Source organism: Salvelinus sp. IW2-2015, linkage group LG27 (genome assembly GCF_002910315.2).
Source record: "Salvelinus sp. IW2-2015 linkage group LG27, ASM291031v2, whole genome shotgun sequence".
Lineage (NCBI taxonomy): Eukaryota > Metazoa > Chordata > Actinopteri > Salmoniformes > Salmonidae > Salvelinus > Salvelinus sp. IW2-2015.
In genome coordinates, this window is record NC_036867.1 from 17,908,148 (window position 1) to 18,052,326 (window position 144,179).

The 144,179-nt window shown below is 41.8% G+C and overlaps 3 protein-coding genes, 1 long non-coding RNA gene and 1 other non-coding gene across 9 annotated transcripts; 3 read left to right on the forward strand and 2 right to left on the reverse strand.

The window, feature by feature from the left end:
- Positions 1–11,411: 11,411 nt before the first annotated feature.
- On the forward strand, positions 11,412–14,486 carry LOC111953945 (homeobox protein engrailed-2a). The gene is made up of 2 exons (XM_023973432.2): positions 11,412–12,256; positions 14,068–14,486. The coding sequence occupies exons 1-2, from the start codon at positions 11,773–11,775 to the stop codon at positions 14,382–14,384; spliced, it is 801 nt and encodes a 266-aa protein (XP_023829200.1). The 5' UTR covers positions 11,412–11,772; the 3' UTR covers positions 14,385–14,486.
- A 2,476-nt stretch (positions 14,487–16,962) lies between these two features.
- On the reverse strand, positions 16,963–39,777 carry LOC111953224 (uncharacterized). Its single transcript, XR_002875838.2, has 5 exons — positions 39,555–39,777; positions 38,721–38,807; positions 36,113–36,186; positions 22,317–22,504; positions 16,963–17,913 (listed from the first exon to the last, which is right to left on the reverse strand). It is a non-coding gene; the product is annotated as an uncharacterized lncRNA (long non-coding RNA).
- Positions 26,782–26,941, forward strand: LOC111953982 (U1 spliceosomal RNA). The gene has a single exon (XR_002875940.1). It is a non-coding gene; the product is annotated as a U1 spliceosomal RNA (small nuclear RNA).
- Positions 39,778–48,805: 9,028 nt separating the features above from the next.
- On the forward strand, positions 48,806–105,092 carry LOC111953193 (RNA-binding protein 33). 5 transcript variants are annotated; one of them, XM_023972302.2, is made up of 19 exons: positions 48,806–48,990; positions 49,578–49,653; positions 54,474–54,522; positions 55,088–55,158; positions 55,288–55,537; positions 57,193–57,300; positions 67,163–67,343; positions 67,566–67,786; positions 82,736–83,030; positions 86,351–86,412; positions 89,734–89,860; positions 90,454–90,833; positions 91,548–91,853; positions 92,059–92,370; positions 93,956–94,633; positions 96,754–96,921; positions 98,909–99,109; positions 99,489–99,577; positions 99,755–105,092. In XM_023972302.2, exons 1-19 carry the CDS (start codon positions 48,972–48,974, stop codon positions 99,801–99,803), a joined length of 3,642 nt encoding a protein of 1,213 aa, XP_023828070.1. In that variant the 5' UTR covers positions 48,806–48,971; the 3' UTR covers positions 99,804–105,092. The 5 variants fall into 5 exon arrangements, with proteins under 5 accessions (XP_023828070.1, XP_023828074.1, XP_023828072.1 ...); XM_023972306.2 differs by having other exon boundaries at positions 91,614–91,853; XM_023972304.2 differs by having other exon boundaries at positions 90,454–90,821.
- Positions 105,093–112,820: 7,728 nt separating this feature from the next.
- Positions 112,821–120,012, reverse strand: LOC111953755 (sonic hedgehog protein). The gene is made up of 3 exons (XM_023973226.2): positions 119,619–120,012; positions 115,574–115,835; positions 112,821–113,607 (listed from the first exon to the last, which is right to left on the reverse strand). Exons 1-3 carry the CDS (start codon positions 119,925–119,927, stop codon positions 112,913–112,915), a joined length of 1,266 nt encoding a protein of 421 aa, XP_023828994.1. The 5' UTR covers positions 119,928–120,012; the 3' UTR covers positions 112,821–112,912.
- Positions 120,013–144,179: the final 24,167 nt, after the last annotated feature.

The window sequence follows — 144,179 nt, forward strand, 5'->3', positions numbered from 1 at the left end:
TTTTTTGTCACTAACAAAAGGATTCTGAGGTAAATTGATCTAATATTTCAAAATTTAGAAAAAGTTATATAAATAATCTAATTAAGTTAGATCTATAAAAGTTGTATATATATACAGTACCAGTCAAAAGTTTGGACACACCTACTCAATACAAGGTTTATCTTTATTTTTACTATTTTCTATATTGTAGAATAATAGTGAAGACATCAAAACTATGATATAACACATTTGGAATCATGTAGTAACCAAAGAAGTGTATATTTTATATTTGAGATTCTTCAAAGTAGGTACACTTCGCCTTGATGACAGCTTTGCACACTCTTGGCATTCTCTCAACCAGCTTCATGAGGTAGTCACCTGGAATGCATTTCAATTAGTTACCTCTGCTGCAGAGGATAAGTTCATTAGAGTTAACTGCACCTCAGATTGCAGTCCAAATAAATGCTTCACAGAGTTCAAGTAACAGACACATCTCAACATCAACTGTTCAGAGACTGCGTTAATCAGGCCTTCATGGTTGAATTGCTGCAAAGAAACTTTTAAAGGACACCAATAAGAAGAAAAGACTTGCTTGGGCCAAGAAACAAGCAATGGACATTAGACTGGTGGAAATTTGTCCTTTCATCTGATGAGTCAAAATTTGAGATTTTTGGTTCCAACCGCCGTGTCTTTGTGAGACGCAGAGTAGGTGAACGGCTGATCTCTGCATTTGTGGTTCCCACCGTGAAGCATGGAGGAGGAGGTGTGATTGTGTGGGGTGCTTTGCTGGTGACACTGTCAGTGATTTATTTAGAATTCAAGGCACACTTAACCAGCATGGCTACCACAGCATTCTGCAGCGATACGCCATCTCATCTGGTTTGCACTTAGTCAGACTATTATTTGTTTTTCAACAGGAAAATGACCCAACACACCTCCAGACTGTGTAAGGGCTATTTGACCAAGAAGGAGAGTGATGGAGTGCTGCATCAGATGACCTGGCCTCCACACTCACCCAACCTCAACCCAATTGAGATGGTTTGGGATGAGTTGGACCGCAGAGTGAAGGAAAAGCAGCCAACAAGTGCTCAGCATATGTGGGAACTCGGAAAATAATTCCAGATGGAGCTGGTTTGGAGAATGCCAAGAGTGTGCAAAGCTGTCATCAAGGCAAAGGGTGGCAACTTTGAAAAATATAAAATATAAATCATTAGGGGAGCCTAAAGATAAATAATCCACTTGTTTAGAGATTTTTTTTAAATGTCATCTGTTTTTAATAAATCAGTAACATTTAAGGTGAGTGTATAGGGGACAACTGCCCCCCCCCCCTCCTCCCCCCCTCTCCAGGCAATCCAATGCAAGTCAATGATACCTAAATGAACATTTTCCAAATCATGTCCAGTTAGGCCGGTACTTGGGAAAAACACCCCTTTTGTAAAAACAACATTTCATTAAATAAGTAAAAAGGTGTAAACTGTAGCCACTTACATCCCATCATAGTTTATTTGGCTAAGCATGACCATCATTCACATACCTCATTTTTACCAAACTGCTTTTTTGTGTAACCAATTGCAAATATTTCTCAGGTAACCCTTGTTACCCCACTTTACCCTAAATATAATCCCCAAATGTAACTATCATACACAAAAACACAGTTATCATGTGATTGGGCTTCCACAATCGAAAGAAGAAATAAAGAGTAGAAATTTACCACAAGAAAATCTGTCTAAATGCATAATGCAGTGAAACGTTATTGGTCATCAATATAACGAACAAACGCCCGGCAAGCATGCACTAGTGCAGAAAGTTAGCAAAATATGCAATAAACCACAATTCATCCTATACCTTATATTAGAATTATTACATCTCCATTCGTTCAATACTAATTACATATTGACATATTCGAGGTACAGGATGCAAGAATAGAGCGCCAGACGAAAAAAGTGCAGGTGCATTGCCCCGAACAACTTGAGAAACACCTGTTGAGACAGAGATATGTGTCACGGATGTGAAGGTGGGTGTTCGGTGGCTCATATGACCACGATATAGATTAAATGAATGCATATATACATTCAATTATCAGACGAATTTGACCTAATACGAACACTTTTCTACTTTATTTTGCCGTGTGTGTAATGGATGAGAAATCTTACTCACTTGAGACCTCACCCCATAAGTAAAAATAAAATAAAAATGTATAAACAAGTTCAGAATCACTTCAGCATCGATTGTGTTAGTAACAAAACCTTTATTCAAATGGTTTATTTTTGGACCCCAAAGGCACCATATAGGGTAACGTTCAATAATGTCTCTGCCTTTTCTTGCATATCTTATAAACAATTAAGGTCAACGTGTATGATTTGTAAAACATTTATGTTATGCTCTTAAGGACGTTATGCCCTGTAAAGCCTTCTTGAGTTATAGTTCATTTAAAGCGTGACCGGCTTTAAAGAAAATTAGGCTACCATATATGTACAAAATGTAAAAATGTAAGAATTAAAGTGTAGGCTACTCAGTGTAAAATCTAACGGATTTAACGGAGGCCTATATTATTATCACGAAAAACATATTTAAAGTTACTCAAGAGTTATAGGCCCTACATCAGACAATAATGCTCCACTTCTGACACCCGTGTATAGCCTAATGAAACATTGTTGAATTGAGGTCATTTACTAATGCCGCCTGTCGATTTAAAAGTCACCATCACCATATTTCACCGTTGGGGGGAACTATTCGGGTGGAGAGGGGTGAAAGGTGCCTCATCGACACATGCATGCTTTCATGAGATCCTGCAGCACTATTTTTGCAAGTTAAAACTGGGGACAGTGCAGGGGCATGATGCCACACAAGAAGAGGGGTCGAATAAACTCTCATAACGATTGACCTCTCCCCTAAGTTAAAAGTTAAAAGTAAGCTGGACCTAAAAGCATATTGCAACTGGCCACTCACATTTGTAACTGAACGAAACATTCGATTTACAGAGTCCTTGGCCAAAACAGATGTAAGTTAAGGGTAAAATTGTCAATTTATGCGATTTTTACTTTATGATTCCACAGTGCTGTAACATTTAACCTTTACACATAATTTAGGCTAATTCATGATTTTGAGTTTAGGCCTAAAAAAAGTGTATAGGCCCATAGCCTATCTGAGATTAAAGCAAAAAATATAGGGCTATATCTAGTGGAAATATCAAAAAACATTCGAATTGATTGTCCAATGGCCAGGTGAGGTGCAAAACATATTCGATAGATAGGCTACTCGCTAATAACTTTTATGAATAAACATTTTGATAACCTTCGACACCCTTAACGCATGATAATTTCACAAAGTTGATTTTACAACCGTTTACACCATTTTAGAAACTTGAAAAGTTGTAGTTAACAATAGGCTACATTGAGTTTACAGTCTTGTTGAAGTGGTTGGGTTTTGAGTAACAAGTGCTTCACACCTGTCGAGGTCCCTGGTAATTGATTGCAGACCTCCTCAGACAGGTGCAGGGGGCATTTCGATCATCTAAAACGCGCGAGGCATCGGGGATACTGCAGTAAAACAGGCAAATATTCAAGGCCCATATACGCTTGGGTGGGGGCCTGCCATATACGTTACAGAAGTTGGATCAGGTACCATACCTCTACTTTATTGTTACTGGGCTTTTGTGCGGTTGACCTTTCAGCATGTTTTTATTAAATGGGCATATTGTTTGGCCTGACGAGGTTTTATTAATGAGCAGATTTTCAGTGTCAATTGCCTGAAAGTGCCCCCTCCCCCTGCAGGGTATTTGTTCTGTATGACTGAGAATCTAAACCCATTAACCTTACGGAAATAGCCTACACGTGGTGTTCATTCTTTACTGTCACAAGTAAGACGTCGTGACACGTGAAACGTCTGGCTGACCGGCTGTATAAACGTACATGTGCATGCGCGCTTTGGTGTTCATCAACAGGATAAGGTTGCCGATGTATAGCCTATATGTTACCATTGGTGAATAAAAACGTCAACACGGCAAGGCTCCAACATTAGACTGGTGGTGAAATGGGCCTACAATATTAAGTCCAATATTAAGTCATTTATTTTTTAAGTGAAAAAAGTATAGCTATTTTGACACATTTTGCCAGTAAACAGTAACCTAACTAACTCGAGCGAATCCTAGAACTTTCGTTGAGTTTTGGCCTCTACAAGGGAAATTTGTAACGAACATTAAAAAATATATATTCTCTTCTGGACAAAACCAGTCTTTTACCCAGTCTTTTTTTTGTAAGGTCTTTGACATGCAAATAGGCTACACTGTAGACTTCTAGGACACTTTTTTTCGACATAACTTTTATAGCCCATACAAGGTTTTTCCTTAAAGACTATGCCTTATATGTGGAATTCAAACTATTAACTGAGAAGTTTTACATAGACTGGATTACCAAACTGCACTTCAATAAAAAAAGAACTATATTCTGAATCAGGAAAAAAAAGCACAATATGCTAATTGCATGTAAAGTGTCAAAATTGATGTTACCTGCATTTGACACTGACATTGTGTCAGCATTTGACACTGACATTGTGTCAACATTAAAACTTTGATTAGTAAACGTTATCCTATATTTGTACATTATAGGCATATTTGTGTTATGTTACATTGATTGAATACAACATTGTTTATACTGAAATAAGCTCCGTTTATTTTAGAAATAGACTATCTATCAAAAGTTCTTGGTTCAGTTGACATATATAGAAATCCGGATGACAAAGACAGCTCAGCCTTCTAAACTTCTGGAACACATTTTTTATTATATATTTTCAAAAATCTTCACAAGACATCTGACCACATTAGAAGAGCATCAAATTAGACCAGAAATCATACCCGGATGCTTTTGCAAACAATCAGAAATTTAAGCATGTGGTATTTTCGTTCACTAGGCCTAATGATTGACAGCAGAAAACATTCATCATCAATTAAAGAAAAATGCGTTTGATCTCCGTTTTATCAATCGTAATTAGGTCGTAGCCCATAGAACAGAATTTGATGGTCAGAAATGTTGGGAATTGGTTTTAGGCCTACCTATACACTATAGGCCAAATCCCCACCATGCTCTTTGTTTTTCTTGTGATTAGATAAGAGTTTAATAGTGTGTCTAAACTTCTAGAAATGTAGCTGCATACAAACATTTAAATGGACGACACTGACTTAACCAAAGTTATAAATAGTTTTTCTCCCAATTCTTCTGCATCTTAAACTCAAGCAACACAAATAAAATATGTAGATAGTTGCAATAAACAACGGACTGGCGTTCAATTAGCTTAATCTGATCAAGACCTTGATTGCGTTCGGGGGATGCAGCAGTGGTTCGTCAGGGCTGCGGTAAACTCGATTAGGACCTCTATGGCGAAATCCGAAGGGATCCCTAAAGAGCAATCCCAATTCAAAGGAGACTTATCTACGCCAGGGCGATCAAGTGGATTAAGAGTTATTAAACCTATAAATTATCTCCACCCAAAATTTCAAGTGGCCATTCGCTAGGCAAGACCTCGACGGTGACGCGGTCAGATTAGCTTGAAGAAACATTTATCCTAAAACAAAGGATGGGGATTGGACACCCTTAAATCGTAATTATATAGGGTGGAGAATCGAAACTAACATTAATGACGAAACACTCAAACTTTGATGAATTTTAAGTTAAAGGTCCAATGCATACGTTTTTATCTCAATATCAAATAATTTAAAATATATCAAATCATTTTATCTCAATAAAGTACCTGTGATTGTTTTCAATTAAAATAGTTTTTTTTTTAAATAGCTTCTTATAGCAAAGAGCAATTTCTCAAGCAAGAATGTTGCTAGGACTGTCTGTGAGGGGTCTGAGTGGGGAGAGGAAAACTGAAAACTAGCTGTTATTGGTAGAGAGGCAGGCCAAAACTCCATCCAACCAAAACAGGCTGACTGAAATGTCAGTCTTTTCAAACAGCTCTAACACTAACAGCTCTCACACTATTAACATAATTTTCACAATTTCACAGTATTTTTCCAACCTCATAGTGTGGAAATATAAAACACAGGAAAATCACGTTTTTGACTCCACTGGGCCTTTAGGAATAGGGAACAATAAAGACAGGGAAGGTTTTGGGCTAGGTTTGATGTGTGGATTTGAGCTGTACATTGACTGTGATATGACTGTTCTCTTCTTGAGTGACCCAGGATGACAAAAAGCAGCTCTCACCGAGACAAAACCACAGAAATTATACAGAATCGTCAAATGGGGGAGATGTGCTTTCACGTTTTGAAAGGGCACATGCAGGAAGCTGGCGGATTTGGGCCGACCCCTGGAGACAGAGCTGATATCTTAGCGACCCCATTCGACGGGAGGGGCGGTGGCCGGGGTGGGAGAGGGAGGGATGCGAATAAGGCACATCTGCAACGGTCTCAGAGCCCTATGATCTGTGAGCTGGCACAGACTGTGCACGGTGTCCATTCACAAATCCTTCCCTGCGCGTCACCTTTTGTAGTGGGGGTTCTCAATCCATGGCAGTGAGTTCTTATAACGTCTCAGAAAAGCCCAAAGAAAAACACAGGAAAAATAGGGTTAGGGACTCGAGGACGGTTTGCAGTAGGCCTATACGCATACGCACACGTAGGCCTAGGCTAACCAATGTCTATTTCAAAGGTACCAGTGGGGAAAACGCTTGTACGCGTGTATGCACAATTGGTAGGCATATAGCTCATATGAAATGTATCAACATTGAATTTTGATCAAATCAAAGATATTGATCATTTGGATCATTTGGAATCATTGATCATTTGGAATCAAAAAGGCTTACGAAAAATCTATCGAACGAACAAAGGGGGCTTATGGTGCAGAGATGAGTACCCTGCCCTGAATTTAGTCACTGTCACTAGCCGGCTACCACCCGGTCACTCATCCCTGCACCTTAGAGGCTGCTGCCCTATGTACATAGACATGGAACACTGGTCTCTTTAATAATGGAACACTAGTCACTTTAGTAATGGAACACTGGTCACTTTACATATGTATATGGGATGCATAAACATTATGGACAGTGTGTGGATAGAATATAGAATATATAGTATGTGTATAGTATGTTAACATTATTAAAGTGACTAGTGTTCCATTAGTAAACTCCGAACTCCGACATTGCTCGTCCAAATATGTCTATATTCTTTAATTCCATTACTTTACTTTTAGATGTGTGTGTATTGTTAGGTATTACTGCACTGTTGGAGCTAGGAACACAAGCATTTCGCTACACCCGCAATAACATTTGCTAAACACGTGTATGCGACCAATACAATTTGATTTATATAGCGGGGTGTGCCATAATTGTATGTGACATAATTGTATGTCACAGCATCTTTCAAAGTGGACAGTCTTGAACAGTCTTGGACTGAAATAAACTAACTGTTACTTCTCGGTTCATGTATAGGCTAGTCTACATTAAACATTTGCATAACATTTATTAGTCATTTAGCAGGCACACTGCAGGTTTGTATATCGACTGGTTTCGAAGAACATTTGACAGGTTTGGGTTGTATGCATGCATGGCCTTAAGGATGATCAATATTTCCACCTCCCCTGAAGGTGCACATAATTTATTGGTTAAAACATTTATATAAGCAGAATTTCTGTCCAATTTTAACTGAATTGGTTAGGATACTAAATGCGAACGTTCATAATAACCTACGGATTGCATTTTATTTATCGTGTTAATAACCTTTTTAATCAGACTCAATTGATTTTTAACGTGGCTATACTTACAATCATAGGGAAAAAAGTGGCGTAGAATTATCAGGTTACCATACGCATGAAGGCCTATACCCATAAACTACTTAACTGACATTACCATCGTTCTTTGCGGTTTGAAGAGTAAATCCCTAGGAATTCGTTGAAAATGTAGGCCTACTGCTTTGGGTAAATATCTGATTTCCTTCGTCGCGCCAGTGTCCAGGGAAAAGTAGACCTATAGGGTTGCTGTCAGGGCGCGATTGTTTTTTCGGGGGGATTAGACTGGTGCAGAAGTGCGAATACCCAATACATGTTAAGTAAATCATATAAGGGGTATAACGACCGTTGAGGCATTGACCACCAGCTGAATGATACACAATGTGCACAACAACAACAACACATGATAAACAGAATGATGTCACATTCAGGCAGAATAAAAATGTCAATGTAGCACAGCCCTTTACGCATCTCACTACGTTTTAAAGGGGGCGTTATTGCCAAACTGACGCAATGGTAGAGCATACATCTCATGTAGGTCTACCATAGGCTACGAGAGATGAGTTACCATATCCCTCGTAAAACTAAATGATATGCACAATGCATAAATGCATAATGAGGGCATATTGCAGTCAGAGATATCGGTAAAGACTGTCCTACGAAGGTTGTGAATAAATGTAAGTTTATTATCTTGTATTAATAGGCCTATAATGTATCTAAATGTATAATTTATTCACGCATTTAACACAGCAATAAGAGAATATAGGCTATGGATCCACACCGAATTAGTCAAATTCGTTACAAGAATAAACTATAGGCTACAATTGCAAGAAATACAGACCTACAGCGAAAAACAGATTATGGGTCACGAAAAACTGTTGGAAATTATACAACATTAAGGCATAAAATGTAACATGTATTTGTTCCTTTTAAATTAATCCAAATTCGAGTTCGTTTAACCTAACCTTTGGTAACATAAACCAAATAACAGGATATCGAGACAACACAGTCTTCTTAAAACATGAAAGTGTGCAGCATAGCCTACAAGGTGCACCGTGGAAGAAAACGTAAGGTAGGCTGGCCTCTATGTCAATATTTCAAGAAAATTCTCTTAACCGGGTGCGTGTGACACCACAATAGAAGACGCCTACCAATTAAGGGATATACTATGCCATATTGTCCAATATAATCAATAAAAACCAACGTAGCCCTTCAATAGCATATTGACACGTATATGCCGTTGCGGTCTATAGGAGCCTGCAAAACAAAACGCATAAAACTCGATTAACTCAATATTCTGCAACAAGAATACGAACATAGAGGCCCATTGAAGCATCCTGTTTATTATTGGCTGTGGTTTGATCTGTATGACTCTTGACTCGAAATCGTGTGATTTCCTCCACGCCAGCCCTGTTTCAGCCCTGTTTTGCTGTGGCTGGCAGCGAGAGACGCGAGAAGCGGAGGGGGGTTAGAGGCCAAGCCTCGGTGGTAGCGGGTCTGTCAGTCTGGCCGCCATTGTTTCCTGCTCATTTATTTGTGCTCTGGATAATCTGGACATCCCTCACAAGTGAGAAACAATCACAGCTTGAGAGTGGCCTATCTAATTACATCCTTTACTCAGAACTTTCACTATCAGCAGAGACGGTCACTGCATGGTGCATGATGGTTGTGCATAGTGCAGGGAGCGCCGCCGCTTTCAACCATGTGGCACTGCTAGAACATTAATGACGTATGGAGATCGCTCTATGGTGGAAATGTAGGAATTTATTAACCGCTTTCAAAACCTTCAGAGTTAGGCTATTGGTGAAAATGACATAAAAGTAATGTAGCCTATCATTAATATAGCGGGCTCGCGTGATTTGGCCGTTTTGCACGAGCCAATAGGCCTACACAATGTGGAAGAAAACATTTGTATGCCTGTTCGAAGTTTATTCTCTGTTGAGCTGACAAACGTTCATTTTAAACGTACACAAAGTGAAAACAAATAGTAATGCAATAGGTCACACACGAAATAGGGCATAGTCCGCCATATGACTTGGAAAAGCTATTTACCGCAGGACAATACCTAAAAATATGCAGCCTAATTTTAGGGTCTTAGTACACCACAGAGGAACAGTCATTCTAAAAACGCACTCTTGCAGAGTTATTCCACCGGTCCCCAACACTCTTTTGGGGAATGAATAAACCATGAATGTTCGGGACGCACCAATAATAATGACCTACACAAAGTTGATATAGGTAATGCACCCTTTACGTTTTGGGGAGACTGAGTTGAAATTATAGACCAACTTTGTCCTCTTAATTTTGTAATGCCAAACTTTTAAAATTTCTATGGCACCTATAGGCCTACAAAGAATTCGAAATTAGACACTTCACGATTACCTTGATAACAATTTACATCGGATATTGCCCACTGGCCCAGGAGAGGTTGAAAAAACAATTCCATAATTCACGGGGGGGGGGTTTTAACCTAAATTTGACAAATGCTATGTCCTCCTTCACTCACGCGCTCCTTCAGTCCTTCAGTGATGCCCTTTTACGCAGTGCGTAGCCTACATTACATTTCAGATCAAATAGCAACTTAACTTTGGCGACTATTGCAAGGCACGCCCTGAATCCTGATTTATGAGAAAACAGTAAAGGAGTTGGTCAGTAAAGTTACTCCCAAGTTTTGTCTTTGGCGCGACTCTATGTCATGTGCACCGTGAATACAACAGTTTGTTTGCGTCACTGATTTATTTTAAAGGGCTACGGACCCATTTTTGCTTCGAACCTCTCGTTTCTAGACCTCAGACTATCGAGCGCAACTAACCAAGGACTCAACACTACCTGCACTTTAAATAATTATGGAGGGAACATGAGGAGATGAGAAGGAATTGGAGATTGCATGACTAGCTATGAGATTGCATGAATTGGCCATTTGCTATGGCGCTTTAGAAACTGGGACGGTCAATGCCCTGTCAATGACATGATGCATGCAAGACGAGTCAGCTATAGCCCCATTAAATATCACTCCTCAAAATGAAGAGCTCAATAAAGTAAAAAAGGTACACAACGTCCCAAATAGAAAACGCGCGAGTTAAAAATAACTTAGAAACCCCAAACCCAGTAGCCCACTAGTTCGAATCTGCTTCGATGCGACCTATAAACTACAGACTCCAGTATCCCCACCCAATTCTGGTTGCAGAGACTATCCTTAGTAGCCTAGTTGGTTAGGACACAGCTTTGACAACTACTAGGCTATTCATCTGTCTGAAACAAAATAGTTGTATAATGAAAACTTCACACAGCAGGCTATTAACCGACTCTCCAAATTTTACCCAATCTTACAATAACATTTTTAGAATGAGTCTATTTCAATATTCTTCTTCTTATGAAATGGCGTTTGACCGTTTCCAGATTATGCATGCATTACGCATGCAATACGCGTGAATTGAAGACATTAACCTTCAACTACAACACAAAGTCACCAATATAATAGTCAAATCAAACATAAGAGATATTTAGGGTAGGTATTTCGTTTTATTTCAGAACGCTTTTCCTTTAAAAAGGCGAGGCTGAACATTTGTCGATTCGCTCACTAGTCACTGTCATGTGGTAAAATATCTCCCAGTCTATTGGTCCAAGGCACGTGTCTAGGATAACTGCTGCAACGTCACTTGGGGGCTCGTATTGAAAATAAGAACAAAACTCAAGAGTGAATGTGTTTCAGGATCAGTTGGAAGCCTCTTTATTTACCCTTAGTTTAGTCATTGAAGTACTTTTATTGGATAGACTGAAAACGGATAGTATCAAGTTGGATGGCCAAATGACAAATGGTGTCTATCCAGTGCAACAATATAGGATAGGCAAGTTTGGGAATATATGACCAAAACGATGTTTTTGTCTGTGGGCACTATCGCAAAGGGTTGCAGGGTGTCCTGCACACTCAACGAGATTTGAGTTTATTTTTTAAACCTTTATTCAAACATTTAAAAAGCTGCGCGTGACGTAGAAGTGGATTGCGCTCATTTCGGTGCGGGAGAGCAATAAAGGGGTTAAAGAAAGAACATTGGAAAGTGTATCAAGTATGGAAGAAAATGATCATAGCAACAGAGATGAGGAACGTCAAGTGTCGGCGGATGAGTCAAACAGAGCGATACTTCCCCTATTACAAGCGCCGGGAAACATTCAGCAGATCCCGCATCGAGTCACCAATTTCTTCATCGATAATATCTTACGGCCGGACTTTGGGCGGAAAAAAGAAGGCAACACAGAGCAGGAAGAAAATAGTCACGTTACCAGAGAGAACCATAGCCCGGCTGTTCCAAGAACGGAGCAAGTGGGGAGTACTGTGCCAACGGAAGGAACTTCCACTCCTCATCCAGGCGGCGTGGCCAATAAGGCTGAAATAGTTACCGAAGAGCCCCTGAAACCCCGCGGAGAGAATGGAGATCAGTGCCTAAGCTCGGACTCGGATAGTTCTCAAGCCAGCTCAAATGTACCATCCAAACAGCCTATGCTCTGGCCAGCTTGGGTGTACTGCACCAGATACTCAGACAGGCCCTCATCAGGTAGGCTACGATTCTTTCCCCTCGTCTTTGTATCCTGAAATGCCCCAACCCGTTGTAACACTGACCTCAAACGCCTCGACCGAGTTCTATAAGGAAAGGAGGGCAAACAGTGTTTCTCCTGTTTTACGACGTGAAAATGGAAAATAGAAGATTTTACTGTGCAAAATATTCTAAATGTGTCCGTGCAAACATAAAAATAACAATAAAAACATTACATACGATATCATTATCCACGAAAGCTATATAGGGAACAATTTCAAGACTAATTAAGGCGCTCAAAATAGCATCTTGCGCTGGTTTAAAGCTGAAATGTTTAAACGCAGGGGTATTGGAAGTCTACACATTAATGTAGCATAAGTGTGCGGGATAAATAGCATACTAACATGAATAGATGAATGAATTGAATTGTAAATAAATATATATTTCAAATTAGGCTATAAGCCAACAACATTGTTGAAGTCATTTTGGAAAAACCTCAAACGAATTGTATTTTATTTGAGTGTTTAGATTATAACCCCATAATAAGAATATGCTAGCTTTGGGTTAGATCATAGCCAATTAACTACTAGGTTACTACTACTAGTTTATAGGTTACTATAAACATCTGCGCGCATATAACCAAAGCAATAATCGTCTTCCAGGGAATTCTTGAATCTCCCCAAAATTTGTTTAACGACTTAATAGCATACTTTCCCGCGATAATTCTGTCGTGCAAATCCACTGTTTTTGTTTATGCATGAGTTTTCGCAATGGAGCTGCCTTGGTCTCTAAATATTTAGCCTATAAAACATGAACGTTTCCATCACTATTCTGTTATACTACTTATTCCAAAAATCGTATTGTACAAAATGTTCTCATGCATTACATAACGTTCGTTGCATGGAGTGCACTATTATTCGATGGTATCCCCATTGGCTGCCTATCTTAAAACGTTGTACGTCGTTTTATCATCTCCAGCAAACTCCAAATGTATTAAATAATATTTATTTGATTGTCGACCAGGCCTATTTACCCAAACAGATGTCACCACTTTTTCATCAAATCGTTTGGGCTGACGATCTTATAGGCCTAATAGTCAAAACAATTAAGCCTAAATAAAACCATCAATGCTGAGGTCAATGTTTATTTTCATTAAACAAATATTCAAATAAACCAATATTCAAAACCAACCATGCTTACCCACCAAAAGTGTAAACTTGGAATAGTATTTTGCAACAGCCAAAAACCGAATTCAGAAACCTGCTACGATGTATTCCACTAGACAACATCAACAAGCCTATAGGCTATTACCTCTACTGTATATGAAAGTAGAAAGGCGGTCTTAGAAATCAATTATTTACGAAAAATATTTTTTTATATTATTCAGTATTTCAATTTCAGACGGGCATTCCAGTTGTGTTGATATATTTCAGGCCTTCTCAGCAATACCTCCAATGACCATAACAAACTCCGACATACTCCATCAGTAGCATATTAGCCTACCTACCATCTATATCTCTTCCAATGCATGGTAGCCTATAGAAGTGCGGAATTACGGTTTAATTTCGAACTATTTTGACAATTCTTGTGTAATATGGATTAGTGTTCTTTGAAATTACCAAATGACACTCAAATTCGTATTTTGCATTACGTAGCAAATGGGTTATTTATTGGCCTACCTACAGTGCAACAATAAATAAGTAGGGCCTAAATGAACGAATTCATTACTACAGTCGTAGTAACTGGGACACTTACAGCCTAGGCTACACTAAGCTTTCACATTTCATATTATGATTGGTTTTGGTTAATAATATATATATTTTTAAACACAGGACCGAGATCTCGAAAACCAAAGAAGAAAACCGCCAGCAAAGAGGACAAGCGACCAAGGACGGCCTTCACAGCTGAACAGCTTCAAAGACTAAAAACCGAGTTTCAAACGAACCGGTATTTGACCGAACAGAGGCGACAGGCCTTGGCCCAAGAACTCGGTCTTAACGAATCTCAAATCAAAATCTGGTTCCAGAACAAAAGGGCAAAAATCAAGAAGGCCACGGGCGCCAAAAACAGCCTAGCCCTGCACCTGATGGCACAGGGACTGTACAATCATGCTACGACGTCAAAAGATGACAAATCAGACAGCGATTGATTTCGAGAGACAGATAACAATGCAATACTTTCACCGAATAAAAGGGCCAGTGTATAGAATATACCAGCATAAATTGATCAATATATAGAGATATTTCTGCAATATCATGTCTATGAAAAGATGTTGTAAAAATGTATGTTTTCAATCTCTTGTAACGTGTGTCGTTTTTCTTCCAGGAAAAGTACAAATGCTTATTATACGCTTCATTTTATATTGCTATTCATTTTCGATTTTTACATTATAGCGCTTTAAACTGGCACTTGACGTTGAGATCTGTCAGTGAAGTGAAAAACAACCTGCTTAAGTCCAAAGAATATTTTCTGCTGCATCCAGGCAACTGTGAATCTTAATAAATTTGCTGACAAGATATTTTATTTCCATGGTTGTTATGGTTTTATTGGGGTTGAGTTTAGTGTAAAAAGGACATAGCAAGGGTTTTTGAGTGTCAGTGCTGTGCAGACTTAATTGAAAAGTAGATGGATTTTGATACTATTTTTTCGAAAATTCGTATTATCACAGAAGTGATTGGTTAGCAATGTTTTGGTTAGCAGACAGAACACCTAAATTGCTAATACGTAGCATAGCCTAAAGCAAGTTCATTTCCATAAACAATTTGCGTGTTCTGTGTAATATCAATGCACCGAGGTCTCTATACATAGTTTTTGAAGAGCAATATAAATCATCTTTTGTAGCAAAATGTTTTGAATTATTATAATGCTGCCTGCCTATAACGCGAGAGACAACTCTGTAGCATAATGACAATGATGACAAAACGTTTAATGCACTCTTGGCTGAAAGTATTATAGGTCTATTTTATCAAAAGTAGACCGACACAAGGTATCGGAACATATGGTCTATATACATCCCATGGAACTCTTTCTCTATATAAATTTTATTTCATATACATATCCATATATATCATTAAACAGGCGAAATCGTTAGTGACTGTATAACAATTGTTGAAAATCTCTTTTATTGTTGTTGAAAGGACTTCATATGTGTATTTATATAGATTATATTAAGAGAAAAAAAAATCTATCCAATGACCGGTGTTGCTTTAGAGTAGACTTCTGAGGTTTTTACACTGCTTCTTTATCTTGCAATAACTTCTTTTCGTGAATGAAATTGGTTTATGGGGCCTTTGCATGAAAGCTGCAATTTGTTATACTTGGGCAAATAACTGTGTTTATAAACTTTGTTTTTTGTCGACGAGAGTATGATCGAGCTAAGTTTTTAGACTGTATCCATACCAAATTGTGGACTTTTGCCTTTTAATTGTTTTGTTGTGTATCTGGGAAAAGTGTGTGTGAATTAAAATCCACCAAACTGAACACACTTTGCCTTAAATTTCAAGTGAGAACTTTTTATGAAACAGAACTGCCGATTCAGAGAAGCAGTAGCCTATCACTTCAAAATGCAGATTATTGATTCAAGATTATTGCCTTTATGAAAACTGCTGGTATGACATAAAGAATATATTCATCAGCGAATATCTATCTATAGGCCTAGGCTAATATGTTTAAATGAAATTACAACACGGAGTTGTAGTATTATACAATGTTATTTTTCATTATTTTATGTTCAAAGTATTCTTTGGTATAATGTACATCGTTTGTATCATGTATGTATTCATTGTGTAATTAACTTCCTCCTGAAAAACTGGAAAAGAAAAGTAAATAAACCTCGAAGATAATACACTTAAAACTTCTCTGGCATCATCATTTTTCTATAATTCAGAGTCCAGGATAACTTAACCATGGAAATAGAATGAATTCATTCCATTTATATGAACGCCTGTGAGACATGGCCATCTCTATGCAAACACAGAAAAATCGGAAAGAAAACGTTGACCCTCCACTGACAAATGGTTAGTGCTATCCGGGATCCTTGTGATGGCCCTACCCTAACCCTAGCCACTATCCTTACATCAAACATTGCCCATAACCTGAACCTAATCCTAACCCGAACCTTAACCCTTAACCTAACTGTTTTACATTTCAACTTCAATGGGGGTGACGTCAGAGTTGTTCCAAGGAGTCCATTTGGATGGCGTCATTGTTTTGGCAACACCACTGGGAAAATCACCAATGTTATTTGTAGTAACCTTTCGACCAAAAAGGTCAATGATAAAATGAACCGAAAAGCAAAAATCTAGAATATTTACATGATTTGGATTTTGCCACCATTTGTTGCAACTATTACTACCCCAGAGAGGTTAGGTCCAGCCCAGAAGGGTGCATTAGTTTAAGTGGTGAGCTGTTATTAGGCCTAGTACTCCCCCAAACTGACACTCCCTTCTCAAGACCATTGGCATTACAGTTACCTTATCAATAAGACTACTAGATAAATAAAAAGGAATAATGACACCCAACATTTTTTCATTTACAATGGCCTACAATAAAATAGCACTATCACAACAAAGCTGGTATAAGGTTGGGATATGTTCCAAGTAGGTCTTATAACCGTGATGTTTGCTCATGAAAAATCGTAAAGTGAATTTCATCCAATAGCTTTACATTCCCAGGTTTGTGTTGTCATCACACAGGTCAGGTTAGTTCATAAAAAGGTGACACAAACATACAACTTTAAAACAAAGACATCACATTTGAGTACGTCTTCATTTTTATTATGAGAAGGACAAATCACAACATTACACAAAATGGTGAATAATATTTTTCTCATCACTTTGACAAAAACATTTTTACAAAATAAAGATGGATCAAATGTATTGGATATCATTTGAGATAAATGTTGCTATGTTTCCAGATTCTTCCTCATACTAGTCAGGTGGGCCTTATATCCCAGCCTACGACTGCTTCAACTTGTTCAATCATCACAATATAACCAAAACTGCCATTGGACTCCTCCTCCATTCGGACTGTTGGGGGATACTTGATTAAGACAATACATATACTGTGGATATTTTTTTTTAAATATAAAAAACAAAACATGTTTTACATACTTACAGAGCTTCTATGAATTACCCAAATAACATATAGCCTGCAAAACGTAATACTAAACAGACTTGCTTTATACAGTTTTGATTGTTTTCTCGTAAACGTCACATGACAGTTGTATGTTTCCATATCTAACAAACTATGTAGAATGTTTATCTGAAAGAGTACATTCGGGCATATCATCAGCAAACTGTGATAGGTCATTGTTAATGACATCTTAAATTCAAAGAAACAAAAATATGTTATTTACATTGAGGGCTCTCATAATCTGCGTGTGTAGAAAGATACCTCCGCTCTACAGATCCGTCAACAACTGAAAATGTTGGCAAAACTTTCAAAACAAAATGCACCAGGTAGTGGTACAAGTGGTGGACGGTGACCATTTCCAGGCATTTAACCCTTTTTTTCCCTCTTTCATTTGTTACAATGATTTATCTGCATTTCCATACTTGTGGCACTAGTCTTTGAACAAAACGCCTAGAACAGTCAGTGACTGGCATGATGGGAGAAAGGCCAGTGTCTCGCTTGCAGACTGGTCAGTCCTCACTGCTTCTGAAAAGGAGTCTGTGGTTCTGTGGCCAGGCGGGAAAGGAAAGGAGAAAGAAGAAGAGAGTAAGACAGAAAGAGGAGGGAGAAGGAAAGAGAGAGAGACCAATGAAGGTCAAATCCTCCTGTCATGGCTGCAGGTGGCTCATTTCCCCCCCCCCTCCCCCACCCCACCCCACAGTAACCCATTCTCAATAGACAGTACTTTCTCACCCACAAACGCAACCAAACTCACTCCCCCATTTCTTCTCCCCCTCTCTGTTCTTCCCTCCCTCCCTCCCTCCCTCCCTCCCTCCCTCCCTCCCTCCCTCCCTCCCTCCCTCCCTCCCTCCCTCTGTTCTTTCCCCCCTCCCTCCGTTCTTCCCCCCCCCTCCCTCCCTCCCTCTCGTCCACACACACACCCACACACTTCTGCAGCTTTTCGATGGGAACCTCCGTCAATTTCCAAAGTTTCAAACCCAACATCAAAACCCCATCACACTTCAAAAAACAAAAATACTGCTAAGCCCGAACCCATTGCTTGTCGTGTGAAGGTTAAATGTAAGCATAGAAAATGTTTTAGAAACCATCATAACTTTACTGTGTTTGAGAGCTACCTATCCAAATAAAACATTATTGGTTCCCATTTAGAGGAATGTTTAGTTAAATAACTGAGGGAGCACATTGCCTTAAGAAACAACTGTATGAACATGCAGGCCTGCATTAAAATGCGGACTTCAAAAAACAACCATTTTAAAAGGAGAGTAAAAGTAATTGCTTTGAAAGTTCACAGAACTTTTCAAAAGTTCTCCACCAACAGGTAGTTAGGTGGCAGAGAGAGAGAGAGACCAAGAAGAGGAAGCGGGAGATAACAAGAAAATAACAGAAAAGTATTAATGTCCCTTGCCTACCTAGGATCCCATCCTGCTTTGCCCTCACCCTCCCCTACTGTGTCCTTTCACCATAGTTTCTAAATGCTTCCTATAGCTCGAGTGGAATCTGCTTCGAGGTGCCCAGGCTTTGTAGCGGAAACATAATTAAAGTGGTGAAAGATGTAAAAGGTGGAGAATGGGGATGACATCAGGCCAATTTCACACTTGGCACTCGAATGGCCAGGCCCAAGCCAGGACCCTTGCCACGCAACACAGATCAAAGCCCAGTGTCACCGCACCACCGCAAAAAAAAAAAGAAGGCAAAAGGGCACCTAACTATGCTAATCCCCAGGACAAATATATTTTAATCTTGTTAGAATACAAGTTAATGCCAGGGCTCAGTGACTGGACATTGTGGAGAGAACCCGAGTGGACAGATGCACCTTTTACCTTTCTAAATGAGGTACTTCTGTCTGGCACTGCTTGACCATAGTCAGGTCCAACTTTCCTTGGGTAACCACCTCAATGCATTATCAAGCTACCACACACACACACACACACACACACACACACACACACACACACACACACACCACACACACACACCACACACACACACACACAACACACACACACACCCACACACACACACACACACACACACACACACACACATGCACAGAGCTGGGGACCGTTTACAAACAGCAACTCCAGCAGTTGTGTCAGTGACCCTGTCTGAATCCCCACCAGGGCACCTAACATGCAAAGGAAATTAGTATTTTGTGGTCCAGTTTGTCCCCTTTCACATTGAGCCCTTCTCTCTCAATAGCACCTTGGTAACCCTTGATCTCTTATGTATGGGACTCAGGGCACTGGGGCCTGTAGAAGTTGACTGGGCAGACAATGAGACGCGGACGCCTTCTAAGAAGTCGCACAGAAGGCAACTCTCATTTCACACACTGTGTTTGAGTGACCCCTTGGCAAAAGAGACACGGGATAGTTTTCATCGGAATGCTAGAAGTTTTTAGGGAACTTTCCATTTGGCTGTTTTTCTCATGTAGGATATCGAATGACCCTTCCTGGTGTAGGCCACCCTACCCATTCTCCCACTTAGGAAGCATTTTCACTAACAAAGTTTTTTTTTTAAAGAAAAAAAAGAGAAGATATCCCAAGGAATTTAATTATCTAGAAACTTGTTAAAACCACTTCCTGGACTAAACTAACCAATGAAATAAGGTTGCTGATTGATTGATGGATGCATACCAGACATAATTAATTTCAATTGCTGGACGATTCGATTCACTTGCAAAAGTAAAAACATGCTACGATATTGTTGAGGGACTGGCAGTAGGGCTCAGAGAAAATAGTCAAAAATGAATGTCAATAAAGCATTAGCTCCAATTCCCCACAATTTCCATGCCCAAACAGCTTTTTCCTCCAATGCTGAGAGTACATTCTGAGTCCACATATGACATAACCCACATAAAAACTTTCTGATCAATGTTTATAAATGCTGCAGTGAAATACAATAGCATTGCAGGTGGTTTTTCATTTATTTCATGTTATGGTTTCTATTCACATTTCACTTACATAACAGATTATGAAAGGAGGAGTATGGACAGACTACTTTGAAAGCATGTTCATTGCACTGTATGATTTTTCATTACACCTCAGTCATTTCTACACCTAGTCTATAATTTGGAGTTGACTAATAAACCTTTTTAGCACAGACTCTGACACCCTGCGTGTCATGGGCTTCGTTTGGACAGGCAGTCCAATTCAGATCTTTTTTTTTTACTACTAATTGGTCTTTTGACGAATAAGATCAGCTCTGAAAAAGATCTGATGTGATTGGCCAAAAGACCAAATCGTGGAAAAAAGATCAGAATTGGGCTGCCTGTGTAAACGCAGCCATGATGCAGTTATCACAGAAGCAATCTGAGACCCCCTGATGAACTAAGTGCTGAACTCGGCAATACTAGAACAGTGGTTCCCAAACTTTGTTGCTGTGATTTTTAGACATTCAATATATTTTTTAAACCCCACAAACAACGTTCCCGAGTAGAAATTGGCCACAGTATGCGGTTGGGTTTGACCCACCATTTTGGGAGCACTGACAAACATGCCGCAGATCATGAACATAGGAAATGGAGTCGGCACATAATTTGTTCCATACTGAACTGTCATGATCAATCTCTCATGGTGCCAAACCGTGGGATACACAGCGAGAGAAGGTAGGTTTCTCATAGTCAATATTCCGTACCATATTCAAATCCTTCATTTTAACACCGAACATTGTCATTTTTCTTCTTTCTTTATATCCCCAAAACAGATGTATTCTCTTTTGCATCCCTCAGTGTGTGCGATGTTTAGTGTGGAGTTCTTTTTAAATGCCACTTTAAACGTGTACATGATACTGCAACAAAACAATAAAGTCATTAAGTAAGTAAGTAGATCTCCGAGATAGAATTGTGATGATCTGGGGAAGGGTATACAACAATTTCTAGAGTCTTGAAAGTTTCCAAGAGCACAGTCGCCTCCGTCATTGGGAAATGGAAAAAAATATAGAACTATCCAGACGAGCTGTCCGTCCGACTAAACTGAGGAAGTAGGACCTTGGTCAGAGAGGTGACCAAGAACCCAATGAAATCTCTGACAGAACTACAGAGTTCCTTGGCTGAGATGGGAGAACCTGCCAGAAGGACAACAATCTCTACAATACTTCACCAATCTGGGTTTTATGGGAGAGTGGCCAGACGGAAGCCACTCCTGAGAAAAAGGCACATGACAGCACACCTGGAGTTTGCAAAAATGCACGTGAGACTCTGAATGCATAAGGCAAAAATATTTTGTGTTCTCATGAGACAAAAATGTATGCAAAAAGCGCTATGTCTGGAGAAAAACAAAAACACAGCTCATCACCCGTCTAACACCATCCCTACCTTGAAGCATGGTGGTGGCGGTATCATGCTATTGGGATGCTTTTCAGTGTCAGGGACTGGGAGACTGGTAACGACAGAGGGAACAATGAATGGAGCCAAATACAGGCAAATCCTTGATGAGAACCTGCTTCAGAGTGGAAACGACCTTAGAACAGGACAATGACCCCAAGCATACAGCCAAAGCAATGTTGGAATGGCTTCAGAACAAGAATGTGAAAGTCCTTGAGTGGCCCATCCAAAGCTTAGACTTGAATCTCATTGAAATTTTGTGGAAAGACTTGAAGATTGCTGTTCACCGCCGCTCCCCATCTAACTTAACAGAGCTTGAGAAAATCTGCATGGAAGAATGGGAGAAAATCCCCAAACCCAGTTGTGCATACCCAAGACGACTCAAAGCTGTAAATCGCTGCCAAAGGTCCTTCTACAAAGTATTGACTCAGAGAAATGAGATATTTCTGTATTTCAATGTCAATAAATTTGCAAACAATTGGCATTATGGGGGTATTGTGTGTAGATGGGTGAGAATGTTTTATTTATTGAAGCCATTTTGAATTTCTGAAGGCTCTGTATGTGTCTGTGTTGCTGAGAGAAACAAAGGTAGCCAGACAGGCAGGGCCAAGGGCACATCCTACTCACCTCAGGCCCCCTATGCTGTGTGGGGACCAGGCTGTCACTCACTCTCTATGGTTACGCATCATGGCCAACAGAGACACACGTGAGAGAGCCACCGCTACAGTACATCACACCAACAACATCAGTGCAGAAACCCATCCTCAGCATGACATCTTCTTCGTGGTGCAGAGCACAGCCATCCTCCTCACACGCTGTGAAAAAAAAACAAAGAAACAAATATACATTGTGAACCAATGAGAATGTCATATTTACCAGGGGTGCCTAAAAATAGAACTTTGATTTATATGATCCAACCTAATTTTAACACTATTGCATGATCCAACCTATTTTTTCCTATGTATTGTGTGTAGATTGGATGACAATGCGCTGTATACTCCATCACACAATTAATTTCAGGCAAAATTCAGGTTCGTCAATATATTGTAAAGAACAATCCCAGAATTAGGCTACATCTAAAGTTGCTGGTGCACATGAGCAACAAAATAGCATGCATGTAATACGTATAGTGACTTAGAAGCAAACAGATAAGAGTATCGCAAATGGGGTTTGTTATCGTATTCCGTAAAACAGTCATTTGGCATCAATGGTGTATAATCACCACAATGAACCGAAGGTCAAATATATTCACCCATTTGAAGGGTTACCATGTTTCAGACCACTTCCTGCCCTCCCTACACTGCAAAAACACATTCTACTTCTGCGATACAGTACAGTTCTGGAATTCAAATGACACAGTGTTCTATGGTGACGCGAAGGATTATCGGAGACATGATACCGCAGAAAAATGGCGCAGCCGTGTTATGTAAGCGGAAAAAGATATGATCATATAACCAAATCTCTGTTTGCCCACATTGATTTGGTAGATAACACATAAATCATCAGGAAGACATTTCAATGCTAAACAGAGGAGCTGGTGAAATTGTGCATAAAACATCCTCGCCTCCATCTCTAGTGCTGATAACAAAAACATATCCAATGCAATAAGATAAGCCTCACCGCATGATGTACCGGTTACTGTATCCCAGTGAGCAAAACTGGCTAAAAAGGACATCCTTTTAACTACACAACTGGTTAAAAAGACGTCATTTTGACTGTAAAACTGGTTAAAAAGACATAATTTCAACCAGTGTCGTCACTGGGATGGTTATCCCTGGTTGCTTCCTAGACAAACGCAAAAACAGCCACCTTAGTCATTTTTCGCAAATAAAACTACTCGCTAATCCAGATCAATATACTTCTGTGCGGTCTGCCACACATTACCATGGCGACATCAATTCTATCATTGAGCCTCTGAACAGCCTGCACTGTCAACCATTTCTTGTGGTTACAGTCATTGAGAAAATGGTGGCGGGCTAGGCTACCCATCATCTGTATCAGTAGTATCTTCTACCTGTGCTGTCCTATGCAAACGATTCATTCCCTAAGCACTCACTCACACAATAACTCTCTCCTTCGTACACTACCGTGCTTTAACACCGTTTAAAAGCACCTTAAGACGTATAGAGCGCCCCTAAGCTCGGGTATGGTGAACGGGAAGGGTTATGGTTCAGTGGAGTGTGCCACAGCAGCCACATAGCAGTGGTGGGCGCATCGCTCTCTAGTCTCGCTCACTCCATTTTACTGCTAGTCCTGAGTGGCAGGCGAGAGGGCGGGGTGGCAATGGCGGCCATGATGGAAGAATTACTACACCCACCATTCCACAGGAACAACCACTGCTTCCTGCAGCTGGCTGTGTGCCGGTGAATAGGCGCCAGTCATCACAGACTATGAGAAAATAGTGGTACTATGTGGTAATAACGCTACATGAATGGGGTTTTCCTTAAAAAATGTGCATTGTAAATATGCATGTGTTGCAGAAGATTTTATTTTACACAAGGCGCAGCAAAAGTCGGCAAACTACGTAGACACGTTTTGTGACCAATTATATATTAAATCGAGAAACCATAGTGTAATAACTGAATTATTTGACAATATTTGATCAATTCTGTTCTCATATAGTCAAGTGGGTGGCTAAGCTGAGTCAAAACTGGCAACAGACCAAATGGATATCAATTCGTGTCCCTCAAAACAAAAACAGTGATACTGTTTTTTAGTCAACTTGTAAGAAAACAATGCAATGCCTTTGAGTCTATTAAGATTTGTTAAAAAAAAAAAACATTTTTAAAAACCATTTACCTTCTTATTACACTGTATTTGTACATAAAGTTAAGGGGGGGGGGGGAAATCACAAATTACTGAAATATTATAATAACAGAATACAAGTACGTTGGGTTACTTTACACATAACCAAAGTAATACATTTATTTATGTATACACACACACACACACACATACATACATACATATACATATATATATTCAAAAAAGATAACTTACTGAAAACTTTATGAAATTAGATGTCAGAGGAAGTCCAACTGTAAAATACTGAACATCCTGTAAAAAAGCTCCCATGTAGATCATCTGCATGTCTTGGTCCCCAAGTGAGCAGGTATAATCTGCTAACAAACCTATTAAATCTAAATGTTTGTTTGCTTCTCAGAACAGTTAGCGCCACATATGTTCACAGAAAACGAAATAAATACAAATAAAATGAAACTTCAGAAAAACTTTTGCATTCATGCATTCATGCTAGTGATCCTTTCCAGAAGATTGTATATTATGTGGGTCACATCCACACCCCCGCCCTTTTTCCCCACCCCCCAACCCCTCCAAATAAAAAACATCCTTTTGGATGACCAGAGTGACTCTTAACCAACTGCATTTAAGGTCAGAGTTCATCATTTCCCCTTGGCAACACCACAGCAACCTGCGACACTGTCTAGACAGGTCATGGTGGCCACCACCCCAGGCCAACCCCCCCTGGCTCTTTCCGGAAGGAGGTGTCAGCAGCAGCCAAGTACAGGGTAAAGAAGGCAGGTCGGATCGTCGCCCTCCTCCCTCCACTGATCAAAGCTGACGCTACTCCGTGCCAGGGCCCTGGTCAAAGGGGGCAGGGCCGGGAGATGAACTCTGTGTTTCTCTAATCTGGACGTGTCCAGACCAAATTGTCTCCTTTCACAGCCCAGAATGGACCCTTCCGGTGCCACTGATTACATTAGGGAGGAGAGGCTCTTTTCACAGGGGCTGTCTGCACAAAAGGGGAGCTTCTGTGCCCCTCCGCCATCTGGTCTCCAAAATAAGAGAAAGGGTCCCAGGAAGAGAATAAGCCCAGCGAGCCACGCCTCCCTTTAATTAAAGGGATGCTATTTGAATAGATGGGATGGCTGGACAGATAAGCAAACATACAGTAAAGCCTCACACATTCAGCCCAGAGATTGGGACCCAATCTGCATTTGCAAATAAAGCCAGTGTGTACAGCTCTGTCAGATGGGCTCTAACCATTTTGGAGGATTTATGTAAATATGGATTTTGCTGCAGAACAACAGAAAACAACAAAAATCTAAATTCGGCTGTTGAGCACTACTCTCAAGCCATCTGTTAATAACCACACATTTGAATTCCTAATTAATCAAACATTTGAGAATGTCGTTGAATTGACAAATACATTGCTGTAGTGTAGAAAGGAATGGGTTAATTATTTTGATGCCAAAATTATACCTGGTTGATCTGAAGGTGATAATTACCAAAGCTTGTCCTTTCTCAACAATGACAGGCCGATGTCTCTTCTTGGCCAATATAAGGGATTTGAATGGTGTCTCTCTGGACATGTACAGTGTAGGATCCAACCGGCCAGCCATCCTCAAAGAGAGGAGGCCCCTTAACACTTTATCCATTGTATCCCCATTGGAGGAATGGATGGCCATCTTTGAAAAGACACTGGACAGAAACTGGTCTCTATGTATCGTTTCAGAAGCTGAAAATCCTTGCAGATTGCAATGATCTCCAGAGAACTCATCAAATGTTGTCTACGACTAGACATGAAACAAAATCAAGCCTTTGTGGAACATTGTAGAGAACATTGCAATTACATAACTATCATTATCAGGCATCATGATATGATTAGGGGAGACCAGGGTTGGAGGTCTCACGGGTTGATTGACATAGTGCTATTTACTACAGTGCTATTTACTCTCAATCTAAATGCCACTGTGTAAGAACTCATCCACCTGGTCAATTCATGTCAGCATGACAAAACATTGAGGTGAGGGGAATTTATATTTTTCATAGGTGAAAGTTTAAAAAATGAATTATTGGTATTTTCTTTGTACATCTTTGAATTATGAGAGTATCCATGAACAATTATCTTGTTGAAAGGAGAAAATGGAGAGCTATATTTCAAACCTATTTCGGAGTTCGGATCGTCACCCTCATTAAGATGCTAGTTACCATGTGGTAACTAGCATCTTAATGAGCACATGGAATGTAGGGTTGATTGTCACTATCAACATTGCCCCTGCCAGTACACAATACACCCTAAGCTCTTTTGCGCTTGTGCCATTTAGTATTCATTAGGATCCCCATTAAATACTTACTGTACCTGGCAGACACCTTGATCACGAATGAGGTTCACCTAGGGCGAGTCTCAGCCATTGTACTCCGGCCATGCTGACCCCTGCGAATTCCCCAAATGTGGGAATCTCGACTGCATAATTTGTGGTAGTGGGGGACTGCGTCCACGCTCTCCCATGACTGTATTGCTAGGTATTACTTCAAGTATTTCTAGGTATTACTGCACTGTTGGAGCTAGACACACAATCATTTCACGGCACCTGCGACAACATCTGCAAATCTGTGTCCTCGAACAATACACTTTGATTTGATTTTGATTTGAGCTGCTGCCAAGCTACTCTTCCTGGGGTCCAAACAGAAATAAAACAATTACATCACAACAACAGCCTACATCATAAATAAAACAATTATACAATATATTATTACAAATTTACAATTTAAAATGTACACTATTACAATAATACAATTGTACAACGTGTGTATGTAGAGTGCGTGTGTTAGATTGTGTTTGCGTATGTCTCTCTTCACAGTCCGTGTTGTGCCGTGAGGTGCTGTTTTATCCGTTTCTTTAATCTGATTTCACTGCTCGCTTGAGTTATTTGATGTGGAAGAGAGTTCCATGTAGTCACGGCTCTATAGTACTGTGTGTTTCTTAGCCTCTGTTCTGAACTTGGGGTGCTGTGAAGAGACCCCTGGTGGCTTGTCTTCTGGGGTACGTATGGGTGTTGGAGCTGTGTGTTCGCTGTTTGAACAGACAGATCGGTGCTTTCAACACGTCAATACCTCTCACGAAGACAAGTAGTGGTGCAGTCAATCTCTCCTCTACTTTGAGCCAGGAGAGATTGACATGCATGTTAATGATATCAGCCCTTCATGTACAGTTAAGAGCCAGCCGTGCTGGTCTCTTCTGGGCCAACTGTAATTGCCTATCGGTGTGTCCTTCTTTGTGGCACTTGACCATATAACTGGGTAGTAGTCCAGGTGGGATAAAACTGGGGCCTGTAGAACTTGTTTGGTTGATTGGAATGTAAAGAGATCCCTTCGTTGCCTTTCTCTCTCTCAAAAACATGTATTTTGTCACACACATACACACAAAACGTTTCTCAAAATGTCAGATGTTATTCTAATTCTTGATCGAACGATATTAGGAATATCGTTCGATCAAAGAGAGTTGGCTATTTCTAAGACTTTGTTTGCTATATCGCTTCACTTCCTCTTACAAAAGAAATAAGCTACTAGCAATCATAGCGACAACCAACTCCATACTGTGTGACAACCGACCCCATACTGTGTGACAACCAAACCCGCGATGGGGCAGGTGTGTTTGATGGCTTATAACTACATGTTGGAATAGGATACGTGGATAAAACGGGTCCCCATTTCAACCCAAGACATTGGCCTTTCTCCTAATATTGAAAATGGTGATATACTGGTGCTGTCAATAAAAAGCACAGACGCGAGCAGAAAGTGTGACGACCAACCGTTCTCCCCTATTCTCTGGATAAGAGTGTCTGCTAAATGACCAAAATGTAAATGTCATACCGTAGCAATATTCCGAAGATTTCTTTACGTGGTTCAATAATCCTCCAGGTACCAGTGAAACATTCTTAAGGGTGAAACGTGTGCTGAACGATAAGACTTTGAATCCATGATCGTCAGTTCATCCTGGACTGTAATCACTTTGAATGACATGTTCCTCCTCAAATGACACTTTAAGGCTAAAGGGCATTGTGATAGCGCTGTTGTGATTTCATCTCGATTGTGTGTGTGTGTGTGTCTGTCTGTCTGGGGGTTAAGGGTGAGGTCTACAGATGGATGTCTGAGACTGACTCAGTTCACTTCGACCGTTTTGGGATGACATGGGTGTGCGTGGCATGAAGAGGGTAGGTGTCTGCAGTCAAGTGGAGTATATGAGCACAGTCCCAGTTGTAATTAGCGTTTGTTCCATATGAGTATTTTCCGTGCAACAAATGACGTTATCGGGTCTTATGGTTGCCCATTACTTCTGGTAACAAACGAATTGAAAACAACTTCCATCCTACGGAGACCAGCGAATGGCGTTCCAGGGAGGGACTCGAGTCACTGTGTGAAATGAACAAGAACAGACACGACACCTGGCATTTCCCAGCCAAAGTGTGTTGTTGTACACTGCAGGAACAGCCTGCTTAATTGTGCTAGTTGAAGAGACTGGTGGAAATGGCAGTCTAACCTACTCCACTTTTGTTTACTCCAACAACATTCTAAAAAAACCTATTGACGAAACCCTTCTGGAAACTGTTTTTCTTCTCGCTATGCACAATCTCTGCTAAAAGTAACGAATAAAAACAGAGATAAAAGCTTTCCAGTCGAAATAAAACGCTTAACTCCATTGCAGCCTGGTGTGATGCGAGCTGCCGATGCATAACGGCTATCCAAAAGACATAGCGTGTGGTTTCCTTGGCACCACTATTTGCCCACAGTCCTGAAGTTAATGAAAGTAAGCAAAGTCTTTAACAATGAGCGCCACGGAAAAACATGCAAAACGCTTAAAAAGGGGGAGAGTGAAGCTACCAGATGGCAAACCAGAGGATCAAATGTGATGTTTTATGAAAAATGGGTAAAATAGAGGAAAAAAAGACAAACGCCACATTTGACTCATAAACTTGAGTATTCTACTGATATGCGGTTCCTTATTAATAAACTGGACTTCACCAGACTTTTTTGTAATATGCACAAGACTTGACATGATCATAAACCCATCTTTAATTATGCCCTAGTCACCCAAACATAGTGCTCGGTCAAAAATGCCATGTAACACTGCATTTGCACCGCTAGACATTTGCATACAGCAACTGAGAGTTGACACAAAATATAATTCTGCCGGAAGATCCCTTTAATATTGATCAAACTTCAATTTTTCATGAAAATGATGTTCAATTGGTGCTCATATTTGAGCTTCTGATTGCTTGATAAATATAGGGCTTATGTAACGGCCCCACAGGTGACCAATAGTACAGAGAATGGAATAATATGTTACTCCTGCTTCCTCCATTTTCAAGTGATTCCTCCAAGTCCAACCAACTCATTAAAACTTTGTTGAAGTGAGTAATTAGCCAACAGTTTACAGCTGTGCAACCATCCATAAGATGGTGTTGAAGATGAAAGAGGTCAAGTCAAAACAAACTTTACCATTGAGATCAATGAGGGATCCTAGAGGTCATGGCAGTAAGCCCTGCTAAGAGCCTCAGATGACACAAACTGAACACTGAGCACTTTGTAAGTGTCTATAAAAATAAAAGCCACACAAACATGAAAAATATCAATTTCACATTTGGTTTAGCGCTTTACCACCTTGTGTCACCGACACTCTGAGAGTTGGGCTGTGGAAGACAAAACACAGCTCCTGGATAAGGATTGTGTTATTGCCTATCAATTAGCATCAAAAGGGGATTAACCCACATGGCTGATGGGGTGAGGTGGTGCGGGGGCCCGCGCACAGTCACTGAATACCAGGGGTTAAACCTCTGACTTCATTAGGCCTGACCTTTCCACACCATTGTGTGACAGGAGAAAGGACATGGTGCAGTCTGCATTTCCCTTGCTCATTTTGACTTCTGTGGAGTTAAATGTTTAAAACAATCCAAAGGCATGCTAGCTCGCGCTCAGTGAGATATGAAATCCACCCTAAAGGTCTCCTGACTGATGTGGGTTTCCACGGGTTTGCAGCAGGTGGGCATTTACCCTCCCTGTACAATAAAGAATTTCCTCCACCTTTGAGCGAGGTGAGATTTACTAATTAGTCATGGTGCATCGTACTCTAGTTATGAGGAACCGGCGGGGGAGACTGGTTCTAACTCTGCTCTGCCTGGCCGTCAATTCACGAAAGGTCACAGTGCTTTAGGAGAGAGAGCAGGTATTCCAGCTGAAGCTAATGAGAGACCCTAATTAAGAAAATATACGAACACACATGCAGGACGAAAAGTGCCAAGCATACGAGGAAGCGCGTAGGAAGGAATACTCCAGGATGGTCGCTAACTTAACTATGCAGGTGATAGGCCATGTACTGTATTTTATTTCCTTTGAGATATTTTTATGTAATCTCAACAACAACAAAAACTCAGCTGACTAATGGTCAGTCAAAAAGTACAAGTAGTTCAACCAAATTTGTATAGAGAGAGAGAGAGAAACAGTCCATTTCATTAATCTGCAAAACCGACACCTCCAGATTTTCCTATAAACAAAACAATAACAACGGAATAGCATGAAAGCAACCCATGCCCATCTGTGCCATTGGCCAATTTATCCCAAGAACACTAAAGTGTGAGAAAAAAAAGTTACCATGGCAGCGACATGGCATGAATGCGTCGTACTGTATCTTACGACGAAAGTGATGCACTTCGTAGTAAGAAAACAAAACGTGTTTAACATAAGACGCCACCCGAGGACAAAAGTTTCCAGCCAAAAAGTTCTCTCTATTCAATCTGGACAGTCTTCAAGGCTAGGGGTCGCAGTCAGACGTTGCTCACCCACCCCATACCGCTTTTTCTTTACTCTTATGGAGAGTTTTATAGATGAGTACACCCCATTTAAAAGGCAGTGGCTGAAGGATTTGCAGTCAAATGAAAACAGGGGGAATTGCTGGAGCTGTCAGTGTTACGCAGCTGGGTGGGAAGGACATGCTGTGTGTGCACATCCTAAAACCAGCAGCTGCATCTAGAACAGTGGAACATGGGAAAGCACTTAGCATTCACACGGAGCAGCGCAGTCAACATCTGAAACAAACCATTCACTTATTTACCATTCAAACTAAATAGCACGGTCGCAACCGTACTTTAAAGCTGATGTTTACTCCATGTTTCCATTGGCATATATTATTTGTCCCGCTCATCTTTTTCCGTCTAAAGGGCCCCTCCCACCCGAATAAAAGGCCGACACTTCAAATAGAGACTAGTCAAAAGAGGACCTTCAATGACTTCAAGACATTCTTGCTATTTCGGATAAACGCATGGCATCATCATTGTCTTAACCTTGTCCTTTGACTTTTGAGCGACATGTCCATCCTATTGCAGATGACCTCCCAGTAATCAAAGATCTGCCTGTCCCAGACATACAGAGGGGTCATGCAGACAACTTTCAAGACGGCTTGATCAATTCTCTCATTTATTAGTGAGGTCGAAAGCGGATCCTCATCAGGTAGGCTTTAATGTCTGAGAAGTTCGCCCAGGATCCTGGTACACGCGTACCAGACTTGAACGCATGAGTAACGTGAAATGTGTACTGTACAAACATGACACAGTATTATTTGTTATTATTACAATGTCTCCTTAAATGATTTTACATTTCGTGAAGGTTCCGGCCTTGTAATATCAGAAGAAACATTGTGTGAGAAAGTGTCCTAAATATCAAGACCTTAAAAGTGGGATAGTTCACTCAAATTACAAAAATACATACATTGGTTTCCTTACCATGTAAGCAGTCTATGGACAAGACCACAATACTTGCTTTGGTTTTGTTTACATGACCAATGCTTACTCTTTAGCAATTTTGACAATATCCCTGATGTGAGTATTTTTGGCATTTGATGTCATCTTAAAGCTAGAATCTTTATTTGAAATAATAACAAAGCGGACACCCTACCTCTGTTTTGGTAAAAAGCTGGGGGTTGGGCCAGGAGAAATGTAACCACTCAAATTCATAGACAGAGCTATGGATGCACGGCCTGACCATCCATGATAGCGCCATTATAGTTTTAACCATGCTTTGAGGCTATACACCGTTTGTTTACATTTACTTTGTTTACAAACATTGGAGTATATTTGGGGTACTGATGGCGTACGACATCTGAACTAAGCTCATGAGGCATTTACAAATTATATTATTTTAAGAATCAAAAGTCCAAAAATGGATGTAGCAACTAAGGATTCTAGCTTTAAAGTAACTGTATTAATTAAGCTATGCAGTACATTTTAGTGACTTTGTGATGATTTGGACATAAAACACAGAAAATACTAATATAAGGTCAGGGGACATGTGTCTTTTCTAAATTCATACCCATAGCCCTATATATGGATAGCCCTTTAGACAACGGTAAAAACAAAGTTAGTTTACTTATATATAGTGGATTACATTTTACATGTATAGTCATTTAGCGGATGCTCTTATCCAGTGCGTACATTTTCATACCGGTCCCCCGTGGGAATTGAACCCACAACCCGGGCGTTGTGAGCGCCATGCTCTACCAAGTGAGCTCCAAGGGAGCAGAGCAGAGGCTAAATGGTAGATTGTTACATTATGTTTCGAAATACATTTCCTTATATCGAAACACACACTTCCAACTATCGCAGCTGCCTAGAAATGAATACACATGTATTTTGTAACACAGCCAACCCTGTCGTAACTTACTTCAAACCTCTGAGTATTCATAATAATAACACAGTTTAACACCAAATAAAGTTATATTATTCTTCAGCAGAATTTGCGTTATTGTTGTACTGTTTGTACAGTACAACATTTTACTAATGCTCAGTCATTAGTTGTTTCAAACTTTAGGACATCTTTACATTTTTGGTTGTTGAGGAAATACTTCAGCCACAACCCCCAATGTCAAATTATCTCTAATGCCTGTTATATCAGCCCTTGTTTTCCAAACCCAAATGTGCCCCAGAAATCTGACTGCACAAAACTCAGTGCACAAAACACAACTGTATTGGGCATTGCCTTGTCTCACCCCAAAGGTCAAGAAGTTTGAGCGAACAGTGAAAAATCAAGGACTATAGTGCAGACAACCTGACATTAAGCCGAAGCTTGATTCTCCTACCCCACCACCAACCCNCCGCCCTCCACATCCTGACACGCACACAAACCAACAGTCCTCTTTCTACTGTTGTGGCGTGGGAGTAGCATGCCAGCTTAACGTGTCACTGGCAGCCATTCTTGTGTTAGGTGGTATAGAAACACAGGTTGACCTCCATAAAACTTTTTTTTTAACAGTAAAACCAAGGCCACCATTCAGAGCGTGAAAGTCAGAGGTACCAGAAACCTACACCCCACAATTAGAAAATAGTTTGTAGCTACAGTTTTTACTATATGAGAACATGTTAAGTTTACACTATGAAATACTTTCAACCAGACTATTCAAAGAACAGAGAGAGAAATGTAAGGAGATGTACCGTTTATGGATTCTCTTTGGTATACCATTTTTTTTCTCACTTTTAGTTTTTTACTTTTTAAAGGCCTGATCATGATTTGCTTGTTCAAAAGCATGTTGGCAAATAATATATAGAAAGGTAATTACAAGTAATTCAAAGATAATGCGGGCAACTATAAAACTGCAAACTCAAAGTTTTATAGCTTTAAAGGTTTAGTTGCAAATGTCCACTTCAGGGATCGAGTTGATTTGTTAATTCATTCCTCATGCAACCTCCAGTCAGTTAAAGTGCAATAATTGATTGAAACATTAAAAGTTACCTTTACTGCAAAAAGTACACTCATCATATCCCCATATATACCGTTTGAGTTTTGCAGTAATGATGAGTCGCAGTAAATATTGCACTGTGTTACAACAAATGACTGCTAAAAGATACAATATTAAAGTACAAAAATTGTTGGGTAACCTTTGTTTGAAAAGCAGTCAAATAACGATGGGAAATTGCAACAACAAAAAAAAAGATATTAAATTATATGCCAAGTAACGTATTTTACAATAATCTAATCAGTTAATATTATATATTGTGGTCTGTATATGTGTACATCTAATTCGATTGCAATTTTTCAACTTAACAATAAATAATAATTTGGTTTGAAAATCTACCAAACACATTTTTTCTTAATATGTATTATAGAAGCAGCATCTGATAATATTTGATACTAAAGATAACACGATTTGGTATGTTTTTTAAATTAGGATATATAGGTCTGCATGTGTCACACTATCTGTATTTATCGGGGTTAAATGTTTATTTTAAGACATTGCAAAACAACGGGATAACCTGTTGTAAATAACCTGAAAACTGAAGAAAAATAATATATATATAGTGAAATCTTTTAATTTAATTGTTTTATATTTTATACGTTTCACTTAATTTTGAATCATAGGATATGTTGGATCGCGATCAAATGTAAAATCATATCATTTAACTGTGGAGAACAGTCAACCACAAATTCAAATTCATATGATAACATTCGATGCAATTTTGGACAAGAAACTTTTGGGGATAGCCAATAAAAAGTGAATGGTTACCCGTCTCAATGCCATCATCTAAAAATCGAACGACCTTGTACGAAGGGGGGAAAAAAGATGAAATAAAGATAAAAAAACATAAATCCATGTTCAGGATGTTCATATTAGTTCCCTCACTGACGATTTAACATTGTTCAGTTGCATATCGTTTTTTTAGTAGAAATTGTATTGCTTCCTAATCATAAACCCTCCATTTTCAATTAGCCTGATCCAGTAGCTACATTACAGCGCAAACTCTTTCCCCTTCGGCTGCACCATAAAATGGAGGATGCTGGCCTTGAATTTTCGACAGCTAAGACCAGCAAAGAGTACAGCTGTGCAAATAGTCATGATCTTGTGCAGCCATGGGGGAAGAGGCAAGTGGGCCCATATTCTGGCAGACTGCGAGGAGACCCTTTCAAATACAGCAAAGGCTTTGATTCAAAAACTATGCCACACCAATATCAAAGGAAACGCCCTGTTTCCAGAATGCAGCGTCATTACGTAGTCAGGATAGGAAAAACAACCAGCCATTTAGAAAGCAGCATTGGCTGGTGTCGCTGTTGTGCAGTGCACTGATAAAAGATTAAACAACCAAATTTAACCTACCGTAATATAATGTATGAGCACAGAGATCTCCCCAAAAAAGTGTTAAAATAAAATAGAAAAATGGCTTTAAGATGAACCACATTCTCTCTGGGCATTTCCATGATGCTAGAATGTAAATCGTGACTGCGGCCACTAGAGCGAGGCAAGCAAAAGGGAACCGATAACAGAGTAGTAAAACGATTCTGAGATATACGTCAGTATTTTGTCCCCCAGCTAAAAGCCTCTGGTGAAAAGTTATCTGATTTCAGATCCACATTGTGTAATTATCTTGAGAAGATATCAACAATCTGAGTTTATTAGAAGTGGTCGCTGAAAATGAATGGACTGCAGAGCTGAATGCAAAGTGCCATTTCTCAGCAACAGATTTGACGATGAAAGCTGCTACTCATTTTCTGTTAATATTAGCCTGTGAAGCAGTCATGCTCCCCCAAGGCAATAACACTTGCTCTCTTTACCCAACACCTTATAGCATTCCTAGCGTTACTATTTTCTCCTTGCAACATGCCCAAATGTGCTTTAGCGAACAGGTCAACAATATTCTTACCATCAGCCATGGAACAGTGTCCTCACCACAGACATGGGGTTTATGTACAGGGTTCAAGATGTCATAAGGGCCTTCTGTAAACAAAGACAACAAACATTTTAATATGCTGCTAATGTGAAAAACAAAAAAAGAACCCATGCTTGACATAGGATTAAAGACATGAAATTAAGGACAGAGTCTATTTTAAGTGTAACTGAAATGTTCTTAATCATTATAATTGCATTATAATCCATTGTACCTGTCTGCTTTCAGTAAAGTGTTTGTGAAAAATTTACTTAAAATGTATTTCAAATATATGTTGATGAGCATAGCAGGTTTCCCAAAGGAAGCCGATTTTGTTACAATGTCATCGTACACAAATTGTGTGTTTTTTTTATTTAAACCAGGTCCATTGGACCGTCATGAACATGCTTACAGACAGACCATCACCATGAGCATGCAATGTTTTTCTCCCTCTCTAATTGCAATTGGAATATTGTACATGTCAACCATTTCAGGTCAGATTGGGGACAAACCTGCAAAGATAAAACTTCCCAAGTTAGGCTACATTGAAACATAATCTTAAACCACTCAAAAACCATTAACGTATCTGTCCTGTGAAAATCTCACTTTTAAAAGTTCATATTCTGTTAATTCATACCCAAATAACGTTATTGACTCATCCTATACTCGTATGTGGCCAAAGCATACATTGGCGGGGGAAAGAAACACTTCAAAAACCCCACCTTAAACTTGTATCTCAAACAGACAGTTTTGAAAATGCTTGCCATTTCCTCACAGAGGATAGTGAAATGAAATGGCCAATCAGCGGTCTACTAGCATTAATATCTTTAATGACCGGTATACGCCCACACTTCTGTCGTTGGGGCACGCCCAAGCCATTCAAACACAGAAAGGCTTCTTTTTAATTACCATTTTTTGGAAGGAAAACTTTTTCACTCATATTGTAATTATAGGTCATATTAATTAGGTCATAGATTAATATAAACTCGAGACAGTTGCTTTAAGACTCAGTGAGGGTGAGGTTGGACAGCAGATGCACAAATCAAGCTTTAGCAGGTGATCATTAAGTGATCTGTCCAGGCCGGTCACTGATAAGACTCACAGATAAACATCACAGAGCCAGCGATTACAGTCAGACTGCACCCTGATGGGTGTTTAACAACACCCAAAGAGGCCTTGCGTCTATTACGATCTCTCTTTAGAGGTATACTGTACATCATTAACTTGTCATTACAACTCCTTCTGATAATAAAGTCAAAAGTGTACAAAACCACACATTAAATGTAGGCTAAGAGATCTTGTGTCCATTAACCACATTTGTTACATCAGAATCAGCATCAAAGACATGTCTATCACTTGCATCAGTTATTATGTCAAACTATAATGCCATGAGCCACTATGTGCCATGAGCAAAATGCTGATGGCTGTGCCTATAAGATCTCAAAGTTCCAGGCTGCCCTGCTCATTTTCTGAACTCTGTCACTACCCTCTACTGTGACGACGAGGGGCGTAAGACTGAATACTATGGATATTTTTGCTGATAGATAAACAAAACCAGACAGTGGGATAGTCCATATCATGTGTGCATATGAACAACAGGGTTGATGTGGGAAAAAGAGACTAACAGTGCCCAGAATTATTTTTATATTATCAAAGAAACAAAAAAGGGGGTTTTGGTGCAATGAATGCTCACTTTACATTCAGCAGTAACAAATAAATCTATGCTTTCTCTGATCTATCGCAGATAACCGCACTGTGTTCAAGTATTCTGTCCAAGGTTTGTCTCATTACATTCATCAAATAGCCAAAGAATCAATAGGCGATAGAAAATAACAATGCTTTGAGATTTCAGCAGCCGCCATCTTGTCCTGTCAAACCAGAGGCGGGTGGGAGGGTAGCTTCCAAGTCATGTGACTACTGTTTCTTTAGACAGCTACAATGACAAAGCAAAGGTGTCTATTTCACATGCAAAGTAGAATCTCTGACCGAGGCAACAAAAAATGTGGATATACCCGCTGAAGAGCACCTTCTTATCTAAAATGTCAAATTTGTAGAAGCTTATTGTGCATGCAATGGAAAAATCTATGAACTATGTAAATGTTTCAGGCTACACAATTTCATTTTTTTAAACACAGTCAATTCAAATGGCTTCTTCAACAAAAACTTAACAGTAATTCTAGTGTCCTATACCAAATTCAGTGATTGGCAAGAGATGACAAGAAACCACCTTAGACAGGTACAGAAGACTACAGCTAATAAACATAGGCTAATAAATCTACTGGCTGACACAAATCACGTTTTGGTTAATCTTCAGGGCTATATTGCCTTACCTGAAGTAACAATTTGTGGGCTATAGGCTATTACATTGATTGTGTGAACAAAGAAAACTGCTACCTGTTACTCGTGTTTTGACACAGTTCCAACATCCAATTTTCATGACTATGAGCTCGTTTGGCAATTGGTAGCTTAGAATGTACTTGTTGGGTTATGGGCCATCTCATGTGCTATCCTGCCTTACCTTAACAGGTAGACGCCAATTGTACAATACCTCAGTAATTAACTTATCATCATTTACTTGTAATTTACTTTTTCAACCAGAACTAACCTTTCAAATAACTGCTCCATTGAAACGCTCCATTAGGCTTAAACTTCGGGCAAATAGGCTTTTTGTCAGGACGGAAGAAGATGATACCTGCAGGTTAAGAGCACACTAGCACATGCCAACAATGGCGTGGTATTTACCACACGCGCAGTGCAGCTACACTACATCAATTCAAATTCCTAATTTAGCCTACAATGTTGTTGTAAAACAATGTCGTAATCCATCAACAAATTACAAATATTTGGGAGTAACATGTATCCAACGTTCAAGTGCTTGTCGGAACTTTGAGATGTTCGACTTGCTAAATGGTTGTAGTCATACACGTGCCACGTTTAACCAGTTAGCAAGTCGGACATTTCCGAGTTTCCTAGTTCCGACTACCCCATGAACTCGGCATAACACACTGTTACTCGTGTAACATTTAAAAAGGGCCATCATCCTCTGGCTCTGAAAATGCTGAACAAGTAAGAGGCACTCTCTTGTGAGGTGCTCAAATGGTTAATAGGTATTCACGTGAGCAAAGGTGCGTCACCTGCGCATCTTCCAAAGTAGGCAACAGGACGAAGAATGAGGGATGCATATTTCCTCAAAAGCAACAATTCTGTTGTTGTCTGTTTGGCAGTGCATAATTCACATCACATAAGGCATGCGTTATATACAGCAATGAAGTCAATTTATCAGCATGTGATGTCTGTTGATTATTTTTTTATATAAAAACACATTTCCGATTCTTTATCATAACATATTAATTTTAACAGCAATGAACGATAGCATTTATTTAGTAAGCTTGTATAAAATAGTAGCCTATCGCGCTCTACAGACGGTTGGTTGTCTTACCTGTAAATAATGAATTGTCTGATGATAAACATTGAAAAAACTTTCAAAGCGTCAGCCTAAATATTGATTTATATTGCGCGGTAATTCAATCGCTAGCGTTGTTGAGTGATTGTAAATTCCCATGTTGAATTCATTATTTCTTATCAATTTAGATGGAGACTTAAAACTCCATCTCCAATTTGTTCAGTTTCAGACAGACTCCAGACAGTCTCAAAACAGTTACGTGCCTGTCTGTGTTGCGCGTGCACGACCCGCGCAAAAAAATGAGCAACACTTCAGACTGACAGCCAAAGAGCCAATGGCATTGTGAATCTGAACCTGGCATCCAATGACAAAGGCCATAATGATAGCCCTCGTGCTCGAATGCTGAGGTTGAAATGAATCATTAGGCTGGGCTACGTTTAACTGTGTCAAGCTTGAACTTGAAAATAGAATTGGGAGAACTGTCAAAACACTTGACTAGCCCATCTATTGTGAAATAAAGTGCATTGTGGATATGTTAGTGTAGTGAACCTATTCTGGATGAATCCTCAACTGAATGAATGCACAATTGAAGTAATTATTTGAATGTATGTAATGCACATTTTACATGCAATAACTGAGCAAAATGCCAGCAGACAGACAGTTATCAATTCTGTAACATCCTTTCACAGAGGCTACAGTTTATCATGAAATGTAACATTTTTATTCTTGACAATCCCATTAGGGTGCGTCCCGACATCTTGACCATATATGGTAATTGACTGGTAATTGACCATGAAGAAAAATTGGTGGAACTTGCTTTAACTCTTAACACATATTTTTGGGGTAGTGGAAGAAGTTTAAAATGTTTTACTTAAGCCAAGCAGTTAAATATAGTCAAACTTAAATTTAGTAAAATAATTGGTGTTATTACTTTGATAGTGTAGTTTATCAACCTTATTACTTTGGATTGTGGGACAGATAGATCACATATTTCATCTCAAATAAATACACTCAGACTAGCATACTACACTTTTATGCACTCTCCTACTAGAATACCACAGTATGTGCCAACTGTAATAGTAGAGTATAAACGACAAGGAGGCATTGTTGAAGTTTAAAATAAATTAAACAACTTTATTTTATCCCAGGTGTTTATCCCTTACTTCAACCATACATTCATTTCTTAATTAAATGATAAAGCTGTTAAAAGAAAGTTATTACTGGATAGATACATAGGATAGATACATAAATAGATAGATAATGAGAATAACATGTTTTTGCTGAAAAACCAACACGTGAAAATCGAACTCCCATGTGGAATAGCTTTTTCACGTGTGAAAAACTGTTGAAATTTTGCATCCCCACGCTGTCACGTTTATTTCAGATTGAGATAATGTTTTCACGTGTGCTCAAATGTGTAATTGAATGGTATCACAGAGATTTTGCATTCCCATGTCGTCACATTTATTTCACATGAGATGATGTTTTCACCTGTGCAGTTTCATGTTATCACGTGTTGCTTTTACATGCTGTCACATGTTATCACATTCTCTTCACATAAGATCACATGTGATCTCATGTGAAGTTGATGTGTTTTTTCTGTGAAGTAAACAACCAAAGTTTATGTATTAAGTATAAATGCTTAGGTTTGCTTGTTTGAAACAGGTTCATAGCAAAAGACAAATGTCTTCTTAGGTCTCTGTTACTTTCACTGGATGGCTCAATCGCTTCCTACAATACTATAGTGTTTTCACAGACTTTAGAAGCTGCTTACCGAGTTCACAATTGACCAAAAACAATGACAAGGGAGGTCAGATTCATTGTGCTTGGACCCCCCATCTGATACTCCAAACACATGAAACCAACTGAAAACAAAATAGATTATTGCAGTGCCATTATTGCAGTGCCATAACTTTAAGGGGTGCCAGAGACAGAAGGGGGTGACAGAGACAGAAGAGGAAGCGAGACATCCCACTTCATTTTTTCTTGAACAATAAAAATGAATTAAGCAGACCAGATCCAGCTGCTATTACATTGGTGCCTATGGGAGAGCCACCATGTCAGGCAGACCAGCACTTACACCCCCCCCCCCCCCCCCCCCCCCCCCCCCCCTCCAATCCCCTCCAAATGGTAAATGGCCTGAGTAAGACATCTTCATTTAGCTACCACCTTTCGGGTGCTTTTATACATTTTTACATGTTCACCACTACATATGGTTCCCTGAGAAACAAGGACCAAAACTAAGGTTTATATCCTGTCACACGTAGGCCTACATTACAAGTTGATTGTCATTTTCAGGGGATCAGAGTAGACAGAGTATAGGCTGGGTACTATACTGGGCCAGCAGCATACCACCCTGCATACCACTGCTGGCTTGCTTCTGAAGCTAAGCAGGGTTGGTCCTGGTCAGTCCCTGGATGGGAGACCAGGTGCTGCTGGAAGTGGTGTTGGAGGGCCAGTAGGAGGCACTCTTTCCTCTGGTCTAAACAAAGATCCCAATGCCCCAGGGCAGTGATTGGGGACACTGCTCTGTGTAGGGTGCCGTCTTTTGGATGGGACGTTAAACGGGTGTCCTGACTCTCTGAGGTCATTAAAGATCCCATGGCACTTATCGTAAGAGTAGGGGTGTTAACCCTGGTGTCCTGGCTAAATTCCCAATCTGGCCCTCAACCATCACGGTCACCTAATAATCCCCAGTTTACAATTGGCTCATTCATCCCCCTCCTCTCCCCTGTAACTATTCCCCAGGTCGTTGCTGCAAATGAGAACGTGTTCTCAGTCAACTTACCTGGTAAAATAACGGTAAAATAAAAAATATATCCTTTTGATTTTAAAGGTCTTATGTGTGTGTTATTTCACACTCCGAAGTGTTTCTGATAATATCACAACCTGCACAAGTAGAATGCTCTGTTACATAGATCATTTCATGTACAGTACCAGTCAAACGTTTGGACACAACTACTCATTGAAGGGTTTTTCTTTATTTTTACTATTTTCTACATTGTAGAATAATAGTGAAGACATCAAAACTATGAAAGAACACATATGGAATTATGTAGTAACCAAAGAAGTGTTAAACAAATCCAAATATATTTTATATTTGAGATTCTTCATAGAGACTCTTTGCCTTGATGACAGCTTTGCACACTCTTGGCATTCTCTCAACTAGCTTCAGGAGGTAGTCACCTGGAATGCATTTCAATTAACAGGTGTGCCTTGTTGAAAGTTAATTTGTGGAATTTCTAGTAGTAGAATTTGTAGTAGTATACAGAAGATAGCCATATTTGGTAAAAGACCAAGTCCATATTATGGCAAGAACAGCTCAAATAAGCAAAGAGAAATGACAGTCCATCATTAATTTAAGACATGAAGGTCAGTCAATACGGAACATTTCAAGAACTTTGAAAGTTTCTTCAAGTGCGATCGCAAAAACCATCAGGCGCTATGATGAAACTGGCTCTCACGAGGACCGCCACAGGAAAGGAAGACTCAGAGTCACCTCTGCCTTTGAATCTCGAATATAAAATATATTTAGATTTGTTTACACTTTTTTGGTTACTACATGATTCTATATGTGTTATTTCATAGTGTTGATGTCTTCACTATTATTCTACAAAGTAGAAAATAGTCAAAATAAAGAAAAACCCTTGAATGAATAGGTGTGTCCAAACTTTTGACTGGTACTGTACATGTTTGGTAGCAATGCTATAGGGCTTTCTCAGGATAGTTTGCATTGTTGTAATAATGATTCATTATTTGCACATACAAATGGTTCACACACAAAAACAAAACAAGATGAGGTTGAGGCTTTGTCAAGTGAATCTACACAAGGCAAATTGACAGACTTGTTTTGGGAAGAACTTTTCTCCGTTAACTGAAAATGATAAATGATTGTCGCCTTTGGCATTGCACCCTCGCATTGTTATGGAAAACCACTGGATTTGGAAAAGGGCACAGAATCATTCAGGGCGCTGTAATAGAATGTGACAGCTCCCTTCGGCACTTGCTATTGGAAATAACCCAAAATTCTTGGAAAAGACAATCAGGATCGAGGGATGAGTATATACAACCTCTCAGCATTTAGTTGGGGGAGAAAAACATCACACAGCATCTTAAAAGCAGCTGTGTTCAGTTGTTAATATTTCTTACGATGGTATCCCCATTATGAATATTAATATGCATAGCAATAATGTTGATCATGATGAAAGTACTTATTAGTTATGATGACATGGTTGTTTTGTATGTGTAAAATGTATGTAGTCAAGATAATTGTTTTATTTTCTGAAACTTATAGCTCATCTATAATCTTTTCAATTCATGTTTTTACAGTTGTACCTTTACCATAATTGGTTGCATGTTAGTACTGATAGCTAATGTTGTTCTGTGTTCATTGTACACTGGACATTGGACACACATTTGGAGTATCCTTGACAAGCCCCAGGGGTTTAATTATTCACTGCTTGAGGATTTCCTTTTGTACTCGCATGCATAAAGTCTTGTCTTTATTTACAGACACTATTGGTGAGATATTGTTAAAAAATGTGTGTCAGAAGGTAAGCCTACCTGCCAAACACCAAAATAAATGACATGCCAGGCAACAGACAGTCATGGAGAAATAGGGAAAAGGCTATAGGCTTTATCAATACACCATTCCACACGAAAGCAGGAAAACATTCACCAGCTCAACATCCTATCCTCCCAATCCCCACAGTCCATTATAATTCACAGACTGTCTTTCACCAGGAAAGTCCCTTTACGCCTTCTCAAATTAAAAATCTCACGGCTGATCCCCTCCATCGCTCTGGCTTTCAGATATTGACCTTGTGGTGCTACAAAATGGCCTCTTCCTCACTGCGGGACCCCATAATAAGCCAATACAATGAGGCTTCACTTCACTGCTCACCTCTCTTTGGTGTCTCTAGGGGTCTTTGTTGACGTTTGTCAGCCCTAGAGGAATTTGGGGGTTAGACTTTAGCAGTAGCTGGGTCGTTCCATAAAAATAGTGCCTTTTGCATCTCTTCGATATTTTAAGTAGAAATTGTGCACCAACATTGCATTTTAAAAACATGATATATTAAATGAAGTGCCCTTTAATAAAGACCACATGTATAATTCAATAAATATTTTCATATTTTATTCATGTTTTTAAATTGAAAAAAGTTTTGCTAAAGTGCCAAAATGTATTATTTTGACATGTCCCTCTGTGCACCCTCTGTGAATTCTAGGAACATTTTAACCAACTTAACCCCAGATTTTCTGTAAGTTTTCACCATCATTGTAAAGCCCTAGTAATTTTGTTTGATTTGGTCATTACTGAAGATTATTATTGATTTAATGTGATTAGTGATTCATTTACGTCTGTCCCTCAATTTAAGGTCAACCCTGTTACGTGAACTGAACTCTCGATTTAAAATGGTGAAATGATTCCTTTTTAAATATATTTTTCAAAAGAAACATTGAACATTAATAGTCAAATCATAGTGTAAAAGCAAGTGATCTGATTTGACTCTTTTTGGCAATTTTCTGGTGCTTGTGGTGGAAAACCGAGTGGGACAAGCATAACATGTCAACCTTGTTACCCATAGATAGACAGGCTAGAAATGTTTAACAGTGAAACAAAATGTGAAGCTTGCATTAAATTGCCACTCCCTGTTGCACACAACAAGCTTCCATTCCCCCTGTCACAAGGGGATTTATGGCTGATTTAAGAGGAAATCGTCGACCCTGTTGCGGTCAACCTTGATAAGTCAACCCTGTTGCATTATTTGGCACTTAATAGGCACTTACTATAGTCATGTTTTTTTAACGCTCTTGAGATGGGAAACTTGTTTTTTATTAAGATGAACATGTGCTCTTTCTGACTAACTAGGTGAAACCCCCCCCCCCCCCCCCGCCAGAAATGGACCAAGTTACACTTCTCAAAAGGCACTAAATTGGTGAAACGACCCAGCTGCAAAGTCTGGCTGAAGAGTCAGACAGACAACTACTTGGATTCCTTCTTCAGAGCTTAATAGACCCCAGAATTTAGAATGGAAACCTTTGTAACGTTAACTGAAAAAGGCTTTGGTCCAAAAATATAAAAAAATATAAGGACTGACTTGAATCACTTCAATAAGATTAACTCCATTTCTGGAATTGCATAATGACTAGACGTCAATGTAAATTGCATGTGTTTATCTAGAGGTAAGTAAAATACAATCTATTTACATTGGTCATGTTTACACCAGTCAGTTACTGTACTAAATAATATGGATCTGAGAGTGATTGATAACCTCAAGTTATTCCCAAGGGACTGAGTCTTTTGTTTCAAGGATACGTCATGTTTTATTCACAATTCCACTCCAGCATCATTGTGACAAACCCATTATCCTCAAATAATTTTTGTGACATTTCCCCTCTCTTAATTCCTATAGCTGCCAGTGAGACTGATAAACATGGTCTGTTTCCTATCCAAATCACAATCCCAGAGGAAAGTCTCTATGCAGTCAGACCACAAATTAAATTGATGCAATGCTTCAACGCAGCACACCACTAACCTTGATACAGAAAATAAGACAAGAGCGATGGTGCTACTGCGTGATTTTGGCGAGAAAGCATATTATTCAGTCACAATAATGCAACCAAGCAATAGCGAAACCTGATAGCATTGAAAAAAATATATTCAATATGTATGTTGGAAAACTGAAAGGTGCCATATCTTTGGTAGAAAAACAATATTTTTGAAGAACGGGTAATTGGGTTAGTAAAGTAACGTGGGGTAAACAGCCCCCCATAGTAACTGTCCCTCCCCCCTTCTGAGGTAAATTGATCTAATATTTTGTCATTTAGAAAAAGTTATATACATAATATAATTAAGTTAGATCTATAAACATTTATAAACAATTGAAGTTGGCAGTTTACATACACCTTAGCCAAATACATTTAAACTCAGTTTCACAATTCCTGACATTTAATCCTAGCAAAAATTACCTGTCTTAGGTCAGTTAAGATCACCACTTTTATTTTAAGAATGTGAAATGTCAGAATAATAGTAGAGAGAATGATTTATTTCAGCTTTTATTTCTTTCATCACATTCCCAGTGGTTCAGAAGTTTACATACACTACAATTAGTATTTGGTAGCATTGCCTTTCCATTGTTTAACTTGGGTCAAACGTTTCGGGTAGCCTTCCACAAGCTTCCCACAATAAGTTAAGTGAATTTCGGCCCATTCCTCCTGACAGAGCTGGTCAGGTTAGTAGGCTTCCTTGCTCGCACACACTTTTTCATTTCTGCCGACAAATTTTCTACAGGATTGAGGTCAGGGCGTTTGTGATGGCCACTCCAATACCTTGACTTTGTTGTCCATTTTGCCACAATTTTGGAAGTATGCTTGGGGTCATTGTCCATTTGGAAGACCCATTTGCTACCAAGTTTTAACTTCCTGACTGATATCTTGAGATGTTGCTTCAATATATCCACATAATTTCCCTCCCTCATGATGCCATCTATTTTGTGAAGTGCACCAGTCCATCCTGCAGCAAAGCACCCCCACAACATGATGCTGCCACCCCGTGCTTCACGGTTGGGATGGTGTTCTTCGGCTTGCAAGCATCCCCGTTTCCTCCAAACATAACAATGGTCATTATGGCCAAACAGTTCTATTTTTGTTTCATCAGACCAGAAGACATTTCTCCAAAATGTATGATCTTTGTCCCCATGTGCAGTTGCAAACCGTAGTCTGGCTTTTTTATGGCGATTTTGGAAGCAGTGGCTTCTTCCTTGCTGAGCGGCCTTTCAGGTTATGTCGATACAGGACTCGTTTTACTGTGGATATAAATACTTTTGTACCTGTTTCCTCCAGCATTTTCATAAGGTCCTTTGCTGTTGTTCTGGGATTGATTTGCACGTTTTGCACCAAAGTACGTTCATCTCTTGGAGGCAGAACACATCTCCTTCCTGAGCGATATGACGGCTGTGTGGTCCCATGGTGTTTATACTTGCGTACTATTGTTTGTACAGATGAACGTGGTACCTTCAGGCGTTTGGAAATTGCTCCCAATGATGAACCAGACTTGTGGAGGTCTACAATGTTTTTTCTGAGGTCTTGGATGATTTCTTTTGATTTTCCCATGATGTCAAGCAAAGAGGCACTGAGTTTGAAGGTAGGCCTTGAAATACATCCACAGGTACACCTCCAATTGACTCAGATGATGTCAATTAGCCTATCAGAAGCTTCTAAAGCCATGACATCATTTACTGGAATTTTCCAAGCTGTTTAAAGGCACAGTCAATTTAGTGTATGTAAACTTCTGACCCACTGGAATTGTGATACAGTGAATTATACATGAAATAATCTGTCTGTAAACAATTATTAGAAAAATTACTTGTGTCATGCATAAAGTAGATGTCCTAACCGACTTGCCAAAACTATAGTTTGTTAACAAGAAATTTGTGGAGTGGTTGAAAAACGAGTTTTAATGACTCCAACCTAAGTGTATGTAAACTTCCGACTTCAACTGTATATACCATTAGGGGAGGCTAAAGATACATAATAAAGTTGTTAAGAGATAACAATTGTAATAAAGCAGTAACATTTAAGATGAGTGTGTTGGGGGAAACTGCCCCCCCCCCCCCCCCAATGGGGAAACTTGCCCCCCCCCAGCAACCCAATGCAAATCAATGGTTCCTAAATTAGCATTTTCCAAATCATGTCGAAATCATCTACAAGTAACTTAATTGAGTTACACAGTAATTTTTTTTGATACTTTAGGATGACTTGGACATGATTTGATGCGGAAATTAGAAGAGGGACCTTACATCAAAATCTCATCATAGTGAGAATATTAATAGTCAGATGTGCATTTCCATTTTGTTAAAAAGTTTAAAAAGTGTAAACTGTAGCTACTAATTTCCCTTCATAGTTTGTTTGCCTAAGCATTACCATCATCCACATACCATTTTTTCCCCCAAACTTCGCTTTTTTTTTGTGTCAGCAATTGGACATTGTTGTTAGGGGGCTAGTTACCCCACGTTACCCAAATTACTGATATTGTATAGCTAGTGTATTGTAGGCTATATTTAATGTGTCAGTATCTCCTACTCTAATTAAGAAAATATGTATACTTTTACAGTTTCATTCATTATGTATTAATGTAATTAGATATCGTGCATACTTATTGGGTCTCATGAACTGCAGAGGTTGACAAAAAGATCTAGGATCAGTTTATCCTACACATAAATATTAAATGGATATGTGTAGGCAAAATAAACTTTCTTCGGATCAGCGCTTAAGAAGGACATTATTCTATCCCAGAATGCATCAGAACTTATTCAGTCTGTAATGGTTATGTTCAGATTCTCTGCCGATTGTGGTAAACAACGTTAGCTTGATTTAAACACGAAGGAGTAAACATTTCAATGTATTCTTCAATTATATAGAATTTCGCCTACACTGAGGAAACCGGCTTGCGTAATGGCGGACAGCCCCGGAGGTATGGTTACCACAATTATTTCGGTAGACTTTTGGCTTTCTAGCTAACACGTTTGGTTTGCTAGCCAGACGAGATAGGCCTAAAATGTAGCTAGCTACGATAATTAATCCATAAACACTCTAGGCATCATGCTACAAGTTCATGCTGTGTTGTATTTAGTTCCAAAGTTTGAATGTCCATGTTACCGTGTTGTCTAGGGTGCTCATATTTTTAGCCAACAACCAAGTGGGAAAGGCCACAGTTAGCCAGCTAACTATCGTTGCATTTGGCTAACGTTAGCTTGTTGCTACATTTTCATTGCTTTGAACTATCTAAAACAGCCTAAATATCATTAAAAGTATTAAACAATTGTTGTTTAGTAAACTGTCATAGCTCGTTGACCATTCATTAATTGAAACAGCATAGGTTGTCAATTGCGGTATTGCGTTTCTCTAATTGATTGGCCCGAGTTTTCACATCTGGTTTCCCACATCATCATCATTTGCCAATTAGAAAGCAAATATGTTCAATGTTTCTGGCCCTCAAGGACTGGGGTTGAAGACCCTGCCATCCAACAAGTTAACAGAACCATGTCTTTTTGTTTTCAGACGAGGACTTTGAAGATTATGACAAGCCAGGTGCAGAGAGATCACGCAGGAGGAGAGGAGAAGATGATTTAGACAGGTATCTCAGCCGCTTGGTGTAACATACTGTAGCTCTCAAACTCTCGGCGGCATTCTGCCTCCTCCTTACGGTTCTCAGCCATTCACTTCGCCCACGACTGTCTCATGGGAACTACGATCCCGACACTGTGTTTTAACGTTTAGAAACATCAAATCAAACTTTATTAGTCACATGCGCCGAATACAACAGGTGAAATGCTAACTTACAAGCCCTTAACCAACAACGCAGTTCAAGAAAGAGTTAAGAAAATATTGACCAAATAATCAAAAGCAACACAATAAAATAATGAGGCTATATACAGGGGGTACCATGTCAATGTGCGGGGTACAGGTTAGTCGAGGTAATTTGTACATGTAGGTAGGGGTAAAGTGACTATGCATAGATAATAAACAGTGAGTAGCAGCAGTGTAAAAACAAATGGGGGGGGGGCCAATGTAAATAGTCCGGGTGGCCATTTGATTAATTGTAAAGCAGTCTTATGGCTTGGGAGAAGAAGCTGTTAAGGAGCCTTTTGGTCCTAGACTTGGCGCTCCGGTACCGCCTGCCGTGTGGTAGCAGAGAGAACAGTCTATGACTTGGGTGACTGGAGTCTTTCACAATTTGAGTCTTTCCTCTGACACCGCCTAGTATATAGGTCCTGGATGGCAGGAAGCTTGGCCCCAGTGATGTACTGGGCCATAGGCACTACCCTCTTTAGCGTCTTAAGGTCAGATGCCGAGCAGTTGCCATACCAGGCGATGATGCAACCGGTCAGGATGCTCTCTATGGTGCAGCTGTAGAACTTATGGATTATCAGGGGATCCATGACAAATCTTTTCAGTCTCCCTCAGGAGCCCTCTTCACGACTGTCTTGATGTGTCTGGACCATGATAGTTCGTTGGTGATGTGGACACCAAGGAACTTGAAACTCTCGACCCCCTCCACTACAGCTTCGTCAATGTTAATGGGGTCCTGTTCGGCCCCCCTTTTTCTGTAGTCCACAATCAGCTCCTTTGTCTTGTTCACATTGAGGGAGAGGTTGTTGTCCTGGCATCACACTGCCAGGTCTCTGACCTCCCTATAGGCTGTCTCTTCGTTGTTGGTAATCAGGCCTAACACTGTTGTGTCAGCAAACTTAATGATGGTGTTTAAGTCGTGTTTGGCCACACAGTTGTGGTTGAAAAGGGAGTACAGGAGGGGACTAAGCACGCACCCCTGAGGGGCCCCAGTGTTGAGGATCAGTGTTGCAGATGTGTTGTTACCTACCCTTACCACCTGGTGGTGGCCTGTCTGGAAGTCCAGGATCCAGTTGCGGAGGGAGGTGTTTAGTTCCCGGGTCCTTAGCTTAGTGATGAGTTTTGTGGGCAGTATGGTGTTGAGCTGTAGTCAATGAACAGCATTTTCACGTAGGTTTTCCTTTTGTCCAGGTGGGAAAGGGCAGTGTGGAGTGCGATTGAGATTGCGTCATCTGTGGATCTGTTGGGGTGGTATGTAAATTGGAGTGGGTCTAGGGTATCTGGGATGATGCTGTTGTGAGCCATTACCAGCCTTTCAAAGCACTTCATGGCTACCGACGTGGGTGCTACGGGGCGGTAATCATTTACGCAGGTTACCTTTGCTTTCTTGTGCACAGACTATGGTAGTCTGCTTGAAACATGTCGGTATTATCGACTCGGCCATGGTGTGGTTGAAAATGGCAGTGAAGACACTTGCCAGTTGGTCTGCGCATGCTTTGCGTACACGTCCTGGTAAACTAAAGCAGGAAGAACCATCTGGCCCGCTGCTTTGTGAATGTTGACCTGTTTAAAGGTCTTGCTCACATCGGCTGCAGAGAGTGTTATCACACAGCCGTCCGGAACAGCTGATGCTCTCATGCATGTTTCAGTGTTGCTTGCCTCGAAGCGCGCATAAAAGGCATTTAGCTCATCTCGTAGGCTCGCGTCACTGGGCAGCTCGTGACTGGGTTTCCCTTTGTAGTCCGTAATAGTTTTCGAGCACTGCCACATCCGACGAGCATCAGAGCCGGTGTAGTAGGATTCAATCTTATTGACGCTTTACCTGTTTGATGGTTCGTCTGAGGCCATGGCTGGATTTCCCATATGCATCCGGATTAGTTTCCCACTCCTTGAAAGCGGCTTCTCTAACTTTTAGCTCGATGCGGATGTTGCCTGTAATCCATGGCTTCTGGTTGGGATATGTACACGCGGTAACTGTGGGGATGACGTCGTCAATGCACTTATTGATGAAGCCGATTACTGTGGTGGTATACTCCTCAATGCCATTGGATGAATCCTGGAACCTATTCCAGTCTGTGCTAGCAAAACAGTGCAGTCCTGTGAAGCGGATGCTATCTGACCGCTTTTGTATTGAGCGAGTCACTGGTACTTGCCGCTTTAGTTTTAGCTTGTAAGCAGGAATCAGGAGGATATAATTATGGTCAGATTTGCCAAATGGAGGGAGAGCTTTGTTTGCGCCTCTGTGTGTGGAGTAAAGGTGGTCGAGAGTTTTCTTCTTTTTTTTTCTCTGGTTGCACATATGACATGCTGGTAGAAATGAGGTAAACCGGATTTAAGTTTGCCTGCATTAAAGTCCCCGGCCAGTAGGAGCACCACTTCTTGATGAGCATTTTCTTGTTTGCTTATGACCCTATACAGCCCGTTGAGTGTGGTCTTCGTGCCAGCTTCGGTTTGTGGTGGTAAATGGACGGCTACGAATAATATAGATGTGAACTCTCTTGGTAGATAGTGTTGGTAGATACAGTTTACATAAGATACTCTACCTCAGGCGAGCATTGCCTCGAGACTTTAATATTAGACATCGCGCACCAGCTGTTATTGACAAATACACACACCCCCGCCTCTCGTCTTACAAGATGTAGCTTCTCTGTCCTGCCGATGGTTGGAAAATCCCGCCAGCTCTATGTTATCCGTGTTTTCGTTCAGCCACGACTCGGTGAAACAAAATCTGTAATATCTTATATGTCCCATTGGTAGGATAGTCTTGATCGTTTATCATCCATTTTGTTTTCCAATGATTGCATGTTGGCCAATAGAACGGATGGTAGTGGGGGTTTACTCACTCGCCTACGAATTCTTAAAAGGCAGCCCGACCTCCGTCCCCTTTTTCTACGTCTTTTCTTTACGCAAATGACGGGGATCTGGGTCCGTTCCCGAGGAAAGCAGTATATCCTTCGCGTTGGACTCGTTAAAGAAATAATCTTTGTCCAGTTCGAGGTGAGTAATCGCTGTTCTGATGTCCAGAAGTTATTTTCGGTCATAAGAGATGGTAGCGGCAACGTTATGTACAAAACAAGTTTAAATAATGGCACACTTGGTTAGGAGCCCGTAAAACGGCAGCCATCCCCTCCTGCGCCATTCTCAACTATTACTAATAATTTCTTTCGTTACGGCCCTGATCTTTCATCAGCGAGAAAGAATACTGAAATAAAATAGAATATACACTTACTGTAGCAGTTTTGCACAGATCCATACAGCTATGGGTGCCTCCATCTGACGAAAGTACACTTCTACACTTCCCGAGTTACACTTACCCACAGGTGTTCGGAACATGCTAGATAGCTAATTAGCACAGGTGGTCGCCTCCTGTCTTCCTTCTGTTTTCCGTAAACAAGCTTTGTAAGATAGAGATATGGCTGTGTGGGAACACTAACCTACATAAGGGACGCCGATGGCATTTCCCGTATGATTGATGAGGATCTCCATATTCCAAATGTACGGTCCCTTACTATACGTCCGCAAATGTTTTTAAAATAGGCCAACGGCCTCAGGCCGTGCCCCTAGATAGCTAATTAGCACAGGTGGTCGGTCGCCTCTTGTCTTCCTTCTGTTTTCCGTAAACAAACTTTGTAAGATGGCGATATGGCTGTGTGGGAACACTAACTCTATAAAAGTGTGTATCAATTTAACTTTTTTCTTTAATGATTTCCCACAGATATGAAAGATAAGGTCCTTATGCTTCCAAAACTGTACCACAAGCGATGGGTGTTAATGTTCAGAACTAGTGTCGGGGCTCTAAACAACACTTCCCCATGCAGAAGTTGCCTTCGTCCAATGACTCTTATGTGTAATGGAACTTAGAGTCATGATCAAGTGCTAGGTGTAACATGACTGTTTTAAACCTTTGTTCAAGTTTTGCATGCCTTTTCCCTTTACTGCAGGCCGTTTTGGGCTTGTCCTCTGACATTAGACTATACTAGTACAGTAGTTCCTTACTCCAACTATGAAGCCCATAACTCATGCACAAAATATAGGCCTAAAATAGATTTTAGGCAGAGACTGTCTCCAGCGGAGACTTTGTCACAATGTGTATTCATGAATGGAGCTTGGCGATTATATACACAAAGTATACTGTTGTAATTTGACTAAACAATTTTCACAACACTATAAGAAACAATATGACTATAATGAGCTTATGATCTGAATATGATGTAGGTTTATATGAGAAGACCTGGTAGGAGAGTAATTGAGGTGGTACATTTTGAAGTGCTTTCTCCTGTTTGAGACCAACTGAACATGACTCAGGAACGATAGTGACTGCAGCCTATGAGAACAACATTTCTATCACTACTATATGGGCCTTGCAGAGTCAGGCCTAGTGTAAATATTGTGGAACATTGGGATCTGCTTATCGTAAACATGCCGTGTAAGAATGTAGCCTATTGCCTGGCCTTGCTCATGAGAATGACAATTTAGGCTTCATTAAATAATCTTGTCTAGACTAGCTGTAAACATGCGTGGAGAGTAGACCAATACCTAGCTTTGTAAAAGGAGCTACGCTGACTCTGTTTATCTCGCTAACTTGGTTGATCTCTTCTCTTAAAGTGATCTTGAGAGTGATTTGCTCGAGGAGGATTGGCTGACAGCCAAAAAGGTAAGACAAAGAACTCCCTGGCTTCTGTTTGTGATTACTTTCATAGCATTCATAGATGCCTCTGCCATGCTAACCTGCATGCCGTTATTAATGTAGCCTACCAGCTGTAGGATAGGTGAAATAGTCTTGATCCCATAGTTAGAATTCACAGTGACGTGGAATTTTGCAGTAGTCTTTTGACAGGGGGCTCCACCACAGGGGTGTTTATTGATGTGAACCAGGAGGAAGTACAGTGGGCAAAAAAAGCATCTTAACCTGCCCAGGTTGCATTCACCACATGGGAATAAAGCATACATTTGGACTGGAGGAGACCCCCCCCCCCCCCCCCCATGTTTATTTCAACTCACTATTTTATTGATTCAAATATTGACTTAATCTGTTAGATTAGCAATCCGATTTGAACATGCGTAGGCCTACACATTCAATCATAATGTAACTTTTGGTTGATATTCGGGGAGTTGTGTTATAGTCGACCTTGCCATTTTAAAGCCTGGGCTTGCAAGGAATAAACAACATGAGCTAAAACATACTGATCCGTTCTGGCTTGTTTATCTTGTTTTTTTAGGATCCCTCAGAAGTGTCAGATGAGGAATTGAATGATGACCTTCTACAAAGCGATGAAGAAGATCAAAACATGTAAGTTAATTGTATCCACGTTGTCTGATCATGCTATATGCGTTTCCATACTTAGTCTTTAGACACTTGATGTGCCCGTTTTTGAGCTACAGTGTCCTTTGTTTATAATTGTGTGTTTTTGCCTTTCAGCGGCCAGGGCGTTAGCCTCAATGATACTCTATGCGAATTTGACCAGCAGGTGAACCCCATAGACTACCCAGAAAAACTAGGAGATATAGAGGGGGGCTACCAGCAGGAGGGGGGAGAGTACGTGGACGAGTACAGCCTGCCCAATGACATGGAGATACCAGACGGCCAAATGGAATACTCAGGAGAACAGGCTGGGGGCGACGGCATGTTAGACATTCAAATCAATGAGCCTCTAGACGATGAATTTCAAGTGAGTCCTCGTCTCCCCTCTTTCTATTTTACTCCATTGAAACGATAACTTAGATTTATTTCCCTGTCTCAGGTTTCAGGGGGCACGTATCAAATATATTCAGGGAACGCTAAAGGGGATGTGCGTTGGATAGGGGTTGAAGGTGGTGTGGGGGGGATTCATTATCACTCTCTGCCAGTTGATTTCTCCTTTCGTTGACGAAGTTGGTGTTGACATCTTGTTTGGCAGTAGGTAGGTAATGCTCTGGGGTCTGTCGGCTGTGACGCCTGGTGCCATTGGGCCCTGTATATTTGTCTGGCTAAAGAGCCACTTTGTGCGAGGAAGACGCGCTGCCAATCGGCAGAGGTTAACGCGGGGGGCTTTTATATCGGGCACTCGACTCTGATAAAGTCTCACATTGGTGGAAAGATTATTGACCTTCCTAAGGACAGCCCATACAGTCCTGAAGTGGGATGAAATGATTGATGCGATTTCCTCTAGTTATTTCCCAAATCCCTAAGCCAAGAGTGAAGAGGGGAAAAGATAAGACTAGATCCATGTGACGTCTGTTATAGTCCTATTTACTAAGGTGTGATGGCTGACAAAAGACACATCACTGTTTTTACTAACTGAAGATAAAGCCTTTGATATTCTAAGTAGGGTTGCACGGTTCTACTTCATACTTACTTTGAAAAACCCCAGTGAGTACGTAGAGCACGTTTGTGTGTAATAACTATGTTTACAAGGTCACTCGACTGCCCGGGCTTAAATACTTCTGTTTGCGGTGGTATTCAGAGGTAACATGTGGAACAGTTTAAAGGATTAATTCCTTTCTGTTCCCTCGGGACAGTCTGTCCGTCTATCCTTCTGCTACAACGGGTATTTGTCTGAAATATTATGTTTTGGGTTGGCAGGTTAATGGTGCAGAACACCAAACACTATCCTGCGACCTACACACTGACCTCATTTGACAGTCATGAATCACCTAGTGGCTTCTCACTGGAAGTATGTTTTGAAATGAGTGTAATTACGTGAGTTGAGACCACATGGTATATCAAGTACACGTTGGAGAGCCAACACTTTTTTTTATTACCGGAATTATTGTATAAATGGAATCCCGGGTTTCGGCACTGTGAAACTGTAGTCAGCTTCCTGTGTGGGATGCTCCTCCTGGCATTGAGTCGTGAACTTCTAGAGTGGGCCATTAAAGCAATAGCTAGCGTGATGATATTTTCATCACTGATCCAGAGGTTGTTTTTATCTCCCCCCACATTTCTGGATATCATGTCAAACATTTACATCTCATAGAATTTCAAATGCCGTCAGGAATTGGTAACAAAGCCTGCTCCCACTGTTATGTTAATTCAAGAGGCTCCCCCTTTCTAACCCCCCCCCCCTCATAACATTTCAATGATTTCTCCTTTTATGCTCGCTGTTAATATTTTCATTAAAAGGAAACACGGCAGTATTTTTGGTTCAACCGTTATTCCTTTCACATTTCCATGGGGATAAAGTTAGGCTAAACCCACACAGGCTGTAATCTCAGGCCAGTGTTAATATCCTGCTAGCATTGATAGTAAATATGAGCCATAATAGGATGGTAGAATGTACAATACATCTATGACACTTAGCCTATTTTGAATATTGACTCTGGATCTCTCCACTTGTTGTTCTAGGTGGATGATTACTCACCAAGCTATGGGGGTGGAGAAAAGCAGGAGGAGCAGGTAGAGCAACAGGAAGCCCCAGAGGAGGAGGAAGTCTCTCAGCTCGCAGACACAGAGGTAGGAACAGAACAGGTCTCCTTCACTCACTGGCTACGTCCTAAATTGCACCCTATTCCCTCTATATTCCCTATACAGGACTTTACATTTTAGCCAGTTGTCCTTAGGACAAGTAATTTTTATTGTAACTTGTCCAAAAGCTCAAGTCGCACCATTTTTACATCATTGTATGATGCAAGAAACCACTTTACAAAATAAAATGCGTTACTATCTTTTTTACCATAGAGAAACAGATAAAAATGTAGGCTACACTATTGGATTCTTATATTCAAACTCGTCTCAAAATAAAACACTGCCCCTTTAAGGCTCTCCTGGAGGATGGTTGGCCACCCTTGAGAGCCTATAAAATATTGCAACATTACAATTACGACCCCCAAAAACATATCTACGGTTCAAAACAGACTCTGGGACGACAGATCCAAAATTCATACAACCACTGCACATAAACTCACCAAAAATAGAAACGTCCTCATTGTCAACTGCGTTTATTTTCATGAACATAACAACAAAATTCAACAACTGAGACCTAAACTGAACAAGTTCCACAGACATGTGACGAACAGAAATTGAATGTGTCCCTGAACAAAGGGGTGGTCAAAAGTAACTGTCAGTATCTGGTGTGGCCACCAGCTGCATTAAGTACTGCAGTGCATCTCCTCATGGACTGCACCAGATTTGCCAGTTCTTGCTGTGAGATGTTACCCCACTCTTCCACCAAGGCACCTGCAAGTTCCCGGACAATTCTGAGGGGAATGGTCCTAGCTCTCACCCTCCGATCCAACAGGTCCCAGACGTGCTCAATGGGATTGAGATCCGGGCTCTTCGCTGGCCATGGCAGACCACTGACATTCCTGTCTTGCAGGAAATCACGCACAGAACGACAATGCCACCAACCATACTGCTCATGCTGGAGGGTCATGTCAAGATGAGCCTGCGGGAAGGGTACCACATGAGGGAGGAGGATGTCTTACCTGAAATGGACAGTGTTGAGTTTGCCTGCAATGACAACAAGCACAGTCCGATGATGCTGTGACACACCGCCCCAGACCATGACGGACCCTCCACCTCCAAATCGATCCCGTTCCAGAGTACAGGCCTCGGTGTAACGCTCATTGCTTCGACGATAAACCCGAATCCGACCATCACCCTTGGTGAGACAAAACCGCGACTCGTCAGTGAAGAGCACTTTTTGCCAGTCCTGTCTGGTCCAGCGACAGTGGGTTTGTGCCCATATGCGACATTGACGGTGATGTCTGGTGAGGACCTGCCTTAACAACAGACCTGCAAGCCCTCAGGCCAATCTCTCTCTCAGCCTATTGCGGACAGTCAGAGCACTGATGAAGGGATTGTGCGTTCCTGGTGTAACTCGGGCAGTTGTTGTTGCCATCCTGTACCTGTCCCGCAGGTGTGATGTTCGGATGTACTGATTCTGTGCAGGTGTTGTTACACATGGTCTACCACTGCGAGGACGATCAGCTGTCCGTCCTGTCTCCCTGTAGCGCTGTCTTAGGTGTCTCACAGTGCAGACATTGTATTTCATTGCCCTGGCCACATTTGCAGTCCTCATGCCTAAGGCACGTTCACGCAGATGAGCAGGGACCCTGGGCATTTTTCTTTTGGTGTTTTTTAGAGTCAGTAGAAAGGCCTCTTTAGTGTCCTAAGTTTTCATAACTGTGACCATAATTGCCTACCGTCTGTAAGCTGTTAGTGTCTTAACGACCGTTCCACAGGTGCATGTTCATTTAATTGTTTATGGTTCGTTGAACAAGCATGGGAAACAGTGTTTAAACACTTTACAATGAAGATCTATGAAGTTATTTGGATTTTTACGAATTCTTTGAAAGACAGGGTCCTGAAAAAGGGACGTTTCTTTTTTTTTTGCTAAGTTTATATGAAAAATATCTATCACTGATGCTGATGCAACAGATCAGACCATTGAGCTTCAAATGTTGCCAAAGTTATTTATTCATATTATAAGCTCAACAATACACATATGGCTGTAGGCTTGGCGAATGTTTCAACATGCAATTAGCGGGAAAACACTTATCAAAAGTGCACCGCACACGTGAGCAGTTTCATGTGACAGAGATGAAAATATCTGTTAGAAATGAAGAGAGGAGAGACTTAAAAATGCATCAATTAGCATTGTTTACTGATATGACAAGGATTATGCCTTTGGCTGCTGGACAATAAAACGTTGATTTGAAAACTAATATGGCATGGGAAAAATGCTAGTTTCAATGGCATATTAAGTGTTTTATAAAATAATTCCCTCAATTTCTATGGTCATATTTTGGTTAGGCTACTTTGAAACAATGTAAAGTGCCTTCCAGAAAGTATTCATACCCCTTGACTTATCTCACATTTTGTTGTTACAGCTTGGATGAAAAAATAAATAAAACATCCATCTGCACACACTACCCCATAATGACACTGAAACATTTTTGTATTATTTACATAACTATTCACACAAGTCTCTAAGAGCTTTGCACACCTGGATTGTACAATATTTGCCCGTTTATTATTTTCAAAATTCTTCAATATCTGTCAAATTGTTTGATCATTGTTAGACAACCATTTTCAATCCTTGCCATAGATTTTCATGTACATTTAAGTCAAACTGATAATCGACCACATTCACTGTCTTCTGTAAGCAACTGCAGTGTAGATTTGGTGTTGTGTTTTAGGTTATTGTCCTGCTGAAAGGTGAATTCGTTTTCCAGTGTCTGGTGGAAAGCAGACTGAACCATTTTTTTTGCCTGTGCTAGGCTCTATTACGTTTGTTATCCTGAAACTCCCAAGTCCTTAACAATTACAAGCATACCCATAACATGATGCAGCCACCACTATGCTTGAAAATATGGAGAGTGGTACTCAGTTGTGTGTTGTTGGATCCATCTGCCCCAAACATTACACTTTGTATTCAAGACAAAAAGTAAATGGCTTTGCCACATTTTGAGCAGTATTACTTTAGTACCTTTCAAAGAGGATGCAGATTTTTGGAAAAATTGTATTATGTATAGGCTTCCTCCTTTTCACGCTCTAGTTTAGTATTGTGGAGTAACTACAATGTTGATCCACCCTCAGTTTTCTCCTATCACAGGCATTAAACTGTTTTAAAGTCACCATTGGCCTCGTGATGAAATCGCTGAGTGGTTTACTTCCTCTCCGGAAGTAAAGGACGCCTGTATCTTAAGCAGGACGCGCCTGTATCTTTTGTAGTGACTGGGTAATGTTCATTAGCGATAGGCGTCCCGCTAGCGGGACACCAGCCGACTACATCCGGTGAAATTGGAGGGCACGCAATTCAAATAAATAATCGTAATATTAAACATTTATGAACATACAAGTATCTTATATAATTTAAAATCTAACTGCATGGTCCGGTTTACAATAAGCTCTACGGCAAAAGCATACCATGCGATTGTCTGAGGACGGCGCCCCACATCAACATATTTTTCAACCAGCACAGGCTTCATAAAATCACAAATAGCGATGAAATAAATCACTTACTTTTGATGATCTTCCTCTGTTTGCAATCCCAATGGTCCCAGCTACAACATGAATGGTCGTTTTGTTAGATAAAATCCTTCTTTATATCCCAAAAAGTCAGTTTAGGCGCCATCGATTTCAGTAATCCACTCGTTCAACATGCCGACAAAGGAGTCCAAAAAGCTACCGCTAAACTTCGTCCAAACAAGTCAAACAACGTTTCTGTCTAATCCTCAGGTACTCTAAAATGTAAATAAACTATAATATTTCATACGGAAAGTAGTATGTTCAATAGGAAAGGAAAATTAGTAAGCGTGCGCCCTCTCCCTCGCGCGCCGAAAGACTGATATCGTTCCGGTGCTCTACTCACTAAAACTCAAAGTTCTTGCTTGTTTTTCAAAAAACAAGTCTGAAACCTTGAATAAAGACTGTTGAAATCTAGTGGAAGCCATAGGAATTGCATTCTGGGGAGACGGATTTACATGGGAACAATAGGTTTCTATTATAAGAGCCTGGCACCTAAAAAAAATATATATATTTATAAAAATCCGCTTGGATTTTCATCGGATTTTCGCCTGCCATATCAATTCTGTTATAGTCTCAGATATTATTTTAACAGTTTTAGGAACTTCAAAGTGTTTTCTATCCAATACTACCAATTATAAGCATATCCTGGCTTCTGGGCCTGAGTAACAGGTAGTTTACTTTGGGCACGTCAATCAGGTGGAAATTCAGGAAACTAGACCCTATCCCAGAGAGGTTTTAAGCCATTTTTGCACACAGTGAGTCCATGCAATGTATTATGTAAGTTTTTCAGCAAATTGTTACTCCTGAAATTATTTTGTCTTGCCATAACAAACGGGTTGAATACTTATTGACTCAAGACATGTCAGCTTTTTATTTGTAATAATGTCCCCCAAAAAATCCACTTTGGGGTAATGTGTGTCGGCCAGTGACAAAAACATTTTATATTCAGGCTGTAACACAACTAAATGTGGAAAAAGTCAAGGGGTGTGAATACTTTCTGAAGAAAGACATGCTTCATAAAATGATATAGAATGTCCAGTTTTAAAACAATGAAGTTTATTGTTGAATCATTTTCTAAATGCTGACCGCCTCCGCTCAGATTCAAGGTGGGTGATGTGTGGTGCGCAACAGGCACTGTCCTTCACTCTCTGGTCTTGTGACCATTTAGACGTTAATGTTAATTATCCTTCATTATATTTGTCAAACATTATTATTTATGTACATGGAAAAATAGATTTTAATATTATTTCAATGTTTGCTTCTCTGATCCAATTATTGGCTTCTCTGATCTAATAATTGTTAGATTGTTATGATATGTTTTTAAAGATTTTTAAAATATATATATTCTTGTCCGACTATTTATTTAAACTTGTACCTGGACAAGAGGACAAGCGTTAATGTCGAGCCCTGTTATATAATGCACAACTAAGAGGCTCTGGTCAAAAGTAGTGCACTATATAGGGAATATTCCCTATATAGTGCACTATATAGGGAATAGACACTGACCAATAAGTCAAAGCCCCTCTCTCTCCGATGCCTCTTTGGTGCTTTGCATTGAGTCAATGGCTGCAATTCTGCTATGGACAATGTATAATTTGTGCAAATGATAAATGTTGTTTGTAGCTTATTTTATACTTTAGATACTTTTGTGAAGTACTGTGAAATCTGATAATGCCCCAGATGTTCAAGTAATACATGGTTGCAGTTTATAGGCCTGCAAGAACACTATCCATATGCTGTACAGGTAACTGCCAAAAAAAAGGGACCACCAGGGCGTTGGGCCAGAACCACTTCAGTGCACCTTGGCATAGATTGTCTGGAATTCTATTGGAGGGATGCGATTAGTGTTGCATAGTGTATTTAATAAATAAAAGGTTAACTAGGCAAGTCAGTTAAAACCTCTCTGGGATCGTTCGGGACGCTAGCGTCCCACCTCGCCAACAGCCAGTGATATTGCAGGGCGCCAAATTCAAAACAACAGAAATCTCATAATTAAAATTCCTCAAACATACAAGTATCTTATACCATTTTAAAGGTAATCTTGTTGTTAATCCCACCACAGTGTCCGATTTCAAAAAGGCTTTACAGCGAAAGCATCACAAACGATTATGTTAGATCACCGCCAAATCACAGAAATACACCGTCATTTTTCCAGCCAAAGAGTGGAGTCACAAAAAGCAGAAATATAGATAAAATGAATCACTAACCTTTGATGATCTTCATCAGATGACACTCATAGGACTTCATGTTACATAATACATATGTTTTGTTTACATTGGCGCCATGTTCTGAAATGCCTCCAACATCCCGTGGGAAATTGCAGAGAGCCACATCAAATAACAGAAATACTCATCATAAACTTTGATGAAAGATACATGTTTTACATAGAATTAAAGATAAACTTGTTATTAATGCAACCGCTGTGTCAGATTTCAAAAAAGCTTTACGGCAAAAGCACAATATTCAATAATCTGAGTACAGCGTTCAGCCACAAAAGCAAGCCATACAGTTACCCGCCAAATTGTGGAGTCAACAAAAGTCAGAAATAGCATTATAAATCTTCACTTACCTTTGCTGATCTTCGTCGGAATGCACTCCCAGGACTCCCACTTCCACAAGAAATGTTCGATTACGTCCATATTTATGTCCAAATCGCTCAGTTTTGTTGGCGCGTTTAGTTCAAAGGCACAATCCAGACAAAGTCAAAAGAGTTCCATTACAGTTTGTAGAAACATGTCAAACGATGTTTACAATCAATCCTTAGGTTTTTTTAATAATAAATCTTGAATAATATTCCAACCGGACAATAGCGTATTCATTACAGAGAAAAAAGAAGGAACCGCGCGCCCGCGTGACTGCGCAGTAAACAACTCATTGGCCTCAGCCTAGTCCACTTGTTGAAACGGCTCTTATTCGACCCCCTTCAACAATAGAAGCCTCAAACAACTTTCTAAAGACTGTTGACATCTGCTGGAAGCCTTGGGAAGTGCAATCTGGCCCCATAGACACAGCATAGGCAATCACTTAAATGAAACTACAAACCTCAGATTTTCCACTTCCTGGTTGGATTTGAGTTTTGAGTTTTGTTATACTCCCAGACATTATTTTAACAGTTTTGGAAACTTTAGAGTTTTCTATCCAAATCTACTACTTATATGCATATCATAGCTTCTGGGCCTGGGTAACAAGCCGTTTACTCTGGGCACCTTATTCATCCAAGCTACTCAATACTGCCCCCCTTTCCCAAAGAAGTTAAGAACTGATTCTTATTTTCAATGATGGCCTAGGAACAGTGGGTTAACTGCCTTGTTCAGGGGCAGAACGACATTTTTACCTTGTCAGCTCGGGGATTCGATCTTGCAACCTTTTGGTTACTAGTCCAACGCTCTAACCACTGGGCTACTTGCCGCCCCGGTATCACGGTACCAAAACGTCATGATACTTCTGACACCAATATATTGTTTTATACCGTAGTACCGTTTCATATGATACTACCATATTTTTCATCCCTACTGATCTAAAGATCCTGCTGGTGCATGTTTATAAATTCAGTTGAATTCAAGCAATAGCCACTAGTCTCTTGTATGCGCAGGGCCAATAATATCCACTTCACTCATGTGCATATCACGTGTGGCAGCTGTAATTAGTCCTGTAATCAGTCCTCACTCACCTGCTTCTCTCTGTCTGCTCTTCATGCGCATCTATTCCTCCATCAGCTTTTAAAATATACACTGAACAAAAATATAAACGCAACCTCCAACAATTTCAAAGATTTTACTGAGATCCAGTTCATATAAGGAAATCAGTGGATTAGTCCCTAATTTATGGATTTCACATGACTGGGAATACAGATATGCATCTGGTCATAGATACCTTTAAAAATAAGGTAGGGGCGTGGATCAGAACCAGTCAGTAACTGGTGTGACCACCATTTGCATCATGCAGCGCGCCTCGTCTCCTTCACATAGAGTTGATCAGGCTGGTGATTGTGGCCTGTGAAATGTTGTCCCACTCCTCTTCAATGGCTGTGCGAAGTTGCTGGATATTGGCGGAAGTGGATCATGCTGTCGTATACGTCGATCCAGAGCATCCTAAACATGCTCATTGGGTAAGTATGCAGGCCGTCGAAGAACTGGGACATTTTCAGCTTCCAGGAATTGTGTACAGATCCTTGTGACATAGGGCTGTGCATTATCATGCTGGGAGGTGATGGCGGCAGATGAATGGCACAATGGTCCTCAGGATCTCCTCATCACGGTATTTCTGTGCATTCAAATTGCCATCGATAAAATGCAATTGTGTTCGTTGTCCATAGCTTATGCCTGCCCATACCATAACTCCACCACCACCATAGGGCACTCTGTTCACAACATCCGTGAAGAGCACACTTCTCCAGTGGCCATCGAAGGTGAGTGTTTGCCCAATGAAGTCGGTTATGACCTCGAACTGCAGTCTTCAAGCACACAGTTGAGCTTCCCTGAGACAGTTTCTGACCGTTTGCATAAATTCTTTGTTTGAAGACCCACAGTTTCATCAGCTGTTCGGGTGGCTGGTCTCAGACGATCCCGCAGGTGAAGAAGCTGGATGTGGAAGTCCTGGGATGGCGTGGTTACTTGTGGTCTGTTGTTGGGAGGCCGGTTGGATGTACTGCCAAATTCTCTAAAAAGATTTTGGTGGTGGCTTATGGTAGATAAATTAACATTCAATTCTCTGGCACAGGTGTGGTGGACATTACTGCAGTCAGCATGCCAATTGCAAGCTCCCACAACTTGAGACATCTGTGGCATTGTTGTGAGAACAGCATGTTTTAGAGGGCCTTTTATTGCCTCCAGCACAAGGTTCACCTGTGTAAAGATCATGCAGTTTAATCAGCTTCTTGATATGCCACACCTGTCAGGTGGATGGATTATCTTGGCAAAGCTGAAATGCTCACAAACAAGGATGTAAACAAATTTCTGCACAAAATTTGAGATGCTTTGTGTGCTTATGAAATCTTTCTGGGATCTTTTATTTTAGCTCATGAAACATGGGACCGACACCTTTTTATATGTTTTATATTTTTGTTCAGTGTAATTTAGCTGTGATGGTGAGCGGGATGCAGACCCAGATGAGTCTAAGGTTGTTAGATTTGTACATTTGTTACATTGGAGCAGAGCGCACAGGGAGCGATGTTGATACATTGTATCATTTCATCACCTGTTATAAGCAAGAGCAAAGGTCAGTCTTGAGTAGACTTTGCAAGATCACCTTCATGCAGCCTCTGAGTGCCAGAGGGAAAAATGGACAGCCATGCTTGCAGCTTTACAGCAAAGAAAACTAGCATAAACGGTTCAAAACAGTATGACCCATATTACCAGAGATGCGTTTTTTTCTATCGGGATTTGCGTGCATTTAATATCATTTCACAGACCGTGTCGTTTTTTGAACTAATCCCTGGTCGCTGATTATTGGTTTGATAACAAATTACGTTGTTCAGTCATGTTACCTAGCTAGCTAACAACCTGGTAACTTGACAGTAGGTTTAAGTAAATTTCATTGGCACAGGAAGAAAGGAAAAGGGTCTGCTACTCATGATGTGCTTCAAAGGTAGGATTCATATTGGCCTAATGTAAGCCTAAACTATATCAAAAATCTATTTATTTCTGGCGCTCCTTAAATTTTGTTCGGTGCCTAACCTTTTAAAAGTTGGGAGCAGTGTTTGTGGCAGAGCGAGAGAGTGGTGTGAGTTTGAGAGCAAGGGAGACGGTGTGTGTGTGGGGGAGGGAGTGTGTGCATCTGTTAACTCGAGTAAAGGTTTCATGCCGTGTTTGTTTTTTAGTTTTAGTTTTTAACCTTTATTTAACTAGGCAAGTTTTCCCCTTACTGCCACAATGACATGCATGTATTAATATATTCCTTCCTCCCATTCCTCCAGCCAAATCCAAGGTATGCCTTTGCAAATATGAGCTATCAGCTCTCTGCAGTATTCTATTATACACCGAACAGTGTGAAGTTAAATTCGATGTGTTGTATTGAGTAGAAGAGTGAATTTCAGTGACAGGATTTTGTGTAGCACATGTACATGATGGTGCGAGTAGGACGCCAGACCACAGATTAAAAAATAATGGGGGTGTGTATATGGGGCCAAAATAATGGCCTGCCCAACATTTGTATACATAAGCCTAAGTATGATGGGATGTTAATTGTTTAATAAACTCAGGAACTACACCTGGGTGGAAGCACCTGCTTTCAATATAACAATGTATCCCTTTTTTTTTTTAAGTCTTCCATTATTTTGGCAGTTACCTGTATCTGATGGGGTTGTTGATCATTGATGGCTAAGATGATCCCTATATTTCTAAAGGTTGAGAATGAACCAGAGCCAAAGGAAGAAGTGAAGGAGGAGGAAGACGAGGATGAAGAGGAAGACGACGATGGAGAGTCTGGCCGGTTGCGTTTCAAAACGGAGCGCAAAGATGTCACGTCTGGTGTTGTGCGGCTGGCGGATGCGGGAACCAAACGACGGAACATTCCTGAAACATTAGGTACATTAATGTACAACCTTGCACTGTTATATAAACTGTAATATATTTGTGTGCTTTGTTTGGTTACGTTGTTTGGTTGAAGGGCATTTCAAGTTTAACTCCTGTACCTAAACAATTTGGATCAAAAGAAAATGCTTAAGTGCAGCTTGAGCAATTCTTACTGAATGGCTTGTATTTGAATGTCCTAATGTTAACCTCGTGGGGATGTGTTTTGCCCTCCAGAGCTGTCTGAAGAGGCAAAAGCAGACCTGATGGAGTTTGAGGAGAAGGAGCGCCAGAGGAAGCAGGGCCGCTTTGGGGGCCGAGGAGGAGATAGAGGAGCATTCAGAGGTCGAGGATTAAGAGGGAGGTTCCCCGGATTTGGGATGGGAGACTTCGGTGGAGGAAGAGGACGAATGAATGACATGAGGCTCCCAATGGTGCCTCTACATATGGGCATGCAGGTAAATCTTATTAAAATAATCTGACACAATATAAAAGGATTATCTATCTCTTGATATTCTGTAATGTCACTTTAAATTATAGAATTGTTTACGATTAGCTTACTTGAGTGTATGTGTGCAAGACAATTTAAAGCTTTGCTTACTGAATATTGGCACAGCTATGTGGGCTATTTTTTTCTTGTTCTCACACATGCCATTGTCATCATGGCATATTGGATTTAGTTTCTCGTGGCCTTTTTATTATTAGACATCTCTTGAAGCATATAATCTGTTTTTTTAAGATGTTCATCCATATACAGTTGAACTCGGAAGCTTATATACACTTAGGTTGTCATTAAAGGGAGTCATTAAAACTCGTTTTTCAACCACTCCACACACATTTCTTGTTAACAAACTATAGTTTTGGCAAGTCGGTCAGGACATCTACTTTGTGCATGACACAAGTAATTCTTCCAACAATTGTTTACAGGCAGATTATTTCACTTACAATGAATTATATCACAATTCCAGTGGGTCAGAAGTTTACATATACTAAGTTGACTGTGCCTTGAAACAGCTTGGAAAATTCCAGAAAATGATGTCATGGCTTTAGGAGGTGTACCTGTAAATGTATTTCAAGGCCTACCTTCAAATTCAGTGCCTCTTTGCTTGACAACATGGGAAAATCCAAAGAAATCAGCCAAGACCTCAGAAAAAAATTGTAGTAGTACGCAAGTATAAACACCATGGGACCACGCAGCCGTCATACCGCTCAGGAAGGAGACGCGTTCTGTCTCCTAGAGATAAACGTGCTTTGGTGCGAAAAGTGCAAATCAATCCTAGAATAACAGCAAAGGACCTTGTGAAGATGCTGGAGGAAACAGGTACAAAAGTATTTATATCCACAGTAAAACGAGTCCTATGTCGACATAACCTGAAAGACCGCTCGGCAAGGAAGAAGCCAGTGCTCCAGAACCGCCATTAAAAAAGCCAGACTACAGTTTGCAACTGCACATGGGGACAAAGATCGTACTTTTTGGAGAAATGTCCTCTGGTCTGATGAAACAAAAATAGAACTGTTTGGCCATAATGACTATCATTATGTTTGGAGGAAAAAGGGGGAGGCTTGCAAGCCGAAGAACACCTTCCCAACCGTGAAGCACGGGGTGGCAGCATCATGTTGTGGGGGTGCTTTGCTGCAGGATGGACTGGTGCACTTCACAAAATAGATGGCATCATGAGGCAGGAAATTATGTGGATATATTGAAGCAACATCTCAAGACATCAGTCAAGAAGTTAAAGCTTGGTCGCAAATGGTCAATGACCCCAAGCATACTTCCAAAGTTGTGGCAAAATGGCTTAAGGACAACCAAGTCAAGGTATTGGAGTGGCCATTACAAAGCCCTGACCACAATCTTGTAGAAAATGTGTGGGCAGAACTGAAAAAACGTGTGCGAGCAAGGAAGCAATCAAACCTGACTCAGTTACACCAGCTCTGTCCGGAAGAATGGGCCAAAATTCACCCAACTTATTGTGGGAAGCTTGTGGAAGGCTACTCGAAACATTTGACCCAAGTTAAACAATTTTTAAAGGCAATGCTACCAAATAATAATTGAGTGTATGTAAACTTCTGATCCACTGGGAATGTGATGAAAGAAATAAAAGCTGAAAGAAATCATTCTCTCTACTATTATTCTGACATTTCACATTCTTAATATAAAGTGGTGAGCCTAACTGACCTAAAATGGAATTTTTACTAGGATTAAATGTCAGGAATTGTGAAACTGAGTTTAAATGTATTTTGCTAAGGTGTATGTAAACTTCTGACTTCAACTGTATGCAACGCCTTGGAGGTTGAAGGTCACTTGTTGAACGCGGAAAGAGGGATAGCTCGGTTTGATGTTTTGGACGTCTCTGGCAAAATTATTCGAATGAAAAAGTTTGGTTACTAGTTCCCTTTTTTGGGGGGGGGGTTCCTGCAACTCAGTTAGCCTCAGTTGCTGCGACCACTATATCTGTCCAGGGATCCTGCCTACCAAAAGTTAGAATGAAGAGCTGCTTGGCGTAGCAGCTAGCCTAGCTGTTAACTAGCTAGCAAGGTTTATTTTACAGCTTGAACACAGCCTGTGATGCAGTTAGTCCTTGTGGCTGGGACTGCTATAGTGGGAAGCAATATTTGACATGTTTTTAATACAGTATATTATATATACATCACATGCGACTCGTAATTAGGTTAAAGAATTAGCCTATTAACATTATCTGACTCAATAAAGATATACAAGATACAATAAAATATACAAGCTAGCATTAGGCAATGAGTTGACGTTGACTAGCAAGAATTGGTATGAAAATGGTCGATGTCAAAGGCAGATATTTAATTAACATTGTACAATGAATGGATTTATAAACAAGGCATTAAGCATTACAAGGCATTCTAAGCATATAGATCCTAAGATTATAGAACAGGACAAAGCATGAACAAAGAGATGCCTACTCGGCCAGGGGCCTGGAAGCCTAGGGAAGGAGAATTGATCATACAACCTTCCTCCATGGTTTTGAAACAGGATAAGAGAGAACAGAGGCATTTAATAAAAAAATAAAAAAAAGGTGTTATCGCCTTTATATAACCAGGTAGGCCGATCGGTAAGCTGCTCAGACAGCTGATGCTTAAAGTTAGAGAGGGAGATATAAGACTTCAGCTTCAGAGATTTTTGCAATTCATTCCAGTCATTTACAACAGAGAAATGGAAGGCTAAGGCGGCCAAAGGAAGTGTTGGCTTTGGGGATGAACATTGCAAATGTCCCTGCTGGAGTGCCTGCTATGGGTGGGTGTTGCTATGGTGACCAGTGAGCTGAYATAAGGCGGGGCTTTACCTAGCAAAGACTTTTAGATGACCTGGAGCCAGTGGGTTTGGCGACAGATATGAGGGCCAGCCAATGAGAGCATACAGGTCGCAGTGGTGGGTAGAATATGGGGCTTTGGTGATAAAACGGATGGCACTGTGATAGACTACTCAGCAAACTGGATGTAGAGTGTTGGGGGGCTATTTTGTAAAAGACATCGCCAAAGTCAAGGATCGGTAGGATAGTCAGTTTTACCAGGGTATGTTTGGCGGCATGAGTGAAGGAGGCTTTGTTGTGAAATAGGAAGCCGATTCTAGATTTAATTTTGAATTGGAGATGCTTAATGTGAGTCTGGAAGGAGAGTTTACAGTCTAACCAGACACCTAGGTATTTGTAGTTGTCCACATTCTAGGTCAGAACCGTCCAGTGTAGTGATGCTAGTCGGGCGGGAGGGTGCGGGCAGCAATCGGTTGAAGAGCATGCGCTTAGTTTTACTAGCATTTAAAAGCAGTTGGAGGCCACGGAAGGAGAGTTGTATGGCGTTGACGCTCGTTTGGAGGTTTGTTAGCACAGTGTCCAAAGAAGGGCCAGATGTATACAGAATGGGGTCGTCTGCGTAGAGGTGGATCAGAGAATCACCAGCAGCAAGAGCGACATCATTGTTATATACAGAGAAAAGAGTCGGCCCGAGAATTGAGCCCTGTGGCACCCCCATAGAGACTGCAGAGGTCTGGACAACAGGCCCTCCGATTTGACACACTAAACTCTATCTGAGAGGTTGTTGGTGAACCAGGCGAGGCAGTCATTTGAGAAGCCAAGGCTATTCAAATCAAATTTATTTATATAGCCCTTCTTACATCAGCTGATATCTCAAAGTGCTGTTCAGAAACCCAGCCTAAAACCCCAAACAGCAAGCAATGCAGGTGTAGAAGCACGGTGGCTAGGAAAAACTCCCTAGAAAGGCCATTGAGTCTGCTGATAAGAATGTGGCGATCGACAGTCGAAAGCCTTGGCCAGGGCGATGAAGACGGCTGCACAATACTGTCTTTTATCGATGGCGGTTATGATTTCATTTAGGACCTTGAGCGTGGCTGAGGTGCACCTATGACCAACTCGGAAACCAGATTGAATAGAGGAGAAGGTACGGTGGGATTCGAAATGTTCGGTGATCTGTTTATTAACTTGGCTTTCGAAGATTTATGATGGGCAGGATGGATATAGGTCTATAACAGTTTGGGTCTAGAGTGTCTTCCCCTTTGAAGAGGGGGACGACTGTGACAGCTTTCCAATCTTTGGGGATCTCAGACGATACGAAAGAAATTGAATAGGATAGTAATAGGGGTTGCAACCATTTCGGTTGATCATTTTAGAAAGAGAGGGTCCAGATTGTCTAGCCCAGCTGATTTGTACAGATCCAGATTTTGCAGTTCTTTCAGAACATCAGCTGTCTGTATTTGGGTGAAGGAGACGTGGTGGGGTTTGGGCAAGTTGCTGCAGGGGGTGCTGAGATGTTGGCCAGGGTAGGGGTAGCCAGGTGGAAAGCATGGCCAGCCATGGAAAAATGCTGATTGAAATTATCGAATATTTATTGTTGGTGACAGTGTTTCCTATCCTCAGTGCAGTGGGCAGCTGGGAGGAGGTGCTCTTATTCTCCATGGACTTTATTGTCCCAAACCTTTTTGGAGTTAGTGCTACAGCAAGCAAATTTCTGTTTGAAAAAGCAAGCCTTAGCTTTCCTAACTGACTGAGTACAGTCGTGGCCAAAAGTTTTGAACGACACATATTCATTTTCACAAAGTTTGCTGCTTCAGTGTCTTTAGATATTTTTGTCAGATGTTACTATGGAATACTGAAGTATAATTACAAGCATTTCATAAGTGTCAAAGGCTTTTATTGACAATTACACGAAGTTGATGCAAATAGTCAATATTTGCAGTGTTGACCCTTCTTTTTCAAGACCTCTGCAATCCACCCTGGTATGCTGTCAATTAACTTCTGGGCCACATCCTGACTGATGGCAGCCCATTCTTGCATAATCAATGCTTGGAGTTTGTCAGAATTTGTGGGTTTTTGTTTGTTCCACCTACCTCTTGAGGATTGGCCACAAGTTCTCAATGGGATTAAGGTCTGGGGAGTTTCCTGGCCATGGACCCAAAATATCGATGTTTTGTTCCCCGAGCCACTTAGTTATCACTTTTGCCTTATGGCAAGGTGCTCCATCATGCTGGAAAAGGCATTGTTCGTCACCAAACTGTTCCTGGATGGTTGGGAGAAGTTCCTCTCGGTGGATGTGTTGGTACCATTCTTTATTCATGGCTGTGTTCTTAAGCAAAATTGTGAGTGAGCCCACTCCCTTGGCTGAGAAGCAACCCCACACATGAATGGTCTCAGGATGCTTTACTGGTTGGCATGACACAGGACTGATGGTAGCACTCACCTTGTCTTCTCCGGACAAGCTTTTTTCCGGATGCCCCAAACAATCGGAAAGGGGATTCATCAGAGAAAATGACTTTACCCCAGTCCTCAGCAGTCCAATCCCTGTACCTTTTGCAGAATATTTGTCTGTCCCTGATGTTTATCCTGGAGAGAAGTGGCTTCTTTGCTGCCCTTCTTGACACCAGGCCATCCTCCAAAAGTCTTCGCCTCACTGTGTGTGCAGATGCACTCGCACCTGCCTGCTGCCATTCCTGAGCAAGCTCTGTACTGGTGGAGCCCCGATCCCGCAGCTGAATCAACTTTAGGAGATGGTCCTGGCGCTTGCTGGACTTTCTTGGGCGCCCTGAAGCCTTCTTCACGACAATTGAACCGCTCTCCTTGAAGTTCTTGATGGTCCTATAAATGATTGATTTAGGTGCAATATTACTGTCAGCAGTGAAGCCCTTTTTGTGCAAAGCAATGATGACGCACGTGTTTCCTTGCAGGTAACCATGGTTGACAGAGGAAGAACAATGATTCAAAGCACCACCCTCCTTTTGAAGCTTCTAGTCTGTTATTCGAACTCAATCAGCATGACAGAGTGATCTCCAGCCTTGTCCTCGTCAACACTCACACCTGTGTTAACGAGAGAATCACTGACATAATGTCAGCTGGTTTTGTGGCAGGGCTGAAATGCAGTGGAAATGTTGTTGGGGGATTCAGTTCATTTGCATGGCAAAGAGGGACTTTGCAATTCATCTGATCACTCTTCATAACATTCTGGAGTATATGCAAATTGCCATCATACAAACTGAGGCAGCAGACTTTGTGAAAATTAATATTTGTGTCATTCTCAAAACTTTTGGCCACGAATGTATATTGGTTCCTGACTTCCCTGTAAAGTTGCGTATCGCGGGGACTATTTGATGCAAATGCAGAACGCCACAGGCTGTTTTTGTGCTGATCAAGGGCAGTCAAGTCTGGGGTGAACCAAGGGCTATATCTGTTCTTAGTTCTACAATTTTTGAGTGGGCCATGCTTATTTAAGATGGAGAGGGAAAGCACTTTTGAAGAGCAACCAGGCATCCTCTACTGACGGAATGAGGTCAATATCCTTCCAGGATACCCGGGCCAGGTCGATTAGAAAGGCCTGCTCGCTGAAGTGTTTTAGGGAGCGTTTGACAGTGATGAGGGGAACCGGGGGCTGAGGGGGGGTCTATAACAAGCGGCAACGGTGAGGGACTTGTTTCTAGAAAGGTGTATTTTTAATAGTAGAAGCTCGAATTGTTTGGGCACAGACCTGATAGTATGACGGAACTCTGCAGTAGATTGCAACTCCGCCCCCTTTGGCAGTTCTATCTTGTCGGGAAATGTTATAGTTAAGGATGGACATTTCAGGATTTTTGGTGGCCTTCCTAAGCCAGGATTCAGACAGGGCTAGGATATCCGGGTTGGTGGAGTGTGCTAAAGCAGTGAATATAAGAAACTTAGGGAGGAGGCTTCTAATGTTAACATGCATGAAACTAATGCTTTTACGGTTACAGAAGTCAACAAATGAGAGCGCCTGGGGAATGGGAGTGATGCTGGGGGCTGCAGGGCCTGGGTTAACCTCTACATCACCAGAGGAACAAAGGAGGAGTAGGATAAGAGTACGGCTAAAGGGTAAAATAATTGGTCGTCTAGTGCGTTCAGAACGGGGAGTTAAAGTGGCAAGTTTCTCGGCGTTGAAGAATAGATTCAAGGCATAATGTATAGACAAGGGTATGGTAGGATGTGAGTACAGTGGAGGTAAGCCTAGGCATTGAGTGACGATGAGAGAGGTTTTGTCTCTAGAGGCACCATTTAAGCCAGGTGCGATCACCACATGTGTAGGGGTGGAACATAAGGGCTAGCTAAGGAATATTGAGCAGGGCTGGACGCTCAACAGTGAAATAAGACAAAAAGTACTAACCAAAACAGCAATGGACAAGGAATATTGACATTAGGGAGAGATGTGTAGCCGAGTGATCATAGGGTCCAGTGAGTAGCTAGGCGAGCTGGAGGCACGGCGATTCAGACAGCTAGCAGGCCGGGGATAGCAGATGGGCCTCAGGGGAACTTCGCAACGGGAGAGTCTGTTGAAACCCCCTCGGACGGTTACGTCGGCAGGCCAGTTGTGATGGATCGGCGGTGCTCCGTGTCGACAGCAAAGGGTCCAGGCCAATTGGCAGAAGAGGTATTGAAGCCCAGGAATTATCTGATGGAATTCTTCGGCTAGCCGGGAGAAGGGCCTAGCTCGAGGCTAGCTCCAGGCTAACTGGTGTTTGCTTCAGGGCAGAAACCCACTCGGACGGTTACGTCGGTAGACCAGTCGTGGTGGATCGGCGGGGCTCCGTGTCGGCAGCAAAAGGTCCAGGGCAATTGTCAAGAGGTATTTGAAGCCCAGGAATTGCTTGATGGAATCTCTTAGGCTAGCCGGGAGATGGGCCTAGTTCGAGGCTAGCTCCAGGCTAACTGGTGCTTGCTTCGGGACAGAGACGTTAGACCGTAGTAGCCACTCGGATAGCAGCTAGCTAGCTGCGATGATCCGGAGTAAAGGTTCAGAGCTTGCGGTAGGAATTTCGGAGATGTGGTAGAGAAAAGCAGTCCAATATGCTCTGGGAAGATATCGCGCTGTGCAGGCTGGCAGGAGTTACCTGGGCTGAGGCTGGCAGTCCGCGTTAAAGGTGATTACCGCTAGCAGTGGCTAACTCACTACTAGTTAGCTGGCTAGCTTCTGAAGGGGGTTCCTTGGGTGAGGCGGGTTGCCGTCAGACTATGTTCAGTCCGTAGATGGAAAATGAGATTAAAAAAATTAAAAAAAGACATATATGTGTATATATATATATATATACACTGCTCAAAAAAATAAAGGGAACACTTAAACAACACAATGTAACTCCAAGTCAATCACACTTCCGTGAAATCAAACTGTCCACTTAGGAAGCAACACTGATTGACAATAAAGTTCACATGCTGTTGTGCAAATGGAATAGACAAAAGGTGGAAATTATAGGCAATTAGCAAGAAATACAGAATCGTTCCGTATTTTATCTAAATATTGCTGTTACATTGCACAACCTTCAATGTTATGTCATAATTACGTAAAATTCTGGCAAATTAGTTCGCCAGGCGGCCCAAACTGTTGCATATACCCTGACTCTACATGCAATGAACGCAAGAGAAGTGACACAATTTCCCTAGTTTAATATTGCCTGCTAACATGAATTTCTTTTAACTAAATATGCAGGTTTAAAAAAATATATACTTCTGTGTATTGATTTTAAGGCATTGATGTTTATGGTTAGGTACATTCGTGTAACGATTGTGCTTTTTTCGCAAATGTGCTTTTGTTAACTTCTTGCCACTAGGGGGGTGCTATTTCGACATAGCACAAATGTGTATCCAATGTAAACGGTCTCCTACTCAATTCTTGCTCGTACAATATGCATATTATTCTTACTATTGGATAGAAAACACTCTAGTTTCTAAAACCGTTGGAATTATGTCTGTAAGTGAAACAGAACTCGACTTAGAGCACTTTTCCTATGTCTGTGTGAGAATGGGAAATTTTATCATCTGCTTTGAGACCTGTCTTTAACTTTGCCTGTCTTCTATTGGTTGAGATGCACTGCATACGCCTTCCCCTGGCTGTTAGCGAATAGGGAGAGTTGAAATGACGTGGCTACGTATTTCCCAAAGTTTTTAAATTGATTGGAACCGAGGTGTCCGACCTTTTGGGACTAAGCGCTGACGCAAAGAGGGTCTTGGCATGTCTTTTTAGAACGTCTGGTTTTAGCTCCTAGAAGTATCCGGCTCTGTTTTTATTCGCTATAGGCTTTAAAGACATCATAATCTTGTTATTTTGAACCGAATTATACCAGTTTAGGTCAGTATATTGCGATTTTCAGGTATTTATTTCCATGGCGCTGTAGAAACGTGGGTGTCTCTCTCTCGAATGCCATTCTGTACTGCTAATTGCAACGTCGAGGGAAAKATTCTCCAACCCAGCAACGATTCTTTTGGCCAACGGACACCTTTCACAAGATTCTGATGGGAGTTCAGCTAATAGTAGGTACTATTTATGCTGATAAAACGTTGTTCTGTTGAAAAAGAAAAATGTATTAGACGCCATTATTTTCCATGTAGCGTTGCGCTATCGCACCCTGTATTGTACCCAGTATTGCGCAGTAAGGTTCATTTTAAAAATGTAATTCAGCGATTGCATTAAGAACTAATTTCTCTTTCAATTGCTGTCCAACCTGTATTTTTTTWGTCAAGTTTATGAATAGTTTTCGATAAGATTAGGTGCCTTTCCAAAATGGCGCCGGACAGATTGCTTGATTTTTTGCCCACTAAACACGTTGTGTAACCACGAATTYTGCGGCTAAATATGCACATTTTCGAACAAACTATATGCATTGTGTAATATGATGTTACAGGACTGTCATCTGAAGAATTCTGAGAAGGTTAGTGAAAAAATTAATAGCGTTTGGTGGTTTATAACGTTATTGCTATTTTTGGCATGAATCAATGCTACTGTGTGACTGACTTGTAGTAAGCTAAGATAACGCTATATTGTGTTTTCGCTGTAAAACACTTAGAAAATCTGACATATTGGCTATATTCACATGATCTGTGTCTTTCATCTGCTGTACGCTGTGTATTTTTAAGAAATGTTTTATGATGAGTAATTAGCTAATACACGATGGTCTCTGTAGTTATTCTAGTCATTTTAGTGATAGTTGTAATGGGGGCTGCAATTGTAAACTATGATTTATACCTGAAATATGCACATTTTTCTAACAAAACCTATGCTATACAATAAATATGTTATCAGACTGTCATCTGATGAGAATTGTTTCTTGGTTAGTGGCTATTTATATCTTTATTTGGTCGAATTTGTGATAGCTACTGATGCAGTAAAAAAAATGGTGGAGTAAAAAAAGTGGTGTCTTTTGCTAACGTGGTTAGCTAATAGATTTACATATTGTGTCTTCCCTGTAAAACATTTAAAAAATCAGAGATGATGGCTTGAATCACAAGATCTGTATCTTTCATTTGGTGTCTTGGACTTGTGATTTCATGAACATTTTATTTTATGATATCCCTGTAACTTTAGGCTAGGCTATGCTAGTCAGCTTTTGCGATGGGGGGGATCCCGGATCCGGGTTTGTGACTCGTGAAAGGTTAAATCATCCCCCGTTTGGCGAAGTTGGCTGTCTTTGTTAGGAAGAAATGGTCTTCACACAGTTCGCAACGAGCCAGGCGGCCCAAACTGCTGCATATACCCTGACTCTGTTGCACAGAACGCAAGAAGTGACACAATTTCCCTAGTTAAAATAAATTCATGTTAGCAGGCAATATTAACTAAATATGCAGGTTAAAAAATATATACTTGTGTATTGATTTTAAAGAAAGGCATTGATGTTTATGGTTAGGTACACATTGGTGCAACGACAGTGCTTTTTTTCGCCAATGCGCTTGTTAAATCATCCCCCGTTTGGTGAAGTAGGCTGTGATTCAATGATAAATTAACAGGCACCGCATCGATTATATGCAACGCAGGACAAGCTAGATAAACTAGTAATATCATCAACCATGTGTAGTTAATTATTGATTATGTTAAGATTGATTATTTTTTATAAAGATACGTTTAATGCTAGCTAGCACCTTACAGTGGCTCCTTGCTGCACTCGCATAACAGGTAGTCAAGCCTGCCACGCAGTCTCCTCGTGGAGTGCAATGTGATCGGCATCCAAAAATGCCGTTTACCGATTGTTATGAAAACTTAAAATCGGCCGTAATTAAATCGGCCATTCCGATTAATCGGTCGACCTCTACTCTCACGCATGCTTCAGTGTTGCTTGCCTTGAAGCAAAAAGCATGAAGAGGCATTTAGCCTGTCTGATAGGCTTACATCACTGGGCAGCGCAGCTCGCGTCACTGGGCAGCTCGCAGCTGTAGTCTGTAATAGTTTGCAAGCCCTGCCACATCCGACAAGCTTCAGAGCCTGTGTAGTAGGGTTCAATCTTAGTCCTGCTTTGCCTGTTTGATGGTTCGTCTGAGGGTATAGCGGGATCTCTTATAAGCGCCCGGATTAGTGTCCCGCTCCTTGAAAGCAGCAGCTCTAGCCTTCAGCTCAGTGCGGATGTTGCCTGTAATTCATGGCTTCTGGTTGAGATATGTACGTACGGTCACTGTGGGGATGACGTCGTCGATGTACTTATTGATGGAGCCGGTGACTGTGGTGGTGTATACTCAATCCCATTGAATGAATTCCAGAATATATTCTAGTCTGTGCTAGCAAAACAGTCCTGCAGTGTAGCATCCGCGTCATCTGACCACTTCTGTATTGAGCGAGTCACTGGTACTTCCTGCTTTAGTTTTTGCTTGTATCAGGAGGATAGAATTATGGTCAGAATTTCCAAATGGAAGGCGAGGGAGAGCTTTGTAGGTGTCTCTGTGTGTGGAGTAAAGGTGGTCTAGAGTTTATTTATTTATTTATTATTATTTTTTTCTCTGGTCAATAATGATAAGCCACCAGGTATAGAAAACCTTAATGGGAAACTATTGAATGGTAGCAGACTTTATTCCCACCTCCTATTTGCTACAGTGCCTTGCAAAAGTATTCACCCCCTTTGGCATTTGTCCTATTTTGTTGCATTACAACCTGTAATATAAATGTTTATGTGGATGTCATGTAATGGACATACACAAAATAGTCCAAATTGGTGAAGTGAAATTAAATAAATTGTTTCAAAAAATGTAAAAAGGAAAAGTGGAATGTGCATATGTATTCACCCCCTTTGCTATGAAGCCCCTAAATAAGATATGGGCAACAATTTACCTTCAGAAGTCACATAATTAGTTAGATTGCACACAGGTGGACATAATTTAAGTGTCACATGATCTCAGTATATATACACCTGTTCTGAAAGGCCCCACTGAAAGGCCCAACCCTCGAGTGGTTTATGGATTAACATGTACATTTCTTGGAATGGCCTAGTCAAAGCCCAGAACTCAATCCAATTGAGAATCTGTGGTATGATTTAAAGATCGCTGTACACCAGCGGAACCCATCCAACTTGAAGGAGCTGGAGCAGTTTTGCCTTGAAGAATGGGCAAAAATCCAAATGGCTAGATGTGGCAAGCTTATATAGACGTACCTCAAGATACCTGCAGCTGTAAGTGCTGCAAAAGGTGGCTCTACAAAATATTGACTTTGGGTGGGTGAATAGTTATGCATGTTCAAGTTTTCTGTTTTTTGTGTGTCTTATTTCTTGTTTGTTTCACACAAATATTTTGCATCTTCAAAGTGGTAGGCATGTTGTGTAAATCAAATGATACAATCCCCCCCAAAAAATCTATTTTAATTCTAGGTTGTAAGGCAACAAAATAAGAAAAATGCCAAGGAGGGTGAATACTTTCGCAAGTCACTGTATATATTTAACCAAAGACTAAAGGAGTGTGTGTCCACAGGTGTGGAATGAAGTTAAAGTAATTCCACTACCTAAAAATAGTAAAGCACCCATTGCTGGTTGTAACAGCTGCACAATCAGTTTGCTACCTGTTCTTAGTAAACTGATGGAGAGAATTGTGTTTGCCCAAATAAGTTAACTACTGACTTTCAGCATGCATATAGGGCACTCAACAGTACTGCACTGACTCAGATGACTGATTGGTTCAAATAAATGGGTAATAACATGATAGTTGGAGCTGTATTGTTAGCTTTCAGTGCCGCCTTTTGATGTTATTGATCATAAATTGTTATTGACAACTAAACTCACTTGCTATGGCTATACATTGCCTGCCATCATGGTTGGAGAGTTATTTATCCAATAGAACCTGGATTTTGTTCTTCAATGGAAGCTTCTCTAATATCAGATATGTACAGTGCGTTGTCCCTCTCGGCACTTGCCTTGAGCCGTTAATCTTCTCTATTTTTACAAATCGTTTAACACAAAGCTATACTGAAAAAGTATAAATGCCACATGTAATGTTGGTTTCATGAGATTAAATAAAATAAATGTTCCATACACACAACAAGCTTATTTCTCAATTTTGTGCAGAAATTTGTTAACATCCCTGTTGGTGAGCATTTGTCCTTTGCCAAGATAATCCACCTGACAAGTGTGGCATATCAAAAAGCTGATTAAACAGCATTATCATTACACAAGTGCACCATGTGCTGGGGACAATAAAAGGCCATTCTAAAATGTGTAGTTTTGTCACAACACAATGCCACAGATGTCTCAAGTTTTTGAGGTAGCTTACAATTGGCATGCTGACTGCAGGATTGTCCACCACACCTGTTTCCAGAGAATTTTATGTTAATTTCTCTACCATAAACCCCCTCCAACTGCGTTTTTAGAGAATTTGGCAGTAAGTCCAACCAGCCTCATAACCGCAGACCACGTTTAACCACACCATCCCAGGACCTCCACATCCGGCTTCTTCACCTGCGGGATCGTCTGAGACCAGCCACCCGGACAGCTGATGAAACTGTGGGTTTGCATAACCAAATAATTTCTGCACAAACCGTACCAGGGTCTTGACCTGACAGCAGTTCGGCGTCGTAACGGACTTCAGTGGGCAAATGCTCACCTTCGATGGCCGCTGATCAATCCCGGTTTCAACTGTACAGGGCAGACGGCAGACAGCGTGTATGGTGTCTTGTGGGTGAGCGGTTTGCTGATGTCAATGTTGTGAACAGAACCTCACCGCCACCATGGGGTAATGGTATGGGCAGGCATAAGCTACGGGAAAAAAAACACATTTGCATTTTATCAATGGCAATTTGAATGCAAAGATACCGTGACGAGATCCTGATGCCCATTATCATGCCATTCATCCGATGCCATCACCTCATGTTTCAGTTTGATAATGTATAGCCCCATGTTGCAAGGACAGAATTCTCTAATTCCCGCCAATATCCAGCAACTTTGCATCGGCATTGAAGAGTGGATTAGGATTAAATCCATAGATTAGGGCCTAATGAATTTATTTCAATATAACTGTAAATTGAATTTATATGTAACTCAGTTAAATATTTGAAACTGTTGCATATTGCGTTTTATTTTTGTTCAGTGTAGGACTATGTATCACAATGGGTGATTTTAATAATAAATACATCTAAATTTAAAAGCATTGTATTTGGTTCAAAACATTCTCTAAGACCTTAACCTCAATTGGAGTTGTACATAAAGGGAGTGACCATTGAGGAAGTTAAACTTCTTTGTAGAACATTGGATGGTCAGTTACTCAAGCAAACAGCAAAATTACCTTTAAAAAAAAACTGATTACAAAATAACTTGTGGAACGAGGGGGACACACTAACACCTTGTTTTATTTGTACCGTTTGGATGATTATTTTTGTTGCATTGTTTGTACAGGGAGTGTACAAAACATTAGGAACACCTTCCTAATATTGAGTTGCACCCACTTTTGCCATAAGAACATTTTTAATTTGTTGGGACATGGCCTCTACAAGGTGTCAAGCGTTCCACAGGGATGCTGGCACATGTTGACTCAATGCGTCCCACAGTTGTGTCAAGTTGGCTGGATGTCCTGTGGGTGATGGACCTTTTCTTGATACATTCTCATTTACTGTGCTATATATAACCTATGTTACTCGACATCTCTGACTTGTCGGTCTTCCCTCTCTCCATCACTCTCGTTACCTCCAATTAGCAGTCTCCCTCGAGAATGACTCCCCCTCACCAACGTCATCATCCTCATCAGCAGCACCATCGTCAGGGTGGCCCTCGAGGGCCCTCCTTCCAGGAGCACAGCGGCAGCACGCTGGCCCTGCAGCCCCTTCTCCCCCTGCACATGGCCCAACGCCGGGCACCAGTCAGGCCCCAGATGGACCCACCACACCGCATGATGAGTCCCCCTCCCTCACACAACCACCAACAGCAGCAGCAGCCCAAGAACATCCACATCAACCCCCATTTCAGGGGCCCTGCATCCTCCCCTGCACAAGGTAGGTTTGCACTTTGGGCTGCTCCGCATGTTTGCAGGGCCAAATAGCACCCCATTCCCTAGATAATGCACTACTGTTGGCCCTGGTCAAAGTAGTGCATTATGTAGGGAATTAGGGTGCTATTTGATACGCACACCTGGTCCTCTTTCATTGGCTTCTGACTTATTGTAATGATGGTGCCTCTTCTGTTGAATGTTGTGAGTATTTGCAACTTAGGTGAAGGCATAATATGCAATTTCGTTGGCAGTTATCAGTGCACTGCTTTGAAAAGTGTCATGTTTGGGTTGAATGACATGAGGATACTTCTCAAAGCCAGTAATAAGTTTGTTGTTTTTTGCCAGCATCTCCATTCCTCAATCTGTTTATCTGCCATGTCTTTCCAGACTGCCATTGAAGTGTGTGTGTGTGTGACTGTGTGTGTGGAGGGGGACAGGATAACGGGAGTGTTTTAAAGAGGTTGGCAAATGTCCCTGAACCCATATAGTGTATTTAGACCCCTTGACTTTTTCTAAATTTTGTTACGTTACAGCCTTATTCTAAAATGGATTACATCGTTTTTTCCCCCTCAATCTGCACACAATACCCCATAATGACAAATAAATCACATTTACATAAGTATTCAGACACTTTACTCAGTACTTTGTTGAAGCACCTTTGGCAGTGATTACGGCCTCGTTCTTTAGTTCCTTTTTGCCTCTGTCAAGATGTGTACATTCAGAGATTTGTCCCAAAGCCGCTCCTGCTTTGTCTTGGCTGTGTGCTTAGGGTCGTTATCCTGTTGGAAGGTGAACCGTCATCCCAGTCTAAGGTCCTAACCTAGTCCAGAGCGCTTTTCATCAAGGATCTCTTTCTACTTTACTCCGTTCATGTTTCCCTCGATCCCGATGAGTCTCCCAGTCACCTGCCGCTGAAAAACATCCCTACAGCATGATGCTGCCACCACCATGCTTCACCGTAGGGATGGTGCCAGGTTTCCTCCAGACGTGAAGCTTGTCATTCAGGCCAAAGAGTTCAATCTTGGTTTCATCAGACCAGATAATCTTGTTTCTCATTGTCTGCGAGTCCTTTAGGCACCTTTTATGGCAGGCTATCATGTGCCTTTTACTGAGGCCCGGCTTCCGTCTGGCCACTCTACCATAAAGGCCTGATTGGTGGAGTGCTGCAGAGATGGTGGTTCTTCTGGATGGTTCTCCCATCTCCACAGAGGAACTCTGGAGCTCTTTCAGTGACCATCAGGTTCTTGGTCACCTCCCGGATCAAGTCCCTTCTCCCCCAGTTGCTCAGTTTCTCTGGGCAGCCAGCTCTAGGAAGTGTCTTGGTGGTTCCAAACCACTTTCATTTATGAATGGTGATGGCCATTGTGTTCTTGGGGACCTTCAATGCTGAAGACATTTTTTGGTACCCTTCCCCAATCCTGTCTTGGGGGCTCATGGCTTGGTTTTTGCTCTGACATGCACTGTCAACTGTGGGACCTTATATAGACAGGCGTGTGCCTTTCCAAATCATGTCCAATCAATTCAATTTACCACAAGTGGACTTCGTTGTAGAAACATCTCAAGGCTGATCAATGGAAACAAGATTCTCAATTTTGAGTCTCATAGCAAAGGGTCTGAATACTTATGTAAATGAGTTATTTCTGTTTTTTAGGTTTAATACATTTGCAAAAAATTCTGAAAACCTGTTTTCACTTTGTCGTTATAGTGTGTAGATTGATGAGGGGGGAAAAAATAATTTAACCTCTTATGGATCCCTTGAGCGCGAATCCTGCTCGAATTCCGTTAGCGGGATTGATTTGACAACATCCAGTGAAATTGTAGCGTGCCAAATTCAAACTACAGAAATATCAATATTCAGCCTTCACGAAAATATAAGTGTAATACATCAAAATAAAGCTTAACTTCTTGTTAATCCAGCCGCTGTCTTAGATTTCAAAAAGGCTTTACGGCGAAAGCAAACCATGCGATTATCTGAGGACAGCGCCCCGCATACAAACACATGAAAATCATTTTTCAACCAGGCAGATGCGACACAAAAGTCAGAAATAGCCATATAATAAATGCCTTACCTTTTGAAGATCTTCTTTTTGCAATCTCAGATGTCTGACACAATGATTGGTCGTTTTGTTTGATACATTCCTTTATATCCCCAAAATGTCCATTTATTTGGCGTGTTTGATTCAGAAATAGACCGGTTCCAACATGACTACAAAGTATCTAAGTTACCTGTAAACTTGGTCCAAACATTTCAAACAACGTTCCTAATCCAACCTCAGGTATCCTAAAATGTAAATAAACGATAACATTTAAGACGGAATAAACTGTTTCTAATACCGGATAAAAACGTGAAGCGCGCTCCAGTTCACGCGCAACAAAAGACTAAAGCCCTTCAGAGTGACACCTACAAAGAACAGCCCTACTTCTTCATTTCTCAAAAGAAAATCATCGAACAATTTCTAAAGACTGTTGACATCTAGTGGAAGCCATAGGAACTGCAATCTTGGCTCTAATAAATCAGGTCTCCCATAGAAAACCATTGGAAAACAGTGACCTAAATTTTTCCCCCCTGGATGGATTGTGCTCGGGGTTTCGCCTGCCAAATCTGTTCTGTTATACTCACAGACATTATTCTAACAGTTTTAGAAACTTCAATGTTTTCTATCCAAATCTACTAATTATATGCATATCCTAGCTTCTGGGCCTGAGTAGCAGGCAGTTTACTTTGGGCACGCTTTTAATCCGGACGTGAAAATACTGCCCCCTATCCCAGAGAGGTTAATCCATTTTAGAATATGGCTGTAATGTAACAAAATGTGGGAAAGGGTCTGAATACTTTCCGCATGTGCTGTATATACAACGTACTGTCCTTTACAATTTCTGCTGTTAAATTAATCCCCATTGCCAGTTACAACAAACTGATTATGAATTGAAGATGCATGTAATATTTACTGAAGTCAAAAAGCTTAGCTAATACTGTATGATGAAGTGGCCTCAGAGCCAAATGTACCCATCTACCTTAACCTGTGGTCCTTTAAGAGAACTACAACCGCATGCTTTTACTATGTTTATTCTTTAATTCCTTTTAGCCTCTGTCCAGATGGGTGCAAGTGGGAGCTCATTTTGGAGGTGAAATATAAAAACAGTTTTCAGACGAACGCTAGATCCACATTTGGTGCGACGTGTGAGAGCCTTCAAACGTGCCTGTGTAACAGCTCACGAAGGGGTGTCTAATGGACTGCCTCTCCTTTTCCCCACACTCGTTCTCTCTTACTATTCCCATTTCTTTCTCGACCCCCAATCTTCTACATCTTTCTCTGTCTGCAGTGCCCTTGCTGCCTCCTGTCCAGAGCCAGCCCAGACCTGCTGTGGGTCCTCAGAGGTTCCCTGTGAGTAGCAGCTGCTCCCCCGTCTCCGTTAACAGTGTGGACCTTTTTGTGAGAGAAATGTCATTATGGCAATTAGATGCCCACTCGGATCCAAATACTGTTAGAGCAAATCTGTAAACTCTGATACCAAGTCTGTCTGCACAACTGGAAATGGTTGATAGGGGCTTTAGGCAGTGGCTATGGTGGCAGGCTTAGTTTAGTTTGCACTCTTCATGGATGCGCTATGGCTCAGACTCTGAGGTTGGCATCATAATGAAATCCTGAAATCAGGGCTGCCTCCCAAATTGAACCTTATTCCCTACATAGTGCACTCCATCTGACCAGAGCCCTATGGGAATAGGGTACCATTTGGCACACAGCCCGAGATAAAGCCTACCACCGCCAGTGAAAATACCACTTTTTATTCGCCAGTGAAAATACCACTTTTTAGGACAAGTTTGTCCCAAAGCAGAACAGTCCTTTAGATGGCTGTTTGAATGGGTAAAACATGCCCAAAACACAGTTTTGTTTCATACTCTGGGCTAAAAAGATAGTCAGGTAGTCAAAGAAAGGAATATGGAGTCATTGAAGAGCCTCAGAGTAAACTAGAACCCATTACAGAGATAACAGGAAAGTAATGCTTTTTTAAAGTGATTACAAACATTGTGGGGGAAGTGGATTGGCTAGGCAGCCAAATATGCCTCAAGTTACTCAGTTGCATCCCAAATGGCACCCTATTCCCTACATAGGGCACTACTTTTGGTCAGAGCCCATAGTGCTCTGGTCAAAAGTAGTGCACTATGTAGGGTATAGGGTGCCATTTGGGATGCAGACTCAGTTCTCCCAGCTAATGATGCCCAGGCATCAGGTGGCGCTGGTGCTGACTGACACCTTCCCGGGATGAGCGTTTTATATGGATTTATGCAAATCAGCTTAAACATTTGAAAATGGCTGCGTCCAATTGCATTTGGCAAAAGGTTTACAAATGAGCCAGGGTCTCGCGTTAGTCTGTTATTTGGAAATTGCCTACATTTTATTCAGTCTTCCTCGTCTCCTCTCCATTTTCAATTTTCCAGTGCCAGTTTCCATCAGTCTGTGATGGCGGTGGACATTGATAGCAGAGAGAGTGCTTCAGTGTGTGTAGCAGAGCTGTTTTACACTTTTGTCAGAGTTTGAGGGAGAGGCTAAGCTGACGCCAAGCACAGTGTTGGTTTGCCCAGCTGTCAATCACTTTTAGGCTGCTGTTGCCACAGACGGGATTTGAAATACATGTGACAAAAAGACCTGCAATATCCATGTACGACTGGGCACCAGGTTACGGATGATTATCATATATTATCAAATGTAATTGTTCAAGGAGGCGGCAGAGATTGAGATTATGCCTCTAATATTCTGTAATATCGTTATGAACAATATTGTTAATCAGGGGGTCCAATTAAGAGCTCATTAGGGGGCTATAATGATGAAAAAACTGCTAGTCAAGAATATATTTTTATGTTTTGTAATTTGCATGTAGTTGAAATAGTATCCATTATATCAAGTGCTTGGTGGTGCCGTACCGTATATTAATTTAGCAGTGGCTGGCCGCTGCTTCTAAATCGTTGCAGCCATGCCAATAAAAAAATATATATTAAAATTTGCGATGGTAAAACTAAAACCAGATATAAAGTATATAGAAAAGATAAAGGAGCTATATCTTTGAGAACTAATGATCGGCAATAAAAACTAGTCAGAGAATCTAAAATAAAAATGTCATGACATGGGGGTGCCCCCATTGATTTTGTTATGTTTTAGTCACTCAGATAACATAAAACGCCATAAGCCATGGCCAAATGTGTAGAATTGTAGGAAATTCATTTTTTTAAAGTAACATGTTCTTTCTGCCCCCTGGCAAAATGTGTAGAATTGCAGGAAATTTACTTTAAAGCAGCCAAAGAGGATAGCCTTTAAAATCTTTGGTCGGACACCGCGCAATTGGCCATGCCCGCTATCACCCCCTATCATTGTCCTTAGAAAGGTGAAATCCCTCCCTCATCAGTGGCAACAATATGCAATTTGTACAAAACACTATGTCCAAAGAGGGAACAACGAAAAGAAATGTCACTTCTAATCCTCTTCGTTTCCATTTCTCATTGAATGGTTTGACATTTGGCCTGGTCCATTGTATGACATTTGTCTTAGCTAGCCCTCTTCTCTTTCCGAGGGGGATATCTGCAGCATCAGTTACACATTGAGCACCTCTCAGCCTGTTTATCGAGGATTAACACTCAGAGGATGAGCCGCGTTATCAAATTCATACAAATTTCCAGAGGTATTATGTATACACCCAAGCCTCCATTGTGTATACCGGACTGACCTTTGCAACAGAGCTTTAACGTCCAAACTAACAATGTGATCCGCTCCCTCTCCTCCTCTGCTTCGTTAAGCCCCGTTGATTAACTTTCTGTTAAGCAACTTTGGCGACTCTCTCCAGTCCAGCATTCAAAAACACCCCTCGATCCCTCTCTAAATGCCGTCAGTCTACCGGCGAATCAGGATGGATTAAGCTTAGATAGCATCTTAAGTCATTTATAAAGCGGCAAAGAGGGAGGGAGGTCTAAGCACCGCATTTGTGGAAGTGCCACATGTTGAGTTGAAGGTTAATTTTTCAACAGAGACTGATGTTTAAGAGGATAAAGGAGAGACGGGCTGTAAGGGGGGCTTCTTATTCCAAGGAGGGATTAGCAGATCGTTATCTGCTGCTTTTCCTTGAAGGTAGATTAGACGCCGCACGGTGGGGGGGATTGTGTGCTGTGTGGAAAGTGGAAAGCTGTTGTACATACAAAATGGGTGGCTGGAACAAAGAAATTAGCACTGATTTAAGCCAAGCCCAAAATGCTTTGCCATCCTTGTTCCCGAAATGCGAGCAGGTCACGTCAACAAAGTTTATATGTTGGCTTTAGTGCAGGTTTACAATAGCGATCCTGTAATTCACATTTTTTCATACGATATTTTACATATTTGAACCGTTTCTCAAATGGATGTTTTCTTGACCAAAATGGCAGATTCTGTCATGTTGCTATGATCCAATGACCACTCTAGTGAGTTATAGAGGTTTATTCTCAATGGTATTTTCTCTGAATATTTGTGTGCACAACTATACATTTCACGCAAGTCAACATCGTGCCTAATGAGAATAATCCTAGCCATTACATTTTGAGCACTCACTCCCTTTCTAGTATAATATTATTACCCGAAATTTCCATTTTGGGGGGGGGGGGTTTAATTAGTTTGATTACAGTGGTTCCCAATGTGGAATTAAATGCATGAGCGTTTTTGTGTGCTCCTCTCCCCCAATCACAGGGACCGGGGGACTTCCAGCAACAGCACGTGCCGGGTAATTTCGGCCAGAGGCCCTCCCATCACATGGAGCCCTGGAGGAACCAGCCTCCCCCCACCCCCCAGGACAGAGAGCCTTTCTTCATTGGGGGTGAGACTGCGTCCCAAACGGCAACTTATTCCCTTTTTAGCGCACAATTTTTTGTTATTGTCCCAAATGGTACCCTATTCCCTACATGGTGCACTAATTTTGACCAGGGAGCTCTGGTCAGAAGTAGTGCACCACATAAGGAACAGGGTGCCATTTGGGACGTAGCCCTCCTTACCTAGCCCCACACACCCAACTCACCCACCCATGCCTCCTTCCCTGCCTTTAAGGGGTTACGTCTTCTCTCTTAGCATATCTAACCCTTCTGGGCATTAACCCCTAGCAGTACACCTTCAGGGTACACTGCAAGGGTAATTGCGGAGTTCCATTAACTCAATTAATGTTATGTATGTGCTCATGCATGCATTTGAAATGAGTCGGGGCTCCTAATGTACATGCGTATCACTTCTCCATTTACTGCTTATGTGGAATGAGAATACCATCAAATATTTGTGTCGTGTTCTGTTAAAATAAATGTGAGCCTATGTATTGGCAGTCGCCGTCTGATGTATTGAAAGTGAGTGGAGATGCGGCAAACAACTTGAAGTCTCAGTTGTGGTTCTTTCCTCCCTCCTATTTCCCCTCCTGTTCTATAGAGCCAGGGCGGTTCCCAGGGCAGCAGCTGCTCATGTTCGATCACCAGAACTCCGGCTTGCTCATGAACAGTAATAACCACCAGCTCTCCAGCCAGGGCCACATGGCCTTCAACCAGCCAAGCCCAGGGGGGTTCAACCAGCTAGGCCAGGGCCCAGGGGGCCAGCTAGGGATGTTTCAGAGAGAGCCCCCCAGACCTAACCTGCCTCCCCAGGGCCACCCCCAGAGCCACCAGGGCATGGCCAGCCTGACTGGGCACAGTGGACCCACCAACACCAGGCTCTTCATGGGCCACCGTCAGCCCGGTTTCCCACAGCAGCAGGGGACTCCCGGGCCGTTCCCCTCACAGCAGCTCCAGTTTGGGATGCAGGTACGGATGAGAGTAAGTGAATCTACTACCAATTAACATGTGTGGTGGTGGCCTGCACTCTGCCTGCGCAAGAGGCGTGCGGAATGATTTAAGCGTTGGTCCACAAATGGGAATGTTATCTATTTGTTAATTCGTTTGTTTACTCTGCATGGAAGGGAATCTGTTCAGTTTGTATTGTAAACTCTGGCTTTTCCAAGCTTCTTCACGATCTGTAATTATTCAGTGCCTGTTGAGATGCATGTCAAATGTGAAATATGGGCCTTTTCTTATTTTATAAACCAATCGTGTATTTCACCCAGTTCTCTGGATTATTAAAATGTTGGAAACCCGAGTAATGATCACATAAATAAGTCAAGCACGTTGAATATTCCCTGTTAGTGAAGCAGTCATAAAAACTGTTCGTATTTCTGAGACCTCCCTCCCTTGCGGTATGTATGGTGAGCCACAGACAAGAGTGCCCTCTAGTGTACGACTCATAGTTCTACCTCGGTTACTGCGGCTATATGAGGACACCGATTGGAGGTTAATCAAATGCATGTAACAGTTTCTCCTTGAAGAAGCTTGAATCGTGTGCGTATGACAATTCAGAACTGTGGCTTTTTCCCATCAAATTATAATTAAATTATTCAAATTATTTGTCAAAACCGTACGTCTTAAGACCATGTCAAAGTTAAACTCACTCATTCTGCCCGCTTTGTCTTTTTTTAATTATTTTTATTAAACTAGGGCTTGATGCAGCACGGCCTTCTCCACTCGCAGCTCCAGCATCATGACTTGCCTCTATCCCATCAGCAACAACAACATCAGCAGCACCACAGACAGGACCTGTCTCAGCCGCCCCTCCAGCACCACTCTCACCCCCATCCCAACGAGCAGCGGCAAGGCCTCATGATGCACCACGGCGGCGGGCAGGGCCAGCCCCCCTTCCACCAGCAGCAGATGCAGCAGCACGGCAGCCCCAGACAGATGCACCCTAGCGGGCCCCGCCCCCAGAACCTCCAGCAGCGTAACGCCCCCATCAGGCCAAGGATGGTGAGTTTCAGAATTGTGAAATGATTGTGCTCACAATCGGTCATAGGACTGTTTGGGTTTATGGTTCCAAACGATTTTTGAATGAATTGACATGCTTTACTTTCAATCAAAAACCCAAACTGGCACAAAAAGAAAATCACATTGGTTATGTAGGCTACGCATATCAAGCGCATGTCAATACAAATCATCCCTCCCCTTTCCACAGAGCCCTCCTGCCCCCAAAGTCATTCCCCATCGCAACAGCAACCTCCGCGAGCTCCCCGTGGCACCTGGCAACCAAAACGCCTCCAACGTCCGCCCCGCCTCTGCGCCAAACGCCTCCAACGTCAGGCCCGTTGCCAGGGCAATGCAAGGAGGGGCGCGACCGGGCCTGAACCCTCGGCCGGTACCCGGCGGTGGCAGAGGAAGAGCCCAGCCTGCTGCTGCCAACAAGGCTGCAGCACAGCTACCTGGGCCACATGGAAGAACGGTGGTTCGCAGGGATTCCACAAGCACTCGGCCAAACACAGCAGTACAGGTCAGTTCTGCACCACATGTAAATGGCACCCTATTCCCTATATAATGTAATAAAGCTCTGGTCAAAAGTAGTGTACTATGTAGGGAATAAGATGCCAGTTCAGACACACCTAAAAGGAGTGTCTAAATTAAACAGTGTTGTGGCTAAAACGGGAAAACAACTTGAAACGGCTGGGATTTCTATGTGCGACTCATTCGCAATATAGAGAGAATTTAGAAAATGAGCATTAGGTTTTATTTCGTTAATCGTTTTCTCTGTTTTATCACATATTCAAGGCATGGAGCTAATTTGAGAATGCTTTCTTATTTTGACAGACGGTGTGCCTGTAATATTCAGTAACCTGAGATAAGCCGAGCGAAGCCCGCCGTGATCCTAAGTGGGGTAGTTCTATTTATTTAATGGCCCGATCATAAGGTTAGAAATGAGATGAGACTCATTCACAGAGGAGTCCATTAGAAAATTAATCAATACCATCGTGGTATATTTCTCTGGGGGGATATCGCTTTTCATTGCTACTGTGAATGTCACACCAATTTAGACGGTTCCAATGGTAAACACTGTAACTCTGTGGTTGCGTCTCAAATGGCACCCTATTCCCTATAGTGCACTGCTTTTAACGAGCGCTGGTCAGAAGTAGTGCACTATAATGGGAATAGTGTGAGGCAGGGCTGGGAATTGCCAGGGACCTCACAATACGATTGTGTATTGCTATTATCACAATTCTATGTATTCACTGAGGGTACAAAACTTTAGGAACATCTGCTCTTTCCATGACAGAATGACCAGATGAAAGTTGTAATCCCTTATTGATGTCACCTGTTAAATCCACTTCAGTCAGTGTAGATGAAGGGGAGGAGATCGGTTAAAGATGGATTTTTTAAATCCTTGAGGCATGGATTGTGTGCCATTCAGAGGGTGAATGGGCAAGACAAAGATCTAAGTGCCTTTTGAACGGGGGATGGTAGTAGGTGCCAGGCGTACCGGTTTGAGTGTCAAGAACTGAAACGCTGCTGGGTTTTTCCACGCTCAACAGTTTCCTGTGTGTGTCATGAATAGACCACCACCCAAAGGACATCCAGCCAACTTGACACAACTGTGGGAAGCATTGGAGTCAACATGGGCCAGCATCCTTATAGAATGCTTTTGACACCTTGTAGAGTCCATGCCCCAATGAATTGAGGCTGTTCTGAGTGTAAAAGGGTGCTGCAGAGGGACAAGAGAGCCATGAGAGAACCAGTTTTGATCAATCGTGGAAATTAAAGTGCTGAAAACAAAATGGGCTCCCTATTTAAAAAGAGCAAGCTATGAAGGATAAACACTGGAGTTTTGGTGCAGGTACAGCAAGCTAGCGCAAAAATTATAACGCAATATTGTCGGAAAGATACGCTATATCGGCAAAAATAATATCCCGATATGAAACTATAGATTTCTTTCCCCATCAGTAGTCTGAGGGCCCATTGGGCTCTGGTCAAAAGTAGTGCACTATATAGAGAATAGGGTTCCATTGGGGAAGCAAGCCTGTGTTACTAGCACATTGTGAGTTTGTGTCTTTGTGATGTTTCTCATATTGTTCGATTTGTTGTAGGATCCGGATGAGGACGAGGAGACGCGGCAGTACCGTCTGAAGATCGAGGAGCAGAAGCGTCTCCGGGAAGAGATCCTGAAGAGGAAGGAGATGAGGAGGCAGATGCAAGCCGGCGTCCGCAAGAAGGAGCTTCTGGAGCGCATCAACGGCCAGGGTGACCCACCACAACAACAACAACAACAACAACAGCCGCAACACCACCAACAACAACTGCAACGTCAGTTTCCTCCTAAACCTCAACAGCCCCAGCAAGGCACTTCTGCCTTCCCTCCCAACGGCACCCCACAGACGCCCCCCGCACTCCGCCAGAACGTCAAGACCCGCCTGACCAAGGGTGAGCAAGCCCCGGCTCCAGGCTGGCAGGGCGGCCAGCAGGGACGTAACACCTGCCCCGGGGGCCCTGGTCCCAACCCTCACCAGCAGGCACAGTGGCAACAGCAACACGGGCAGCAGAGGAGGAACGTTACCCAGCTGAACCCTATCAGACCAGGTGGGGCCCCTCTCATGGGGAACATGCCCATTCAGGGAGTCCCGATGGCGGCTCTGGGTTCAGGCCAGGCCCAGTCTCTGGGGCCTAAATCAGGGGTGAAGAGAACTGTGATGCAGCGAGCCAACAGTGGAGACGGAGCGGGCCCACAAGTCCCACAGAAAGTTAGAGTGGTCAAGCTTCTAGGAGGGGTGAGTTCCTGGTTTGGTGATTTGCTTTTGGACTGACAGACATAGGGTTGCAAAATTCCAGGAGAATTACGGAATCCGGAGGGAATAAACAGGAAATCCTGGAAAACCTGGGAATTTGGGGAAAATGTACCAGAATTTTGCAATCCTAAATAAACAGCATCTTTGTTTCGTTTTGCCTTTGTCCTGCAGTTCGTTCGGTGCCCTCTATTGTTTCCTTGAAAGTGAATTCAACGTAAGAATTTCCTGATACTTTTAAAGGTCACCCACTCACTAGGACCACATGTTTTGTAACCTATTTGGAATGCCATATGGCTCTCATTTTGACAAGATGTATCCATAAAGTGTCCCATTTCCTTTGTTTTTGTGGTGGTATTGAAGATGAGGCGCTTCCACACTCATCTTAGCTTTAAAATACTAATAGAAACCAGTCATTAATGTGAACTGTCTGGCATTTCTCTGACATTTATTAAATGTAATTGGTGTTTGAGACACCACTGCTCTTAAAGGTTGGTGTTTGTCCTTTTTGAAGGCATACCCATATTGTTTTTAAAAGATCTAGACGGGGGAACTTTAAGTGTAAAACAGGCAAGACGGTTATGAGCCAACTCGGTCCAGATTCAGAAATCCCTCCTTTGTCAGCTTTGGATCATTTTATTCTTGTTGGTTCAAATCACTACTGACGCCTTAATTATGAATTAATCACGGTTGTAAATTGGAAAAGGCTTTGTGTATAAACATTCGTATCTGTCGTTGATGAGGCAGTTGTGAGATGTGATGTATTTTGGAGTAAGCTGCTTTGCTCACATCCCAGAGGATAAGGCTGTAAAGGCTGCATCGCAGGCTCTGTCTCTCTGCTGCCCTAAATGAAGATAACGGAGTGTCAGCCACGTTAATAGAAACCTGTTCCTAGCTATCTGAAGTGCCGCATCTCCGAGGGAGAGAGGAAGCCCATAGCTGTGCTGAAAAAGCAGATTCTCCAGATGCTCTCTCCTCCGCCACACATTGTTCCGCTGTCATCGGCAGCCTGACAATGTTATCTCGCTCGCTCCCTCCCTCTCTCCAGCAGCCGCCTCTCAGGTGTGTGAGCCATAGAAACGTCAACCCACGACTCGCGTCAATTAATCTTCCCTTAGCAGGGCGGCTCTGCGCCATAATACCTGTGTAAGAAAGAGTCGCCACTTTTGAGGGAATTGGATTTGTATAGCTTAGGCAGTGCAGATAAGGGGGGGGGGGGGGGGGTTTAATTCAGAATAGGGCCCTACAATGCAACATGCGCTACAAAAGCCAGGGGGGTGGGGAGGAGACGGGGTGGGGTAAAGGGACGGGGAACATGTGAAGCCGGTGTCACTCGGGTGTAATGCAGCTTAGCATCTGATGGGTGCAATCAGCAGCTGTAGATTTCTATAGGAGGATTAATCCATTTACTGTGGGATGACGGCAGGAGACCGGTCAAAGTCAGATAGCACTGCTGTCTTTCTCTCTTTTCCTTGTATTGATCTGTCACATTAAGAGGAGGAGGAGGAGGAGGAGAGAAGAGACAGCCTTCATCTCTTTCCGCGTGTGGGTGTGCATGTGTGTAGGCTGTACGGCCCTAGCTATCTGTAACTGTTTAATAACGAGAGCGTAACCATGTTGGATCCATTCTCAGCATGAGGCCCACAGTGCTCCGCCGCAAAGCTAATGTCTTCATGGGTATTGTGGTGTGAGAACAGGAAAGCCAGACTGGCTTCAGATATTGCTGAAGGGCGCATTTCAACAGGACCTTTTTCAACCGTTTTGATGTTCGATTTGATGTCTGGAATCCGTGACCGGTCTTGTGTTCTCTGCGTCGCCAGGCCCTTGGATCCAATCGAGGGACTCCATCCAGACCACACTGTGTAACAGTTAAAATCGAGAAATGAGTCGAAAGTCTGTTGGTCGGCGTATGCGCCCCAAATGGCACTCTATGGCCTGCGATAGTGCACTATGTTGGCACCCTATTCCATACAAAGTGCACTACTTTTGACCAGAGCCCCCCCATGGGACTTTGGTCAAAAGTAGTGCACTCTAATGGGAATAGGGTGCCATTTAGGACACAACCCTGCAGTCTATTTACTTTGCCTGTACTGTGTGATCTCTAGGGAGGAGATGTGAGTGGTGCCAGCGCCCCAATCCAGCAGCAGGCCACCAAGCCAGCCCCCCAGCTCCGCCAGGGCCCAGTGAGGAAGGTAACCCTGGCCAGCCCCCTCGGAGGACAACCCATACAGGGCCTGGTCACACAGGGGGGCAGAGGGGGCATGGGCAACAGGGTAGGTTGTTATATCTACTCATACCTATCACCATTACGAGCACTACACAAAAAAACTGTGTATGTGTCCCAAATGGCACCTTATTCCCTACATAGCCATTTGAGGTGCCATTTGGGATGGAACCAGTGGACTCTAAACAGGGCCGAGCTAACATGCTATAGCGTTACTTACCAGGGCCTAAAAATTGTTTTTTTGTCCACCAGCCAGTACTGTCATATTAAGGGCAGGTGTATTTTTGACAGGAACGCTACCTAGAACTTTCATCTTTTAAATATAGATGTAAGAAAATCCTCTCTTAATACATTGCTATTCGCTATGTTTTTCATGCCTCTGGCGTTCCCCTGCTGTTTGTTAGTAGCTGTACCATTTGGAGCAGGTCTGGTAATAACTTAAGACAGGACAGTATGCCAGGTGTAGTAATGTTGACAAGCTGAGAGTCAGTGTGACACGACTGCTACACGGGGTCCCCTGGCCTCTCTGCACGCTTGTCACCAGCCCGCCGTCTCGGCGGACGGGATGGACGCTCTTGGCTCGGCGACACTGACAGGGAAAGGCAGCCACCATGACGCCTGGTTGGCTGGCTCTCTCCTTCTTTGTACTCTGGGGGTCGCTCCCCCTTTCCGCCGCGGCGGCTGACGAACGGACACACCACTCCCTCGCTCGCTCTCGTATGAAGAAGATGCAACAGATGCGCGCAGGCAGCAGTCATGTTTTGACGTTGACGCTGTATGTAGAAATATAATAAGTCAATCAAGCAAAAGCACCAGCTCAGCGGCCCGGAGATGTTTATGAGAAAATGGAGGAGAAAAAAACAGCAGGTTTTTGAATTTTTACTAATGCTGATAAACAGTAGATGTAAGTCTCTCTGGATAAGACTGCTAAAGGACGTAAATGTACAGTGTATTCAGACTTTTTCCACATGTTGTTACGTTACAGCCTTATCCTAAAATTGATTTAAATAGTTTTTTCCTCATTAATCTACACACAATACCCCATAATGACATAGCGGAAACATGTTTTTAGAAATTTTTGCTAATTTATAAGAAAGAAAAACAGGAATATTCAGACCCTTTGCTATGAGACTTGAAGTTGAGCTCAGGTGCATCTTGTTTCCATTGATCATCCTTGATGTTTCTACAACTTAATTGGAGTCCACCTGTGGTAAATTCAATTGATTGGACATGATTGTCTATATAAGGTCCCACAGTTGATAGTGCATGTTAGAGAAAAAACCAAGCCATGAGGTTGAAGGAATTGTCCTTAGAGCTCCAAGACAAGATTGTGTCGGGGCACAGATCTGGGCAGCATTGAAGGTCCCCAAGAACACAGCAGTCTCCATCATTCCTAAATGAAAGAAGTTTGAAACCACCAAGCCTCTTCCTAGAGCTGGCCGCCCGGACAAACTGAGCAATCGGGGAGAAGGGCCTTGTTCAGGGAAGTGACCAAGAACCCGATCGTCACTCTGACAGGGCCCGGACTTGAACCCAATCGAACATCTCTGGAAAAACCTGGAAATAGCTGTGCAAAGACACTCCCGTCCTACCTGACAGAGCTTGAGAGGATATGCAGAGAAGAATACAGGTGTGCCAAGCTTGTAGCATCATACCTAAGAAGGCTTGAGGCTGTAATCGCTGCCAAAGGTGCTTCAACAAAGTACTGAGTAAAGGGTCTGAATACTTATGTAAATGTGATATTTCATTTTTATTCTTTATAAATTTGCTAAGATTTCTAAACTGTTTTTGCTTTGTTATGTGGTATTGTGTGTAGATTGATGAGGAATAAAAACAATTTAATCAATTTTTGAAAAAGTTAATGTAATTGTGGAAAAAGTCAAGGGGTCTGAATACTTTCTGAATGCACTGTAGATATCACGCATCTCGTTGCCACTCGGCTGAATGCGGAATTAAAACAACATACCTGCATAAGAGGTTCAAGCAGTTTCCTCTCTTTCCCCCCTCCCCCTTTCTTTCCTCCCTGCCTGGTGCAGGTGGTTGTCCCGGGGTGTGGCAGAGCCAGAGGGGCAGCGGGAGGGGCGAGTCAGCTGGGCCGTGGGCGCCTGATTCCTACCAGACAGAGCCAGAGAGGGGCAGAGGACAGCCAGGCCTGCACTGTGTCCATAGACGGCCTCTCCACATCCACCACTGACGCGCAGCTCCGAAACTTGCTCAACTCAATCGGCCCCATCCAGGTAGGCCTTCTTTCCTTGTCTCCATCTGTGTTTGCGTCTCAAATGGCATCGTAGAGTGCTCTACTTTAAATAAAAAATGCTATATATATTATTATTTTTAGGGTGCCACTCTAGGGTGCCATTTGGGACGCTTACCCTACTCTCCCTCCATGCTTCTCTGCTCCACCGGTAGAAAGTCTTCTATGCTCCCGCTCATATTGGTGGATCCGATTGTGGTCTGCTAGCACCCTCTAGCTACAGAATGTAATATAACCACACCTGCCTCCCCCATCCACCCCTGCTCCCTCTTGTGGATGAGAAAAGCTTGCGATGGGGGTAGCAGCAACTGCTCAGTTCTAAACACGCCTGCTCTCCCCTTGTTCTGCTTATGCTGCCGCAGATGTTCAAAATGCTGCCCCAGCAGAGGAAAGCCATTGCCAAATTTCACAATCCCCAGCATGCCTTGAGTTTCCAAGTCAGCTTCAACAGGTAAATACACCACTTTGTTTCATTCTCCCTATTTAAAACCCACAATCCTCTGTCACTATTCTGAAAATGTAGTCCCCCCCCCCCCAAAAAAAAATCTATCATTATGAAAAGGGCTTACACCTAACACCAAATTAGAACGCTTACTCATCAATGCATCTTTCTTTTGGAACCACACAGGCATATGATAGATTTGTCCCATATTGATGTGTCACTGATTGATGTCTGAAGCGCGCGGTAGAGGGTGGCGGCGAGTGCCCAGTGCAGGACGTCACGCCTGACGCTCATGTGGCTTGGAGGCTCCGGTGTACAGCTCCTTCAGCTATATGTAACCACAGCCCTATGGAACACAAAGAACCTACACAGCACCCTCATCCTCCTCACAACAAGCACCCCCGACCGCCTTGCCTGCTGACTATCTACTGAGGAAAACGTCAACACAAAGCAGCATGTTTTGCTCATGTTTGAATTGCCGTTAAGGGGGAGGTTCAATGCCGGTTTCATATGACAAATATGTTTACGGTCGCTGGTCTGGACACTTGGACAGACGTGACTAGAGGGAAGATGCTGGATAGTCTGTGATTTTTCAAATTTTGACAGAAGAAATCTGAGATGAAAAAAGGTTTGAGTAAAAGGTTTGTGCATCGGGCACTAACGACAACAAGAAGTAGTGGTTGACACTGGATAATGGTTGCTCCCATCCTCAGCTCAGTTGTGAACACCATCTATATCAACGATTAGGGAAAAGAGTTTAGGAGATTTAACTTGTACCTGGAGATTTTACACATTTTCTGAACAGGTGTTTTTGATTCGAGGCAAGCTGCTGATGTAGGTCTTGACTGAAAGAAACAGGTGTAGAATTGGTGCGAAGCTTGCCACTACATAGTTTCCTTTCTGGCAGTGCCATTTTCCTTCTACAGATGGCAGCATTTCATAATTATTGTGGTTTGGATGTGATGGGTTGACTTTTTGGGTAGAGCCCTTCCTCAAGTAGTGTTTCATTTCTGAGTAAATGGCACAGCCTAGTGGAGAATTTAAGCCATTTAAATAAAAAGATTCTGGTTTGAGGGTATGATTATGGTGATTCAAACTTGCACTTGCATCAGGTAACGATTCCAAGGATTTATATTCAAATAGAATTTAGATTGATTAGCCATGCAAAATATAGGACGTTCTTAGCCTATTCCTAATACAATTTCACAGTTCTGTTCAAGAAAGCCGTTTTGACTGGCCACCATGTCGTCACCTTTCACTTCTGGAGGAATACTAGGCTGGATGACATGGATAAATAGTGTGTGTTTGTTAGGTTTTCTCTACATTAAAGTTCATTGATGTTACGCGGAAAGACTGGTTTAATTGTCCTTATGATGCTAGTGTGTCCATTTTGACCGTTAGCGTTACTTGATCATTGGAAAAAGGTGTACTTTAATAGGGAGCCGTTAGTTTTGTCTTTTAACTGGGTAAACATGAATAAGGCGTCTACGCTTGTGTGATCTCGGAATCCGTTTTAGACTTTATTGACATTTTTGGGATGCGCTCAACTTTAGTTTTGTATATTGTTGGCATATTCTGATTTGATTGGTACATGTCAGGTTTAGTGGGTGTGTTCGCTCCATAGTAAATTGTCATTACAGTTCCATTTTAAAGGTTTATCAGTGTTTCCCTTAGAATTTGTTTTAGCAGTGGTGGCAACTGTCGCAGAAGGGGGGTGGGGGGGTCAGGCAAGGATCATAAAGGGGTTTATCTGGTGTTCGTGTTGGGGGGGGGGGCGTGATCATTGGCGTTGTCAGCCCGTTGGCGCAGCTTAATTCGATCCAGAATTGTCGGTGGGGAGACAAATTTACTGTTTCTCAGCTAAATTTCCTGCAATTCTATGTATTGCTTTTTGCCATGGCTGTGTTATGCTCACACATTATAACAAAAGCAATGGGTACACCAATCGGGGGCCATGGGTATGTGCCCGATGGGTAATCCAGCCAGGCCAAAAATACTCATAAATTCATAGGGCGAATCAAACATTTTAAATATATACTGTCTAGCCTTAATTTTGTGGATTTCTAGTTCTCAAAGATTATATTATTAAAAAATATATTTAAATTATAATTTCTAAGTACTTTGTCTGGTTTTTGTCATTTAAGTTTACACAAAACATTTTTCCATTCCACTTTTTGAAATATATATTTGGTGTGGCAGCAACAATTTAGCAGCACCAGTGCGCCGCTGTGAAATGAATACAGGGGAAACACTGGGTTTATGATTGTCATGCTACATTGGTATAATGATTCAAATGCTGAGTATGGTTGGTAGTTTTATAGTCTGTCAACAGAATCCTTTAAAGATTGATTGGAGAAAAAACTTTGAGGCGTCCAATTTTTGCAGGGTACAATTTCTACATTGCAGCAGATGTGTTTTAGTTGCCATAAATTTAGATTCAGTATTGGATCGCTGATATGATTATTGTTGGCCGGTACGTTCAGAAGATTTTTGATATGGGTCATTTAGAAACCGTTGCAAGTTTAGTTTTGTTTCTGATCATATAGAACTCTAACCTGAGCTAAACTTTAATTTAATAATACATTTTACTTTGACTCAATAGTAAAACAAGGATACTGGTTTGTGGTTTTTGCATTAGGCCACATCTATGTTTTGCCAATCTATGTTTTTGTTGTTTAGAATTTTGATTAGAACACCAAGCTGCAAAAGGAAATCTCATACTTGATTTTTTTACTTAAAAAACTAATTTACAAACTCATTCTATACTGAGTGATTATCTAGATAATGAACGTATACACACGCACACGCATGCACACGCATGCATGCATACATACATCTTTTTTTTTTTTATCATGGTGCATTTTATTTATTAATGATGGATTTCAGTTTTACTAAAACCTGGTATCTGGTGCAACAAATGCATATTTGTATCAGTGGACAACATAGTACCTTTCAGTATTGCTGGATCAAGGCTTGGTTAGGTTTTTATTTTATTTTGCTTCCAAAAGTGACCAACCTCCTATAATAAGAGATGAGAATAAAACAGTTGCGGTATAATTCCATGATTTAGTATAATTTAGCGCCAGTACCTGTTCCATTTTGGAAGGTATGGGGGCAACCATTGTCAGTGTATTAGTAGTCATGTACATAACATCAAACAATTATAACTGTCACTGAATGTTTATCACTTTTCCAAACTTTTTGAGTTCTCATTATGTGCTTTGTTGTATCAAGTTAACCTTTTTATTTTTATATATATATCTATATGTAGATATAGATATGTGTGTGTGTGTGTGTCCAGACTTTCATTATTCTACATGTGTTTCATTTGTATGTAGAACAAAAACTTGAGAGCCTGGACCCTGTTTCTGTTTGTAGATATTTGAAGATGTTTTAAAGGGAAATAAAATATGGCCTATATATACCATGAAAATATGGTTATGTGAAGCCGATTGAACTATTCTAGCCCGCAACTTTGTGTGTCTCATGTCTATTTGTCTTTACGGTGAGGTAGCTCAATTCGGATGCCAGCTGTCATTCATTGTAAATTAATATTTTTCTTAAGGTATTGGTTAGTTTTTATCCTCCCTGGTTATTGTCTCTTCCAGTATACTGACTCCCCTCCCTGTGTTGTTTTACCAAATCCTTTAACAATTTCCTGTTGCCCAATTCAACTTGGGAACTAGGTGTATGAGTAAGATTAGGTAACTTGTGCTTTTGAATGTAGGCTACATAGTTTGAATGTAGGCTACATAGTTCCATGACATGGTAATTGGGTACGATCTGCCATTATTTCTGGCAATGAATCTTCTTTTTTTGTCAAGTATTTGAGTATCTTTATTCATAGTGTATATATTCATAGTTTACATTTAATTACCCCCATCCTCCCCAACACACAGCAGTGATAATGAATTATTTGAGATGCCATAGTATTAGCTGTCAGCATAAGGAGCAGAGGAAGACGCATGTGTTACCTAGCGGTTTCCTGTACTCCTTGTAAAGTCATAAAGGGGCTACATGTTATAATTGAGTACAATTATTTAGTTTTGTTTTGTTTTGTCACTGTTCCCGTTTTGTGCTTTCTCTGACTCCACTGACTGAGGTTTTATTTTGTTATGTTAGATGTTTGAACTGGCTGCTTCTTTGCACGTTGTTCGATGTTTTTTGTGTTGAATTTAAATTTGAATCCTATGGATTTGAAAAGTACTGGCAATGCCATTTAAGTCGCATTAGTAAAAGACATGCAGGTTATGTCTTGTAAAAGAGAACCAGGTTCATATTGGACCTATTTTTGTACCTTGTTTCTAAGGTGTTTATTGCCGTTGTACTTGCATGTACTTTATGATGAACGTTGTGCTTTTTGTGTCATCAGGTTTGGAGCACTCCACTTTAGCTGTTTTAATGTTGATGATTTTTTGGGGAAAGCTGCACTAATTTAGGTTTTAAACGGGATGCTACATCTACTGATTTGACTGGTCTGCTCACATCTAATTGTTTGCTATTGATTATTTTATTTTAAATGTCAATGGTTTTCTAAGATACAACTACTGTACGTGCTGCTTAAAATGTTATCGTGGCCGTTGGGTTGAAGACGCGCCTGACCTTTAAAAGATCTCCGAACTTTGAAACTACTAACGTTTGTTATTCTTCACTTAGGTGTATTGGATGGGCTCCAGAAGCGCGTTGTTTTTTTGCAGGACCACGGCTGAATATCCATAGTTGACTCCTTTCCTTCTCTTCTCTTCTTTTTTATTTTATTTTTTAGGTGTGATCCCGTGGACTGGCGCCTTGCCTCAATGCTAACACGGTTTGGTTGTTTGCAGGTCCTGTGAGAACACGATGGACTACTTTTTCCTCTTGATAATTCAGTTGATTTTGCACCATGGTTTTGGGCCTCAAACCCCATTGGCCAGACTTGCGCTTCTTCCATCAACCCCTTTTCCTGTAACCCTATCCTCCCAACCTCCAAGGTTGGCATTGACTCAGTAGAGGTGTGTTGTTATTGTGGTTGTTGCTGCTCTTAACCCTCTGTATCAAGCAGGGGCCCTGCCTGGATTACCTTTGTTTGTTAGCCCAATGGATGGAGGTTAACATCTCTGTGACGACACCCGGGTTCACAGATCAGACACGCTTAAAGCCACACGCTTCCACTCCACCCAAGTCATGCCAGCAATGCTCGGCATTCAAATGTTTGGTTGGATCATAAAAAAGACACCACTGATTTCTTATACCGTGTACGGTGTGATATTGTCAAGCACTGAAAACTGACTTGAATTGTTGAAAATATACCAAAATGTATGTTTCACATTTGTGTTGAAAGAAATGTTGATCAATCAAGATTGTACAAACCAACGTTGTTCAAGAATGTCAGTGTTTGTCTGTGAAATGTTTGCTTGAGATGCCTTTGTAAACTGAGATGCAACATGTTGAAATATGCTATTATTTTTACAAAATATACAAGATACAATGTGCATTGTTGAATAATTAAGTGATTCCATACCTAAATAAACACCGATATATTTTGTCTTTTGGTTTTCTTGAATTAACTTTGAAATTAAAAGAAGTGCGATTGATAAAATAAAGTAAAATTGTATTTCACCTTTATTTAACCAGGTGAAATATCGCAGTGCGATTGATGCCTAGTATGATGCGCTAACTATAGGTAGAAACGAATTATGCTCAAGTCATTCTTACGATAATAAAAGTATGCCTATGTACAGTTAGTCGGAAGTTTACATACACCTTAGCCAAATACATTTAAACTCCGTTTTCCTAGTAAAAATTCCCTCTCTTAGGTCAGTTAGGATCACCACTTTATTTTAAGAATGTCAGAATAATAGTAGAGTTATTTATTTCAGCTTTTATTTCTTTCATCACATTCCCAGTGGGTCAGAAGTTTACATACTCAATTAGTATTTTGTAGAATTGCCTTTAAATTGTTTAACTTGGGTCAAATGTAGCCTTCCACAAGCTTCCCACAATAAGTTGGGTGAATTTTGCCCCGTTCCTCCTGACAGAGCTGGTGTAACTGAGTCAGGATTGTAGGCCTCCTTGCTCGCACACGCTTTTTCAGTCCTGCCCACACATTTTCTATAGGATTGAGGTCAGGGCTTTGTGATGGCCACTCCAATATCTTGACTTTGTTGTCCTAAAGCCATTTTGCCACAACTTTGGAAGTTTGCTTGGGGTCAATGTCCATTTGGAAGACCCATTTGCGACCAAGCTTTAACTTCCTGACTGATGTCTTGAGATGTTGCTTCAATATATCCACATAATTTCCTGCCTCATGATGCCATCTATTTTGTGAAGTGCACCAGTCCCTCAAGCAGCAAAGCACCCCACAACATGATGCTGCCACCCTCGTGCTTCACGGTTGAGATGGTGTTTTTCGGCTTGCACGCATCCCCATTTTTCCTCCAAATATAACGATGGTCATTATGGCCAAACAGTTCTATTTTTGTTTCATCAGACCAGAGGACATTTCTCAAAAAAGTACGATCTTTGTCCCCATGTGCAGTTGCAAATCATAGTCTGGCTTTTTTATGGAGGTTTTGGAGCAGTGGCTTCTTCCTTGCTGAGCGGCCTTTCAGGTTATGTCGATATAGGACTCGTTTTACAGATACCTTTGTACCTGTTTCCTCCAGCATCTTCACAAGGTCTTTTGCTGTTGTTCTGGGATTGATTTGCACTTTTTGCACCAAAGTACGTTTATCTCTAAGAGACAGAACGCGTCTCCTTCCTGAGCGGTATGACGGCTGCGTGGTCCCGTGGTGTTTTTACTTGCGTACTATTGTTTGTACAGATGAACGTGGTACCTTCAGGTGTTTGGAAATTGCTCCCAAGGATGAACCAGACTTGTGGAGGTCCACCATTTTTTCCCCTGAGGTCTTGGTTGATTTCTTTTGATTATCCCATGATGTCAAGCAAAGGGACAGAGTTTGAAGGTCGGCCTTGACATACATTCACAGGTGGTACTCCCAATGACTCAAATTATGTCAATTAGCCTATCAGAAGCTTCTATATCAATAACATCATTTTCTGGAATTTTCTAAGCTGTTTAAAGGCACAGTCAACTTAGTGTATGTAAACTTCTGACCCACTGGAATTGTGATACAGTGAATTATAAGTGAAATAATCTGTAAACAGTTGTTGGAAAAATGACATGTCATGCACAAAGTAGATGTCCTAACTGACTTGCCAAAACTATAGTTTGTTAACAAGAAATTTGTGCAGTAGTTAAATGAGTTTTTATGACTCCAACCTAAGTGTATGTAAACTTCTGACTTCAACTGTAAATTGCTTTGAACATTTGGAGTTATGTACTCATGCACATGTGCTCTTTGAGGAAGAGCCTGTGTTGCTTTTTCCATCTTACTACCAACCAGATGGTAGTAAGCAGATGCAATACATCAAAAGTTTACACCAAATAAATGATGCAAACTTCCATTTTCAACGTGACCCGCTAAGAAACCAATTTGTGTTTTCCAAAATGCCAGATGACTACTCATGTTTGCAAATGTCCCCGATTTGTTGAAATGGTTGTTCAAACTGCAGAAGTCAAACATGAGGCCCCCACAGGGATTAGCGAGAGCTTTATTTACCTGCTCTGCGGAATGCTTTCTCTCAGCCGCTTTTGTATCTGCCAGAGACCCAAGGTCAACGCTCTGGAGGAGACGTGCCGCTTTGTCTCTCCCAAGTTTCCACCTCACAATATCAACAACAATACACAATGTAGGTGACTCTAGAGAAGGAAGTGGAATTCCTAGTCGTGTTGCAACAGTGTTCAGACTTCAGAAACCTTGCAGTGGCCCTACCTCTTTTTGAGACTTGGGGGGGGGGGGGGGATTTACTCTGTACTTCTAGTCTTCGTTTGCTCTTACACTCTGCTCAGTATAAGATGTAGAGAGCTACTCAGTAGTTCAGCATTAAACATTGACCAACCTTCAACCATACCATGGCTCTGTAGACCTTTTTATCACAGTTCGTTCATATAATAGGTTAATAATCCTACCGCAATCTATTCAAGAGAGTGAAGCCTAAGTCTTAGTATTTGTGATCAGTCGGCCTCTGAAAGTCATCATTCCTTGTTTACCTTTCGACAACACTTTATATGAAGGGGGTATACATAAAACCGTTGAATGTTGCAGTATCATTCATAACACGTGAATTCAACATCATTTATAAGGAGTATTCAAAATGAGTCCCCTCAAATTAAACTCGATTCTTCCATTTTACTACTGAAATGTGTGTTCTTAGTGTCACAGTACCCAACCTTCTGAGAAACTATTCACGCAGCATGTTGGGAGAAGCACAAGGTCAGCCTTAAGGGCATTACCCTTGTAACAGTTTTGAGGGTTAAATGAATTGCTAAAGGCCACAATGGCTGTAGGGGAGGGCACCAGCGCTGGGTGTATCTTTTAAATACACTAAACAAAAAAATAAACAACATACAAACATGTCAAAGATTTTTGTGACTTACAGTTCATATAAAGAAATCAGTCAATTGAAATAAATGAATTCGGCCCTAATCTATGAATGTCACATGACTGGGAATATAGTCATAGATACCTTTTTTTTTTAAACTAAGGTGTGGATCAGAAAACCAGTCAGGATCTGGTGTGACCACCATTTGCCTCATGCAGCGTGACACATTTCCTTCACATAGAGTTGATCAGGCTGTTGATTGTGGCTGTGCGAAGCTGGTGGATATTGACGGGAACTGGAACACACTGTCGTACACGTAGATCCAGAGCATCCCAAACATACTCAATGGTGACAAGTATGGTGAGTATGCAGGCCATGAAAGAACTTTTCAGCTTCCAGGAATTGTGAACAGATCCTTGCGAAATGGGGGCTGTTCATTATCAGGGCATGGCGGCGGTTGAATGGCACGATATTAGGCTTCAGGATCTCGTCACGATATCTTAGTGCATATAAATTGCCATCAATAAAATGCAATTGTGTTCGTTGTCCGTAGCTTATGCATGCAGATGAGCTTCCCTGAGATGGTTTCTGACAGTTTTTGCTGAAATTCTTCAGTTGTGCAAACCCACAGTTTCATCAGCTGTCCGGGTGGCTGGTCTCAGATGATCCCGTAGGTGAAGAAGCCGGATGTGGAGGTCCTGGGCTGGCGTGGTTACACGTGGTCTGCTGTTGTGAGGCCGGTTGGACATACTGCCAAATTCTCTAAAACAACGTTGGAGGCGGCTTATGGTAGAGAAATGTACAATTAATTCTCTGGCAAAACTTCTTGTGGACATTCCTGCAGTCAGTATGCCAATTGCACGCTCCCTCAAAACTTGACATCTGTGGCATTGTGTTGTGTGACAAAACTGCACATTTTAGAGTGGCCTTTTATTGTCTCCAGCACAAGGTGCACTTGTGTAATGATCATGCTGTTTAATCAGCATCTTGATATGCCACACCTGTCAGGTGGATGGATTATCTTGGCAAAGGAGAAATGCTCACTAACAGGCTAACAGGGATGTGAACACATTTGTGCACAAAATCTGAGCTAAATAGCTTTTTGTGTGTATGAAACATTTCGAGGATCTTTAATTTCAGCTCATGAAACATTGGACCAACACTTTACATGTTGTGTTTATATTTTTGTTCAGTGTAAATATTTAAATATACAAGCTAGCTGTGCTTGATTGAGCTTGCCTGGCCCAATGGAATAGTCCCAAAAGTGAAAACCCCACCTGACCATCTGGCACTTCAGGCAGGCTCATGGGAAAGCTCACTGTATTTGAAAGATTTTTTATACTATTGAACTGGATGCCTGAGCAATTGTTTGTCATTGAAATGTGGTGCTAAGCAATCTTAACTGAGACCTGAAGACTTGTACTAGATCCACAAACGAATGCTTAGCCCTAGACTTTAGCTGCCATTGTGGTGCGCAGAAGACCCAGGCTTTAACCCACCCAACCAGTAACACCAATAACCATTTGGCTTACTCCCACCAGATTTTTCCACTAACATAACTTTTTGTATTAGAATAAAAACAGAGTTTTATTTTGAAGACCACTTATGAATGAATAAATGTGTTATCAATGCTACTGCAACATACATAAAGGTGTTATAAATGCCTTATGCATACCCCCTTCATGTAAAGTGTTAACTACCTTTTACCTGGGGTGTGTATTTGATGTATACAGTCCTTTCAGAAAGTATTCAGACCCCTTGACTTTTTCCACATTTTGTTACGTTACAGCCTTATTCTTTTTTTTGTCCTTGAGTGGCTGGGCCATTCAAAGACTTGTCCCGAAGCCACTCCTGCGTTGTCTTGGCTGTGTGCGCTCTGGAGCAGGTTTTCATCAAGGTTCTTGCTGTACTTTGCACCGTTCCATCTTTCCCTCCATCCTGACTAGTCTCCCAGTCCCTGCCGCTTAAAAACATCACCACAGCATGATGCTGCCACAACCATGCTTCACCGTAGGGATGGTGCCAGTTTTTCTTTAGATGTGACGCTTGACGCTAGATGTGACGCTGGAGCTCTGTCAGAGCGACCATCCCTGACCAAGGCCCTTCTCTTCCGATTGCTCAGTTTGGCCAGGCAGCCAGCTGTAGGAAGAGTCTTGGTGGTTCCAATCTTCTTCCATTTAAGAATGATGGAGGCCATTGTGTTCTTGGGGACCTTCTATGCTGTAGAAATGTTTTGGTACTCTTCCCAAGAGCTGTGCCTCAACACAATCCTGTCTCGGAGCTCTACAGACAATTCCTTCGTCCTCATGGCTTGGTTTTTGCTCTGACATGCACTGTCAACTGTGGGACCTTATATAGACAGGTGTGTGCCTTTCCAAATCATGTCCAATCATTTGAATTTACCATAGGTGGACTCCAATCAAGTTGTAGAAACATCTCAAGGATAAGAAATAGAAACAGGATGCACCTGAGCTCAATTTCGATTCTCATAGCAAAGGGTCTGAACATGTATGTAAATAAGGTATTTCTGTTTTTAATTTTTAATACATTTTCTGGAAAAAAAAATAACAGTTTTTGCTTTGTCATTATGGAGTATTGTGTGTAGATTGATGAGTGAAAAAATGTATTTAATCAATTTTAGAATAAGGCTGTAATGTAACAAAATGTGGAAAAAGTCAAGAGGTCTGAATACTTTCCGAATGCACTGTGTGTCAAATAAATGGAATATTTTATGTGTCCAATACCATTGCACCACTTTCCCAGCCAGAGCCTTTTACAGAACACAACGAAACATTTAGCATCAGCAATCTCATCAACAGTATAGTCGTCTGGGACATCCTACCAATTGACCAAAAGTTGTGTATCTATTATTGCTGCTGGTCCATTTTGACTAGTCACTTCTTAATTGGAAGATTAAAGAATGTTCAGACAATTGCACCCTAGATAGAACCTAAGTCATGGGTGTTGATGCTTGTGTCCCCCTCTTGCTCTTGAGTAAGGAAACATGTTAAGTGCCTCAACCACATGGTGTCGCACTTCTACATGTTAACAGATTGACTTGATGCCGCCGTTTTCACTTTGTTGAGTTAAAATCACATAGATTTGATGTGTGTCGATAATCGAATGGGTCATGATGACCAGAACACAGACGTTCAATAGATTTAGGCCGACAAGTACCCTAGCGGGTAAGAGCGCTGGGCCAGTAACCGAAAGGTTTATGGTACGAATCCCCGTGTCAACCAGGAAAAAACTCTGTCGATGTGCCCTTGAGGCAAGGCACATCGCTCTGGAAAATAGCATCTGCTGAATTACTCAAATGTAAATATAAGCTTAATCATTTGCCAGCTTATCTTTCAGTTGTATGACCATAATGTGTGAAGTAAATACAGACCGTATTCCATGCGTTGGTGGGCATGCATCCAGCGGGACTTGGAATACTGCGCCATTGTCTTAGCGCAACAGTCGCTGTTCCTTGAATGGACAGGCATTTGTGTATTAGGCATTTGTGTATTATGTGGCAGTGAACTCTTCATTGAGCAAATATTTGATTTAACTACGTTTCCTGTAAATGGAATTGCTCACAGAGTCTTCAAGCAGGTTTAGGGCTAACAAACACGGTTCTGTCTGTAAGTTTTTCAGAAGTTATTTGCGAAAGGCTAACCTCGTTAAATTTGACGTAGGGTCTCTACATTTCACAAGCAGACATTAGGCAGTTCAAAGCAGAGCGGAATTCCTGCAATTTTATCTCGATAGGTTAAACTTCACATTTAATTTATTCATAGCTAAACACCAAACTATTGAGTAAAAACGCGCTTAACTCGCATTTTAGACACATGCATTGGTGTCAAAGGGAGACTTGCGCCAAAGTTGTGCAATTGAAGCAACAGTTCGAATTTTGATTTTAATTTTGGTAGTCTATGTTCCCTTATGGACCCAGAATGTCAATTTCCAAGAGCTATTAGAAAAAGACATGTAACAACTGCAGGTTTGAATATTTTCTTTATATCATTTTGTAATAAACATATAAATAATAAACTCTAGACATTTTTGACACATCGTTATGAAAGTTAACTGGAACGCTATAAACTATCCAAACTGTGCATATGCCGCATGTAATTTCTATAAAACTATTTCCCTATTACAAAATATGAAAAGAAAAATACATTTTAGTAAATTTACAGGAGTTACTTATTCATTTATTCAACGAAACGTTTTTTCTATAGGCTACTACTTATACTGTTACTGAATTGTCAGAATGTGCATTTCACATTTTCTCAAAGAAATAGAAAAAAGAAATACAACAAAAGCAGAGGAAATATACATGAGGCAGAATATCTGTCCCACTCTGACAACTTAAACGAAACGTTTCCAAAATAATAGATTTCTTAATAAACAAAACAGTACAAGATGTCCAAGTCGTTTCCCAACTATTTAAATTAAAATATATTCTCGTATCTTACACTATTTCAAATAACGAAATGTGATTCGGTAACGATCTGTCAAAATCTAATTTACAATTCTGTGTATAAAAATATAATTTATGGACCCCCACGAAGTTTGTTTATCCCCAAAATATAACAGTCAGTTGCACATAATATGCACAGAACATTGCAACCTGTCAAGAAGTTTGCTGCTTTTTACATGGTCTTCTTTTTCTTTGCGGTTTACTTGAGATATACAAAAATAGATTCTGCACAATTTGCCGGTCACACAGTTTTAGAATCCATCCGTGTGATACCAGCTAGTTCACATGAGAATAAATTATTCAAATAAAACTTTTAAGGCTCCATTCATTCTTTGAAAGGGACACATGTAAAAGTCTCTGAAATAAATATCCCAACTCCGCTGGGGCCTGTCTTTTTTATTCTACTATTGTTTATTGTTCTACATTAGTCTCATTTTGCTTTTCCATATGAGGTTTCAACTTGAGTTTATTGACATCCCCAGTGGGTGAAGCGCGTGGCTATCCAAGAGCCACGTTCCTAATTGATATAGAATCTTGGAGTACCAGTGCACTCCGTCCTCGTGTAAGGTGGCGTTGGGCATGGAGTAGTCTTTCGGGGATAGCAACGAGGACAGCCAGTAGCTCATTCTGACAGGTGCAAACGCCAGGTGCGCTAGATTGTGGTCTTCAATTACCGCGTAACATGACGCAAGCACCTGATCTACCACGATGGTTCCTTGAACCGTCACAGGCGCAAATGACCCCTCGTGCTCCTCCGTGTAAATCCGTTCCACGGTGACCGACTTCAGTTTGTTATGCAAATCATCAAAGACGACCACCTTTTGTCCAGGTTTGACTTTGCTCGCAAATACTGCTGACATGCTGTGGAGATCATCCGTTGAGTTGTTGACCACAAAGAGCAGATGTGCAGCAGTAAGGATGATTTTCTGGGCTGGTTCTTTAGTCTCTAGCACATAAAACACTCTTCTGGTTGCGGAGTCCTGGTCCACGAACATGATGAAGTCGCTATATGCGAGGTTCCCATCACTGTTGGCTGCCAGCACTTTGTCGCCAACTCTGAGGTCTTTCACTGCCTTCCTGCTTCCATCTTTGAGAGTTACCGAAGCGGTGCCTGGGAAGCAGCCTCCTGATTTGGCAGCAACGGAGTTTTCTGTTGAAATAGAAGAGATTGTATTAGTGATTGTGAATATATACCCATCAATTATTTGATTTACCCATGAGAGCAGGGCGAGTTGAGCTCAGCACTGTGGAGTATGTATGTAGCATGGGCCTGCCTATGAATGAACCACTGTCACATAAGCCTATTGTCTCTATCCATACTTTTAAAAGGAAAGAGGAATGACATTTTTTATTTTAGGCGTATTTATCAATATCCTATAGGTTACATTACCCCCAACACACACACACACACACACAAAAACGTAGGCCTATTGGCTGCTCCTTGTTGCATTAGAGGAGAAAACCTAAAGCCCTGGGTCTGCTGACGTTAATTAAAAACCAATAAAGAGCAGACATTGTCATTCTAAATCAGCTTGTGGACCGAGCCATTCTTGGAAAAGAACACTTGCGCCTTTCCCAGCTTCTCTTCCCATATTTGCTCAGGTGCAGAAACCTCTATGTGACAATTCACACACATAGCCTAGTACTCTCAGAAAAAAACCATGAGCGCCGCAAAGACTATTTACCCAGTGGAGACACTTTTCCAAGCCTCTCAAGATGCAGATTTGAATTTAAATGAGGGCCAAGACTCTAAATGCTTGCAGTCGACCAACATCAATGTCCCTTCTTTTTACCACCTCTCCCCCGCTTTGTTGTCAATCTTGATGACAATAATTCGGGCCTTTGGAGAACTCTTTACATTCCGATCTCCAGGATCACACTGTCAGTAAACACACACATCCACAGAATAGAACCGACCCGCTCTGAATTTCTGGATCTAATCTTATTTTAAGATTCCGTGGCATGAAATAAGGTGACAATTGAAAACTAGATTTGCCCCAAACGAATTCGACATTTGTAAGTCTAAATCCCTTTGGTAAAGTCACATGACCCCGAATGACACGGAATATATGATCTCAAAACGAGTGCGTTGAATTTTAAATAGATGTTCCATTCAATTCAAAACGCAAACGTGCTCTTCAGGAAGAATAGGGCTAAGTCGATTTCCATATGGTTTTTAGGAAACTCAAGAGATGATATTAACCCAAAAGATTTGTCTGAAGTACTTTGGTAAAATTCATATACATTTTGGATGGACAACACTGATCCAAACATAGGCCTAGAATGGATTGATTCGTTCGAAAAATAATACAACTCTACACATCTAAAGCTGCAATGTGTTAAGTTAACTCGAATAGCCTTCTCTTGACGTGCAATGATTTCGGAGTCCAATAGCATATCAGTTAGCTTACAGCTACAGGGCACAAAATGAAAGTATAGGTCATGGCATTTTATGAGTGTGGGAATAGATTTTGTGAAATATAAGGTCGTGGTTCCATCTGAGAGACGGTGTGGGGCAATAAAAGATCATGAAAATGTCTGGTAGGGTGTATGCATTAAACATAAACAGGAAATTACCCATACACAACACAACTACCATAAAGATGGAGTGGGCCTACTTATTTGAAATCTAAATAGGCCTATAAATCTAGAAGAAATATAACTGATTGGCCTAAAATGGAAGGATAAGAGATCACGGTATAACAAGTGAATAGCGAGAGGACACATAGTGGAAAACTCTGAAGGTTGGTTAACGAGGAAGCATCAAATAATATCCTAGAAACGTTTTGATTTATTTATAGAAACGTTGTTTATTTCTATCCAATAATCTATGTTGATGAATTGTCTAGCTGGAGTAGCATATTGTTAAAAGAAAAAACAGTTTTATCATCAATAACTTTATTCGTTCATCGGTGAGAAATAGGCCTTTATACAACGTAGACTAATGTCAGTAACTGGAATTTAGACAAGTTAAATGTGCGAGTTTAAATCGGACATAATAATGTTTTGAAGGGGAGGGCAGGAGGCTATATTCCCTGTTATTACCATCTTTCCCATTCACATTCGTTTTTAATGTCAGTGATGGTGACGAACTGCTTCTTAATTTGACACCCTACCTGCTTTGACAGAACAGTGGATGTGGGCCTTGGACTCGTAGTAGACCCAGTCGAATCCAGCCTCCACTGCAAGTCTGGACAGCGTGCCGTACTTGCTCTTGTCTCTATCGGAGGTCGTGATATCCACTGCCCTTCCCTCGTAGTGTAGGGACTCTTCGAAATGGTGCCCATCCTCGTCCCAGCCCTCGGTGACGCGGAGCTTTACCCCTGGCCACTGATTCATGACGGAGATAGCCAGGGAATTCAGCTTGTCTTTACATCTCTGGGGAAAGGAAAATAGACCAGTTGTCTATTAAGATATAGAAAATTCACGAATCATGCTCACTAGATGCTAATACCTTTTCATGTGTATCAGGCCTGGGTATTAAGCCTAAGTAATAAATTAAGCTATTATGATATTAAGCTCACAATCTTAATTCAATGCCTGAAGGTATGGGCGATTTTGTAGATGCATGGTTCGAGGCCAAAACCATTGTCCTATAGAGTTGCCCTTTTCCTATATTTCAAGGTCTTCAATGGTCTTTCCAAAGTACAAATCACTAAATAGTTAACATTTCATTACATCTGGTAAACCTGAATATCTCCAAGATTCCACCACACTAAACGTCAACTGTTATTCAAATCAATACCGTCCATCGTGATGTTGTATGGAGTGATATAGCCTATGTGATGGGGATATATGTCTACTCACAATGTGAATGGTTTGTTTGAATTACCTAAGCTCGAATGTTCTGCGTGAAGAGCAGCGTCAGAGGGGCACATCTCAGATAGAGAAGCTTGTGATTAAAAATTGATAAGGCATTGCATTCGCTTCACTGGCCTAAAATATATAGATCTGATCCTTGGACAGGTGCGACCGCTCAATGGCCTATTTGTACTCTCTCCCAAGACCCAAGATGATATAAGATGTGATAGACTCCAATAAAACGAAATGCTGGAATGAATTACATATTTAAAACGCATTAGAATGGGAAAAATATATCACTTCATGAAACCAAGAATCTTTAGCAGGCTAAGATGTGTGTTTTCTTTGAATAAATAATTGATATTGAGGATAATCTTCAGAAATAACTGAGTTATAAAATAGTTTCCTGTAATTGGAACGTTGCACTTCCTAACCTATCTCGGGACCCTTTGTGAGATGCTTGGCCATCTCCAAGACAACTCTTCTCAACACTTAACAAATAGGGCCAATGTAAAATAAAACATCACAAAAGCGTATTTTCACCGCAACCAGAGGGAAAGCTGAATTATTCTTGTCGCCACAGTTCTTGGGACGTGACAGGACTACTCAACCGGGGGTTGACACACACACACACACACACACACACACACACACACACACACACACACACACACACACACACACACACACACACACACACACACACACACACACACACACACACACCATCCTTTTCCGTTTGTAGGCAACGATCCCCAAGACATGCTGGTCATAAGGTTAGTCTACCAGTGGTATCTCAATTAGCCTAACCGGTCTTTCCTGCGAGAGGTCAAAACAAACTAATATTATACTCGCACTTGTAGCATGCAGTGGGTGAAAAAAACATTCTGAGTACGATAGCCGGAGTCAAGAGCCGTGAAGACTAAACTATTTATTAATTCATTGGGTCGTGTGCCGCAAATCAAGCCAAATTATGTTCAGCCACCGTGAAGCCCAGCAGGATCCCTCAGCGGCGCTTTGTGCTCAGACTATAGTTGTTCAACAAGCCTAGTCCGCAGCCTGCCTCTTAATCTTCCCACAAATGAATTGGTTAGAGGAAACACTTATCAATTAGTTACCTGTCAGTGCAAACAACCCACTGGTCCGTCTCAATATCGCCTCGTTTTCGTGGCAATATTACGTTCACATTATTAAGCTGTGCTTGCTACAAACGACCATGTGATGTTTTTATTCGCGACAGACTCTTCTGGGGCTGCGCGCTAAAAGTGTCGGTAAAGCGAGGACGTCATTAACTTTCCTCGAAACGAACTTGTCTTTGTAGTTGATGGAGCTGCTTTGCAGGTTAACCTGTTCACTCAAAATGAGTTGGCGCAGCCTGGGGCACCACGCTTTTATAGTCATCACTTTAACTGGAGTTTTACTTACATTTAGGAAACCACAACAGACACACGTTTAATCTCAGTTGAAATGACAGTTTGATTAAACAATAGCGAGACTATTCCAGGAATCGATCGTATAGCCTAGAACTTTCAGTGCGCCTGTGCACCCACAGAGCGTCCGCGCGGTCCCCACGACAGCCCACGGGATGATTGACCTTTACGCACAACAACCATCCAATATAGAAGATGGCAAACATATTCTAGATGCTAACCATTAGCTCTTCCTATTATTCAGATATTACGTTGGTTTATCTCTAACTCGTGCCGTTGTTGCAGGTGCATCTATGCATTAGGGCTACGCAGTGCGCCACTAACCAGCAAATAAATACTGAGCACTCCATACTTAATACATGTTTTGTCTGAACTTTGTTTATGCTTCCTCTTCTCATTGACCAAAGGTCATGCGTTCAAATGCCCCCGCCCATGTTTATGAGCCTCCTTTGCCTTGCCTGGTTGATCTAATGGAAACATGTCCTTTCTTTGAATTATAGTCTAGCACAAAACATAGAGAAATGATATTATTTTGTCACTCACAATGGAATTAATGTTTTTTAAAAGGTTTTTCGCATTTGTTTATGCAGTTATAACATAATAAAACCCCAAATACACCCTCTACTCTATTCAGATCGATAAAGAAAGCAGGTAAATGGAGATGAAAGCGCATGGTGTGTCCAAAAAGCAGAGTCCTTGGGAAATTCCCTGTTCAACCACAGCTTTAACGGGTAGTGGCCGAGGGCTATAGACAGAATATACGGTTGAATCTCACTCTAGCCTCCATTTAAAGTGTGATAACGTATATATTGGAGGAAGGGAAGGGAGCGTTTAAGAGAGATGTTGAGACTGCACGCAGGGTGAATATTTAATCAGAGCTCGTGCCCATGTCGCTGTAGACGGTCCAGGGAGTCCGGCTCGCGCACCTCTATCACACTACTTCAGGTTCAGTCGCATTTTAAGGTGGCCGGACTGAAGTAATTCGGTTATTATTAAAATAGCAGCACAGCAAGTGCGGCATAAGCGTAATAAACACCCAATTTAGCCAAACAGTAGCTGGAAATCAAGTAACCTTATGGGCGCGAGACATGCTATCCAGACTGTGCATTTCTGACCCAATATTTTATGGACAATGCATGCAAACTAGCCACCCAGAATCTTATGAAGACATCATAGACTAGCATTCGGCTAAGGGAACTCTGATTCACAGAAACTACAATGCTTATTTGCCACTTAGCCTTTCCAAAGCAAATGCATTACGCAAGGTGCAGTCGGTGCGCCTTGCTATATCATTGCACTAATTGGCCGCGTCCCACCCATTTATGAAGTAGTGACAGTGTTCAGAACATTCTCAAAGAAATGTCAGTCTTCATGCGCCGATAAACACTATACTGCGAAAGGGTGAATACCATTATGCAAGAATATATCTGCATGCGCCAACCATGCATAAACAACACCGCTGCTACAGTCATAGATGCCAGATCAGATGACTGAAATTAAGATGTAATCTAAATCTTAACGGTGCAATAGGTGAATATCCTATTGATATATAGTAGGCTAATGCATAAACAGCCTGTGCGCGTCTGTACAAGACAAGGCCTTGATACAAATATAGATATGAGGAGAGAGAACCACATAAATATTTCAAATAAACTGCCACAATCATGAAAGCCGGGTGTCTTACCGAAATGCCAGTAGGCCTATGTCATGTCTCTGGTTTGATTATGAGAGCCTTACCCATGCAGGACCTAATCAAAAGTGCAATGCTCTGAGATTGAAACGGAACCTTTTCACACATCTGCTTTAAAAAGCACAGACCCGAGACCTAAATATGTCCTTATTTGTGGTGCGCAATCTTCATCCTCATGTGAAAGGTTGTGTTAGACAGTGTTCTAGAAGATGCACGGCATTAAACACGTATTCGTTTTACCTGAGTCATGAGCCGGTCCGCACCGGTGTTCTCTTCATCCTTAAAGATAATGTCAGTATTGTAATTGGGAGTCAGTTCTTTAAATCGCTCGGAGTTCCGTGTGATCTTCCCTTCATATCTGCCACTGGCTCCTAGGGTCTTCTCCGCGACGTTTGGGATGAACTGCTTGTACGCAAGAGGTGTCAGCTTCTTCGGATGTTTTCTCCTCCCGTAGCCCCTGCCCGGTCCACAACCCATCCCAGAGGACACCAAGGACAAGGAGATCAACCCGACCAGAACGATTCTTGTCAACAGCAGCATTTCGTCCATAAAATCTAAATTACTCGGAGCCTGTCAGTATGTTGTCAACCGGCGGCGGTTTCTATGTCTCTCCTGCCTCTCGCTCCGCTGCTTCCACAATGTCCTTGTCTCCTCCTCTAGTTCGTCTGTAGGCTACCGTGCCCCCCGATCACTACCGTGGCAGGTGCGGAAATGAACGCCTCTTTAAAATAATAACGGAACACATCGAAGGAAAGACGTTGCTGCGTGGGTAAAAAGTGAGAAAATTAGCCACGGAATCTCTGCGTAGTCGAGCTACAGCCGCTTGTGCGAGCAGACCGCTTTTACTGCTATGTATTATAGCACCGATCTATGGCAGGGAGGGACCTGATTGGTTCGCCCAGACAAACCCTTCTGATGTTATCCCACAAAGAGTAAAACAATCTTTAAAGATTTTTTTTCCACCTGAAGGGTGGGTTAGAGGGGAGGGGCTGTACTCCATGGGAAAACATCAATTACACTTTTTTTCTCTCTTCCTCTGTTCCTAAAACTAACCAATTGATGAAAACCCACCTATTAGCCTATAGGCCTATGTTGTTATGCTATTTGACTTAGTGTGGGTGATTCGAATGTTGTGTCTAGAATTATTAGATCAACTTTGGTACACGTTGACTCCCCACTTGTGGGAAATAGCTTGAAAATCCGTGTGCACGCACGGGTGCGCATGTCTCTGACTGACTGGGTGTTCCTCACTGTGTAAGAGTGGGTCTATGTTAGAGTGTCTGGGTGGAAAGGCTGCATGAATAAGCCAGAAGTTGTCAAGAAGTTGTACAATTGGTTAACCATACAGCCCAGTATTAGTATTGCTTCTCATAGCCGCTGGTTGGAAACTAGACGGGACCAAAATACTTTTTTTTTTAAAACAGCTATTACGAAGTATGATTTAGGCTAAACTAATGTATGCACACATGTCCAACTATACCATTTGACTCGGGCACGAAACCCCTCATTTTAGTGTAAGCATTTTAGTCTGCTATTGCATAAAAAGAGAACATCCTATGTTATGTGAAAAACCATGCGTTTATTTTCTTGCATAAAAAGAAATAAAACATATCAATGCGCATGACACTGCCATAGGCCGTGGATCACACATCTGCTATGTGGATGCATGTCACGTTTTAGAGCCACCATCCAATTTTGTCTTCAGATAAAGCGTTGCATGGAAGCAGGCTTTTTTTAAATGGACAAAACTGGCAAATTAGGTCTAACTCAAATTCAAATGTTATGTTAATGATACATGCGTAATGCGCGCTGTACTTCAGCCTTACCAAAATTCGCCAAATGGTAATTACTGAAACGACACTGCAATACCATGTGCAAACACAAATTATAAGAGTAGCCAACACTTTTCTGTTACTTTGTGTAACACCTTTTAATACAAATGTTGAATGACATTTTCTTTATTGTTACAATAGGCCTAAAAGTATGTTGTGTGGAAGCATCGCCTACATGTTCAGATGTTCAGCCTTGGAACTAAGAGAATTCCCTAGCACTAAACATTTAAAAACACATTTTAAACTTTTAAACAACTTTTATTATTAAGTCTCTTTCCAAACTAATAACATCCAGGCCTATTATGGAATATAGTTATGTTTAGCCCTATCTTAATAAATTCACCCCAAATGAACAGAACCATAATCCCCAAAATATGGATAAAACCAGATCAGCACAAAAAGGTGTCCTGGTGTTTTGGGGGAAGAGACTTGGGGTGTTCTGAGGTTGTTATCCCAGGCCTCTCCTTCCTCCACATCCTGGGCCATTGGTTATTGGAAATGGCTTGTCAAGTGTACACAAACACGCTGCTGTCTGTTTGGGCCAGGGATCAGACCACAAAGCTTGTCCCCCAAAGTCCACTTCATTGACAGATTACGCCATGGTAACCAATGTATTCACTGGTCCATAGCAGCAGGCGAGGTATGTACGTTAATTGTCTTACTTTCTCTTGTCTTCACACGTTTGCAGGACCGCTCTCAAAGATGGTGTCTGTTTGTCTTGGGAGACATATTAACGCTCCGCCTCTGCTCCTCGATGGTCAGGCCTTTGTTAGCAGGCCCCATTGCAGATAATGATTTGTTTCTGCTTCGGGAGATGACCAAAACTCAATGTATGCATAGAACGTTCATCAGTATCCAATTGATGCTGTATGGCAGCTCATATCTGAGCTTCACAAAGAGATTGTGATCTGTTTAGATTGCTTTCATCAATATTTTCTGGGTTTATCTCAGTAAACTCCTTGTCGATGACTTGGCAATGTGTGAACCACTCTGGTCTGACACAATATAAAACATTAGCAGAGGCCTTGAAGATATTGCAAGGATATTGCCACAGTGAATGACAATTGTAGAAGCAATAGGGGTCCTGTGAGGCTCAGTTGGTAGAGCATGGCGCTTGTAATGCCAGGGCTGTTAGTTCGATTCCCACGGGGGACCAGTTCGAAAATGTATGTCGCTCTGGAAAAGCGCATATTGTAAATTGTAGTATTTCTCTGCTCTGATACTGTATATGCATATTACTACATAAATAAGTATCACAGAAAAAATCTGGGGCTCGGTTGACTAAAAGTCTAATGGGAGGAGCTTTGTACATAATCACAAAACCCTTTGTTCAGTAAGGAGGTGCTGATTTGGGTCGAACAAACCTTTGTTCAGTAAGGAGGTGCTGATTTGGGTCGAACAAACCTTTGTTCAGTAAGGAGGTGCTGATTTGGGTCGAACAAACAATGGATTACTTAGCATTTGGAGATTATTAGTATGTAAAAATAATGTATCCTGGGTGAACTATTGGTTAACATTGGTGTTCCATATCATAGTGATCATGCAGAAATATTAATAGTTATGATTAACATATCTTTGTATGTGGCACGAGAGCGGGGGAGATCCTGCCACCACAGGAGAGACAGGTTAGGTCTAACTTAAACCTGCCCTGGCTGACCTCCAGCACTGCCAACACTGTGTCCGTGGCCCATGCCAGGCTCATGCCAGCTTAGGGCAGGTGATATTAGGGCAGGTGATGCTACATGTCACTTAATGTGCGCAGGAACATGATGAAGCCCTTGCCAAAAGATGACCAATTTAGCTAGCAGAGCGTCAGGCCAAACCGAGAGTCCCCCTCTGTTCTGATTACAAGAAAAATAACTTGATTATCTACGTATAGCTGTGCACACACCCTTGAAATGCCTCTATGTTCTTTGTTTCCAGAGTGACAGGAGAATCTCAGTTGTCTCGGCAGTAGGCACATTTCAGCAGCCGTCAACATGGAAGTCCTAAGTAAACACAGGGAGGACTAGCCTACAGCTGCAGGAGACGTTCCAAAACCAAGGGCAGTGTTAAAGCTGAGGTCACAGGCAGTGAACAGGAGTTCAGGTATCACTACTCTGAGATGTAGACCCAGGCAGACATGCCAGTGATGTCACCCGGGTGCCTCAAAATCACAAGGACTGCCGCGCGGTGTGGTGGGGACTGGTGAGGCAGATGGCGCCCTTACCCTCAGACTCCACCAACCCACCACCACATCCGCCCTGCCCTGGTGGCTGACGCCATGATGTCTTGTACCAACGAACCAACTGGGTACATTACCTCAATCACACGAGGAGAAGAGAAAAAGGCCTCCCTGTAAATTGGTAACTAAATGTGTGAAATGTAAAAATGGTAAGCAATGTAAATAATGCAGACTGGAGGCCATGAATAATGCAACCTGTACAGACGACTAGGAGGCTGGGCTGCTGCCTGGGCTCCGAGGGAACCAACCAGTCCACTGGAAGCACAGCTGACGACAAGAACACAGCCCAGCCAAGCATCTCTTCTCCAGCATTGACACAGCCATAGCCTCCGGGGTGAAGTTTCCCCTAGGTACAGATCTAGGATCAGCTTCCCCTCCCCCAATCCTTACCTATTATTGGGGGAAATGCAAAACTGACCCAAGATCGGCATCTATGGGCAACTTCACCCTACTCTGATGCCATGGACAGAGGGTGGGGGGGGCAGGTAGCCTAGTGGTTAGAGTGTTGGACTAGTAACCGAAAGGTTGCTTGATCAAATCCCCGAGCTGACAAGGTCAATATCTGTCGTTCTGCCCCTGAACAAGGCAGTTAACCCACTGTTCCTAGGCTGTCATTGAAAATAAGAATTTGTTCTGAATTGACTTCCCTAGTTAAAGAAAGGTCAAATAAAGTGGTGGGGGAGGGGACGTGAGATATCTGGATGATCTGAACACCGGGGCAGAATCTCAACAGCATAATGTTTATACAGTGGTAGAGACTAGTCCATTTAGAGAAAACACTCATAAATAGTAGAACATAGTCACCAGGGACAGCAGAGCAGTAGCAGAGAGCCATGCTAACTGCTACCAGGAGTGACACAGCAACAATAAGAGTTGTTTGATGAAATCATTAAAAGGGGGATTGAGGGCATTATGAATTGCGTAGCGCCGCTGAGCCTGTTGCATGTGATGGATGATCCACTGTGAGGAGTAGTGAGATGGATGACTCATCAGTTCTCTCCATGGCCATCTCCATACATCTCCCTTCCAGGTGACTACGGGTGTGTCCTAGTCACCTGGAATAGCAACCTATTCGCTACATAGTGCGCTACTTTTGACCAGAGCCCTGGTCAAAAGTAGTGCACTATATAGGGAATGGAGTGCCATTTGGGATGCACCCTACACCACCTTCACAAACCTTTTTTTCTGCCATGTGATTGGGGCCATATTCCATAGGCCTTGATTGAAAACACCCATCCACCTCAGCCATACCCAAATAAAGCACTCATTGGTTGTTTGAGCATGTTCCCCTCACCAGTTTGAGCCGGCATGGAGGATCTCGATTTGCCTCTGATCTGATCAAAGCTAAACAGGTGGCTAATTTTGCACAACACAGTGTTAACCAAGCATGTGGCGAGGTAGAATGAAAGGGGCTGAACAGAGCTTTTGCTGGTCTAAGTCCTTCCATGACTGTTCTAAGTCCTCCTTCTGTCTGAGGTTTTGATGGATTAACACTGCAGAGTGATCACGCACACACACCCTGTGCCAGCTAGTTCTCTTTTTGTTTGGTAAAACGAGGTTCCTTTATTCAACCCAATAGAAAACCATCACCAAGGACAAGGTTGATAGTTTCAAATGGCAGGTGTCCCGATTCAGGGCTTGAGGGCTTTCATCCTGGCCTGAACCTTTGACAATCTGCGAAAGGTGAAACTGGCACACTTACGCCAGTTATCCCACAACCTTTCCCCTTTCTATCTCTGAATCACTTAAGACGGTACAATCACGCTTTTAGAGAACATTGGTCGTGATTTGTATTGAAAGGATTGATATGTCCTGAAGGCATTTCATTTTGAGTTACAATGGAGATTGCACAATAACAGTACCTGGGATTGTAGCTCTCGGTGTGTCACAGAGTCTGTAAAGATGTTTTATTTGCTCCCTGCAGCCGCTCCCAATACTTAAACATTAAGCGCCAAGGCTAGACAGGCAAAACCACTTTGAACTACGGAGTAGGGTGAACCCAACACGCAGGGGAGGGGTGGAGGGGCATGGTTAGAACATCCAGGCCTTAACTGGGATAATGCTTGATTAGGAGAGAGTCTCATTCCACTTCTGTTGACACATCACATTCCGTGTGTAACATCAGTCCTAATTCCTTCACTGGTAGTCACACAAATACCAAATTATAGATTGTTTTAGAGGATGGCTAAATAGATCCTGTGTTTCTGTGATAAGAGTGGTTTGTCACACATATGGATCTTTAAATGTACTGAAATCATACCTAGAAACCAAGGGCAAAAACACAATGACTCATGTGCATGAAATCAAGGCCCTCTTCTGTTGTGAAACCGTAATGGCCGTTTCAGCCACACAGACAACAAACAGATGATAATTGCGTTGGCGTGACAAATCTGGATATGCAAGGTCACAATGTTTATGGTGAGAAAACTCTGCTTCGGCTTGATCTGTTCAATCTGCGTTTTCTTTTCTCGAAACCTGAGGACACAGATACTATCTGTGTAATGATCCCGAGTCCTTCAAGTGTGTGCCATTTCACCTCAGGCCTATCGAATAGAGTCTATAAATTAACCCAGGAACCTTGCAAACGCCAAATAGCTTAAATATGCCACAGGAACAGGCTACTGCGCTTCCTAATGCCAACCACCCTAACCACCCCAGTATCTGCTAGTTATTATGGTATGATAACATGCTTGCCAAGCACACGTCTTCTCAATCTGCTCTTTCCCATCTAAGTTAATAATTTCTGTCCTTGGAGCAACAATGCATCAGATTCTCACTTCGTTGGTTCTTTGTCCGAAGTAAGCTTGGAGGAAATGTTGTCCTGGATTGATTCCAAAGTACTGCTCATGCTGTCTAAAGATACAGTCTTTGCCTATTTCCTAATTGATTATGATATTAACCAAAGGTAAAGTAACCATTAACTTCATGAGTCACAGGCTGCATATTTGTAATGTCTGCTTAGACATCATAAAGCAAACGAGTCAAAAGTAGACAACGACCTCATACCAATACAACTGACACAGACACAGTTCAGTCTACCTAACCAGCGAGCGACTTTGATGATCATTTCTCTTCATGGACATCACACCGGGAGTGAGAGTCGTCTACATAGTTCACAATCAACCTCCAAACGTCAAACCGTCAAACTGACTTACTCCTGGGAAGAATTGTGAGTTTTCTGAGTGTGCGTGTGTTTGTGAGCGTGTGCGCCTAGACTAGCTTTTAGAAAAACAGCAAAACAGAAGCTAATGAGGCGAGTGACTGATAGCGGAGTGGGTTATGTCAATAGAGTGTGGCAGGTAGGCAGACAGGTAGTGGGGCTTAGACTGAGATTGCATACCAAATGGCACCCTGTTCACTATATAGCGCACTACTTTTGACCAGAGCACTTTTTGGTCAACAGTAGCGCGCTATATAGGGAATAGGGTGCCATTTGGGAAGCATGCTAAGAGACCAGCCCAGTGTGGAGGAGACTGAAGAACCAAGGTGAGGAGAGCAGAGTTGTGAGCGGCGTTGAAGGGATATGTCAAACGGCGCTCTGGAGGATGAGCCTGGATAGTAGCGAGCTGATTAGACCTCGACCGGCGCTGCACCTCTGAGTCACACCTTCCTAGTGACCCCCTGCCAGTCATTCCTCACCCCCCACCCCCCAACCCCCCCCCCCCCCCCCCCCCCACACCTTTTCCTCATCCCCCCTCACCACCTCCCAGAATAATATAATCTCCCTCGCAAACAAGGCACCTTAACAAAGGCTCAGTCTTATCACTTCTGTTGTTGTCGTGTCTGCGTATTGCTGCCGCGTTGTCGTGTCTCTCCAAATGGCACCCTATTCCCTATGTTGTACACTACTTTTGACGCGCGCTGGTCAAAAGTAGTGCACTATAATGGGAATAGCGTGAGGTAAGGCTGGGAATTGCCAGGGACAGGCTTTGGTCAAAATTAGTGAACCCAAAAGGGAATAGGGTGCAATTTGGGATGCGCACGGTGTGTTAGCATGGAGATCAAGCTCAGACCTTCAAGCTCACCTCCCCTTTCACAGACTTTCAACTCTGAAGCCTCGTAGACACTTCAAACAACACATGACTATTATAACAATAACCAATCAGGCCCCTGTTAAAAAGATGTGCTTATTGCTCACGGATCTCGTCATTTTTTTATGTTTGAGAGCACATGGAAGTGATACATTGAAGACACTTGTGTTTATGTACCTTCTGTAGTGGTTGCGCACACAATTGTGGTTTGACCCCTATTAAAACAGCCTTCATGTCTGATTAGTAACTGTGTAGAAATGTATCTTCTTATACCTGTGTCTAATGTGTCATACATACCTGGTGGATGTTCCATACTAAACTCTATCCTATTCTGGTACCTCATTTCAGGTAAACAAACTGATTTCAGGGAAGAGGACATACTCAAATCGACGCTATTGCTGGAATGACAGACAGATAGATAGACAGACAGATGGACTTGCACCAGCTCTTCTAGGTGTGTCCTTTACATTGTAAGTCCACACCTCACATACCACACCGATAATACCACCCCTATGAAAGGAGCAGAGAAAATCTGTCTCTCTCTGCCGCTCCATCTCTATCTGTTTCTCTCCTCTGGGGGCCTCTCTCACTCGCTCTGTCTGTGAATTATAGTGCTGTTAGTAGAGATATAAAATTGGCGTGTTAGATTAGTGCCGGGATAAACTACTGTGGAGTAGACAAAGCCCAGCTACAGCGGCTCCAACCTAAAGAGCATGGCTATCGACCGCAGGCTGCTGCCATTGATCGTCCATTCCCTTCTGTGACGTAATCATGTTGTCCTCGTTATCTGTCTCACCAGACAGTGTCTGACTCCAATTCTCTGGTACTCTCCTAAATGGCACCCTATTTCCTATGTAGTGTGCTACTTTTGACCAGCGAGACAGACTTGACCTATAGGCCCTAGTCGAAAGTAGTGCACTATAAAGGGAACAGGGTGCCATTTGTGATGATGACTCCTGAGTCCTGTTCCTCTCTCCAAGTGAAACCATACCAATTCTTTGACACTCAAGCCTGCTGGGATCATAGTCCAAAGAGCAAGAAGGAGCCACTCTTTCCTTCCTGACGACTAAAGTCTGGCAGTAAACTCAGTAAGCTGCCACTAATCCTGTGGCGGCTGGAAAACAAGACCACACCGAAAAAAATATGAAATACATTTCAAAGATTCAAAAAAACAAATGCTAACATTGTTTCAGAAGTTTAGAATATGTGTGTAAAAGCCTAGCTCACAACAAACTTGAGAGAATGTTCCCTTAAGAGTCTCATTAGGTCATTACATAATGTTTTCATATGAATGTTCCTGTGGAGTGCAAGGATTGTTTCCGAGAGACCATTCCCTTAGGGCTGAATTCAATCCGTATCGCCGAAGGATCGCGGAAGATCCGCGTTAAAATGCAAAGGTAATATTTGAATGCAGCGTTTACTGTGAATAAGTACCGTGAATGCAGTGTTAACCGTGAAATGGAGTCTCCGCGACTATGGGAACATTGCCTTTAATTGTCCATCGCGCTATAAAGCGGCTCTTCAGCACTACAGATTGAATAGGGCCCTTAATGTCAAACAGAACTGACCTAGAACATGGTTAACGTGTTCTCAGACTATTCAATATTAATGTTCTAGACATGTTTCATGGGAAAGTTGCAAGAACATTCCTGTGTCCAATAACGTTTAAAACATTGGACTTTCTGTCATGGTCCGCTGGAAGTTTTTGTCTATTTCCCAGCTTGTTCCAGGGACGTCCCTTAACACATTTTTTGGGACGTCGCCTGATGGTCCCGAAGAAACGTTCTCCAAAAAAAATGTGTTTCTTTCCACACCAGGTTACTGTTGCCGAGCACATCAAGGCCCTGATTGGTGAACCACTGATTCATTTGTTTGTTGGCAAGGTTAGGGACACCCACAGTGCTTTTAACTTACATATTTGACACACACGATTACATTGTACATGTTAATTTATACAGTAATTATTATTCAACATGTCCTCATCTAGGATTTGAACTCACAACCTCTTGGTTTACGGTATTCCAATCTTCTTGCTACGCCACCCTGTCTGTGTCAGATATTAGTTGATCTAACTATACTCTCATCATTGATTTAATTGACTTATTTGAGCAATTTTAGGGTTTTCTATATGCTGTCGTAGTCTATTGTTTATTCTTGAGTGTACTTTTAATAGAGCTGAGATTTACTTCGAAATGCAAAGTGTAGCAATACAGGTGAAATCAGTCATTGACATGGACATGGTGGAGTAGCAGGAAGATCGGAAATCCGTGAACCAAGAGGTTGTGAGGACATGTTGAATAATAAGTACTGTATAAATGAATCATGTATGTCATAGTGTGTAATATATGTCATTTGAAAAGTGTGTGTGGGTGTCCCTAACCTTGCCAACAGACAAAGAGCTTTGAATGAAAAAACGTTGAACGTTTCTTTGGGACCAATAGGCAACATCCTAAAAAGATCTTTAGGGACATCCCCGGAACAAGCCGGGAACTAGACAAAAACCTCCAGGGGACCATGACAGAATGTCCTATGTTTTAAACGTCCTTGGACACAGGGATGTTCTTGAAACGTTCCAATGAAATGTGTCTAGAACATTCATATCTTATATTCTGAGAACATGGTAACCATGTTCTGTGTGTATTTGGTGTAAAGTTGATGGAATATTCTCCTAACCCTCCTAAAACTGGACACATTAATGTTCTTGCAACGTCCCATGAAACATGTTTAGAACATTACTATTGGATATTATGAGAACATACTAACCATGTTCTGGGTAAGTTCTGTTTGACATTAAGGGAACGTTATCCTAACTCTTAACGCTAAAACACGGTCAAAAGCTTCTCAAGAGGTTTTTGCTAACATATTTAGAATTTTCCCATCAATAACGGAAGACTGGACCCTCAAACATCAGTGGAACATTGCGGGTCACATTACAAAAACATTCTCTCTTCCTAGAATTGTTAGCTGGGAGACATGTTTTAACACATCATGTAGATTTAGGAGTTCCAAACATCAATATATTTTAGACGGTAGTCATAAAGACGAACGTCACGATCAAGCCAATAAAGTACAACCGCCAGTGCTATAACTCTTAAATGATTCTACAAATCAAACATACAGTAAATTAGAATAGGGAGATGGTGTATACTACTACCGGAGAAACAGTAGTGTGCTGTGTGACTGACAGGAATAGCGGAAGTTGTGCTTATCTCAGGTCTCTTTGTGCAGGTGGGAAAACACCCCGCCCTTTATCTTTACAGCCTTGCAGCAGGTAGGTGCTTCATCAGGTAAGGAGGGGGGTTAGGTTTAAAGCTTTGTGCACTGCTTCTGTAGGCTACTGTGGGTAGTAAAGTCTATAAAAGGCCCAGATCACAGGCTAGGGGGATCACAGGGGGACTAGACAGGTGCTACCTGTTTGAGGAAAGGGATTGAGGCCTTTCCGATGCAGTGGACCATTAAACCATTAAACACATCATATGAGTTACGCCATCTTTGTAAAGACACGTCATCATTGTGATAATCATAGGGTTTCTGTATAAACTGTAATTGTTAGTGTCTACAATGTAGAATCATTGAAAATGACTGTAATGTGAAGGTTTGTTGAGAAGCTCAGCAATTCACACACCAACGTGCTCTAACCCCAGAGAGCACAGAACGTTCCCCTAATGGTCCCTAAAGGTTTTGGGAACGTTGCTATGTTGGTTAAGGAGAATCACATATTTCTCATACATTGGCTATGTTTTTTTTTACTCATACAAAGTAAGGTCTGCGTAAAATGTAAATGCAATTTTGGATTAAGCTGACATATGCAGTGTTCACCATGAATGCAGTCTCCGTAAACGCGGGAACATTGTCTTTAAATTTCAGTCACGCTATAACGCGGATCTTCCGTGAAACTTCTGCGATGTGGATTGAGGGAGTCCGGTTTCCGGCGGTGATACAGTTGGGACTGGCCCGTCAGACTTCGCCTCTTCCTCTGCTTGCGAAGCACCCTGAAAACTGACAGGGAAGTGTGTAAAAACTCACCTACTCGCTACATTCTAGAGTACGCTCCTGACCAGACTGGACATCGGCGATCAAAAATGTGTTGAATTTACTGCCTCAAATGCCTCGGAGTCGAGGAGAGGGATTCTTGCAATTTCAAACAGACACAAAAAATGAGTGAACTCTTAGCATTTCACTTGAATGATTGTGATCCTGGGCACTATACTGTACCTCTCTTCACATTTAGATCTAGCTGGACTTGGTTTGACCTACATCTCTGCCTTTGTGAACTGGGCTGGGAACAGACATGACACTCACTGTTAAGCGCAGGCCACAGTGCGTGAAGTCACAAGCTCTGCTGGTCGGCTACTACGTAGCAACCTAGCGGTGCCAAAAGCCCTGGTCTGCCCTGGAGAGCCGATGTAAATTACGATCGCCAGAACGGACAATTATTTTGGGGGGAACGGCCGCTTCGGGCTCTAAAATGTGTTTATTACGATTAAGTTAGATCCCCACAGTGAATTATTTTAACGTTCGCTACAAATCAAGATATTTAATGAAATAGTGATCCATTCTGACTACTACATTTGTCGTCACACAGGACCACGTGCTGACACAGACCAATCACGGGCCGTCAGGCTACGAGGAGGCTCCACAGACATTAAGGTTGACTCTCTCAGGCAGGATGAAAACAACTATATCGACTGTGATCTTTTGCTAGTTACGGCCACTTTCACCATGATCCTTAGTGATTATTTTGGTGCCATTCAGACCCATTCAGCAAAATGGTGCACTTCAAATTTAAATACTTCCGGTTTCATATGCCATTGGGAGTTTTCCATAGGAATACGTGGATGACGTCAGCGCTATCACTAAATACTGGTTTTAATGTCTATGGTTAACTAAATACTGTTTTTAATGTCTATGGTTAACTAAATACTGGTTTTAATGTCTATGGTTAAGCACAACTGATTTGACAGAGTTTTGTCAGTACTTTATACTGCAACAACTCCTTGTTAGTCAAGAGAGACACATTGAGGAATTGAGTTTGTTTGACTTAATGTAATCAAGTTAGTGTGACTACTGCTCGTGTTTAAGATACCACTCCTTAGTTCATTTAGTGACTTGGACTTTTACAGTTTACGTTAAACAGATATGGGAAATGAATACGATTTCTAATTGTTGTAGAGTACTTGAAGAGAGGTATGGGTATTTGATACATTTGAGTGGTCAGAGTGGAGCTGGACAGAACACATCTCTAAATAACGTGCGCCACGACGAGGTGCAGGCGGACAGGAAGCGGCGCTATACGGACAGACCAATTATATGTGATTGTGGAGACCATCCAACTGGCTGGCATTGAGCATGATCCTTGGGAGTCACAGGCAATTTGTATCTCCTCCCAGGGAACTTTGATGTGAGCCTCCAACCACCTTGATAAACAGGTTTGATGACCTTTATGACCTTAGTTCACGTCACCGGGCACCAACAGCTCCCCAAAATAGTATTACTTAGTTATGTCTAGTTTCCATCCATTTTCACACATCATTATTTATTTGTCATTGTATTACTGTCATCACTGCTGTAGTAATGGCCATTATATGTACTCCACAGTGAATCTGAGACGTATTAAATTCTCCCACTGAATCTCTGCGGTTTTTCATTCGTGAACACCGTCTCAGGAATAATGGAGAGCTCAACACGTTCAGTGGACATGCTTTGAAAGGACATGTTGAGAATTGGGCATTACATTTATAACGTTAGGATTATAATGACTATAAGATTGCTAAGCTAGTTTCTGATCCCCAAACTATGTTAAGAGCCTTACTTGCCCTGAGAAAAAACTTACTTGCACAAGCAATAACGTCAAATCAGGCCATAAATATACAGTACGTTTTTTTTGTTCTGTTAACATGACATTAACTGAAAAGGTTCCGTTGCATAATGTCCTAGTCTGTGTCCGAAATGGCACCCTATTCCCTATATGGTGCACTTCTTTTGACTAAGGCTCATAGGGCTCTGGTCAAAACTAGTGCACTATAGAGGGAATAGTAAATAGGGTGCCGTTTAAGATGCAGCCCTAGCCTGATGTGTCCTCCTGGGCAGGTTGTCGTAATAATGGCTGCTGTCAAAAGCATTGAGAAGTGCATTCTGAGCTCACAGCGGCAGGCTGATGCAGCAGTTCAAGCCCGTATAGAGCAAAGATTGCTCACAGGAAAAAATATGCGTAGATAAAAGGGACTGAATAACTCTAATGGGTCTGTGATCAATGTGTGAGAATTGCAACTGCTGTTATTGTCAAGGGAGTGGGATAGTGAGGGAGCGAACAGGTAGACAGGGGTAGAATTGGACCTTCGCTCTCGCTGTTTCCCATAATAATCACTCTCATCAGAACACCTCAGCTCACTCCTGCATCAACCTGCATCCCTCTCAGAGAGAGAGAGAGAGAGAATGGGGAGGGGGAGGGGGAGGGGGAGGGGGAGGACAGAGACTCCTCCTGCTTTTATGTTTGTTCTTGTGAAAACCACAATCTGTAAAAATGTGCAATTGCAATGTTTTCTTTATTCTCTAATCAAAGTGGATTTCATAATTTAGAGTAAGTTAAACTAGGTCCATGGAGGCAACAGATGAGTGGGGGGCCAATAGGGGGCACTGGGGGGCCAAGCCATGAGATTGGGGAAATGTGCTGAATTAGATGGACACACTCCTTTGACTTCATTATCATCTTAAACTGGGCAATAGAGAATAGAGTGAAATATGTTGCCTCTTTTATATGTATAGAAATTTACATATGGTGTAAAAGAGGCTGTTGATGTCACTTTGTCCTCGTGTTCTACGCAGCACAGTGCTGACTGTGCCCAGGGTCTATTGAAATTCCTGCAGGTCTTTGACATCCAATCAGCAACTGATTGGCACCTTAGGCGGTGAAGCCAGTTAAATAATCAGGAGGTGAAGAAGTGGAGTGGGCTGTTTCCAGGGCCCCTGCCATCAAAGAGTATGCATAGCTTGCGTGCCAAATGGCTCCCAGTTCCCTATATAGTGTACTACCTTCGACAAGAGGCCTATGGGTCCTGGTCAAAAATAGTGCACTAATATAGGGAATAGGATGCCATATGGGACACAGTCAATTTGAATTCTTCCCATCACCACGACCCCACAAGACAATGATTCATTTTGAAGGTATAGCTGTAATGGGAAATTTCAATGCACTGCTATGGATAGTCATGATGCTATAAGGGTAGCTGTAACAAAAGCATATGGATACTGTCTGTGAAATTAGAATTTGTGTGCATCTCAAATGGCACCCTATTCCCTATACTATATAGGGAATAGGGTGCCATTTGGGACGCAATAGGTGAACAGAGTGAACTAAGGCCTGGCAGGTTGACCTCTCTGTTTCCTCCAGGCCTGTTTGTTACTAATGGAAACAGCAAGCCTAACATTTACCTTCCCCTCAAAGACTCTGCCTGCCAGACACAATGAACCCTGCACAGTAACATGCATAAACCATGAAGGGAATAACATACTCGTCTCTGAGGAGAGTCATGACAAAGCACGAAAAGAGAGAGCCAGAGAGAGAGGGCGAGAGAGAGAGAGAGAAGGGAGAGAAAGAGAGAGGGCAAGAGAAGAGAAGAAAAAAACGTTCCTAACTCCTTCTCCTTCTCCTCAGTGGTGACAAAGATTAATTAGGCAAAGAAAGACTGGGGACGCTTCAACAGCATCCGACCCTCCGACACCAATTAGCAGATTGATTACGCGGCTGAGAGGAGCGGACGCTTGTCAATCAGCGCCATACAAGGGGAGCGACAGGAAGGACGGACCTGGAATGTCGCACGAACAAGAGGGATGTCTCAGGAGCACCATAGAGATGCGTTGATCCATAGGGAAGCTGTGCGCTCAACACTACCACAACACAAAAAACACCACTCTACCACCAACAAACCCACAAATGACACTAAAACAATTTGAAACACACTGGCTCCTCAGTACGTTGATAGCGTATATACCTGGATGGGATTGTGACCATATAGGTTGCGAAGGACGGTGTGTGTTTGTGTGCGTGCGTGCGTGCATGCATTTGTGTGCATGATTGTGCATGCACGCATGCATGTGTGTGTATGTGAGTGTGCAACGTGCTGCTCTGGATAGTTCGCCTTCATTTACCAAGGACATTCCAGCAAGGGCATCAAGTAAATAAACGACCAGCGCTAAATTTACTGCTTCCTGTATCTAATCAAATCAATAGTATTTATAAAGCTCTCTTTACATCAGCAGATGTCACAAAGTGCTTATACAGAAACCCAGCCTAAAACCCCAAACAGCAAGCAATGCAGATGTAGAAGCACGATGGCTAGGAAAAACTCCCTAGAAAGGCAGGAACCTAGGAAGAAACCTAGAGAGGAACCAGGCACTGAGGGGTGACCTCTTCGGGCTGTGCCGGGTTGAGATTTATAAGAGTACAAGGCCATTAAGGCCAGATCGTTCTTCAAGATGCTCAAACATTCATAGATGACCAACAGGGTTAAATAATAATCACAGTGGTTGTAGAGGGTGCAACCAGTCAGCACCTCAGCAGTAAATGTCAGTTGGCTTTTCATAGCCAAGCATTCAGAGGTTGAGACAGCAGGTGCGGTAGAGATGGAGAGAGGGTGGGAGAGAGAGAGAGAGGGAGGGTCTCAAACAGCTGGTCTGCGGGACAAGGTAGCATGTCCAGTGAACAGGTCAGGGTTCCATAGCCGCAGGCAGAACAGTTGAAACTAGATCAGCAGCACGCCTAGGTGGACTGGGGATGGGGACAGCCAGGAGTCATCAAGCCAGGTAGTCATGAGGCATGGTCCTAGAGCTCAGGTCCTCTGGGAGGGGAGAGAGAAAAATGGGAGAATTAGAGGGAGCATGCTTAAGATCACACAGGACATCAGACAGGACAGACTGACCCTAGTCCCCCGGCACATAGACTATTGCAGCATAGATACTGGAGGCTGAGACAGGTGGGGTCGGGGGAAACAACCCCCGGACAGGGCCAACCAGGCAGGATATAACCCCACCCACTTTGCCAAAGCACAGCCCCCACACCACTAGGGGGATATAAACAGACCACCAATGTATTACCCTGAGACAAGGCTGAGTATAGCCCATAAAAATCTCCTCCACCGCACGAACCCGAGGGGGCGCAAAACCAACAATGCAGTATTAATACAAATAATTGTTAAGTAAACAATTTTTTTTAAATAACAAATAGTTAAAGAGCAGCAGTAAAATAACAGTAGCGAGGCTATATACAGGGGGTACCGGTACAGAGTCATTGTGCGGGGGCACAGGTTAGTCGAGGTAATTGAGGTAATATGTACATGTAGGTAGAGTTAAAGTGACAATGCATAGATAATAACCAGAGTTTAGCAGCAGAGTAAAAGAGGAGGTGGGGGATGGGGACACACACACACACAATACAAATAGTCTGGGTAGCCATTTGATTAGCAGTTCAGAAGTCTTATGGCTTAGGGGTAGAAGCTGTTAAGAAGCCTTTTGGACATAGACTTGGCGCTCCGGTACCGCTTACCATGTGATAGCAGAGAGAACAGTCTATGACTAGGGTGGCTGGAGTCTTTGACACTTTTTAGGGCCTTCCTCTGACACCACCTGATATAGAGGTCCTGGATGGCAGGAAGCTTGGCCCCAGTGATGTACTGGGCCGTACTCACTACCTGCTGTAGTGCCTTGCAGTCGGAGGCCGAGCAGTTGCCAGTTGACTGATGCAACCAGTCAGGATGCTCTCGATCAGGAAGATCAGGAAGATCATGTCAGTGACTCAACCCACTCAAGTCAAGTATAGCGAAGAAATCCTGGCACGATGTGCCGCACCCCTCCTAGGGACGGCATGGAAGAGCACTAGTAAGCCAGTGATTCAGCCCCTGTAGTAGGGTCAGAGGCAGAGAATCCCAGTGGAGAGAGGGGAGCCGGCCAGGCAGAGACTACAAGGGCGGTTCGTCACTCCAGTGCCTTGCTGTTCACCTTCGCACCCCTTGGCCGGGCTACACTCAATCTTAGGACCTACTGATGAAATGAGACTTCAGTAAAGACTTAAAGGTTGAGACATAATCTGTGTCTCTCACATGGATAGTCAATCATCAATATTTATTGACAGATCAAACAGCAGATCTCTTTGTTTCTTGAGACCTAGAACTTGCATCTTTGTTTTGTCCGAGTTTAAAAGTAAAACATTTGCCGCCATCCACTTCCTTATGTCTGAAACACAGGCTTCCAGGGTAAGCAATTATGGGGCTTCCCTATGTTTCATCGAAATGTACAGCTGTGTGCCATCGCAGTGAAAGTTGACATTGACATCACCAAGAGGTAGAATTTATAGTGAAAACAATTGTGGTCCTAAAACGAAACCTTGAGGAACACCGAAACATACCATTGACTTGTCAGAGGACAAACTGTCCACAGAGACAAACAACGGGGGGGCTATACGTTCTATGGAAAATAATGAACGGCGTGGAGCTGACCTTCCACGGAGTTGCATTATTTTCCAGAGAACGCATAGATTGGCCGGTAGAATGTGTTCATCCGGTCTCCCGAGTGGCGCAGCGGTCTAAAGCACTGCATCGCAGTGTTGCGGTGTCCCTACAGCCTGGGGTTTGATCCCAGGCTGTGTCATTACCGCCCGTTACCGGGAGACCCATAGGGCTGTGCACAAGTGGCCCAGCGTCGTCCATGTTAGGGGAGGGTTTGGCCGGGGGGGCTTCACTGTCTGCCTTTGGGTCTTCTCCTGAGCCTTGACACTCAAACATAGACCATGTAAGAATGAACTATAGCCATTGAATTCTACCGTGCAAATATACTCTGTGTTAGAGGGAAATAATGCACACTCTAAAATGCCTTTCAAGCCAATCAGAAACAAGTATTCAACAATTCCATTGTATAAATTATATTGAAGTCCAAACACACAGAGATACATAGCTAAACCATCTCCATCATGTCTTCTGTGGGATACTTGAACTTGAGAAGAAGGGGGCACAATGTGATTTGGCTGGAGTAGAGGAGGAAGAGATCATTAAGTTTTCTTCTCCCTGCTCTCGCTCTCCTCTCAAAATATATGGTCCACAGTCACTCTTAAAAGGACAAGACTATGACATCACCTTCCAGTCCGAATACGGATTGGTGAAATGAAAGAGTGAAAAAAAAACAGGAACCAATTTGTTAGATTAAACATTTCTCATGCAGGCGCATGGTGATTTAGAAGGGTCAAGCGACCGACGGTGGGACAAGGCTTTACCTCCCTAAGACACAGCATTCTGTCAATCTAACTCACCGCCAGACTTTCCAATTATAGACCGCAGACGCACGAAGGTCAGAAGCGTATTAAAAGTAAAGATTACAATTCCCTAAGCATATTAAAAGCTACCTCCTCCGAAAATGTGCCTTATTTGCTAACTCGAGCCACTGTAGTGTAGGAGTGCCGGAGAAATATCAGATATGTGTGAGATGTGTGTATGTGACATTTGTATTGGACGGTTGTCACAGAATGATACATTTTCATTCGTACAAATGTTCACAATACACATGAACACAAGCAGCCAGCCAGCCATACGCACGCACACACACCACACACACACACACACACACACACACACACACACACACACACACACACACACACACACACACACACACACACACACACACACACACACCACACACACACACACACACACACACACACACACACACACACACACACACACACACACACACACACACACACACAATACCACACACACACACACACACTTTACTGGTCACATGATCATGTGATCACCATGCGACACACGCACATAGCACACATACACTACCCTACGTATTTATTTGGACAATAAAGTTTACACTTTTGATCTGGCTCTGTACTCCATCATTTTGGATTAGAGGCTACAGTACAGAATGTAACCTTTTATTTTAGGGTATTTTCATGCATGTCTGTTTTACCATTTGGAAATGAAAGCAGTTTTTTGTATCTAGTCCCTCCATTTGAAGTGTCATAAGTATTTGGACAAATTCACTATTGTATTACATTTGGTAAAAAGTTTAGTATTTGGTCCTACATTCCTAGCACGCAATGACTACATCACGCATGTGGCTCTACAAACTTGTTGGATGCATTTGCAGTTTTTGTTGTATTTTGGATTATGCTGTGGAGTCACTTTTATTCTAAATAAGAATAGAATATGTTTCTGAACCCTTCTACATTAATGTGGACTCTACCATGATTACGGATATTCATGATGAATCATGAATAATGATGAGTGAGAAAGTTACAGATGCACAAAGGTCATACATACCCCCAAGACATGCTAAACTCTCACCATTACCAATAAGAGCGGTATGATATTTATGCAAAATCATGTAGAATCAACACACACACACGCACACGCACACGCACACGCACACACACACACACACACACACACACACACACACCACACACCACACACACACACACACACACACACCACACACACACACACACACACACACACACACACACACACACACACACCACACACACACACATACACACACACACAACCACACACATCTGACCACCGCAAACTGATCCCATTCTCAAAGCCCCGTATTTCCTATTACTAAACAAAGGCCGGGTCAGGAAGAATTCCAGATTGTCTGTAAACCCCATAAGTAGTCAGGAGAAATGTTAAGCCATTTTCGTGTTTCTTTCTTTCCATTTTCAGTTCTCATACTCATGCGCTCTGCCAGACAGAGGTGTTACTTTTTTCACCCAGAGAAGTAAACACACGCACACTCTCTCTTTCACCTCTTCCCACCTTCTCATACCTGTGGGCGTGTGTTGTCATCTAAAAATGTGATATTTCACATTGGACATGACACTCACATGTATGCCAACAGTATGAAGCAGAGGTGCTCAGCTTGCTTACAGAGCCCTGGGACTTACGCAGGTGAACACATTCTCTGAAATACCACACTTCTACACAATGAATGCATTCCAAATTGCACCCTATTCCCTATATAGTATCAAATCAAAATATCGAATCAAATTTTATTTGTCACATGCGCCGAATACAACAGGGGTTGTATTATAGTGAAATGCTTACTTACAAGCCCTTAATCAATGACGCAGTTTTAAGAAAATAACAACAACAAAAAAATTAAGAAAAAAGTAAGACATAAGAAAAACAAATAATTAAAGAGCAGCAGTGAATAACAATAGCGGGGCTATATACAGGGGGTACTGGTTCAGAGTCAATGTGTCAATGTGCGGGGGCACCGGGGTCGAGGTAATTGAGATCATTATGTACATGCAGGTAGGGTTGTTAAAGTGGCTATGCATAGATAATAACAGAGAGTAGTAGCAGCGTGGTGGTGGGGTGAGGAGGGGGTGCAAATAGTCTGGGTAGCCATTTGATTAGCTGTTCAGGAGTCTTATGGCTTGGGGGTAGAAGCTGTTTAGAAACCTCTTGGACCTGACTTGTCACTCCGGTACCGCTGCCGTGCGGTAGCAGAGAGAACAGTCTATGACTAGGGTGGCTGGAGTCTTTGACGATTTTTAGGGCCTTCCTCTGACGCCTGGTGTAGAGGTCCTGGATGGCAGAAAGCTTGGCCCCGGTGATGTACTGGGCCGTACGCACTACCCTCTGTAGTGCCTTGCGGTCGGAGGCCGAGCAGTTGCCATACCAGGCAGTGATGAAACCCGTCTGGATGCTCTCGATAGCTCAGCTGTAAAATCTTTTAAGGATCTGACGACCAATGCCAAATCTTTTCAGTCTCCTGAGGGGGAATAGGTTTTGTCGTGCCCTCTTCACGACTGTCTTGGTGTGCTTGGACCATGTTAGTTTGTTGTTGATGTGGACGCCAAGGAACTTGATGCTCTCAACCTGCTCCACTACAGCCCAGTCGATGAGAATTTAATCCCGGAACATATTCCAGTCTGTGCTAGCAAAACAGTCCTGTAGTTTACCATCTGCTTCATCTGATCACTTTTTTATAGACCGAGTCACTGGTGCTTCCTGCATTAATTTTTGCTTGTAAGCAGTAATCAGGAGGATAGAGTTATGGCCAGATTTGCCAAATGGAGGGCGAGGGAGAGCTTTGTACGTGTCTCTGTGTGTGGTATAGAGATGGTCTAGAATTTTTTTTACCTCTGGTTGCACATTTAACATCTTGATAGATATTCAGTAAAACTGATTTAAGTTTCCCTGCATTAAAGTCACCGGCCACTTGGAACGCCGCCTCTGGATGAGCTTATGGCGGTTTCCTGTTTGATAATGGCAGAATACAGCTCATTTAGTGCGGTTTTAGTTCCAACCTCGCTCTGTGGTGGTATATAGACAGCTACGAAAAAAACTGATGAAAACTCTCTGGGAAAATAGTGAGGTCTGCAGCTTATCATAAGATACACCCCCTTCGAGCGAGCAAAACTTTGAGACTTCCTTAGATATCGTGCACCAACTGTTGTTAAATGCATAGGCCCCCGCCCCGTGTCTTACCAGAGGCTGCTGTTCTGTCTTGCCTATATGGTGTATAACCCGCCTGCTCTATGTTCCTAATGTTGTCATTCATCCATGACTCGGTGAAGCATAAAATATGACAGTTTTTTATGTGCCATTGGTAGGATATACATGCTTTCATTTCGTCCCATTTATTTAAAAGTGATTGAACGTTAGCTAGCAGAACAGAGGGCAAGGGCAGATTAGCCACTCATCGCCTGGTCCTCACAAGGCACCCTGATCTTTTGCCTCGGAATCGCCGTTTCCTTCTGCAGTGAATCACGGGGATCGGGGCCTGGTCGGGTGTCAACAGTATATCCCTCGCGTCAGACTCATTGAAGAAAAACTATAAGTCCAGTTTGAGGTGAGCAATCCCAGTTCTGATGTTTAGAAGCTCTTTTCGGTCATAAGAGACGGTAGCAGCAACATTATGTACAAAACAAGTTACAAACAACGCAAAGAAAATAAAAATAGCATGATTGTAGTTGGGCTAGTAGGTAGTAGGGCTGTGACCAGTGGAGGCTCCTCATAGGAGGAAGGGGAGGAACATCCTCCTCAGTGAATTTTTGTAATTTTTAATAGTGAAACATTAAAAAAGTTATCCTTTTTAGATAAAACTATACTAAATATATTCACGTCACCAAATAATTGATTAAAACACACTGTTTTAAATGAAGGTCTACACTAGCCTCAACAGCACTCTGTAGGGTAGCATCATGATTTAGCCGGAGGACAGCTAGTTCCTGTCCTCCTCTTGGTACATTGACTTCAATACAAAACCTTGGAGGCTCGTGCTTCTCACCCCCTTCCATAGACTTGCACAGTAGTTATGACAACTTCCAGAGGACGTCCTCTAACCTATCAGAGCTCTTGCAGCATGAACTGACATGTTGTCCACCCAATCAAAGAATCAGAGAATTAATCTAGTACTGAGAGCATAAGCTACAGCTAGCTAGCACTGAAGTGCATAAAATGTTGTGAGTAGTTGACTCAAAGTGAGCGAAAGACAACGATTGAACAGTTTTGAACAAAGTAATTTCTTCACAAATGAAGGAGAAGCGAGAGAGAGAGATAGCTATATTTGTTGTATTTTATTTATTTATTCACTTCAATTACTTAGCTATGGAATGCAGCTAGCTAGTTTAGCCTACTCAAACACCCAGCTCAAACAGAGAGAGATGCTATGTTAGCTAGCTGACTATGGCTTTCCAACACTGGAACTCTTCCAAGTCAAGGTAAGGTTTTGGTTTTACAAATGTATTGCCACCGGGGGTCGCCGGCGTAACTGCTAAACTGCTTGCTGCTGACTGTACACTATACTGCATGATTGTAGCGGTTTTACTAACGCGTTAGTTCTGGTAACTATGTTGACTATGACGTTATGATATGAAGGTTTGGCTTGGAAAAGTTTTTCACCTGATCACAGACAGCTAATGTGTTGTGCACTGAAGTCCACAAGTGAAGGGAGAAGGTGAGAGGATGAGATCGCATAGATGCGAGAACAAATTCATGAGCAAAGTGATCATGCTGTTTGTATGTGGCTGCTATGAAAGTGAACTGTGTTTGCGTGTGATCAGGGGTTTATTCATTCCGCCGATTCTGCTGAAAAGCGTTTCTTAAACAGAAGCAAACGGAACAAAAACGTGGATAAACACACCTGAATTTATCCAATAGAAACCCTCTTTGCAAGTGTTGGACTAATGATTACACTCTAGATCAGCTAGATGCAGGCAAGAGTGTGCAAGGCGGCATTGAATGTGTCAATGTCTGTCACCTTGATTACTGAAATTTCTCTCGACCTGTGCACATTGTAAACTTTCATTCATAGGCTAGGTTGTAGCAGCCTCATGATGGATATAGGGAAAATTTGAGTATCATGTAGTAGCGTAAACCTATTGATGTTACATTGAGCTGGGTGAATGGAATATGAATGAGAGTCATCCAATGTGATGTAATAGAAGTAAGGCCATGCTCATACATTTTTTTTTGTCCTCCCTCATCTTAAACGGCACCAACCACGGTCATGGAATTTTGGATTATGGTAATTGGCCAGCCAAATGACTGCTGTCTCCGTAATAATCGTTAGAATAGCAAAAAAATAATAATAATAACAATTAGACACATTTTTTTCTCTCCTCCGTTCCTGACTGCATGTGCTGCCGTATATTATATTTCTGTGTGCTGCGGCTGCACCTTGCCACGCCTTTCAA

What these genes read in the sequence shown, in the direction of transcription:
- LOC111953945 (XM_023973432.2), top strand. Translation starts at nt 11,773, where the DNA reads ATGGAAGAAAATGATCATAGCAACAGAGATGAGGAACGTCAAGTGTCG. An exon ending in CTCAGACAGGCCCTCATCAG is followed by an intron (nt 12,257 to 14,067) that starts GTAGGCTACGAT and finishes TTTTAAACACAG; the next exon opens with GACCGAGATCTCGAAAACCA.
- LOC111953193 (XM_023972302.2), top strand. An exon ending in TGCATCCTCCCCTGCACAAG is followed by an intron (nt 83,031 to 86,350) that starts GTAGGTTTGCAC and finishes CTCTGTCTGCAG; the next exon opens with TGCCCTTGCTGCCTCCTGTC. An exon ending in TGGTCAAGCTTCTAGGAGGG is followed by an intron (nt 94,634 to 96,753) that starts GTGAGTTCCTGG and finishes TGTGATCTCTAG; the next exon opens with GGAGGAGATGTGAGTGGTGC.
- LOC111953755 (XM_023973226.2), bottom strand. Translation starts at nt 119,927, where the DNA reads ATGGACGAAATGCTGCTGTTGACAAGAATCGTTCTGGTCGGGTTGATC. An exon ending in CGGACCGGCTCATGACTCAG is followed by an intron (nt 115,836 to 119,618) that starts GTAAAACGAATA and finishes TCCTTTCCCCAG; the next exon opens with AGATGTAAAGACAAGCTGAA. An exon ending in CCACTGTTCTGTCAAAGCAG is followed by an intron (nt 113,608 to 115,573) that starts GTAGGGTGTCAA and finishes CTATTTCAACAG; the next exon opens with AAAACTCCGTTGCTGCCAAA.